General features: G+C 33.1%; 2 protein-coding genes and 1 long non-coding RNA gene across 5 annotated transcripts; 1 reads left to right on the top strand and 2 right to left on the bottom strand.

Annotated features, from left to right (window-relative positions):
- Positions 1-17,994: 17,994 nt before the first annotated feature.
- On the bottom strand, positions 17,995-66,236 carry LOC105342832 (myc box-dependent-interacting protein 1). Of its 2 annotated transcripts, XM_034478926.2 has the most exons (14): positions 66,147-66,236; positions 53,892-53,972; positions 52,731-52,785; positions 52,298-52,392; positions 50,532-50,627; positions 45,808-45,915; positions 44,940-45,025; positions 44,616-44,691; positions 39,263-39,360; positions 31,862-31,974; positions 28,877-29,010; positions 28,316-28,669; positions 25,754-25,855; positions 17,995-21,022 (listed from the first exon to the last, which is right to left on the bottom strand). In XM_034478926.2, exons 1-14 carry the CDS (start codon positions 66,213-66,215, stop codon positions 20,942-20,944), a joined length of 1,548 nt encoding a protein of 515 aa, XP_034334817.2. In that variant the 5' UTR covers positions 66,216-66,236; the 3' UTR covers positions 17,995-20,941. The 2 variants fall into 2 exon arrangements, with proteins under 2 accessions (XP_034334817.2, XP_034334825.2); XM_034478934.2 differs by lacking the exon at positions 25,754-25,855.
- Positions 66,237-89,674: 23,438 nt separating this feature from the next.
- Positions 89,675-104,548, top strand: LOC105342828 (uncharacterized). Its single transcript, XM_011449879.4, has 4 exons — positions 89,675-90,240; positions 102,344-102,397; positions 102,687-102,792; positions 103,144-104,548. Exons 1-4 carry the CDS (start codon positions 90,187-90,189, stop codon positions 103,818-103,820), a joined length of 891 nt encoding a protein of 296 aa, XP_011448181.3. The 5' UTR covers positions 89,675-90,186; the 3' UTR covers positions 103,821-104,548.
- LOC117691970 (uncharacterized) lies at positions 100,794-119,976 on the bottom strand. Of its 2 annotated transcripts, XR_010713923.1 has the most exons (5): positions 119,760-119,976; positions 119,481-119,592; positions 103,094-103,210; positions 102,550-102,774; positions 100,794-102,449 (listed from the first exon to the last, which is right to left on the bottom strand). It is a non-coding gene; the product is annotated as an uncharacterized lncRNA (long non-coding RNA). The 2 variants fall into 2 exon arrangements; XR_010713922.1 differs by lacking the exon at positions 119,760-119,976 and having other exon boundaries at positions 119,481-119,621.
- Between the last annotated feature and the right edge of the window lie 16,702 nt (positions 119,977-136,678).

Raw genomic sequence — 136,678 nt, 5'->3', positions numbered from 1 at the left:
GTCAAAAAATATCAGCTGTTGAACTTAGTCATTTTTTGGCAAATACATTGCATATAGAGTACCCCATTTCATTGGATAGGTAGTATTTATCAATTCAGGATTGACAAATGGATTATAATATGGATACTGTTCACACAAAAGAAAACCCGGTTTGCTGTTACATTGACAGCCTTTCTCTTGTTATTTTTCTGAATTAGTTAGAATAAACGACCTGCAAAGATTTGGTAATTCTTTGCGGAAAAATGTATGTACTATACATGTATTTATACTTTTTTGGAAAAATTTCCAAGTTTTCTCAGTCGAAACACCCCTGTTAGCTTATCAAGTTTAAATACAATGCTAAATCAAAGTACTGAAGAACTGTCGGGAGTTGATTTTGTCGATGTTTATGTATTTTAAAATCAATGATATGTTATTTTGCATGACAGGTACATGTATTTTCTAATTTGAATTACGCACATTTTTATAATACAAATTTTTGGACTTTTTCGACAAGGATGTCGAGAAAACCCCCTATGAATAATGTTAAATAATTTTAAAGATAAAATTAATTCAATCAAACTATGTATCAGTGATAGAAATATTTCTCGAAAATTGTATGGATCCAAGCAATATTGAACTCAAACATTAGTCTCGTTCAACCAAACGCTCGACTGACACCGTAAATCTCGACAAGGATTTACGGAGACAGCCGAGCGTCGAGTTGAACGAGACTATATTGAACTCTGGCGTAGGAATACATACGACTATTTTCAGTATTTATAAATTAGTTTCCTTGAAAAACAATGCTTTAGCATACATTACATCGAATTCATCAATTATTTTCAAGAACCAAGTCTTGTCAGCAGCAATGATTTGTGCTGAGGTCCAAACACTGTTTCACTTTCGGTTTGTTTGAGTAACTGCATAGGAGAGTTGATTAAAATCAACTCCCAAAAATGTGTTTGTATTGCAGCAAGCCCGGATGATAACGTTGAAAAATTGTGCGATGTATTCCGAGAGTATTCCGAATGGAGAAAAGATGTAAACATTCCCCATTATAAATCTCCGTAAGGAATCTGTTTTTATTCCAGTGAAAGATGATAATGTGTCAATGAAATTATCTTGGAAATTATCCCATTCAACTATTTCAATTGCACTTCTTTCACAGGTATGTGTATTTTAATTAAAAAATCGTCCAAATGTGCTGCATAAATATCTTGGGACAGACTATAGTTGCTTATGACAAACAGTACATGTTCACAAGTGACTGTAAAGCTGTATTATAATAGCTCTCCGTGATTTTTTATCAAACAATTTCACAAAGTGAGTCTGTATTGAACCGACATTCAGGACATGTAATTTATTTTTTATTAAAGTTATTAATACATTTTTTTCAGTCCGCAATAGCGTTTATGCACTACACTTGATGTCCATGCAGTACTACAGAGTGATTGATTCTGAGAGAGAGAGAGAGAGAGAGAGAGAGAGAGAGAGAGAGAGAGAGAGAGAGAGCTCTGATATACTGGAATCAGCAAGATACCTAGTATTGATGTCATCTCTTCATAAATCTAACTTAATTAAAATGACAGCCTACACTTACGCCTATTATTTACGACGATTTTTGTCAACTAACACCCATTCATTAGAGAATAACTACGAGTACTAAAACATCAGATATTAATTTATATCATAAAAGCGAGTATATAAAACCGGCTAATATACGAAACTTACTACTCAAGGATGACGACTATTTTAAAGAATAATGTAGGAATTGCCCTTTTATTCTTATTTTTTCCTAACCACACCAGGCAAGCAACCACAGAAAGACATTTACAGTTTTAAACTTCTCCACTATAGTATATAAAGTAAATGTGGAAAGAAACACTAAAGGAAAAACACTAGCAGAGTCACTACGATGCGAGTTTTTAACACGTACATTTGACATAGTCATCTGATCAGTCATTTCCCTTTGTGGCAATAGAGATGTGAGAATGATGTGAGAAGGATTTTTTTTTTTACTCTGTAGACAAACAGGGATGTTATCGGAGCAGATGTACATACGAATAAAATAAAAATAAAGGAAACATTCTATTTTGATATAATTCCCAATTGATTTTTTGAAAACCCTACAAAATGTCCTTGTTCTTTAAAACAATTAGTTTTCTCTAAGTAATTATCGTTATCATTTTTCTGAGCGATATTAATCTTTATATGAAACATCTCGCCTTAAAGGTGAGACCCACTAAAATAAAAGCAAAATAGTTATGTACTCAGTAAGTCATAATTTTTCGTTAGATAAGTGGATGCACAGTACGTAAGCGTGTTCAGAATTTACACAAATTAAAATCAGATTAGATATCAAATGCATTTACTCACAGGTAGTTTTAAACTCAAATACACACTCCTTGAACTTTTAAAAGCTTCTTTCAAACACAGTAAAATTATTTTTTCAGGGTCACTCAAGTGACCCATTGCTATTAGTTTTAAGAATCTATCCTGAAAGTACTAGAAATATATTGACCAAATTTTATGAGTAACATTTACAGTAGGAGAAAAACATAAGTCATGAAATTCATGACACCCCCAATGGGCCATAGACTCTTAAAAAAGACATTTAAAATCTGTTCTACAATTGGACATCCAACAAAACTAAGCATATTGTTATGGCAATAAAGGAAGCCTCTAGTATATTTGTGAAATTTACGCAGCCAGGGTCAAAAGCGCTAGCATTGAACTGGGCTCTTATATTCATATTATAGTAAATATACATTCTTTTTAAACTCCTCTACTTCTTGGCAACTAGCATGGAAATTAAATGCATGGTTATAATAATCAAGAGAGCCTCTACCAAAATTGTGAAATTTATTGCCTCAGTGTCAGAGGCTCTGGTGTTAAGGAGTTGTTCAAGTAATCGTATAGTATATGTGAAGTGCTTCTTTAAACAAACTTTTCTCTAGTACCAGACATTCGGCAGGACAAACCAAGCATACAGTTATAATGATCAAGATGTCCGCTGGTAAACATGTGAAAAGTTTAGCCACGGAACAAGTGGTGTGACAACTTATTTTAATCAAAGTACTGAAGCACTGACGGGAGTTGATTTTATCGATTATTATTTATCTTAAAATCAACGATATGTTATTTTGCTTGGCAATGCAAGTAGTTTATTTTCTGTATTTGAATTACGCTCATTTTTATTATATGAATTCTCGGACTTTTTCGACAAGAATTTTGAGAAAACCTCTTATGAATCATGTAGTGTAATATTAAAAAATAGAATTGATTTCATCAAACTATGTATCGGTACTCGGAATATTTCAAAAATTGTATGGATCCAACCAATCATGAACTCTAATCTCGTTCAACCAGATGCTCGACTGTCTCCGTTAATCTCCGACAAGTAAGAGATACCCGGTCACGTGATAGCTTGATGATGCTACCTCTAACTATAGACTGAGTCTCTGCTTGTCGGAGATGTACGGAGACATCCGATGGTTGAACGAGACTATATTGAACTCTGGCGTAGGAATACATACGACTGCAGAAAACTTCTAAATTGTTCGTACTATTTAAAATCTTACTATTTTCAAGGTATTTATAAATAAGTTTCCTTAAAAAAAATGTTTCAGCGTACATTACATCGAATTTATCGATTATTTTCAAGAACTAAGTCTTGTCAGCGGTGATGATTTGTGCTTAGGTCCAAACACTGTTTCAGTTTCGATTTGCCAGAGTAACTTCTCAAAAGATATGATCACGTAAATACCAAGATCATATCCCGGTGAACTTTAACATTGCTGTTTATTACTTGTATTTACGTTTGAAAAAGAAAAACCGAAAAAAGAATATGCATACACCTGAAACATCATAGTTTAAGCAAAGGCGGATCTAGCAATTTGGAAAATTGGGGGGGGGGGGGGGGTCCAATTGATGAAAATCAATACGTCGTGCTAAATTCATTATTAATCAATAAACAAGGACTTTTTGAATGTTTTCCGTGCGTAATACTAGTAAACATTTATCTCGTCACTATCTATCTCACATCTATTTCAACATAAGAGTGCACTGCTTTATTGAGCGTTTTGCTGTTTTGGTTTAGGTAGGGAAGATTTGCATAATTTCTAGCCTTAAAAAAACTCCAAGTCTCCAGCACTGAGAACGTACGTCTATGATTAATAGAAAAGAAACACTAAGAAACAAAAAAAAATCGATATAGTTCAGAATTTAAACATCAAAGACATTAAAAATTTTACCAAAAAATCCATTTTTATAATAGCTTGTCGTAATTAGTCTGAATTATTTTTTGTTTCTTAGTGTTTCTTTTCTATTAATCATAGACGCTTGTACCATTGCACTACACATGTTCCATCTATTCAGCAGATAATTATCCCATTCTTTTGTCATATCCTATCATTTAGACCTTTATTTAAGAAGGCAATCGATAGCGATTGTCGTCCCAGGGAACTAGATGTGACCTCTGTAATGGGTGCGCTACATCATCCGGTAGTAGTACAGATGCGATCATATTTAGGAAAGTTTTAAAAAGTTGTGCATTTTCATAATGGTTTACATATAAACCCTTTACACGGTATTTTTGTATTAGAATTTCCGATCCTTGGAAACAAAACCAAAATAAGGGGTTTTGTTGTGTTTCATGTGGGTATGAAGGTAGCTAACATGCCAGAAAAATAGAATAACCCGCATAAGCAAGTCATGTAATTTTTTTTGTATTTTTCGTATGAAACGAAGTGAAACTTATTAGAATTACTTAAGTTAATTAACTAAACAATAAAGCGACTGAATTAATTATTATAATTAAATAAGAAAGCCATTAATGAATATAAAGATTACAATTGCTGTATTACTTATATTAAGATATTTATAAGATCAAACAGGAATGAAATCATTAATTTTCATTTCATTTATTTAGTAATACATCTATAATATTTACAGAAAACCTTAAGTTTTCACATGCAGATTTGCACAGACTCTTTGGAAAAGATTTTAACAGTGTGACAACTAACAACATTCAGGAAACCTCAAAAATTCATGGATACAGTGGTTAGTATTACATCTATTGTAAGATAGAAGTGGATCAATTTTTAACATTGAAGCTCAATTAGACTTGAGCTAAAAGCTTAAGTGTTGATCACTGTTGTCTGTCTTAATTCTGTCCATGGACAGTCTCTGTTCCTCTGTAAACTTTTGACATTTTCTCCTTCTCCAGAACAACTGAGCCAATTTCAACCAAACTTGACACTAACCATTATTGCGTGAAAGGGAATTCCAGTTTGTTAATTTAAAAATGAAAAATCACATCTTCTTTTAGAGAGTTTAGAATTAAAGAAAATTTGTTATTTTTAAAAAAAATCTTAAAAACCCTTTGGTTACAATAGCTGAAACTTGTATTTTGAGGTAGTGTAGATTCAAATTTGTTCATATAATGGGCCCTAGGATTGGGGTTGGGCCACCCGATATCGGCTTTCTACTAAATTAGTACTCAACATTCTTGAACGTATCTTGTATTAATTTATATTGTTAATTGTAATGTTAATAAGTCTAGTTGGGACTCCGAAAACGGAGTTAACTTCCAAAACGGAGTCTTTGGCTGCATCATGCATTGGGGTAAAATGGCGTTTCTAATGTAAACAACGTAAGAGTTTTAATGCCTCTTAGTTTTAAATGAATTTCTATAACTGCCCCAAAACACGCCAAAAATTAACTTTCAAAAGCATTTCTGAACGTGTATGTGTCATATTTATATCAGATGTCCATAACTGTTTACTTGTATTATGTAAGATTAATTTTTAAGGTCAGACGACACGTTCCTCAATTTTATATAACATTTTCCAGGAATTTGTTAATGGTTTACTACTACTCTGACAAGCTTTCTAGCAAAAAATTAGGATACCTTTCCAGGCATTTCTGCAAAATACTATAGAATACTAGAATGCAATTTCCTATTTAATCTTCTTGAAAATACATTTGAATTGCTGATATAAAAATAAACAAATAATACAACGCAGCGAAATTCACTATGTTGGGACGGGCTTTGAACTCATAACCTCTAGAACCTACGCTCTTGGCAGAGAGCGGCCACGGCTCTCTCCACTCGCCCATCTAAGCATATACCCGTACACAAGTAAATTTTAATCATTTCAAAAATCATTATAAAAATAATGATTTTTACTGGAACTTTCTATTACGAGGAGATACAAAAAGATGCTCTAGTAACGTGTCGTCTGACCTTTAAATGAAAAATTCACCCAAAAATTCGATCGCGCACAACTATACCTGTTTTGAAATAAATTGAACGCTTGGATATGTTTATTTATCATTGTTTTTTAAATCTATAGTCTCATTTTATTCTATTTTATGCTAAATTATTCAATTATCTTTTTTTTTTAACAACTGTTTTTATTATCCCAGAACATGTAGAAGTATTCTTATAGCCGAGGTTGGGGAGCCTTGGAATCTTTAAGTTGACATTATATATACTGAAAAAATTTTGATACAGGGTATTTTTACAAATAGCATTATTCAATTATCTTGATTAATTATGTATTTAACATGGGTTCCTAACATCGGAAACGCCGCGAGCGATCATAATTGTTTTCATGATCATAATCTGTTAAAATTAAAGAGTACTAATTGTATCTAGAGTTACAAATTGTTTAATTTTGTTAGGCTTTGAAACAATCAATCCTATATTTTCAAAACAAATAAGACGTTTTTAATCATGGCTAGAGCAGCCAGTTTTTGTTAGTAATCGTAGCTCTTTTCGTTTACGTTTATGTTATGTTTTGGTGATTTTAAATTGTAACACAATACGAAAAAAAGTAAAATTGAATTTACCTTTAAATAACGATACAATTCCATGAAAAACACAAAAATATTATTTTTTAAGCATCGTCCAAACATCCAACTTCGAAAATAAATAACTTTCTTTTAAGTGCAAATAAACCCGTATTTCGTGCAAATGCGATCGATAGAAAATTATATCCTGGATCTTTTAAAATATGCTAGAAGACTGCCAACACATGCAGCACTTTGCAAAATGATTTCTTGTGGACCCCACGTTTTCATCGAAAAATCGCCATATTTAGTACAAGTGCGCATGCGTAGACTCCCAAAACGGAGTCAAAAATGCTTGCAGAAATTCACTTCCTTTGACTCCGTTTTGGGAGTCCGACTAGACTGTTAATGTTCTTAAAATTTATATGTTGAATTCAGAGGAAAGCACAATTTGTTATATTTGTTCAAGTAAACGCTGAACAAAAACTCCAAAACAAATGAAAAAATCAATAAATTGTATTTAAAAAAGGGTAAATGGTATAATGTATACAGAATCTCGGAGTTCTGATACAACAACTTGATATTGTGCGGAAGTTCCGGCACGGACAGTCCGATGTAATACTGTTCTCTAAATCGATACCAAAGTGCAGAAATTCAACACAATAAGACCGGCATCACACACTTCACAACTGTACGGGTTTCCGGCACAGTTAACCAAACACAATGAACTTTTTTACAAACATGCGGGGTTCCAGCATAATTAACCGAACCGTATTATTTCTGGTCTTAAACTTATCCCCCAGCAGTATTTGAACAGTCATTGCTTGTTTGACAACATTATGATGACACGTGATGTCAAAACGTAACGTAACGTAAAAAAAGAAAGAAATATCCACATATACATGTAGCTGTAAAGATATCAAGTCAAGATCTAGTAAATGAAAGGTGCCTACAGGTTTATGAAATTCAAGATAAAATTTCTTGTAATGATGCTTCATAACAATATCTTTGTTTCATAGGGTGTGCGGCTTAATGTTTTGGTAAATACAATGAAAAATCATGTTTTAAACAACTATTTTCTAAAAAATATGAAGGATTAAAAGTAACAAATCTCGGAGTTTTGTCCATTTTTGGCTAATGAAATATATCTAGAATGCCTACAGTCTCTCCAAAAACGGCATTAAACAAGTTTTTGACCTCTTTTAAATGATGTCAAATTGAATATATATACCGGGATTACTTTTCCCGTGATTAAATATAGAATGTCAAAATATTGTTTTATTTTCAACATAATTACTTTAAAGCCGTAAAATACTGGAAAAGATTCATAAAATCAATTATGACGTCATAATGGTTCTAGCACCAAAAAGACAGTCTTAACGTGTTTGTATTTCACCCCTGCGAATGTTATTGTCATTATTATAGCATTGAATCATGATTTTTTGAAGTATACACTCTCATAACTGCAGCGGTGTGTGCATACAAATTGAGTGACGCGCGTTAGCGTGTTATGAAAATTTGTATGCACACACCGCTGCAGTTATGAGAGTGTATACTTCAAAAAATCATGATTTAATGCTTATATTTACATTTTTTAACTGCTTGCCTTGTCTGCAAATGTGATTCATATCTTAAAATTCCTATCTTATCCTAAGGGTAAGTTAATATTAATGGAAGAGCCACATTACAGCCACAAGCGTGAACTTTGATTTTTGCTTGTGACGTTGCAATTTACAGCGTTCAACGTTTGTGACGTCATAATAAAACTCGTCAATTTGACCTTTGACTACTTGTTGCATTTAGAGGCATTTGAAGATCACAGAATTTAATGGAAAAACACAGTAGAATGTAAATATATTAAACTTTAGACCACGTGATTTTATTTGACCCTTTCAGTTTCGCAGTAAAACTCATGCCTCGTGTTTATAGTGTATTTCATAGAATCAACGAATCAAATATTAAATGTAGAGGTTTATTGATTTTGAACTTTATCTTCATTAATTGGTGGATAAAATGTGACAATACAAAAATAGTTGTTGTCTGCTGTTGCAACAATTAACATTCTTGTAGAGATCCCCTTGAGGATTAATTTTTGATCCGCGCCTGACCTAGTAATAGCATCAATAGTGAAACAGACTATACTATTTTATGCAGAATGTTCCTTGAAATGGCTCGATATACTAAGTTTTTATGCAAAACAGACACTCATTATTTTTTCTAAAAACATGGTATTGCACACCACAAGCATCAAACATGGCTATGATTTTATTAAGCAACCCAATGTTTATATTTTCAACCACTCTACACGTGGTTGAACACGAACGATAATTCTGTTCTGAATATTATCGTTTAATGTAAATAACCGCTAGATGGTGAAAAAAGACTTACATCTTAAAAGGTTTTCATGTTTTAATATAAATCCAAGTAGGATATGATATGAAAAACGACCAGTACTTACGTATTTTGAGAATATAATCCGTACACTTATACTTCCGCTCGAAATTTCACAAGAACTGAACAAATCTCGGTGAAGTCTCGTGAACTTTCATTCGAGCACCTCTGGATTTATTACATACTTAGCAACGATAAAAAACCCATTCCGAACACATTCGCAGGGGTGTATTTGAAAAAAAAAACACTTTCATGAGACAAAAATATTAACCTAACTTACTCTTGTCTATGAATTAGTTATCTTCTTAACAAAATATCCCGGCAAATTAAATAATTGCCGGACGATACTCACTTAATATCTTAACAGCTATATATGGATATTTATTTTTTTAAGAGTATTTTTTAAAATACAAACACGTTAATCTAACTTTTTATGTTCTCATAGAAGCTTTTTCATTTTAAATCTAAAATCTAGTTAAGTACAAAATACATTTAATGTGACACAAGCTCAGAGAAAAATAATATTTGTGTAAGTCAGTCAATAAAAAAATTTGATCATTGACCTTATATGAATTTTATGGCAGCAGAGTTAGGTCAATATACTTACTTAAATACTATAAATGTTTTGGCGTTACCATCATTCTTGTTTTTGTAAAATTGAAGCAAATTTGGTAGAAATTGAAAACTGATGGAGGAAAATCGAACAGGAATATTTATAAAAATTATGAATGATTTTTTTTTATTCTAAATAAACGTATTCCTTAATACGTAAACTGCAAAGGAAGAAAGATATAATAACTTTCCTTTGCATTCTTTCTGTTTTTGAAAATACATAAGAAATACGAATACAAAATCCCTTAAAATGACATTGAATTGTAAAAAATTCTAAAAGTAACGTCAGGCGGATTTATACGTTTTTGACGTTAGTTTACATGTAACTGTGACTTCGGCAACATTCTTCATACGATAACAAATAATTAGCCATTCAAAAATCGCTTTACAACCAGAATTGAATTATATTTAATGATGCTACTTCATTCAGAGTCTAAAGGACCGGTTTCTTTATGTTAATATTTTCATTTTCAACTAGATTTTGACCCGTGCGTGCACGGGTGGACATACCATATGATATCGAACATTTACGAAATAGATACATCGACACACCGTATTAAAAAAAATTGTTGACATTTGCCTAACCAAGCTTTAAGCCTACAATAATGCTATTAATTTCACTACACTCTGCTGAGTTGGAATAATGAAACTGTGTCTGGGGAAAGGCCTTCACCACAGTTAAAATGCCTCCCATATACTCGTAATGTAGCAGAAAATTGCAGAATCGCTCCAAAACGATTTTGGAGAAATAACAGTCAAATTGTTCATAACAAACCATTTTGAAGCTGTAAATACCTTTCTTCGAAAAGTTTAATTCTATAATTGCAGAATTCAATATTTCTTCAACAGCGTTTTTTTTTTACACACCATGTTGACATTCGAAACTCTCTTTAGTAAATGCACTGAGTTAGAGTTATCTCCCGTATTAATTGAAATTCTTTCGTCTTCATTGCTCCGAGTAGGGGATATGCAACGCCTTGTACGCCCCTGTTCTTTGACAAGGCATACGTGAAACCAGTCATATTCTTGATTAAAGCATTTATAACTTATGTGGTTTGTATCAATTATTTTCATTTAAATTACTTCTGATTGAAACTTTGGAAAGTTTTTTTTTAGTTTAGGGGCAAATAATATTGATCAGCGTAAGTCATTTGATGTTCGAGCTAACTTTTCTGAGCATAACGACGGCCAATATGGCCTGGTAGAAAATATTTTGGGCCTTAGTATTTTTTATGCCGTCAATATTGAATTATACGAAATATTTCAGATTTTTACATATTTTGAAGACTTTATATAAAGATATATACAGACAAAAAGCTGATATATTGATAATTTAATAAGAGAGAAAATCCGATTCTAGTGATTTTTTCACATAAATCTATTTTAAGAATGAGCGATTAAAAAACTAATTAAAATGTTTTAATAATGCATGTACATGCATTGGTTATTACATACAAAAGTGTTTGTGCAAACAACTTGCAGAAAAATTGCTTATCTATATTTTTTTCAAAATATTCTATTGTTATATTTTTTCCGATTATAGGCAAAATAAATGGTTTTTTAAAAATAAATAACAGATTTAAAGAAGAAGATTTATGTTTCAATTGGTATTAAAAGTATATTTATAGATATTATATTTAGTATTACCAGTATTTCTCTAAATAAGTTTATGCATCCTATTTTGTCATTTTAAAAAATGCCATCGTTTATTTGTTTTCATCAAAGTAATCTCGGGTAATTGATAATACATTTACATGTGAAAACAGACTATAGCCCCCTGATGACGTAGTATGATAGGAAATTATCTTTTAAAAAACATATCCAAGTTTCTTATCATTAGTTCACATTAGTTGATAGACTCCAACATTAATGTTTTTGTTTTAAAAATGCTAAATAGACTCTAAAAATGTTATGAAGTTTTATCAGATTTTACAATATCTACATGAGAAAAAGATAACTTTCTTTTCATAAATCAACGTAACACGGATATTATTATAATAATGAATAATAAGTATTTTATGATTTAAAAGTTAAAATGTGTTTGTTTTCAATCGTTTTTCTTCGTAAGGGTTCTTGTATAAAATGAAAATATTCATATAATGGTTTCGCATGCGAAAGTTACGCGTTAATTCGCGAAAGTTACGCGTCTATTCGCGAAACTAACGGGTTATAACGCGTAAGTTTCGCGTTTATTCGCAAAAGTTACGCGTTAATTCGCGAAACTAACGCGTTATATCGCGAAACTAACGCGTTATATCGCGAAACTAACGCGTTATATCGCGAAAGTTTCGCTTTAATTCGCAAAAAATATCTTTTTAACCTACGAAAATGAGATCAGTGAACTTCCGTAAATTATGAATTATTATATATATATACACACACACACACACACACACACACACACACACACCCACCCACACACACACACACACACACACACTAATTACCTAACTAACTAACTAACTAACTACTTCGTTTGATCGAAAGTGAAACACATATTTCAAATTGGCGTAAAGTACGTCAGGCTGATCAAAAATTGGCACTTTAACAGCTGAGCCAGCTGTCAGGATTAATGGAGATGACGTACTTTTTAAACTGATTTGATACTTTTACTGTTTCTTACAAGCTATAACTTTCACACTTGAAACGAATAAAATTTTATTGGATTTGCAACTTAAATGTAAGTTTAATACTAACACGTTGTTACTCTGGGTGTTTTCAAATGTTATTGCTATTTTCATTATGAACGGGAAACTAACTCGCTGTGAGAGATATTATCCTTGTTGGATTAATAAACAGCTCTACTCGTGGGAGCTTTCCAAGTATGGTTTGTCCTCTACGGTGGCTGGAAATCCAAAGAAAGGAGATATAAGTATAATAATTGTTATCAGATGTTTTATTTAGAATGGCGTCGATAGAAGTGACTAAAATATATTTATAAACACACAGTCACCAGTTACAAAAGAGTTTGAAATGTATTAATTTTACGTATAATGATACTTAAAAAAATCTGGTGACTGTACTGAGGGTAAAACAATAATTATTAAAAATCCCTCTGCATAATTAAAATGACATGATTATAATTTACTATAATAAGTCTAAATCATCTTAAATCCCTAAAACGACAATCCGTTCAATTGTAATTTTTTATCAAACAAATTATTAACTAAATCAACTAAACTAAAATGTTATATTATAGCCGACAGTCTCACAGTGCCTACTCAATAATTCAATGGAGCCAATTCGAACTACAAACATCTCGCTATCTAACCAATTACCTTTCATATTTATTCGTTAAGCTCGAAGAGGTTAATAAATCTTACTGTGAAATTAGGGATTTAACAATTTTTAAGGCGACAAATAAAGTATTTAACTTAAAATTTTAACCCAAACATCCTAACACTTTCCCAAAATAGTCATAACACCAAATTTAATTTTTAAATAAACATTTGTGGGAAGACAATACCTTTATCGCATGTATAGAAATATACGGCGATAATTTGATCAGAAAGCTGTTTATTGACGCCATAAAATACTCAATTGTCATGAGACAAACAATTTAAAATGCGTCTGTATTATACATTGTTTGATGTGATGGTGTTTAATTCTATATTACTACCCTGTTTACAAACTGCGAATTTGTAACACTAGATGCATGTCATCCGAACCATTTTCACAGAATTACTCCGTATAATAGATTAAAATATTTATTTTCATATTAGAAATTAGATTTTTATTATTTTTAACAAATTCTGTACACAGCCCCTCCTAGGTTTAAATTATTTCTTATTTGATCAAGTTTGAATCTGATTGCGTTTATATCGCTAGCAACGGTCATAACTAACAAGTTTTGCGACAATAAAACCCGCTTATTAACCCTAACTTTCCCATAAAATCCTTGTTATAACAGCAACGATAAAATTCCAAAAGCCTACAAATTAGTTTTAGGCCATTCATCACAAATAAAAACTTACAAATTTACGTCTACTAGAGTTTCTACAGAAACAATCAAACGAAAATATTAGAGAATACAAAAGAAAAAGGCGCGCTCGTAAAGAAGAAGATTATATTCAATATAGTGTAGGTTTGTTTTTAAACCACAACTGCAAAATACGTGTTTGTGTATGTATAACAGATATCTCGAAATATATTTGAAATATACTTACGCTGATGATACTGAGCTGAGATCTAATTTTGTGATAAATAATTGATTAGCTGTAAAAAATAAAATAAAATAAATAAATAAATAAACGAAAAATTAATTTTGGTCGCAACGCTCTTTTTTATTGGCTATACAAATTCATCTATATAGCCGACTTCACAATACACGCGCGTGCAATTTCATTACATGACATACCTTGTTGGTAACAGGAAGGATTAAATTTATATTTGATAAATTTGATTTATGTTTCTGATCTAATGTTTGTATCGGTATAATAAACCAGTTAAGGAAGGAGTCTTTTCTGGTTTTCGACTTGTCAAACGTAAATTTGATTAATTGTTCATTAAATCAAGATGAAAGGAAATTAAAATAGTATATTTTTCTTTCTTTTTTACTATCATACAACTTGGCATGGAAAAAGTAATCAATGTTGAGAATCTAAAAAGGAATATATTTTTGGCGTAATATTGGCGTAGAAAAATATAATATGTTTCGCAATTCAGAATTGCTGCAGATTAATGAGTCGGAAATTCTTGAAATTTTGACACAGTCAAACGGATCATATTACCAAATAATTCTATCAGTTTAATAAAATTTGACCTTCACATACACTGTATTTACTTTTACCTAAAATTGCTATTGAAACTTTATTAACGTAAAGAATAAAATCTTTAATGTGAACTACATGTAATATTTTTTTTACCTTATCAACGCTTATGAAAATAATCTCTTTTTATTACACTCGATCAGTGTTTATTATCTTTTTAAGATTTACTATACTTAGGTACTCTTCACACCATTGCTCTGAAAAAATAAAGCTCTTTTCATGATGACAAATAAAACATTATGATTACAATTGTTAAGAATATCAATTTATATGTATTACGTAGAAGAAAACAAAACTCAGAAATGTAAACAAGAAGTATTCATATTCATACGTTACCCCCCTCCTTAGTCTTTTTCAGAAAATATAGGTCAATCTTCAATTGACCAATGAATATTGCTTATATTATTACATGTACAACAATTACTCTTTCGTGATTATTGTTCGTTAATTAACACACAATTTCCTCTGAGAGAGAATGTTAATTACTTGTGCATCTATGCTGTATGTATATAGGTATGTGATGCTGTTATCGAAGAAATGCAACTTTAATTCAAATGCTTCCCGGTTTCCCGGACCTTTTTTTTTTGGGGGGGGGGGGGGGAGGGGGTGACAGGGTGACAACTAGATAAGAAAGTAATAAACAACTCGTCTCGTTTGTAAGATGTAATGAAAATTCTAGATTTTTATCTATAACTCCTTAACTGCGTGTGTCATAGAATTCATAATATACATGCATGTATTTAATATATACATCGGTATCATTGTCTGAAACTGACAATAGCAAAATGATTGACCCCCGATACAGCTACTATTTCCCCATTGATAATCCAAGATATAAACTTTGTATGATATGTGGTGATAACGAACAGTGTAATCAAAATCAAAAGCCCAAAGGAAAAGTACAAAACAGGAGCAGAGCAAACACGGACCTTAAAAAAATTAGAGGTAGGATCAGGTGCCATAGAAGGGTAAGCATTCTCTGCTGACCGGTCATATCCTCAAATAATATAATGTAGATTTTATATTGCTAAAATTGTGACCCCAGGCCAATACTGAAGGCCTAAGAGGGGTTCAAAGTTAAACATAGAAATATATAGGGAAAATGTTTAAAAATCTTCTTCTTAAGAACCACAATGGTCTTATTTGTGATATCACTATACAAGTATCCTCAAATAATATAGATTCTAAATTGTTAAAATTGTGAACCCCGGACCAATATTAGGACCCTAAGAGGGTTTCAAAGTCTAACAAAGAAATATATATGAAAAATGTCTTTAAATCTTCTTCTCAAGAACTACAATGCTCCAATTTGTGATATTACCGGTATTCTGGAAGTATCATAAAAAAAGTAAATTCTAAATGGTTAAAATTGTGACCCCCGGACTAATACTGGGGCCCCTAGATGTGTTTAAAGTTTGTCATAGAAATAAATTCATTTAGTCAAATGTTTAAAAAATATAATAAAATGATACAAGGAACTGTTGTTCAGGTGAGCGATGTGGCCCATGGGCCTCCTGTTGTGATTGAGGATATTGCTGATATTAAAGCTGACATAAATTCAAAGGTGTCGGAACCGGGGGGCAAGGGGAGGGGCTTAGCTCCCCCCCTCATCTCTTTTGCAAAGTTAGACCTTACCATTAGGCACATAGCATCGATCATGGAAGGTTCAGCCCCCCCTTCCCCCCCCCCCCCTCCCACTTTTTCTGGCTGTTCAAAGATTTATAAGAGATTGTGGCAGATTCTTGTAATTCCAATTTTTACTGCCTAGACCAAATTCAACAGAACTGTTTATACATGTACGTTTGTTCAATAACTTAACTATATTAGTAATATCAATTTCTATGTACTTTCCATTCTAAACTACTATACAGTTGTAAATTGTTATACTTGGTAAGAACCTCGTAAGTTGTAAGAACTTGTGTTCGAACCATTTGTATATGTTTATACAATAAAATATGTTCAAACCAAACCACTTTTTCTCGCAACAAAGATAATAGTTCCTAAATTTACCTTGAAAAGATTGAAATATGAAGAAGTTTGAATCATAGGTACACAGCACCCCCCCCCCCCCCCGGATTAGGAATTTCATGATTTTGGGGGGAAAATGTTGGTAGGTAAGAATTTTTTTTGGAACTGTACTTCTCACCCCCCCCCCCCCCAACGGATTAGGATTTTCATAATTTTGAAAACAAGGTTTTTGTTGTTGTTTTTTTTTTTTTAATTGCTTATCAAGATTTCTGAGGATTAGTCTAGCCCCCCCCCCCCCCCCCCACTTTCAATTTGCTTCCGACGCCACTGAAATTCATCAAAAGCATTTGGTCGCCATATTAATTTTGATCGCTCCTCTACTGTCACTGGGGTATATATTATAATACCGGTTGAGAAAGTTAAGGTCGGTTGCTTTCTGATCGAGGCATTCAGGCTGCACGGACTTCTAAATGCATGATCTACACAATGTAGTAAAATGTTTGTAATAAATAATAAAGTAAATAACAATCAATAAAATACAAAATATATTTATTCTTTGAAAGAATTTCCAAGGTATCCGTAATATTTGGCACAGATAGTGCTACATTACTTCGCATGCACATCGAACACGTGTGTCGTTCATACAGAATGCATAAGGTCTGCGTCAATTTTAAAACCCTGGCGGCAGAAGATTCAACACAGTAGCTAAATGATAGTCAATCCAAAAAAGTACCAACGTAATATCGTTTCCATCCGTTCCTACAAAAACGCTCCGTTTCTAATCCATGCGATCATTGACATAGCTCGATCTGCCACAGTGTGTAGTTTTTAGCATGTGCGATGTTATATACACAGGAAAACGGTCTACACTTATCGAGGATTTCCGAAGTATCTGTGGCTGGATTTCAGTCTCTCTTGTTTCGTCATTCATTGGATATACCTTGCCAGCGAAGTGGCTGTCATATTATTTTTGTTCCAAACGTGTTTCAACACATCTTTTCGTCCAATGTAACGTGTTCGGGTGAATGAAATACCTGAATGCGGTGAAGCATGAATAGTGCTCTCGGCCTTATATAGGGGGTGTGTAGCGATGAGTAGAAAAATTAGAAATCTTCTTAACGTGGCGGTTTAAAAAGCCTATGTTTAGCAACATCCATAAACACCGAACCGAGTCTGTATTCATTGTTGAAGAATCAAAAATGACTTTTCTTTTCCCTTTTATGCACATCATTTAAAAGTTTCAAAGGGATGAGTAACGTTTGGTTGAATGTGATGGAGACCTAACTGTTTATTTACATAAGGTAGAAGTGAATCAAAAGCCCTTGTACATGCCATAATGCAATGCGCATTTTCTTAAATCACTCGCTAACCGTTTTAAATCATCTCAACAGTACTCAAATAATGATTCCTTATTCTTTCAATAGAACAAAGTTACAGTGTAGCTTAAGTAAGAAAACAAAAATACTCAAAGCATTTATTAATCTCATTTTTTTATTTTACGAATACAGGGTTATACCCAAATACAAGCAAAACATACGTAGGAATATATTGCAAATACATATATTAAATATAACTCTATTTGAGAAAAACGGCGTGTATATATACATAGAGTATAAACATAATAAAACGTCATGATGATGATGATCATCAACAGCACGCTATGTTTCCATTATTGTATGCAATACATGTAACAATGAAGGAATCATTTGAAAATCTGGGTTTAAAAATACCCAATTCAATATACATGTATAAAAATCAGCTGTATAATATTAGAATGTTTCCGTCACTGGTTAATCTGGAAGACAACATTATGTATAGGAATGTGTAATCAATTATTATGGAATGAATTATTCAAATTGCATTCTTTTTTATTTCAAAAGGTCTTTCTTCATCATACATTATCAAAACCAACAGGCTCTGCATCCGTTAAAAACTATGTATTAGCCAGAACTGGTTGAAATCAATAAAGAGAATGAAAAAAAATCTGTATTTCTTTCAATACTGAAACAAACCATTCAATTTTACATATCAAAATGTAGGACTCTTTACAAATAACAAGAACTCAAAGCATAAAACAAAACATAATTCATAAACAAAAAAGTAACAGATTACATCATTATGCATGTGACTTCCTAAATACTTGGCCATTAAAAAATTGACAAAGACTTTGCCCAAGCACAAAAACAGTCTTTGCAATCATTTTAAACTTACATGGTGAATAAAATCAGTTTGATTTTGATCAAAAGGTGGTTTGGTTTCAGATCTGAACAGTTTATAACAACAATATTTGCACTTTCACATAATCATACACAATGAAATATCTCTGAATTAATAACAGAAAATTCCATTAGTATAATACAAAATATATACCGACATATGCACACATGTAAATTCTTAAAATATATGTTTACTGTGCGTACCCATAAAAAACCTGAGTATTTGATGAAGTATAAGCACTTATCAGTGTTATAAAAATTTGAGTTTGTATTCTATATATTATTTATATACACACACAACAATCTACACTACTTCTCCTCAATGCAAGAACATGAATGTTTCTTTTTATCTTAATGTTTCTTATCTTTTTAATCAGATTTAATTAAATGAAAATTTTTATTCTCACCTGGTTTGTGTTCATAGGACAAGCAATATAAAGGAGTTAGAAAAGGTGTGAATTTAATACTACTACTTTTTGCAATTTCATATCATTAATATCGGCAGTAAATTCAAATTTCTACAAAAATCTTCTCAAATCAAAAATAATCCTGAACAAGTAATTAATATGGTGTTTTTGTTTTTTTGTAAAGACCATTTCAATTCAAACCTCATAAATGTGAGTCAAAATCGATATTGCTTTCGCACTGATGAATCATTATCACAAGCCACAGGTTTTATGTCCATTAATATACTCTACTGTCAAATTAGAATGGACACAAAACCTGTGGCTTGTGACGATGTCATGAATAAATGTCTTGAATTGTTTACACCAATCATAAGTAGTTTTGTCAGAAGACAGACAATATTCAATACACCAAAGAATAAAAACAGCCCTTGCATTTTTCCTGGCACTGTCATGACAGAAAAATCTTAAAATTTGTAGTTCAATAAAATACCAATGTATGAGATATAACTGCATGTCCACAGGATTCAGGAACATGTAGAACCAATATTTAATCTTATGAAGTGACTTATCTTGTTTTCAATAATTTTAGACTGACAACTATATTTATAGAAACTGTCATATAAGTATTATGATAGCTTTACAAGTTTTGAAACTCATATCTTACATACATATGTAACTAATAAAATACCACAGCCTTATATTGAATATATTTATCAATTATCATAGGGGGTATTGCAAGATAAAATATTATTTCAAATATCATAAAGAAAAAAATCACATATATTTCAAATTTACAAAGAAATCTATTCTTAATGAGTTATATTTGATTTTTAGATGGAAGAAATCATTTAGAAACCCTTAAACTATCTCATTCAAAGTATCTGAACTATCATCTACAATCAACTTAGAAGATGGAAGATAAAAAAAAAAGTAACTTATCTGCAGTTTTTGCAGAAAAATTGAAGGCTGGAGTACATATACATGTTCTTTTAATCAATACATTCTGAATACATCAAAATATTTTCAAATTGACTGTTTACAGTTTTGAATTTCAAAAAATATATTGCAATCTTTAAAATGCTGATTTGCTATAACTGTTCAATAACCAAACTATGTGATGTTTAACTTCTATAGTATTTCTCAATCTGTTTATCATAAGTAAAATGTGCATATTATTAAACTATGAATATCCTTTTTAAACAAAATATTATTTTTCAATGGATATATATATACATCAATTTTGTACACCCTTAACAAGGCCCTTTGTAATCAAACATGTTTGCTTTAGATTTAGCCCTTCCCTTAAAGTCCTGAATATTGTGTTCTTTGATTTACTAAGAGATAGATCTAATCATTTTCAATATCAACCCTTTTTTAATTTGCCCTCTCATAGAGCATTTACTGTAAAGATTGATGAATACTATAGTGTAGTATGTAGTACTGATAGTACAGTACGATTCTGTGCTTTATTAACAAGTGAAATTTGCATTGACAGTAAATTTGATCATTAACCTGGATGCCATTATTCTAAACAAATATACTTTCAAAAATCTTTGAAATGATAATCTATTCCAAAGAATTGACACTTGTGACATTTCATAAACACTTACTGTACAGTACACTGAAAACTACAGAGCACCATCATGGTCCTTCAATGCTGATTTTTTTCCCTTCAGATCAATTGTCAACTAATTAACATGTGGACAATTAAGACATGATTGATTTGACCAGAAATATTGTGACTTGAGTTCAACTGGAATGCTATAAAGATCTGGCTGATTCTGACTGAGTGCTGGAATGGCTAGAGTTTCTTGGTGAAGTTGAGAGGAAACACTCCTTTTGTCCCATCTCCTTTTTTCTGTCCCATGGCCCAACCATCATCCTGAAAAACAGATGAACATTACATCTTAATCCCTGCATTTTTAATTTGATTACTTCTTTTCTAACCTTATAAGTCAAGCTTTCTATAAAATACACCTGGCAGTGTACTGTGTACTGTGCACTAAATCATTATTTTTTAATAGTTGGATCAAACTCAGGTTGGTATTAATGGATTTTGTAAATAGTTACCTTTTATTGTCAATGATCATTTTCTAAGAAAATTGAAGGTAACTTCTATAATTTACAATTTCTTATGTTTAAAACAATCTTCTAAATCCTTAAAGCCCTGTGTTTCCATATACCTTAAGTTTGAAATTAGTGCTTTGAACAGCATATATCCTTATCATAGGCTAAATTTACCTTGAAAATTGAGAAGTTGGAAGTAATAGGAATACAAGCCCCCCCCCCCCCCCCCCCCCCCCCCCCCCCGGATTAGTAATTTCATGATTTTGGGGGGAAAAAAATTTTGGGTAGGTAAATTTCATGATTTTGGGAATTAGGTTTTTTCCTCAATATTTCTGAGGATTAGTCTTGCCCCCCCCCTCCCAACTTTCAATTTGCTTCCGACGCCAGTGCTTATAACACATGCCCCAGTAGAATATTAAAATGATTGACATTTAATAAAATTTCACTGGAAGTTTTAATCAGCTTTAACCACATGAAAACAGTATTGCCTATAAAAGCTATGATTTTTATACTATACAGGGAAATATTTGCCTCCGTTTTATTGTAATGTCATCTCCTGTGACGTTTTTAAACGTGTCCTCAAAGTCATCGCCTGTCAATGCCTTCCTTTCAAGCTGATTGTACAGAAGAAGCAAATCAACAATGCCATGTGCTCGCCATGCTTGTTTTAATCATGTGACAGACTATTTTTCCAGCGTTGACAGAGGTGTAAGCGAACCTTGTGTAGCACGACCTCTGCAGGCTTTGGTGAGAGAATGCAAATAAGCCACAAGAATCGTGCAGAACCTTTCTTTATTAAGCGCATTCTTCCTTTTACATAAACTTTAAAAAGGGCTGCAGTAATCAAACAAGACACTTGACAGGTACAAAAGACACGTGCAGTGATGCGTGACTTATTATGTCTGCCCAGTGCTGTCGGTAAATTACAGAGTTATTTGAGGGCTCAGAGTGTTTATAAAAGCTACCCATGAGTATCTCGCACGTAAAAAGGTGTGAAACTCAATTGACAGAAGCAGTCTTTCCATTATAGAAGTGGGGTACACTTAAAGAAATTGTTAAATTAACCGGACAATAATTAAGGACGGGTATTACAGAAATTGGGTTTTTTTTGGAAAAGCATTTTATTAGATATCAATGTAATTGTTTTTGAACAAAATATATTTTGAAAATGAAACCAAGATAAAAAAAAATTAATTTTTTTGTTTTGAGTCAATATACATGTACCAAGTACAAATATCCATGATCTGTATTTTGTAACATTCAATCAGGTTTGAGTTTTATGTTTTACAAATTTTTGCTTTCCGCGAATTCAACCTACCATGATTTGCTGCAAAAGGAACAAATTGGGATCTTTTCCAACCGCGATTTTTACCTGCCATACAGTACAACATTGGAAGATGAATAGATGATCATTGTGATCAAATAATGACATTGTGGAAGTACAGTGTAAAAAGATTGCAACAATCAGTAAACGGAAGACAGGGATTTTTAAAAAACAATGTTCTTTAACCTTTGCAATATGACTTTTTTCTCTCTCGCACATTTCTGGAAAAGTATTTTGATATGGTGTTATTCCACCAGTTGACACATTCTCACCTCAAATTTTCAGGTTTCAGATACAGTAGGTGGTGTTTGGTCTGCTTTTATATTATTATAAAGTGTAGCTATTTTTAGCAAAGCATACCGTGCAAGAAGCAAACTGCACCGTTCATAAAGTGTACCAAGCCAACCGTGCAACTGGTGAAGTAGCACTTTTCAGGGTCGGTACTTATGTTGGATTTCATTAAACAACACATAAAACATTGTGCCCTTGTTTTACCCTTCTTTTAAAAACAGCTCTTGAGATCAAGATAAAAACTTGATGGTCTCAGAATTTCTTCACTATCTTCGAATCAGCTGTGATTTGTTGACAGAATATAGCGGACACAGAATATCCACAGACTCCCAAGAAATCAATGTGCTAATGGCTTCTATATTTATAACTGGAGGTGTGCAGCAGAAATAAGTTCCAGAAGTTTACAAATAAAAGTGCTATATGATATTTACTGTTACATTTAGGATTGGCTTACAAGTTTCACATTGATCAATAGTTTAGAAATTGTTTCTCACATAATGACATAATGAACCTTCAATACCACAACTAAAAGTACATTTAAATATAATAAATTGAGTGTGATTGTTCCTTTCACAAGCAGCTGAATCTAAATATCAAATAGTGCACAAGGTACATAATTGTACAAAATATTTGCCAAAATAGGGATTGAAATCTCAACTTTTTTAACCACTCGCAAATTTTAGTGAGTGGAATTTTTTTTACTTGCAAAATTAAATTTTCACTCGCATTTTTTCTTTTCATAGAAATAATGTGAATAATTTTCATGAAAACTGGTTCTCTAGTAAATACTGATAACATCTTTAATTCCACATGTCTTGCTGTAGACACGTATGGGGGGGGGGGGGGGGGGAGGGGTGTTGAATTTTTACATAGGAAATAAATTTAATCATTCCCTTCTCAAATATATAAAGTGATATATAGTATTACTAATATGCAAGCATATTGACATTTGTTGATTCTCAGTTGTTTAGACTGTGGCCATAGATAATTCTTGGGCCACACAAGGGGTTCAAAGTTTGATGTAGGTTTATGCTTATATGAACAGTTGTTTGAGATCTTTTTTGAGAATGGTGATGCTCAATATGTGACATAACTATGAAATCATCTAGTAACAAAAGGGGCTCAACATTAGAACAAATTGTAGAAAATTTTGAAAATCTTTTAATGCAGGATCTAGCTATCTTACTCATTCATATTTTGGATATGACTTCATGAAGCTGATTTTATTATGTCTAGTGTTGCTCAGGTAAGCAATGTGGCCCATGGGCCTCTTGTTCTAATGATGCTGATAGACTAATAAATAATATTTTTTAAACTTCATCAGCATATATGTGTCATCTTATTGACCTTTAGTCATTTATTAATTGCTATGAACCAAAGGTTGTTGATTTTTCCATACCACTCAAGGTAAAGGACAATGTCATTTTAAACAGACATTAACTCTCTACAAAGATATGCTTTAATTAATAACATAATGACAAGTGTGATGCATACCCAGATGAATCATAGCCATTACCAACAATGGAAACCAACCAGTGACCATAAATGATGTATAAATATTACAAGACTTATTCAAAAATAATTCAGTTTATTTTAGCATGAAGTACATCTTTTTTTCATTAAATTTTTTTTCTTCTTAATTTTCTTTTCTGAAATGTTTACAGGTCCTGGTTTTGAGTTTGGGGTACTTTACTTCCTTTCCATAGATAGGGTTACTTATATTGCCATGGAAAAGTTGCCTGAAGATTTTTTTCTTGTTACAGATATTCTGTATATTAAAAAAACAGTACAGCGCATCTTATTAAAAAACTGCCATGAGAAAAAATTCTGTTCGGGTTGGGTATTTTTTGTACTAGTCATAAATGTATAAACTTTTAGAAATTACAATATTCTCCTTGAAATCAATCTTATTATTTCATTAAAATGAATAATTATTTATACCCCATAAATATATACATTGCAAAGTGTTACAGAATTCCCTCTTCTACACTATTATGCAAGCCCATTTACCATGTTTTAATACTATAAAACAAAACACATGCAGGGCTCATGAATATTCTCCTAGACAGGTTTGTAGTTAGAAACATGTCTTTTCTTATTCTCCCAGGTAATAATTGTTCAAAGTTTAAAAATATAATAACCAGAATTATTATTTTGTAAGTACAATATGTATTTTGTGTTTTCAATTTCAGCACAGTTGCTACACACTAAAGTAATTTAGTAAGTGAGGCTATGAGGCCCCTTGAGGTTTTATTTGACATATGTTAAAATGATCTGAAATTGGTAAACCATTTATAATTGATCGAGAAAGTGATGATGGGTTCTGTTTAGAGAGTCCCTTTTACCTTGTATTCCATGAAGACCATAGTTGGGGCAAATATTTCAGCAGTTTCAAATAAAGTCAATCAAAATCCATGTGGTACAAATAAACAATGTAAGATTAATTCAGTTTGTACCACCCTTCAAGTTTTGGAAGCTCATACATAATTACATTAACTAGTAGGTATTTTAGAAGGAATTTTTATGTACTTCAACTGTCAAAAACAATGTTATTTTTATTTCCTAATGATACAATGGGTAAATCTGAAGTAAAACACACATTTTTCAGCTGCACTGTCTCTTTAAGTAAGATAAAATTCTCTCTAGAATAAACTTAAGTATCGCCTCTGTAAAACTGGATAAATCTTAATTGATATTTTGATTACTTCTTAACAGCAATGTGTTTGCATGGCATCAATTTATTTCAGGGAAAAAATTCAAAAGATGCATTGCTAACATGATTGGCTCCTAAATTTCTTCAAATCTAATTATTTTGGATTTTGAAAAAAAAAATTCAATGATCTGAAAATTTGCAAATAATTGATTTCAATTTGCACAGTATATGTTGCTGATTCATTAAGAATCATCGACTGGTAACAAAGAGAGTCTTGCCTGTTCATCAGGGTTGTCAAAAGGAACTACATAAATGATCTCTCCAGCCTCAAACGACAACTCATCCTCATCTTCATTGCTGTATGGGTGTGTGGCCTGCACCTACAAGGAATCAAAACATGCCTTCAGCTCGTGCACTATGCCTCAACCAATATATATACTAGTTCTTAAAAAAATGCAACTATATTACATGCAAAGCAAAACAACTGACATTGCAATAAATATACCATCTGCTAAATGTGTGACAAATTCAATCTACTTATTGGATACATTTCTTGCTCTATATGTTCTGTTGGGTTATATTTTGGATCATAGCCTTAAACATGTGATTGAACTATCTTAATGCTTAACAGTGACAATTAAGTATTTTTGTTGGTTTCAACTGAACAGAAACATGGAGAACTTGACTAATAAACAAGGCAGTTCTCTACCGATCCCAGCTAGGGCCCAAAGTGTTTAGGATTTTTTATACGACTTTGCTATAACCTTAACCTTAGACCTATAAACATGGTTCAAGGTCACTGCACACCCTTTACCCTAGAGTGGGGCCTAACTACCATGGTAATCACTACTGATAGACTTATCACCAAACTTTCTTTTCTGGTAGAGGGCTTTAAGGACATCATAATCATGCATTTCGTTTTCTCAAATTTATCTGTATTTATATATGAATTTATATTCAGAGAAGATTTCTGAAACTTTGGCCTATTTTTGCTTATTTGGCCCTGCCATTGAGGCCCAAGGTAGTGGTATGGGGGTGGTATGGTCATAAGTTTCACAATACATATTCTCTTATCCTAGAGATGCTCCACACCAAAAATGGTACTAGTAACAATTGGCACTGTAGTAGTTTTTAAGAAGAAGTTAAAAATGTAAAATTGTTATTGCATGATGGACGACACACAGACGCATTTTAATTGACAGACGAAGACCAATTGCAATAGGTCACCTGAGTCACTAGGTGACCTAAAAAGTTACAATGTACAGTTATCACATCACAATAAAGCACTAACAGACAAACAGACAGAAGGAGAATATGTTAACAATACAGTACGAGCTTCAAAGAGCCCTTAAACATGTACAGTACCCGCAATGTTATTTTTTACAAGATAAATGATAGATTTAATAATTATAACAAAGCCAGGATTCACGCATGGTAGGATAGGATTAACGCACTATAGAACAGTATACACACACGATATGATAGGATTGATAAACATTAGGAAAGGATAAATGATATTCATGATAAAAGTACAATCGCATTAAACCATCTTCATGATTAATCTGATAATTGCAAAATTTGATAGAGAACATGTACAAATCAAGATACACGCAGAATTTATCCTAGATTCATTTACAGAATATACAAATTTAAAATGACAAGTTAAAACTCAAAAACTATGATCTTAAATAATCAGTAATTTATCCTTATTCTTTATATTGTTTTCATTACCAAACACCACAGCTGATCGGTGGGAACATCCCAGCCCAACATTAATTTGAAATTTCCAGTTTAATCAAAATAAAACTTTTGTTCTAAATAATTATAAATCTGTCAAACATATTTTTAAAAATGCATTAAATAATTAATGATATCACATACAGGCTAATATTTAGTATGCTCACGATAAAATAAATTGAAAAACTGTTAAAATTAAATGATAAAGCTAATAGGATTAACACACGATAGGATAGGATTAAAGCACAACTGAACAGCATGCAGGCTCGATACAATAAGATTGATACACTATATCATAGGATAGGACTGAAAAAAAATAATGTTGCGGGTACTGTACATATACAGTACCGATCAGACCCAACCTAACACCAGAGTAAATCCCAACTAAACCCCAGGTTTACTTGGGGTTTATTCTGGGCCTGCTTTTTGAAAATTTGTGTCCACTTAGGGTTTAGTCAGTATTTGCTTTTGGGGTCAACTGTACACACTGAAGTATGAAGCAGACCTGTACTTTATCCTACCATCTTACTGCCTGCAATTCCTGCCCCTTGTATATTTCAAATACACATGTAGCATCTGATTTTAGGGGTATACTTCTGATTGGGGTTTACTCCTGTGTCCACTATGGGTTTACTCTGGGTTTACTCTGGATCTAATCTAGCAAATCTGGAGTAAACCCGAAGTAAACCCAGAGTAAACCCGAAGTAAACCCCAAAAGTAAACCCAGGGTTTAGTTGGGGTTTACTTTCTGTTAGGTTGGGTCTGATCAGTACTGTATCACTTTGAAACAATTTAACAAGTAACAATTTTATATTAAATTCAATGTCTTCTTACAGTACGAATACAAAGAGTTCCAGTATAAAATGTCTGGAAACAAGCTTGAGAAACAAAAGGAACCAGTTCCTAAGGTATAACAACAAACACACCCATTTCCTTAAGAAGTGGGAAGGGGGGGGGGGGGGGGGGTTGTGATGTGTTTGACTCAAAGTATTGTCAGTTTCTCTACTGTGTGAACACACATCTGATGGCCAATTCAACATTCTGAATTGAATGTGACACGTTCACATGATAACACTTATTGGTGATAACATCTCACTACATACCTGATAGAGAACACCTTCTGGTAACTCCACTGGTTTGTTGGATGTGGGGACTTCATACAGGTTGCTGTCCTCATGTTCCTCCTCTTTCTCCTCCTCCTTCTCCTTGTTCTCTGCTTCTTTCTCCTCATCAGCTTTTACTTCCACTTTCTCCTCTTTTTCCCCTGGCATTTTACATGGAGGCGTGTCATATGCTGGTGAACCTAAGGGTGAGGAGGGTTCCTGCTTCTCTGGGGTGACAGGAACCTGGTCAGACTCCTCTGAGGGTGGTATGGGAGGGGGGTAGGTGGGAGCCAAGTCTTCAGAGTTCTGAGAGGCAGTCTCATCCAGTTCTCCATTCACCTTGCCATCACTACCCTGTGGAAGTTTCAATTATAATTCAAACTATTGGTACTACATGTAGTGGTCTTTTCCAAGTTTTTTTTTACCTGCTGATTTTTTTAAATATAAATTGAGTAATGTGAATGTAAATGTGCTAGTATGTCATATATAAGCATGCATATTTCTAACCATTGGAAAATCCTTGTCAATGAACTGAAAGAAAAACTCATTGAGCCTACAAACCTGACTCTGACTCAATATTTGCTGTGATGATTTCTCCTCCTTATTTATTGATTCCTTTTCATCTGCTTTTTCAACCTTTATTTCATTCAGTGGATCAGTCTTTTCTAGCTCACTGTTTTCATATACTGCATGGTCTGAAAAAAGATAAACAATCAGCTGCTTAAAAAACCAACATTTAAACTTTTACAAGTGACGATAATGAAGACTGCTATTTTTTTTTATTAACTCAGTAAAAGCTTTACACAGTTTTCCCTAATTCTTTGCCTAAGACTTTCATACATAGATGAACTACCGATAAAGGAAAAAAATCAAATATTCTTACTGGGACATGAAACAACAAAAAATTCATCATTATGTTGATATTGTTTTCCTGCACTCTAGAAAAGTAGTATATTTTTTGTGTAGTTATAAAGCCTCTTTCACAATTGGCGCACGAACCTGTTGCGATCGGGATTTATGAGCATGAGCTATTGCATATGTCGAACAAGCTCTCGCATTTGTTGCATGTGTTTTTTGGTTGCATTAAGTCTCCTCAGAATTGTTGACATGCACACTATTCAGATGCGACGGAATGCGATCCAAATTATTGCAATGCAACGCACAAACGCATGCATGAATGTTTTACAACGTTTTGTCTACCGCAAGAATGATGCATGAATTTTAAAGATGGTAAGATAAATCGCAGCTGTTTTTGTGTGTGTTGTGCGACCATGAGACTGTTGCTAAACGTCATACTTGCCAACCTCCAACATGTGAAAATCTGGTCATGACCAGATTTGGAAAGTAAAAAATCTGGTCATAGCGCATAACGACATTCACGACATATTTACCATGGCATGCATTTCATAGGTATATACAATAGAAATATGTGTTAAAACTTATGTGTAATACTTTATTGCAAAGAAGCATTTTAACTAACAGTTGCTGATTTTGAATTTTGTAAAGTGATCTGACACAGAAAATGGAAGGTTGTGTTCAGCTAAAAAAAAAATGCAAAAAGAGTTTCTGTTACATTAACCTTGCTTTTGAACTCTGTAAATTATGGCATGAAAGTTGTAAGTGACTTGGAAGACTTTTGTGTATTAAAAAGCATTCTATAACATGACTTAGGGTTTTTGAATGTTTAGTCAGATCATTTTGGGCACAAAATCCAATATTCAAATGTGCTTTACATAGAACACAAAAGCCTCGTTTTGTACTCGATTACTTTGTTTTACCTATGCGAATTTATTTTCCCAGATATGTTGATAGGTACAAAAATAACGTTTTCTTTTTGTTGGTTTTGACTCCGCTGGCCCCGATGAAGACCTTTTCTTATTGGAAGCCATCACACTTAATGATTTAAACCTTCGCTTAGTCAAAACAACTCACGATAATAATAACACTTAATGTGTCTGCCATCGGCATTGTTTACGCGTTACGTAAATCCAAGCTCAGCTTGGGTTCATTGCTGGAAGTCAAACGCGTAACGTAATTTAGGAACCAAATCCGGAAATCGGGAGATTTTCGGGTTGTTCGACAAAAATCGGGTGAAAAGCATGACCCGCCGGGTCATAAAAAATAATCGGGTGAAGGGTTGAAAAATCGGGTGTGACCCGACGAAATCGGGTCAGTTGGCAAGTATGCTAAACGAATCTCATGTAATCTTGCAACATTTTACTATCATTGCAAGATTTATCGGTTTCCGTTTCCATGCTTTGTCACTAGTATATACTGGATGCAGGGTTATTTGTTCATCATGTTATTTTCTCTTCTACTTACAGTTTTGCCTCCTCTTGACTTTGCCCCATTAATATTGTGGTAAAGAGAGATATTATGAAACATTAGAATTCACAGAGTATTAATCTGCTAACTGAAAAAAAGACTGAAAAGAGCATAAATAAAATGAGGGCAAAGAGTTCCGTTATACAGTATACACTGTATAAGCATATGCATATCTGTTGCAGGCCACAATTGACCTTGATTTTGGCTTTTGCTTTTGTTATTTTCTTGGGCGGCATCTTCTCTATTTCTCCTGAAGAGCGCCGAAATGTGCGGTATATATACACCCTCTGACTCATACGAGCATTTGTACAATGAAACGCATGATCGTACAAGTGCCGCTCATCCTATTGAATTGGTGCACGTTCAATCGTCGATTTTTTAGTCTTAAGTTCGATATTATCCATTATCATACAACACACACTTTCATTGTGCAAGAGTCGCATAAAGACACAAGACATATTGCAAGATTCAATGCCTTTACATGGCACAATGCTCGCTATGAATCGTGCCAGTTTCGTTACTTTTTCATATGCGATTTTTTTGGCAACAGTTTATGAACCATGTCTAATTTTATTTGGTCGCCTAAATATTTTTCTTCTCCTGCTTCTTCTCATGCGCCAATTTTGAAAGGGGCTTTACCCTCAGCTTTTGTGTCTTTGATTTCCAACATTCCAGTTTTCTATAGTCTGTCCCAAGATATCTTGGATTCACATTTTGCTTAATTGCAAATTTTAAATATTCTTCTAAAATTATAAATACCTCAGGGTTCAAACGATGTTCATTCAAAAGTATAAAAAATTTCCAAGATTTCTCAGTCGAAACGCCCCTGTTAGCGTATCAGGTTTCAATACAATGCTAAAAAATGTGATGTCTACGGAGATTTTGTATTGAACAAGCCCGGATGATAACTTTGAAAAATTGCGCGATGTATTCCGAGTGTATTCCGAATGGAGTAAAGATGTAAACATTCCCCATTATAAATCTCCGTAAGGAATCTGTTTTCGTTCCTGTGAATTTTTCTGAGTGACAGTTGATAATGTGTCAATGAAATTATCTTGGAAATTATCCCTTTCAACTATTACAAGTGCACTTCTTTCACATGGTATGTGTATTTTTTTTAAAAATCGTCCAAATGTGCTGCATAAATATCTTGGGACAGACTATAGAAGAGCAGTAGAATGAATTATCTTTACTGTGTCATTGTTTGTCCGATTGTCTTACCTGAAGTCGAGGTTTCCCCTTCCTCTACGTGTTCCTCTTTCACTGAGGTTGACGATGCTATGGGACTAGAGTCGTGTCCATTTTCCCCATGTACCTCAGGATGACCATTTACCCTACAAAATGGTCATTTAATTTTTTTATATTTAATCTTGTAAACTGTAAAGTTAGTTTGTACATGCAATGGCTTATCACCTTTAAAAAAATATTCTTAAAATACTTAAAAAGATGGTTAAAGTTTATTGATATGATTTTTTTTTTGTTTGGACATGTAGTATTTTAATTAGTCAAAAAAATTGTTTCACATCAGGTTTCTGTCTGGTTGAAACAGGAGCTTCCCAGATTTTATTCCTTTTTTTATAGTCCAAAAAAGTTGTTTTTTATAAGTATTTTTTTTTTTTTTACATCAATTTCCTCAATACTGGACTCTTTAAGGAAAGCAAATTGATATCATTAAACAAAAATTTCATTCAAAATCTGTCTCCTATGTATTTTAATGTTTTGAAAGTTATCTGTATTAATTAAATCTCATACCAATTTTTTAGTTAGATTTATGATTTGCACTTTTCCATTTTAGACCACAAGGCATTCACCAAGACATACAGTAATTTTTTAACAAATTAATCCACATTTCTTTCAAAACTTCTATAGTAAATTAAACCAGTGGGTTATCGTATTGAGTTACTGAAGGTGTGGCTAGAGTACAATACACTGCAAAACACAAGATAAAAATAACAAATGAACTTACACTTGCAAGTAATTTGAGAATCTAACAGGTTTGAAGAAAACAATCAGTTTGTTCATTTTCAGCAGAATCTTTCATTCCTATCTGGTGTGCAATTATTGTTTTTTATCACTATAACCATACCAATCACTAGTCCATTATTGCAACATGAAAACCGTATGTATTCAGACCTATACACAGGTCTGAATTCTATGGTACAATAAGGTAAAAAAAAAAAAAATAAGTAATCATTTGTATTAGTGACGTTTCTAGTGAAATATTTATTCTGGAAAAAAAATGATATTTTTTAAATTGAGCCTCAAGTTAATATAGACTAAGGAATGGGAAGTCAAGGTTATTTGAAAAGGGTCAAATGTTGGAAAATAATAAAATAGGTTCATTGCTTACAAAAATACACATCTTAGTGTGAATTTCTTTGAACATTTCATCAATATTTTTTTTTAAATTTTAACTAAATGCAAAACAAGATATTAATGTGAGCCGATGCTCAATAGCAATACAGTCCCCGAAACGTTCCACTTTCCCATTTTTCCGTGTGCTCAGCATGTACACACCATTTGATATTTTCACTTAGCACTCCACTCTGTTCACTCTCACCGTTCATAAAGAGTTCACTGTGCATTCACAAAGCGTAAACCTTGCATTCACTGTTCGTTCAGCGTTCAGTCCATTTTCATTTGTAACTCCAAAATGAAAGGATTGGCTTTTGCGAGTCACAACAAAATGAGAAAAGAATGTGTGCGTAAAGTAAGGAAACTTATATTACACATCAGAAACATCATTTAAATCAGAATTTAATCCATAAAATTTAAGGTACACATTCTTGAGCAAGTCTGTTTCTTGTTGTTTTTTTGTGACTACAAGAATTAATTACAAGAATTAATATCGTTGTTTTTTTTTATGCCACACCTATAAAGAAGTCATTTAATATACGTTTGAAATAATGTGAATAAATAATAAATTAAAAGCAGCAACGTTTCCTTTAAAATTAAAATTTTTTTAATTTAAAAAATTTAAAAGTATGCATTTACTGTGAAAATTTTAGGTTACAAAATACAGTGATACATTACTACACAATTAATATTTATTGCTTCATTGAAAGACTTCAGACATTTAAAAACAGAAGAATTCAATCAATGAATGATTCGACACATATTTTAATAGCCAAACTCAAAAAAAGATACAGGCATTGTATTAAATTTTGTGTAATTTTCACGATTCATATAATTCCTTCGCTGTCTGATCACAAATGTATCCATGCTCGACAATAAACTGAACAGATCAGATTAAGAAATGTAAACTAACTATAAAATGCATGTAAATTTAAACATTGATAATAAATCCAAATGATTGATTAATAAATGCGATGTTTTTTAATGATTTAAAAGGTAATTATAACTTCCCCTATTGTGATTACTTTAATGTATTAGTTATCGAAACAATTCTAAAAATTGTATGGATCCAAGCACTATTGAAATCGAACTCTAGTCTCGTTTAACTAGACGCTTGGCTGTCTCCGTTAATATCCGACAAGCAAGAGAGCCCCCTCTCTGCTTGTCGCAGATTTACGGAGACAGTCGAGCATCTGGTTGAACGAGACTATATTAACTCTGGCGTAGAAATACATGAGACTACAAAAATATCTAAATTGTTCGTAGAATATAAAATTCGACTATTTTCAAAGTGATTATTGATAAGTTTCCTTGAAAAACAATGCTTCAGCATACATTACATCAAATTTTTTTCTATTATTTTCAAGAACTTAGTCTTGTCAGCGGTGATGATTTTTGCTTAGGTCCAACACTGTTTCACTTTCGGTTTGCCAGAGTAACTGCATAGGAGAGTTGATTAAAATCAACTCCCAAAAAATCATGTAAATGTTTGTTTAAACAATAAATAAAAGTTCTTTATCTGCTTAAATCGTTATAATACATATATCTAATGAAAACGAAAATATAATCACTGATTTGTTTGTTTAAATTGTGTACACTCGCAAACAATTTAATATTTCCCATGCACAGGTATTTAAGTTACCTTGTTCTAAAGATTTTCGGTCTTATTTAATAATTAGACATTTTTGTTATTGAATTATTCAAATATTTGTTGATAAAATTATTATTGTCATAAATTTCGATAATTAAACTCTTATTCCTAAATATGAATTGTATGGTATAATATATGATAAAATAGATAGAATTAGCAGGATAAGAAGTAAGATACAGGATAGATGGTAAGACAGCATTGTTTTTTCAAATTTCACTATACAGTGGTAACAAATGTATTGTTTACAAGCCAATAAAATGTGCGTGTTTAATCTTGACATCATGTTTTGAACGTTTCCGTGCGCCGTGGTGACAAAACATGTTGTTTTTAAAAAGAGGTTACAAAAATGCCGTTTCATCAAATGGATTAAAACTTCACATATCAGCAGAATAAGTGTTGGTGCACAGATTAATGTGTTAGGTTTTACTTTCATGAAAAGTATATGATAGACAGCCACATTGTCTTCGTATTTTTTGATTGACCCTCGTAGAAGAACATTGACAGTTGTTAACATTGATTCTCTCTGTCGTCGTTATATACATTTAGTAAATATTTCCATAGTTCATTCCATCCTTTGTTCGGTCGAGTTCGTTTTGCATAATTTTATAATCAGCCTATATCAAGCATCTATTGTGTCTTGACACATAATTTTATTCATATTAGCAAGAGCGACACTTTGAATGAAAGCGGTCAAGCCTACCCATTCCCCCGTTTTCAACTAAACGATTATTTCCAACGTTCTTATTTCAAATCAGAATACGATACGTATTCCTATCTGGTATATTGTATAAAAATTTGTTTGAAATAAAATTTATTTAGACGCTTTAAAATTTAGAATATAAAAAAAATAAATCAATTATGTACTGTAAATTATGAAAATATTGGATGTGAAAATCGAAATCCTATGGAAGAAGGTAACAAATTCATCTGTATCCCGCATAATTAAATTGTACGTAAGGGAATTAGATTACATAAACAGTCAACTCGAAAATTTCGTGAAGTTTATGCATTGTCTTCATTTCTTTTACACTTAAGTTTCTTTAACTTATGATAGAAGTTAATATTTGTTACGGAGACAAAAAAATTAATTTGTGTGTAAATCCTATATATTTGTGTATGAATCTGTAAAATTGTTTACTTGCAAAATATAAAACAGTGCATGACTAAAGTACGCTCCACTTTAAAACACAAACATAAAGCAATACTAATTAAAGCAATACGTTTCCTCAATTCTAATCTTAAAAATTAATTTTGATTTTGCGTGTTTAATGGTGTAGAATCGTTCGGTTGCGTGTTTTATCGTTTTTGTTCGTGTATCGTGAAAATTCAGTAAGTTAGTGATCGTTCGTGTATCGATCCTGATCGTTCGTGTTTCAGAATCGTGCGTGTCGTTTGTCAACAATAACGTTGCTACCACTGTAGCAGCACTATATATGTAGTTTATTTGCTATTTTTTCCTGATTTGCAACGAAATATAATCAAAGGATAACTCCCAAGGCACTCTGAATAAATTGTTTATCTTGCATTTACAAAGCTTTAACTTTGAAAATTTGTTAGAAAATTTAGGCTAAAAATAAACAAAGTTGTCATTGAAGGGGAACGTGACATCTGATTGGTACAAAAAATAATCCCATAATATGGCATGCCTAAACAGATAGTTTTTTTAAATTTCAAGCATCTGCAATGAATAGTTGCTAAGAAAAATATGAAAGAAGTTTTGTTACGGACAGACAGACAGACGAACAGACAGCACTGTATATGTAGTTTATTTGCTATTTTTTCCTGATTAACAACAAAATATAATCAAAGGATAACTCCCAAGGCACTCCGAATAAATCGTTTATCTTGCATTTACAAAGCTTTAATATATCATTCATCGTGCATTCACCATTCACTTTGCGCTCTGTAAAACTTGCACTCTGTGTTCACTCTTCATTCACCATTTATTAGCGTTCAACAAATTCCGTTCAGCATGTGCTCATCATTCGCTCACCGTACGCTCAGTGTGCTCATCGTTCTGCGTCAAACGTTTTAGGGACTGTACTAACCCCCCCCCCCCCCCCCCCCCCCCCCCCCCCCCCCGATGTGAAAATGCAAAATAAGCATAGTCAACATTTAACAGGAAGTTGGAAGATTGGTACAAAAATGTATCCAAACGTATGACATGCCTAAACAAATAGTGTGTTAAATTTAAGGCATCTGCAATAAATAGTTGCTGAGAAATCTTTAATGAAAATTTGTTTGAAAATTTAGGCTAAAAATAAACAAAGTCGTCATTGAAGGGGAACGTGACATCCGATTGGTACAAAAAATAATCCCATAATATGGCATGCCTAAACAGATAGTTTTTTTTAAATTTCAAGCATCTGCAATGAATAGTTGCTAAGAAAAAAATGAAAGAAGTTTTTGTTACAGACAGACAGACAGACGAACAAACAGACACATAAGGGTAAAACAGTATACCCCCTTCTTCTTATTACTAGTGAGTGGTACTTGGTACATACAAGAGGCCAATAGGCCTAACGGTCACGTGAGTACCATAGCCCATACATAAACTTGTTGAGGAGTCTCATATATACATATATGCATTAAATTATAATATTGTAATGACGATCACCTAGCTCCCTGCCTGAAATCTTTTAAAAAGGACTATGAAACCTATCATTTTGACAAAAAACTTAAAGATCATAATAGAGTGCATAACCTGATAATGAAAAGGTGCAAGACTCTGATAGGAAATATTTTCCCATATTTGTTAACTTTAAAATTAGGTTTATGTGTATGTTTTCATAGATAAACTAAAACAACATGGCTAATACAAATGTTTTATTCAAAACAACCTCTCATCCCTCATCCCTAGGGGCCAGACAGAAACTCTCAACTTGTAAATAGGCAATTCAGCGACAAAATAAAACCCTTCACATATTCCAGCATTTCCATGCAACCATTGTAACTGCATCACCATCTTGGCATTAATTATACCAAAATCAGTTTTTAATGTACCACTTATCTGTGATTTTGGCTAGCCAATTATTACTTTACTATCAACAAGTCAATTTGTTTATTAATTAGAAAGTTAAAAAACGGGCTGTTTTGTTTTAAATAATAATGAGCAACAAAGGAAGATAACTCCATTATGAACAAGCAAGGACTGATAACTCTTTTTAACTGTTATCCCCCCTCTTCCCTTTTGAACTCTTTCAAACGCTTTTCAATGTTTTCACAATATCTTAACATTGATAGACAGCTTCATTCTATCTCTTTTCTAAATATGTAAATTTACTCATTCCTTTCATTGAAATTCCTGAGCAGAATAAAGTAATAAGACATGATCATTTTGTGCCCCCCCCCCCCAATTAAGTCATAACCCATACTCTAGGGGACATGAAATTTACAAATTTGGTAGAGGGCTTCCTGGTCTACAAAATTTTGAATTCAGTTTTCCTTACAAATCTGTCGGAGTGGAGAAATTGATTTTTAACATTGTATGCATGAACACTGTGACCATTTTGAGTCAAAACCCATATCCGAAGGGACTTGAAATTCACAATTTTTGTCGAGGGCTTCCTGGTCTACACAATTTTGAGTTCAGTCTTCCTTATATGTGTGGAAACACAAAAAAAGATTTTTAAACATTATTTGCATTAACACCATATGGCCCTAGGGCCTGGCCGGCCCTAGGGCCTGAACCAGACCCAGGGGCCATGAATTTCACAATTCGGGTAGAGGAGTTCATGGACATCATAACCATGCATTCAGTTTTTTCCACACAAGTGGGAGTAAAAAAGATTTTCTAGTAAGATTCAAGACATTTTCACTATATGGCTATATTGGTCCCACCCTAGGGCGTGGACCCCTGTCCCAGGGTCATGAATTTCACAATTTAGATAGAAGACTTCATGGACATTATAATTATGCATTTAGTTTTGAACAAATATATATTTGAGTAGAGTAGAGGATTTATTATGATCAATACATTTCAATATATGGCCCCACCCTAGGGCCTGAACTCCTGACCGAAGGACCAGTATTTGGAGCCAAAGCATTCACTATTTTCCTCACGTAAGGGAGAAGAGAAGATTTTAAAAAATTTAATTGGCTTTTTTTGCATATGTGGTACCACCTGTGGCGCCCCGGGGGTAGTAGAGCCATGAATTTCATAATGTAGATTTCTCTTACCATAAGGATGCTTTATACCAAAGATGATAAAAAATGGCCTTGTACTTATCAAGAAGAATTTAAAAATGTAAAATTGCTAACACACGATGCTGGACGAATACCAATGGCAATTAAGGTCACCTAAGTGACTCAGGTGACCTAAAATTGTAAAATTGTTAATGTACAACGCACGACAGTGGATGAAGACCAATTGCAATAGGTCACCTGACTTGGGTGACCTGAAAAGTAAAGTCAAGGTCATAGAAAAAGTTAAAACTATGACACGGTTGAATTTCTCTTACCCAAAGATATCCATGTTTATCAAGTTTGATGAAAAAAATCCCGAACAATATTAATGTGTGCGAGGCACTGAGCTAAATGATAAGTTTCACAGATGTACAGAAACAGATGGGCCTAGGGGACAGGCAACAAACACCAAAATGTTATAAAAGACTTACTCTCCAGGTACATGTGAACTAAGAGGTCGGGGCTGGAATTTCATCTGCTCACTGCTTTTGGCAAGTCTTTCTGCAATGCTGTTTATCTCGCTGCTCAGCTGAAGGCAAAAATAAAGCAAAATATAAAGTCATAAACAGGTTAGATAAATCAAATCATTCCTAATGGTTCAGACCCTGAAATGTGCCTCTACACCTTCAAAACAAACAGTACCATTCCATGCACATGAACCGTACCATTCACAAAATCTAAGCCCTACTGTGCAAAAAAATCATTTATACCCATTTCATAGACCTTCACTTCACTAATCCTTTGTTTATAGTTAGGCTGTCAAAGGTGAATTCTATGTTTAATGTTACTTGAGCGCATAGGTTTAGGAGAAATTGTGTTTTAAAACAAATAAACAAACCCCTTTTTTGATTTCAGGTGAAATAACACATCATCACAAAATGGCTGACCTCTGATCGAAACTACGTTTTCGTATTATTAAAAAGATTTTATTGCATGACGCCAATATGTAACTTACTCCATAGCCGAGTGGATAAAGTGTCATGCCTGTGGTCCATACATTCTGAGTTCGAATCCCACAGGGGCTTTTGTTGTTACTTACATTGAATTTATTTTAGATATTCATTTTTTATCCCAAAACTACAAGTTTTTTGCCTATTTGATATATGTACAGTTTATTTATCACTATATCTTTCATAATAAAATGATTTACTGTTAATTTGAGTGACTTTTTCCAGGTGCGTTATTCCACCTTAAGTTTTTTTGGTTTGATTTTACTAAAATGCTGTAATCTGTAGAAATTTGAACTGTTCAGAGCTATTTATCAGATACTCAGTGGGATTGTGAGGAAAGGTCACATGGATATTCATGAATACTGTAGTGTGTACATGTAGTTGACACAATATCGAATCTTAAATGTTAAAAAATTGTTTGATAATCATATGTTCATTTCATACAGTATTGTAAGATACAATGTTTATCAAAACACTAATACAAAATATGATATTCCATCCTTTGATACTATACAATATTGTGTCATATTACATTTTATCTGATACAATATAATACTGTAACATATAATGATACAATATGATATTGTAACACATATGACATCATATCAGTCTCTGTTGCACATCTAAAATGTCCAAAAATGGATATCCATGAATCCAGCCCTGATACAAATTTGTTTGCAAAAAAGATTCAAAGCAGTATTATCTTGGTGAATTTGCAGGATCAGATAATTTTGTGTTTTGTGTCATCAGGTTAAACATTAATTTTCATAATTTGTTTTGATTATAGGGTTGTACAGTGACAGAAAATAATGATTTTGTGATATTTAGCTTGTCAAAATGAACCGTAATTAACCATGAGAAGAAGTTTTGCCACTCGATCCAGTTTTGAAATTATAGTTAGTGATAAGTGTACCAAGTTGTTTTCCTACTCATCCACGAAATTACATCACCAAGAATAAGCAAAACCCCCACAACCCACAAAAACTGGCCCCCATGAAATTAAATGATTCCACAGAATATGCTCATATGTATACATTGTAATATTCTCCGATAGTTTTAATTATTAACTTAACAACTTGTTATTTATTATCAAAGCTTGCATCCACACAACATCAGGAGTCCTGTCATTGTGGCAAAGCTAGGGAACATATATTTTTTATTTCTTTAACATCGAACCTATCTTAATTACTAATGCCCTGTAAATTGTCAACACAAGCTGGAAACACGTATAAATAAAATAAAATAATTTTTTAGCAAAATTATTGAGGCAGCTACCCCCGCCTCTGCTGCCCCTGTTCTAAAGCCCTTGCTGTTAAAGGAAATATGAGAGGCAAGTAAGGTGGTGAATCAGTAGTAAAATATCTATTTATAATAATTTTTTGATATGATAATTTTCACAGAATATTTTCCTATATAAGTTTAATAAATCCAAAACTATGTGCAACTTTTTAAGCGCAATAAATATACATTTTTTTGTATGGATGGTATGGTTTGTCAACACGAAATTTACTGTTGAGCTACAGTTCTGCAGCTAGTTTTTCAGTAATTTAATTTTTTTTTTTTACAATGTCACTAATGTGTTGTAATCTTTATCTATTCTTCATGCTGCCACCTCAGTGTTTCGTACTTTTGAATTTCTCTCAGTTTTTGCAATACGTGTTGTGATGGCGTCAATATACAGGACAATGAGGTAAATCAACAATATGTCAGAATTCACAATAAATGCATGGCTTACCTAGCAATCCCTCGAGTTCATATACACTGGTATAGTCAAACCTGCTGTTATGGCCACCTTTAATCAGTGGCCACTCGCCAGTTTCAATCCAGCCCATTTAGTTTTTCACTATATTTTAACTCATTTAAGCAGCCACCTGTCTAACAGGCCAGCGGCTAGCATTTAAGGTCTTCAACATGCCTGTTTTCAACGGCCTGTTTTGTCACATGACTTCTGACTCTGACATGTGCCCCGTATCAATAGAAGCCACACTTAGACAGCTGATAACGAGTCAATGACAAATAATTGAGTGCTACAATTCACTGAGATAATTGATTATAACACCTGTTTTGTGTTGTTTATGTATCTATTTATGTACTCCATTCATTACAAAGTTATTAAATGGTCAGTCTTGCACTCAACAACTTAACATGTACTGCAATTTGCCAAATATAATATGCTACGTTATTCTAGACTATTTCTGTGTGAGAAAGAGATGCGTATAATACACCCCAATGGATTTTTGACACTTTTTTTTAACAGGTAAAACATTGCCTATTGTACTTCAGAATATATAGCCTTTATACAAAAACGCTACTTCTGTTTATTTACCTTATTTAAACAATTGAAAATTATTGTTTGAGCAAATTTAGCAAAAAATATCCATTGATAGATAAAGTGAATTAAAACAGCCATTTAAAATTAATATAAACTGGATTTTTTTACAATCCAAGCTGCGCAAATACCATCTCCGTGTACGCCGCCATTACAGATGATATTTATAAATCTGTACAATAGAGCCAAAATAAATATACTCAATGTTTTTTTCTTCATTAATTTGAATCCTGGAATAAGAGGCCACCTTTCTTAATCGGTCTGGGTTTGTCATTGTCCCACAAGTGGCCTCTTAATACAGGTGCGACTGTATTTTGTTTGTCCTTTTTAATTCTGAAATTGATATTTTGATGTTGAACAACTGTATTTTTGGCTATTAGTTGTTATTATTGATAAGATTTAGCTGGGTCATTAATTACGCAATATTTAAATCAACTGATTTCACAACTTTTGAAATACAGTATAAACTAGTGGTTATTTTTTTTTTTCACAAAAAACACATGTCTCTACTTCTCCTCAAGGTTTGTAATAAGGGGCAAATTTAATAAGTGAAAATGAATGATTTTAGCTACATGTTATATATCATCCACAAATGCTACCAGTCATTACTGTAAGGATTTTTTTCATATGATGATTGACCTTGAAGTTATGGTCTGAAAAAAAAATTTAATTTCTTTTCCTAATTTGACCTTAAAATAGGAAAAGGGTAAAGGAAAATTAACAACAGTATGTCTCAAGGTATTATTATTGTTTTCTTTTACAATTTGAAGTCCTTCTGTCAAAGTATATTTTAATAAAGACCAAGAATGTTTTTTTTTCTAATTTGACCTTGAAAAAAAACATTAGAATGAGGTCAAAATGTTCCAGTTAGGTTATATACTATAAAACATGTAAAACTGTTATACAAGTTTAAAGGAATCTCGTGTTATAGTCCGTACAATATTTTTTAGAATATGAATGACCTTGAGACACAAGATTTGTCAAGGTAAAAAATTATGGTGGCGTGCACTCTTTCTCAGTACCATCTATCTATATTACAAGATTGATATCTTTGTGTCAAAAGGTATTTAAGTTACAGCTCAAACAAAATTTCATCATTTGTTTCTAATTTGACCTGGAGTAAAGACAAAGTCAAAGTCAAATATTGAACAACAGTACACATCAGTATATCATTATTGTTCTTCGTTAAAGTTTGAAGTCCTTCGGTAAAAGTATATTCAGAAGATGAACAATGAATTTTTTTTCTAAATTGACCTTGAAATAAAAATATTAGGTCATGTACAAAATTTTGGTAGGGTTCATCTAGGTTACATGTATATATAATCTACCGGTATCTTTGATACAAGTTAAAAGTCTGTATGTTCAAGGTATCTTGTGTTATGGTCCAGACAATAATTTTCAGTAAACGCTTGACCTTGAAGGACAAAATAGGTCGAGGTCAAAAATGTTGGTTGCATGTACTCCTTCTCAATACCTTTATCTATGTTCACCTTATATATCATATTCATCATGGCCAAAATTGCAATAACTTCATAAAATGCATGGATACCATCAATACATTTCTTTTTATTCTATTTCATTTATAAAGTTTGAAGGATAAATTACATTTCTATGATGAAAAAAATACTTTGGGGCTGAGGATCAGAGAACCTTAATCTCTATTATATGCATCAAATATTTTTCAAAAGATGGAATGCTTCCCTAAAATTTTACATTCAAGATCGTTTTAGTATCATTTTTGAAACATGATGTCATTGTTTAAAGAAAGATACTTGCTCCATTAATTTTATACCAATTTATTTGAATTTTTAATAAGAAAGTGGAAATTTGTTTTAGTTGGAAGTTACACACTGTAGAATTTTTAATTTGGCGTGAATATTAAATGCATGTCATCGACATTAATATCATAATAAATCATATATATTTCCAGTAAAGTCAATGGGATGTTTTATTTTTTTTGATAGAAAAATATTCATAAAAATAAAACACATCTTGTTCACATTTTTCAAATCCATGGATAAAATCTTTGAAATGTGTCTTTTGGAAAAGAAATGTAATTAAGGCATTTATCTTCTTTGCCTGAACATACCAGCAGTAATTATGTTTCAAAAGTAATACTTTAACAATCCATGGAATAAAATTTTGGTGTACATGTAGCATTCCACCTTAAGACTTTAAATTTTTGCAAATCTACATCAATGCTCAAATTTAAAGACTCCAAAAGTTAATTTTATCCTGGCCCTCTTTAACCAAAAAGAATGGATAATTGAAAAATCCAAGGTATACCTCATACAAAAAGTAAAAATAGTTTTTTAAGGAGAAAATTGGCATTGATTTCTTGAGTCTTAAAACCCAAAGAACTCAATCATTTTAAAATTAAAGAATTATAAAAGTATTGAATGATGCAAACATCTACAATGGACATGAATGCAGTCTCTACATACCTTTATAATTATAGTAAACCATAATCACTTTCTCTCCCATTTTCTAGCGCTTAAAGCTCACCTTAAAAACCTCTCCATGGAATATTTCTTCTGAATTAAATAAACTTTGGAATGTTGAGGCATAAAAATTAACTCGGCTGAAAAAGTAATGGAGAACAATTAAGTTACTATATTTTTTTTTTCAATGTAAAATTCAATTAAATGAAACTATCAATTTTTATACAATCATGTATAAAAGACAACTTTCAAAACTTTTAATATTGACAATATTTGCAATATTTTCTCAATAAAGATGTCCATAAAAATGGTACATATGTACATGTACATAAATTTTTCTCTTTCATATCATCTTTTTTTGCCAAATAACATAAACGTTGGTGATTACCTGTCATAAAACATGGGTAAATCTACGTGCAGCTCGTCATTGATTTGCTGATATATTTTCTTGGCTTCTTCCAACTCATCGTGGGCCTAACCAGGAAAGTAAGACTTAATGTTTAACTTATCTGGGTGGAAAAACCATCAAAACAAAATTTTATTTTAATTAAAAATCTTTTCTTAATGTTTACTGTACTGAAATTAAAGTTATCGTGTAAGTTTGAAGATGAAAAACATCATTAAACCCTCTTTTTCTGCACTCTATATACTACTCTATATGTATAATATATCTTTCACTCTTTATGGTATACATTTATCTAAGTTTATTATCTAAGTCTTTTTTTAATTCATTTTATTTAATTCATGATTTTTTGTGAGAAGAAAATTTCAAAAACTTCAAGCACTAAGTATACAGTCAGTAAAATGTACTACTTTTAAATTTTTGCATTTGCTCACCATGCGTTCTTTGTGCATTCACCATTGGCTCACCGTTTAGTTTTGCTCCGTTCACACTGTTGACATGTCAACATGGTCACATGTCAATAAACTGAATTGAATTGTATATATTTTTATGATAAATCCAAAGTTACTCCGAATAAACCGTTCACCATGGATTCATTGTTCACATTGTGCTTATGTTTGAGTTCACCTGACAAAACCCACTCACTGAGTTCTGTTCAGCTTTCAGACACGTACTGCTCACCTTTCAACACGTTTGCTCACCTTTTTTTGTTCAGCCTTCACTCTACTTTCATGTGAGAAGTATAACATTTCTGGGACTGTACATATATGGTCGTCATTATAATTTTTATACAGCCGGATCAAAATCATTTCTCTAGTAAATGTGATTTTTGAACATCATAAGACATTTTTACCTTCTTGATTTTTGCCTCATCTTTTTTCTTTGCATTTTCCAAAACATCAAGGTTGTGTTTTGCATTGTCAAAATCTGTCAATTTTCTGCCTCGCTTTGAGATTCTTTGCTACAAATAAATGTTTATCTAAATTAAAAAAAACAATTAAAAAAAAAAACTATTAAAACAAGATATCTGTGAGCCAATGCTCACTAGTGATACCCCCGCTCTGATGTGAATATGCAAAATAAGCAAAGTCGACATTTAACAGAAATCTGGCATCCGATTGGTACAGAAATATATCCCAGGATATGGCATGCCTAAACAAATAGTGTGTTAAAATTCCAAGCATCTGCAATAAATAGCTGCTGAGAATTCTTTGAGGAAAATCTGTTTGAAAATTTTGGCTAAAATTAACAAGGTACTCATTTAACAGGAAGTTGAAGTCCAATTGGTACAAAAAAATATCCCACGATATGGCATGCCTTAACAAACACTGTGTAAAAATTTCATGCATCTGCAATAAATAGCTGCTGAGAAATCTTTGACGAAAATTTGTTAAAAAATTTTGGCTAAAAATAAACAAAGTCATATTATTTATAATATATATTTATAATAAAGAATATTTATAATTCTTTGACAAAAATTTGTTTGAAAATTTTGGCTAAAAAATGAGCAAAGTCGTCATTTAACAGGAAGTTGACATCCGAGTGGTACAAAAAAATATCCCACGATATGGCATGCCTTAACAAACACCGTGTAAAAATTTCAAGCATCTGCGATAAATAGTTGCTGAGAAATCTTTGACAAAATTTTTTTTGAAAATTTTGGTTAAAAAATAAGCAAAGTCGTCATTTAACAGGAAGTTGACGTCCGATTGGTACAAAAATATATCCCACGATATGCCATGCCTTAACAAACACTGTGTAGAAATTTCAAGCATCTGCGATAAATAGTTGCTGAGATAAATGCGGCAGAAATTTTTGTTACGGACGGACAGACACACAAGGGTAAAACAGTATACCCCCTCTTCTTCGGAGCGGGGGTATAAAAATATCCATGAGTTTAGTCAACACATACATGGACTAAATCATAATGGAGTAACAATATATATATGTTAGCTTTTCATCTGCAAGTCTTCATAATCTTTCAAATCCTGCAGTTTAATTCACTGATATTCCCTAAACACCAACTTTCATGAAGTAGGTTCTCAAAATCAATGTACATTAAAGTATTAAATATGTATGCAACAACATATTTAATTGATAAAACCAGTGCACATTCAATGAATTAAGAAATGTATCCTAGAAACTGTAAATTATACAAAATCTAAAAGTTGGTGCTATAATTAATGGACATGCATCAATGTAACTACAGCAAACCAATATATATATCTATTTCATATAAACAAACGTTTTGCCCAATGCAAGGTCTGATATTATTCTAAACATGCAGGGGTCGATATACACAGGGAAGATATGGCAATTTGTTGACATGCAGTCATGTAGATTAAGAACACATGACTTTTCTCAGTTTTAGATATATTTGCATAAAAATTTCTCCCTTATCTATATTTGCATCTAAAACATGCATTAATATATGCCAAAAAATTCAGGGTCCATTACCGGGCTATTTTTGGAGTAAGAATACTTTGGGATTTTCTCATTATTGCATGGAAAATGCCACTGAATGCTTATAAATAAATCGAGCCATTGTATCTATTTTTTCCATTGTAATAAACCTAGCTATATATCAAATTAAAAAAGTATCAAATGAAATAAAAAAAATAATCACGCATTTAAGTAGTAGAAACTTTATATTGTTGAGATCAAATTATTTTAAAAAAAATAATGGAAGATAAGTCGTGTCTGACCAAATTTGATACACCAAATTATCAATTCATACAATGTGCTTACCAGCAGTATTTACCCTTTTTGAGATTTTTTATCATATCTATAAAGGTCTGTAGTACATTTATATATAAAAACATCAAATTTACACCCATTGCAAGATAACCCATCTTCTTAAATTGTACATGTATATAAAATCATCAAATTCACTCCCATGAATTGCAAGATAACCATGGTACCTTTAATAAGACTTTTGTATAAGTATGTACTATTGTAAGGGTACCTACAGAGCTGGTCCATTTTTTGGGAGTTGATTTTAATCAACTCTCCTATGCACTTACTCGGGCAAAGCGAAAGTGAAACAGTGTTTGGACCTAAGCACAAATCAATACTGCTGACAACACTTAGTTCTTGAAAACAATCAATAAATTTGATGCTATGTATTTCGAAGCATTGATTTTTAAGAAGACTTATTTATTAATACCATGAAAATAGTAAGATTTTAAATTGTACAAACAGTTTAGATATTTTTAAAGTCGTATGTATTCCTACACTAGAGTTCAATGTACTCTCGTTCAACCAGATGCTCAGCCGTCTCCGTTAATATCCGACGAAACAGGGTCTCTCTTGCTTGTCGGAGATAAATGGAGGCAGCCGAGCATTTAATTGAATAAGACGAAAGTTTAATCTTGCCTGGATCCATATAATTTCTCAGAAATATTTCGATTACTGATACTACTTGCCATGCAAAATCACATATCGTTGATTTTGAATATTAAATGATAATCGATAAAATCAGCTCCCGTCAGTACTTCAGTACTTTGATTATATTATGGAGATTTCTGTGTAAAAACATCATCCTAAAATTTTTACTGTGATCGCATAAGTAGTTTTCAAGATATTTGGGGAAAACCGGATTTCACACCTGAACGATTTTTTAATGAAGCCGATTTGGCGCAAGATGAATTGTGACATAACGGGGTCAACACTGCAATATGAGAAACAAGAATATCATATGAAAACTGTTCATTTTCTTGCATTGTATTATCGATATATAAACATTTTTTCTGATGTTTTATTTCCTAATTAATCAACCCTGGATGACTAAATATACTGTTGTTTGAGTTTAAACCCGTATTTTATTAAACAAAAAATAATGCTGAATTCAGAATTTATATCTGTGGTCAAATGTGTAACACATTTTGCAAATAAGTGCAAGGCCTTTGTAGCAAAATGACAATCTATCAAAGCATTATAATAATTGTTATAAGAAACATATTTTGTTAATACTGTCATTCTTTTGAAGGATTTTTTCATGACATTATTAATAATATTGATAATACATATTTTGTAAAAGGTAACCCTAATTCACATCCATGTACACACAGAAATGCTGTACTACGTACCTCTGTAATTTGCACAAGGGGAGAGGGTAATCACTGGTACTCCAGTGACTCATTTTGAAAATGGTCTTTATGGGCCCAAAGGAACCCTTTTAATCATAACTATGTGTCCCAACCAGAAAATTATGACTCCATATTTTATTCCACAAAAAACATGAACATCAAACAAGCAATATTTATATATTTTTAAAATCAAATTCAAAATGACAATACTAAGAGACAGGCTAAGTGCTGTCACTGGGACTCTTCCAAGTTTTTTCTGTTTCTTTATTGCCACTATCAATTATTCATGTTTTGGATTAGCATTCCTTTCCTTCTTGTTAATATTTCAGATTAACTACAACTTGTCTACTTTTTCATAAACTCTGGTTAATCTATCCTGGTTTGGGGGGAATTTATTAGTTTTATTCAGTGGCACAATGGTCGACATCAATTTCCCCACCGTAATGTCATGCATCATTGGATCTGATTGGTTAATAACTAAGTGTTGATCAATAAGATTTTGGATTTTGTAGTGTGGTTTTTTATTATTTGGAACATTTCAGACATCTACTTAGTTGGTTAAAAGAGGAACAATTGATGTTCTGGAACTTCTTAGAGAGAAAATGTGCATGTGTATTTCTAAACTTAATGCATCCTCTGTGATGCACATATCCTATAATGAAAATATGCGTCCTTAGCAAAATTTGTGCGTATATTACAGAGGACGCACTTCAAAATGAATCACTGGTACTCTAACATTAATATCAAAGATACACTAGACAAGAACACCAATGACAATAAAATACATATCATACATATATCAATATACAATACAGATCAGACCCACCCTAACACCAGAGTAAACCCCAACTAAACCCAGGGTTTACTTTTGGGATTTACTCGGGGTTTACTCTGGGTTTGCTTTTTGAAAATTTGGGTCCACACGAGGTTTACTTAGAAATTGCTTTTGAGGTCAACTGTACGCACTGAAGTAGACCCCTCCTTTATCTTACCATCCTACTGCCTGTAATTCCTGCACCTTGTATATTCCGAATACCGGTACACAGTTAGCGTCTGCTTTCAGGGGTATACTTCTGACCAGGTTTACTCTCTGTGTCCACTCTTAGTTTACTTTGGGTTTACTCTGGGTCCACTGTATTAAAAACCCGAAGTAAACCCAGAAAGTAAACCCAGGGTTAAGTTGGGGTTTACTTTCTGTTAGGTTGGGTCTGATCAGTACTCTACCTTGTGCCTGATACAAAGATTGGCAAGGTATATTTGTTATTTGTAACATGTATGTAAATAAATGTGCACTACTAAGCTAGCTTTCTTAAGCTGGGCCTAATCAGTTACAAGCTTTTTTATGCAAATAGCATCAATAATTCAATATCTTGCTCACAAGAACTGCTAGCTTCATATTGCACATGCTAATAACCTTTACAGAATATCACCTAGAACTGATTACTGTTCAAAAGGTCTCTGTGATCAGACTTTTCTACATGATACTAACTCTGAGATTTGGAAAATGACTCATGTAAGTGTTGAGTGGCTCGTTCACACTGTCATTCAAGCTCTGTAGGTAGTTGTGCCACATCAGTTCTAAGGACTGAAAAAAACCAGATTCCAAATAATTCTTTTTTATTCAAAATGCAACCATATTAATTCTATATATTCATTAATCTTAAACATTTTGATTCAAGCTATATTGACTGGTCTGCTGATTATTCTTGGAAAGAAAAATACCTTTTGACTTTTAGCACACTTAAATAATTAATTTATACAAAGTGTACTGGAGATTGTTTAAAATTGTCAAAGATAACACACATTAAAAAGGAGGCCCATGGGCAACATTGCTCACCTGAGCAACAATAGACATAATAAAATCAGCTTTATGAAATCACCTACAAAATATCTTAACAATGTTGTATGATAGATCCTGTAAATAAAAAATTCATATTTTTATTTTCTCTATATATTCCTATGTAAAAAATTCGACCCCCCGTGGTGGCCCCAGGGATCATGGTTTGAACAAACTTCAATCTACACAACTTGAGGATGCTTCAACACAAATTACAGCTTTTCTAGCCTATTGGTTTTTGAGAAGAAGATTTTTTAAAGATACCAACAAATTTTTAAAATTTCTTGATAATCTCCCTTTAAAAGAGAGTGTGGCCCTTAACAAAATTGAGCCCCCTTTACCTAAGGATGCTTTCTACCAAGATTGGTTGAAATTGGCCCAGTGGTTCTGGAGAAGAAGTTGAAGATGTATAAAGTTTACAGATGGACAGACAAAAAGACATACAAAAAGACAGATGGACACCAGACAACAAGTAATCAGAAAAGCTCATTTGAGCTTTCAGCTCAGGTGAGCTAAAAAAGTTTCCCTCAAGACAGCATTCTAATATACAACATCGACTCAAAGATAACTAAAATCACAGTTAATGCATCTTAACCTTTATTCTCGAACAAATAAAATACCTGCTTCTCAAGACTTCCACAGTGGAAATATTTACTTCATTGGGTAACAAAACTCATAGGCTTTAAGACTGACAATAATGACATTCCTTCAGATGTTTTAGCATCATGTGGTTTTAATTCAGTACTAACACATTAAAAAAATCTCTGTGAAATAAACTTTTGGGTACGGTAAGCCTAGTCTCGTTAATGTGTCATGTTCACTATAAGAAACCTGACTTCTAATTCAAACAATATGTAAATAAATATTTTTTCTGAGCTGATCTGTAAAGACACACACACGAATCAAGGATGACAGATTATGAAAACCTGTATCAATTCAAAATACAAAGTTTGTAGAAAACAATAAGTCATCACGGCCCCTCTGTCCTGAGTAGTAATTCACATGTAACATACACCAGACCTGACCATACTGTAGATATTAAATCAAAGTCATGAAGATGATAAAAATATTAACTGAAGCAAAGCTTGGCTTAAGTAATCAAAATCAAACACCCCCCACCCCTTTTAAAAAAAATGTGCCCCTTTTTTTCTTACTACTGGTAATATTTTCATGTTACCTGATGCAATCATAGTTCTATCATTAAATAAATGCAATAGCTCAAAAAGCTGTTGATGCTCATAATTTGATGATCAGGCAAACACAATGATTGAATAAGTTCCCTACAATGTGCTTTGGGTCTGAGATCAGACCATCTATGGTATCAAGTTCCTTTAGATCATGTGCAGATCAAGTCAGTTTGGTGCATTTAAAATGATGATCCATACTTAACCAATGGATATCAGAAAGAATGACCTTACATTTAGCTGAGATTTCACATTTTCATAATCGTCCCAATCTTCTTCATAGGTTTCCTGTAGAACTTGGTACAGATTTTTGGAAGCAGCTTGCATAGCTACAAGACATAGCATTATTTGTTATTGAAAGCAAGGAGAAGAAAATCATGTCTACTAATTCATTAACCAGCAGTTAATCATAATTATGCAACAACAAAAAAAGTGGAGCAAAAAATGATTTGCATCATACCATGTTTATCAAACACATAATTCTACCTATATTAAGTTAAAAGCTCCTAATTTTAAGAACATTTATCATTTAAGACACATGCATCCTTTTAAATCACAAAAGGTTTCAAGTTCTCTAATGTTAGAGCAAGCATTTTAAGTATGTTTGTAATGCAATGATAAACATCTTGAATAGAATGCAATGGGTGTTGGTGGAAAGACTGCAGACCTTTGGCACAGTGGATGTATCCTCTAAGCTCTTTGTGAAGTTTCCCTGCCACTTCCTATAAAAACATAACAATGCAGATTAATCTTACACTCATGATGTGTAACTTAAAGATAAAATGTGGAATTTTTCGGTATGGTATTATAATCAACTTCATGCGTATATTTATGTAACCATCAAATATTCAGTTTAGAGGGGATTTTATGGCACTTTGTGCATAAACAAAAGAAGTTTATCAAGATAAAAATTTTGTTGATTCTGGCCTTTTATTATTGCAGCTAAAGTATGTCTGTATCCTTAAAACATTTGGAATAGTAACTTGGCTTATTGTCAATGCTACTGGACCAGCTACTAGCTTGTATCAATTATCACTGATGACAAATGCATTTTGTTCATTACTAAAGAAATGCTCACATTAAATATATGCATGTAATTCTGACAACTGGTACATCAGCTCCTCTGTATGTACATGTACCTTGTATCAGCTTTAAATAATATGAATTCTCTTACAAGTATTGCAGTGTATTGAGGTCTTTGTAAGTTAAGATGTCACTTGTTCAAGAGACTTGTTAAATGAACAAGGGTATGAAACAATGTACTGGTACAATTTTGCATTGTATTGGTGCATTGGTCAGTTGCTACTTCAATTACTGTAAGTTGTTTTAATTCCACAGTGTTAAAATTTCACGATTTCTAATTAAGTACCAATCACGATGATTTTAATTTCACACTGCTAGAAAATCAATTGATCAGAACATAAGCATTAAAACGTTTTTTGAAACTAATGGTAGTATTCACGGTGGGTTTAATTTTGTGGGAAAATGATGAATCGTGAAATTAAAACCATCGTGATTGTTTGCCAATCTACAGTATACAATTTTAATTTGAATTTTAGTTCATTTAATGCAGGGGTAATGGTACATGATCTGATTACAATATGCATCTACTTATTAATACAATATTATTGTGAGTAACTTGCTAAATTATAGTTACATACAATTTTGCTAACAAGTAGAGCTGCTAGCATCATCAGAAACCCCCATTCAATCGTCTCATTTCTCTGACCGTCTGAGAAGCAAGACTGATGCTGGGTTTTGAGAATGGTCATGCAGTGTATACATGTACATTTGTGTATTTGCGATTTGTTTAAGCCATTGATTTTACCTGCTGCCTCTCCAATTTGTGGGCATGTTCATCAATCCGCTCATCAAATGTTTTCTCTGCTTTACCTAGATTCTGTAGAACCTAGAAAAAGACAAACAAAGCCATACAGTGTTAATTAAAAGCTTTTCTCTCCTGAAACAAAAATCATTAAATTTAAAACGTTTTCTTAACATGTAAATCTCATAACCCTCTAACAATGAATAAACAGCTAGCATATGTCTCCTTTCTCAAAGAATAATCATAAGCCACGTGTCGAAATTCCAAAAATACAATGATAAAATAATTTATATTAAACAGTTGTGTTAATAATACGTGTTATCCCTTTAAAGTTAAAAATAGCAAATGGTTAATTTCGATATTTAATTCTGGTTGTTGATTGGCTGACAGAATATTCCCGCGGTCAGGTAGTTTTCTTGTGTAGCTGGTTTTGTCAATTTACAAGCTCAGGACAACTTGGACATTATATGTCTTACTTATATATACAACTCAACATGACTTTATACTGTAAGTACAGTTAAACTCTAAACAAATAGCGTAATAGTTTTGCTTGTCTACAGTTTTTACATAAACCCTTATATTCAGTGAGAATGAAAAGTGTAAAAGCAGATAATGAAATTATCATTTTTAAAAATATCATTGTAAATTCTTGAAATATTAATTTACATCAACTGCAAATATTTTTTTCTCTCAAATATATGGAGTTGGCAGTCATATAAAAAACAAGAAATAAAGTCAAAGAAATTAAATCATAGACAAGAGTCATAGGGTCTTGTGTAGCAGGAACATATATATATGTCCCTGGTGTAGTAAAGTCAAATAAAACAGTTAAAAAAAGTAAGTGCTCGGAAAAAAATAGTGTACTCAAGAAGCAAAAGCTCATGACTAGGATTAAGACTATTGATTTCTTGTGGGACTATTCAAAACAGACAATTAAAATACACATTATTGAGGGGAAAATCCAAAAATTTTAATATTGTTATTAAATGTCATTCAATGAAAAACCAATATTATAATTAGATCGCCATTTAGTTTTTGTTTATTCCTATAAAATTGGCCCGCTCCCTTCATGAGAAAAATAACCCATCTCTGATTTTCACTAAAGTTTTTATAGCCGTTGTTTCTATCTTTTTGTAACAAGACTGCATGGCCGATGACTTTTTTTCAGTTTCTGCAACAAATCCAAATGTTAGATAGGAGAAAACATTCAAATCACGAATAGAGTTCGGGGACGCTTTTATATTTTCCACCATGCTTGCATTCTGACCTTGTATACTGACCTTAGCCTCGTTTTCAGTACTACCAGTATCTCATTAAGAATGGAGTATTTGTCACTGCAATACAACTTGACCGTTAATATTTTGGACACATATCTCATTTTCATTGGTTGATCAAGATGAAAGACACCAAGGGAAGGTACATTGCCAACTTACATGTACATATAAAGAAGGAATACTTGTATCAGCTCAATCTACTCAACACATGATCACTCTAGCTTTGGAGTGGACCATACGGAAAACTTGACATCACTTTCCATAAACAAAGTGCACATGTTGAACTCTGACGTTTTGACCTCAAAATCAAGAGGCCGGGGTCATTACAGTTCTCCCTACCATCATACAACCAATACAGTAAATATATAATCATACTAAACATTTGCACTTCTAAGGTGTGCACTAAGATTTGGAAAAAAATGCATGCATCAAGTCAGTCCTGTCCTTTTTCAATTAGAGCAATGAAATTGAATTCCATATCATGTTCAACAACTGCATTGGGAAGTAAATTGCATGGTGAATACTGACATCTTCAGCTATTTTGAGTGAAAGATAAATACCAGTGGTTTCCATATTTATCTCCTCTTAATTGAAAATAATGTATGATAATCATCTCATCTTGTTAACAATAATTAATACTGTTAATTACTAAAACAGGTAAATATCACAACAAAAGAGCACTTTTTATTTATATATATGTACTAGATGATATCGCGCGCAAGCGCAGGAAATAACACTTTACACATTTGTGAGATACAATGCTTAATATGTAGAACCTTATACTTTTGTTCATTAAATTTTGGTATATACTGTGCCCAGTTTTTTCTTAGTTTCTTTTTTAAAAATATTCTTTAAATTTGAAATAAAAAAACAACATTGCTGGATATTTACAGGAGCGGGCAGGAATGAAAAATAAAAACTAAAAAGGACGATATATACGTAAGTGTTGTACAGCTGACTGGAAAAATTAGCAAACTTTCAAACCAGTGAGTCAGTATTTAGTGCGTCGTATTCCTAATTTTGTTCTTTAGCTCAAAGGACTATATATGGTATGGGCCTAAAATGGCCCCCTAAAAGGAATATCATTATTTTACTGTAATTCTTTGTTTTCTTTGTACATATATATATGTGATGTTTTTACTTAATGTTCATTTTTATTCAAGTGCCCACTATTTAGAAATACGGCATTGTAAAGTCAACCTTTTCCCGCCATTTTTGCATTTTAGCATAAAAAAGCTTGTTTTCAAGCAGTTTTTCTTTCAAGAAACAAAGAGCGCATGTTTGAACCAACAAAATATTTTAATCAGAGATGTATCTAGCCAAGTCTAATACGTGACAAAAAATTTGTCCTGGTTCAAGCATGCGCTCTATATTTCCCATTCGTAAAAAGATGAGAAAAATGTCTATTTTCGACTGATATTAATTGAATTATAGAAATAGCGTCACTTCTGACGTCATATACTGCAAGTGACTGCAAATAAATCAAACAACTATGTGAAAAATACATTTTATATCAACTCTTCTAAATTGTAACATTACATTTTATTGTTCCCGAAACACTTTTAAAAAATGATGAATTATGGGGGCCAAATTTAACGCTTATCATATATAGTTCTTTCACCATAATTTTTTCATTGTTCCAATGAAATATGAATTCTAGATAAAAGACTATTGAAGAAAAAAGTTGCCCTCTCCATTCAACTTCCCCCATCTTATGCATACATTATTTAAAGCTGCTTGGTCCGATTTTGTATCAAATTTTATGCACCCTTTTAAACGATGGTTATGCTTAGTATATGTATAAAAATAGGCATTGCAGTAGTTTTCCAGTCAATCAAGCCATATTTCAATGAAGAAAAATACGTACAAAATTTGCTAACAAAACAAACGACATAAAAGGGTACCGCGTTATTTCGCCTCATGTTAAATTTCACCCTTGACGACGAGCCGGGTATGGTTGTGTTACGACTTTGACATCGCTTTAAATAAAGGTCGAAATGATCAGACAAATTACAAATAAACATGTGTACGTTTTGTTCGCCAATATTTCTGAAGTCTGCTTTCTTTACAATCAATGCATAGCATGCGGGTTGGATAACCAAAATCATTCGGGGGACGAAACGAAGCGGTTTCCTTTTCTAAACATTCCCGTGATGCATTTTGGTTTGTTTTTTCGTTTGCCCAAAGAGAAATTATTTTTATTTACTTTGAATATTTCTAACTTTGAAAGGAGACTGATTCTGCTGGTGTAAATAGGAGAAAGTCCATAACTTTCTAAGATAAATGGCTTGTATGGAAAAAAATATGATACTGTATTAACAAAAAAATCGGACCAAGCAGCTTTAATAATATTTACATCTACCAATTGAAGTATGATTCCTTCTACTTCTTACAGAAACTCAATATAGTTAAGAATCAGCCAGACTGACACACCCTGTTTATCAATTGGTCAAAATCTACAGCAACTGAAACTGGCATTACTGAAATCGTCACACACTGTTAATCGATTGGCCATAACCTACAGTGACCTAAAAAAAATCAATTTATTAATTAGTTAAAAGAAAGATGTAAATATAAACAATAAAATACTTTCTTTGATAATTCGAATAAAATGCTATCTTTGGTGATTCATTCGGGATATGAAGGTATAGCGATCATTGCAGAAAATATTTACAAAACTCGCTAATGCGGGTTATGTTATTTTTCTGCAATGTCGCCACTTTCATATCCCGAATAAATCACCAAAGATAGCATTTTATTGTTTAAATATAAACATAGATCACAAAATATGTTCATTGTTTATAAATTAATTAATGTTTAAGATTAACTACCAATCTGCAGTTTTAAAAATGTACACAGGGCGAAAAACCATCTTTAAGCAAGTCCTTAAAGGTGGCTTAAAGGTGACTTAAAGGAGCTTAAAGGCTATACAACCTTTAAGCCGCCTTTAAGTCACCTTTAAGCAAGTGCTTATAGGTCCTTAATGTCCAAACTTCTTTAAGCCACCTTTAAGCCACCTTTAAGCCATCTTTAAGCATCTTTAAGTGGCATTTACGCTCTCTTTACACTGCCTTTACACTGTCTTTAAGTGGCCTTTAAGTCAATATTGATCAAGCTGAACAATAAAAACATATATTAAATGCAAAAGCTCTTTTATAGAGATGGGAGGGGGTCATCCGAGTGATAATATAATTTCCAAGGAGGGGGGGGGGGGGGGGTGTTCCAGGCGGTTTTAATCGTCGCTCCATTAAACACAGATCGCTATCATCAGCACCGCTCTGATGGACACAGATTGCCGTTATAAAATTCTTTATAATTTTTTGGGGGTTTCAAAATTATTGTAGGGATGAGCGCAGTCTCTGTATCTTAATATGTGCATAAAACTAATTAAAGTATGTTTGTTTCCTAATATAAATTAATCGGTGAAAAAAATATCTCTCTCTCTCTTTCTCTCTCTCTCTCTCTTTCTCTCTCTCTCTCTTTCTCTCTCTCTCTCTCTCTCTCTCTCTCTCTCTCTCTCTCTCTCTCTCTCTCTCTCTCTCTCTCTCTCTGTTCCTCCGGTTATTAAACAAAATAAAGATAATGAACCAAAAATGCATGATTTAATTTGATAATCGGTTTAAGGTTTGTATTTTTTTTTTCAATTTTCATTATTTCTAACTCTAGATCTGCTAGATACATGTTAAAGATGAAAAGACCCTCAACTGCCTTTGTTATATCAGGCAGGATATTACTGCTTTGTTTGTCTAGACATAGTTTTGTTCGTTTGTGTATATCTAATTAGAGTCTATTGTTTGTCCAACTTAAGAAAACCCCTGGAACTAACACAGAATATACAAGATATACACAACAGTTGTGTCGTGTGCCCAGGTGCATGTTTGTGTATATCTAATTAACGTCTATTGTTTGTCCAACTTAAGAAAACCCCTGGAACTAACACAGAATATACAAGATATACACAACAGGTGTGTCGTGTGCCCAGGTGCACGTCAGGGTTTCTAAAGGCGTTGAATCTTAGTATGTACGAGTATACGATAAGTCTAGTGAATAAAAGTTAATTTACATTTGTAATTCATTTTCAAAGTATTATTTCCTAGCTCTGGGTTTCAAAGATGTTACGTCTACAAATTAACGATACATGTATGTAAGAGTAAAATCTTGAGGCTAATTAATTAATGTACCGGTGATCATAAATAGGGGTTGATTATTTAAATATATGTATAAGGGTAAATATGTCAAATATACCCGGCCTGGCACATCATACAATTGTATATACAAGTCATTTGCGATTGCCACATGCAGTAAATACGTCACCGGTAATTGGTAATTTTGTTTGTTATAGAATTGATAGTTTAAAAATCATGTACATACAATTACATGTAAATATTTAAACATATTGGAACGGCGCCGCGATCATGAAAACCGGGAAATTGCGGGAAATTGAACAAATACCCTAATAGTATCAATGCATTTCATAAAAGAAATGATTTCATTTTCTTTTTATAGCTATAAATTAGATGAACGTATATCTACTCGGTTTAAATTTATTAACTAAGAAAGCCTACTATAGTGAACCTAACGGTTTCCATTTAGGTATAATATATTTTTGTTCACTGAAGACCAAGTTCCGTATTTCATTCTAAATACACGCATGCATGTAATTTATAAATTAGATATAATTTATTGTTACAAACTGAATGGTTTGTCAAAATCTTTTCAAGTAAACACATTCAATACAGTGATTCAATATCCACTGATATATAGGATATAAACACGCTAATAGATATGTAAGTTGCCGTGGCGCAGAGGAAGTGTGGTGATGCTAGAAAACTAAGGGTCCCGGGTTCAATTCTCGCTGTGGCCGGTTTTATTTTGTGGTTTTTTTTCATTTTTCTTTCTAGAACAAAAACCGGTTTAATACCTTTTCTTTCATAAAGTTAATACATTTTGTTGGAAATTAAGCACAATATTGAAATAAATTTTTTTTAATGGCTTAAAGGTGGCTTAAAGGTAGCTTAAAGGTGGCTTAAAGGTGGCTTAAAGAAGTTTGGACATTAAGGACCTATAAGTTGTCCTTAAAGGTGGCTTAAAGGTGGCTTAAAGATAGTCTTTAAGCTGCCTTTAAGCCATCTTTACGCTTTCTTTAAGCCATCTTTAAGCAACACATATAGCTTAAAGGTAGCTTAAAGGTGGCTTAAAGATCGTCTTTAAGCTACCTTTAAGCATCTTTAAGCTATCTTTAAGGAGAACTTAAAGATGGTCATTCATCCTGTGGTATGGATAAAAAAAACAATGCATATTTGTTTGCATATTTTAAACCAAAGTTGTCAAATATAAAGTATCTACCCATAGCTAACTCGCACTTCACTTTAGTACGAATTAATTAGTTTATTAACCATCTTCCTCTGCACCCCCGTTCCGAAAAATTCTTTCCATCAAAACTAGACTCTTATCAAATTAACCAATATTTTGAGGGTTTTTTTAAGTTAACCATAGATTGCTGATTTAAGGTATCAGCCTGTGATGCATAACAAACTTGTCCTAGCTGTCTTTATTTATTGCAAGTAGGTATATATTTTGATGCAAACGCTCACTGACTTGAATCTGCCAAAGCATGTCCACGTCCTTACTCTCATTTTTTCTATTTCTGGCTTGTTTATCGAAAATGAAAATAAGTTTTTAATTTACTTCTCAAAAATATTTTATCATGTATATTCAATTACTGCTTATGGACATTATATCACACGTGTTGGAATACCAAAGGTATTAGCATGCAGTTACTCTGGAGCAGGCGTTTCATAGTTAATTGGCAAAATGTCTCAATTTATATAGATGTAGATATGTACTAACAAGGCAGTCTATTGTCTTCAGAAGTCAGGAAGTAATTATAATATTCAAGATTGAAGCTCATAATATTTTCTCTTGGCCTGGTCTAAAAGGAATGTGTAAAAATTAAGAAACCATATGACAGAGAGGGTCATAGCTTCATTGAACTTTAGCAAAAAAGGACCACAACCTCATCTAATATTACATGTACCAGTACACTCGATAGAAATGCCACAGGGCGTGTGAACCAGTGTAGATTCACTCTGTGTGTCTGGTTTATGTGTTTACAATGAAAGCAAAGTCTCCAAGCTTTAACACACAACCTTGTACCACTGGAGGACTGTCAATGAGACCAGGCGTTCCACTAAATGCTGTCTATTATAGCAGTGGTTCACATTCTGACCATATATGTACATAAATCACGTACAACACATTAACCAGCCTTTCGTACAGTGTCATAGAGACTCCAACTGCATGAAGACATGAAAAAAAAACGATAATACATGAATATAAGGAAATAAAACCAGCATTACATAACGGGAACAAAGCAGACGGAAGTGGGTCATATGGCAAATTAATCAGTCGATTTTCAGCACTACTGGCTTATTACCATTTTAATCCCACATCAGAATAGCTTATTGCAAAGTTATATGTCCCAAAACAACAGTTACTGTTTATAAGCTTCATGATGGCTTTAAACTTAATAATTTATGGCTATATTCTTTCAAACTTTATAAGTTCATATTCCTTTTACAAAAATGAATATTTCAACTTGACATTTTTCCAAGCAAAATCATTCTGAAAAGTAAACCGTGTTTGATATCACATGTATTATACTACATACATGTATACTAAGTAGTTCATACAAATACATGTATACACATACATCTATGTAGCAATGGATCTAGATGTATAATCATACTTTAACACCAATATTAAGTCTTAAGTCTGGGAGTGTGTATGTATGTGTAGGTGTCCAATCAAAGGGGAGTCAATCTCATTTCTCTTAACATCACAGAAACCAGAGATAGCACTAAGGCCTTCATGGCTTGGAAAAGGATTTTACTTTTAACATGAAGACATTACAATTTGCATTACATTGAAGACATTACAACCCTTTCGCATTACATGTTTTCAGTGAATCCTCTGATTTTGTTATCAACTCATTATAGAAGGGAGAGAGAGAGTGCTTTTCAATCAACAGGAACCACCATATCTTCCCACAAGTGGGTTAAATAAGGACACTCTAAGAAAAAAATTTCCTGAAACAACTTGACAAAATACTTCGCCTATAATGAGGATGGATGATCAACAGAAACTCTCAACATACTCAATTGGACAGGAAATAAAATGGAAATGATTTCATACCATACAGGGAATAACTTTAATGTAAATTGTTTGTCAATGAGAAGACTATCATGATGGAATATGTTTGATAAATGAATGAACAAGTTCACAGACTTTATTTATTGCATAGTGATATTTTGGACTTAAAAGTCTGTATCTATGGAGATGCATGAAAGAGACAGCTAGTACTTGAGAACTGTGACAGTCATATCTGCACACGGGTTGTTAAATGTGGCAGAATATAAAGATTCAGCTGCCATGGCATACATGTACAGCCTATGCACATGAAAAACTGACCATAATACAGTGACAGTGTTCTCTCATTGTACATATGTAAAAATCAGGTGATCAAAGTCAGTACCCATACTAGTATCCTTTTTTTTTAGGAGAGAGAGAGAGATCAACACAATACTCCGTTTCTTTTTAAAAAGGCACAATGACAATTTGATGCCTAAAATATAGAAATACATAGCATTTATCAGAAATCCTTTATTCAGTCCATAAAGTCCATGCTTTATTACTTTACCTTAAATTGTCTTTAAAATGAAATTGCATACCATATTTGTATGCAATGTAACAGGGGTAGTGGTATAAGCATGACTTTTTATAAAATATTCACATGAAAAATGTTTACTGTGCAGAAAATATATCTTCAGTGTTGAATTAATTCAGCCTAAGCATGTGTACATTTACAATGTGTGCGACAGAATCTACGTCAAAGGTCCGGTATCATCTTCAGGCTTATATAAAATGGGTAGATACAGCACTATATAGTTTTTCCTTCTGCATGGTTGTTCAGATAGGTAATTTCTTTTCAACATATGCATACCAAGAATTTCTTGCATATCATTAAGTTTTTAAATACTGTCATTTGATACATTGTGTACTTTTTGCATGACTGAGCACCTCCCATCACAATTCCAACATTAACATGGCAGTGACAGTATCTAGCTATCCTCCACAAGGTCCACTTGTTTTTCCATCTTAAATGTATATTAACAAGCAAATATTTTAGAATTTGTAGTATATTATAAGTTCTATAAATAACAAATCACAATACCCACTGATACTACATGTATACTCAGGTAGTACCACAAGGAGAGACTGTTTTGTAATAACAGAGACATTTTAAAAATACATGCTCTAAAAAATTGTGACACATACCAGTAGTAAAGTTACTGACCTCAAAAGTTTTTATGAATAAAAGGTATGTAGGTCACAGAATACAATGAGATCGAGCCTCAACCAACCATTACAACGCTGCCCCGGATCCCATTACAGCCTTAATCTTCAATATCAGTCAATTCTCAAATTGTCAGGATGGATATATTTATACTAGGCTGCTCTAGTTGACACATTAAATTTCAATAGATAAGTAACATATTTACGTGTGTAGAGAAAACCAAGAAACAAATTCATTTCTTTCTCTATTAGGTATATAGAGAGAGTCATAAAAATACATAAAATACATTCATGTATACATGTATGTTTCTGCACATGTAATATCACAAAGTTTTTATTTGGCAAACTAAATGACACTTTAGTATGATTCAAGGGAAAAAATATACCGAATGCACGGTTATCATCTTGACAGTCATTATTTACATATTAATTATAACAGGGTTTTTTTTCAATTCTCACCTCCTTTCAACGATTCCAACATATGTTTTTATTTGATAAACTACATACGGTAATGCATATTTGCAAAATATAATTTAATTATAGGTACTGTATTTTATTTTGGGAGTACAAAATCATTTAATTGATTAACATCGATGTAAAAAATTTTACTCTGCAAATACCTCAATCTACTCAATATACCAATTTAGAACAGGCAAAACCATCACTTAATTATATAATAAATATGTGAAGCAATGATTAAAGATTTCCAAATTCTTTTGCCATACTTTTCTCTGAGAAGGATTTAATTTGCTTGAAATGGCAAGAAGTAACAGGTTTATGACTGCTTGTACCATAGGTCATATATACTAACCATGTAGTACCGGTACATGTTGTATGAAAATAAACCTATATATCATACCATATAACTGCACAATTTGTTTATCATTAAGAGGATAAATGATTGATGTAATTGTAACTACAGATCACACAACCATTAGCTACGAAAGTGCACTTAATATAGAAGAACCTGTAAAATGAATTAGCTCTAATTAACGTGTAATGCATAAATGAGGTGCAGATTGGACTAATGAAATGGAGAACTATCATTAAATATGTACATGCATGTATACATATGTACATGATGTATGGAATGATATATACAGTCATGTAGTTTGGGTCAGTTAATCCTAGCTAGGAATCAATGAACTAGGAAAAAAGATTACATAACATGAAAACTCAAATCCACAGGAAGTTCACATAATATGCAAGATTTGTTGAAATAAATGTACCTTAAGGGTGCAATTCAGCATTACAAGCAGGCAGCTAGTACCTGTATTACCATCTAAATTGTACCAGTCATAGAAAGGAATTTCTATTCTTAAAAGATTTTTTTTCTTAATTAAATAAAATATAAATAAAAAAAAGAAAAGAAAGGAAAGGTAAAAATTTTATTAAACTGACATGGGCCCTTTTTTTTTTTTTAAGAAAATGTATTGACTTCCCCATGTTCCCTATCATGTTGTAAACTGTAAAATCAATTTAACAGAAATTAATGCAAACCATTTGTTGATAATTTAGAACTGAAAATTTCAAATCTTTCATGCTTAAATATGGAACCCTTGTCACTCTAATTCTACAATAAGTCCATCAAAAATCAATTATATATATATTTTTTTAATCTTTTAGAATCCATTTATCCTTAATTCAGCGAGTTGTCACAAGTAATAGTTCAAGCATCAACAAGGTATCTGTTTTATAATGCTAATACATATAACACTTGGTTATTACTACCCTTTGGGCAATAAGGGCTGTGAGTGCAAATTTGCACAGTTCATAACATGCAAACACACTTTTGATGCTTGTTTTTGTGGGCCTGAGGGGCGGGCCTGAACAATTTACAGTCAGGACAGTGCTGGACCTGACATCTGACAAACTAATACACAAATTATAATGCTGACCCTCCCAAAAAACTCTGTTATGTTAATGTCATCATGCATATCAAAGTATTACAATAAGCCTATTGAATAAGGATATTTTTTGCGGGGAAAAATCCCATATAAAATCAAACTTTACACTGTGACATGTTAATGTGTAGCTTGTCTGGTTATGTTAAAGTGTACCAACAGTGACAGTTAAGCACCAAGTTACATATATTCAACCTGAATTTTATTATTCCTTATGTTGTGAACAATATTAGATTTGGCATAGATTTCCTTTATATCAGCTGTTCATGTGTGCACAGTGGATATTAAGGACACATTGTAGTGCCACTAGTGGATCTACAAAGCATGAAAAACTTCCATTCCTAAAAAATATGCTACACATAAACAGGAATATTACATCTGCACATGTATCACAGCTGTATTGAAACATCGAGAACCAGATAACTTCCTGATGAAAAAAAATAACCATCCTCAATTTCGATTGTTTTCATATACAAACATAATATCGTCAATGCATTGTATATCTGTCTCTTTCCTATGATGCCAAATAAATGACAACACATTTGCATCTATCCACGTGAAATCAGCGACAATAAAAGCACTATAGCTGCCCACTTTCCGAAGCTGTCACGCGCACCTGTTTCACTGTTGTGGATTTACTGGCGCATGCAACACGACATAATTAAGTTCGTTAGAAATCAAACAAGTATTGCAAACATTCTATCATAGAGCATCTTATATCTTACCTTTGTTTTTGTTCTTGTCCATTTTTTCAACGACTTGGTTAGCAGACTACCCTTCGCCTGATCCGCCATGTTTTGAAGTTTGGGTTCTCTCTACGCATATAAGACAACTTTTCTCATTGGCTAAATACGATGCGTGGATCAAAACACAAACAGGGGCGTGTTGTGAAGTTATTTTCAACCATTCAGAATAAAAAAGAAACGTAATACATGTACTTTAATAGATGGTATAGATCAGGAACCTTTTTTCTTAGCTCACCTGATTGAAAGGTCAATTGAGCTTTTCCAATCACTTTTTGTTCGGCGTCCGTTTTTCCATCTGTCCGTTTGTCTGATTTTTTCTTAACATTTTCGACTTCTTCGCCAGAACAACTCGGTCGGTATTAACCAAAATTGATCCAAAGCATCCTTAGGGAAAGAGGATTCAAGTTTATAAAAATAAAAGACCACGTTCTCTTTGGAGGGGGGGGGGGGTAATTATAAATATTCAGGTACATGTAGTGTAGCTTGACATGATCCCCGGGTAGATAGGATGGAGCAACAATGAGGGTTCGAATTTTTACATAGGAATCCGAATGCATAGAGAAAAATCTATACAAATGTTCTCAAAAAACCAATATGCCAGAAAAGCAATATAACTTGCGTGGAAACATCCTAAGCAGCTGTGGCGTCAGAAGCAAATTAAAAGTGGGGGGGGGGGGGGGGGCTAGACTAATCATCAGAAATCTTGACCAAAAAAAGGGATAAATTCTTAAAATCATGGAATTCCTAATCCGTTCGGGGGGGGGGGGTGGCATTGTATACCTTTAACTTCAATATCACTCTTAATATTTCCGTATTTTTATTTCTGTTTCTCACATTCTACCGAAAATGTGGGGGCGGGGCGATGTAACGAAGAATTTTGACCCGGGTTGAAAATTGACCCGAGGGTCATTTTTCAACGTTGAATATTGAGACCACTGTGTTGAATAAAGACCCTGATCCATTGAAAATTGATCCACATCGTGGAATTTTGATCATGAAACCGGTTCAAAATCCAACAGCAAAGAAGCTCAGATTAACAAATCAATATTTTTAGATTGGGTTTTATTTAATTAAAAGTAATCAGTTTTTACATGATTATTCTTTAGATTTAAACGTTTACATATTTCAACTGGCGGACTGTAATTATCTGAACTTTGTATTTACAATCACCCAGCAAATAACAGTATACAATATGATAATACACCAACATGTACTCTTGCATGAACGATGCTGTGGCAACCATGTATATTTTGAAAGCCGATATTATAATGTTTTATTTGTGCCGTTATGATGTAATTAATTTATTAAATGTGATGAACATGATTGAAACAAATCGCTAATTTTTCTAGGCATAAACAAATCGCCTTCATGGAATCTGTAGCAAGTTAGCTAGCAACCTCATTTTTGTACAGGATTACAATAACGTGATTTTGCTTAAATAGTTTCCAAATTGCTTTGATCTCAAAAATTTAACGTAAATTTACTAACAGTAACTGTTTTCGTCAATAAAATGGTAAATTGCATTTTTTTTTTCAAAATAAAACTATGTAGTAGAAGATCTGTACAATAGGATCGGAGTAGATGGCAGAACTTCCTATCACAGGCACCTACATTATTAATATAATTTAAACAGTTTTCATTGAAATTCAATTGGATTGAATATAAACAGACATAACTTATGAAAACCCTTTTCAACACAGTCAAGAAGTGGTGTTAATGAAAATCCTTTATCCTGCAAGGTTTTCCAGAGAAAACTGCGGCGGCTAGAGTAATTTTCTTGTTCAAAGGATGGTTTCTTTTTCCTTCTGTCATCAGATCTGCATGTCTTGGCAGTCTAACTGGAATAGAAACAATCATTGATAGTAAAAGTGGAAACCAAGTTTGGGATCGCCAGACAGGAAAAACAACAATTGCTTTTTCTACCCTATCTTCCCTAATCTAATTAAAAATTCTTCCTAATAAATGAAAAGGAGGAAAAATATAGGGCATTAATCCTGTCCAATGAAAAGTAAATGCATCAATTTTCCATGCGTTGGGACTAAAACACCAAGACACATATTTCTGAATTTTATAGTTTTCATCCGATGCAAAAAGATCAACATCTGGACAAAAAAACTGTTTGGTAATTCTATGAAAAATTTCTGATTTTAAACTCCATTCACAGGATGTAGAAGTTTCCCTGGAATAATAATCTGCCACCTCATTTAATTTCCCAGGAAGATACTGACATGTTATCCATATATTCGTTTACAGAATATTATTGGTGTTGTTTGTGCATATAAGACAAGGGATACTTGAATATTAAATTATTATCTAGTATACATTTACCATATATGATTGTGAGATATTGTTGGTAGACATTTTCATTTATGCCTTCATTAACAAACCTATCACCTTCCTTTTCACTAGCAGAGATACAAACATAAGAATGAAGTTTTCATGATCCAGCCCATTTAGAAAGAACAGCATATAAAAAGAGTACTACATGTATATAATAAGTAAATATATAAAAATTAAATATGTTTAAACAGTGTAACTTCAGAGGATGTAAAACGCTTAGAAGCTCTGATATAATTATAAAAATAGAAAACATTTTTACAATTCTATACATGTATATGTATAAAAAATCAGATCTACCATAAAGTATATAGTTAATATGAAAAGGTACACTAATGTCACAAAAATGTTTAAAAAGTTCATCTCTTTGTTGAGCTCTCATGAATTAAAAATTCCTTGAATAATTGAGATTTTAGATTACTTTCTTTGATTCGTAAATGTCATAAAATTGTCTTTCCTATATATTGCCAAAATAAAAGTGTTTGTAAGCTTTTAGTATATTTTGTTTTTTAAGTTTTGAAGATGCATATGGATAAAGTTGATGAATTTTTCATTTCTGTATTATTCTATAATTTACTTGGAAACAGAACGAAGCTATTGTAATAAGAAGTAGTCCGACATCATGATAGACAGAAAAAATTAATGTCTTTCGAGCTAAGATAGCTTATATTCATTTTCAGTTGGAAATATGGTTAAGTTAAATATAACATGAATTGTGGCGCTTCATTATTTTGTAGAATATAATAAGTTTTATATGTTTTCCATTCGATATTGTAAGGTTTCTAAACTATATATAAACTGGTTTTTATTAGAAGAATAAACTCTCAAACCTGTTACTTTCCTGGTTGCTTCAATTTGTACATGTTACAGCAATCTAGGTCTGATAAAAGCCAAATCTGTGTTTCTCCATCAATTGTATGCTTGAGTAATTTCAATATATTCAACTCTTTGGATGTCTTTTCATGTAGAACCATTTTAACAAGAGCTTGGACTTTGGGTAGCTGAGTCAAACGGCAATGTGACGTAGGCCTGTCTATTTCATTGTAAGCCACTCGGGCATGGCTCTTTGAAATCAACAAGATTTGTCTGGATTTTGAGCGAAGACTACGCAATCAGTGTATATTTCGCTTGAAACCAGCGTCATTTTAACTTGTTTTGACACAAGAAATAGATCGTTACATCCTACTAAAAGTCCAAGGTCTTGTGAAAATGGTTCTAGTATAATACCATTAATATGATTAGATCAACCATCCCCCGACCGTAGATGCAGGCCTACTTTTTTAAAATTGTTTACACTTTTACTGTAGAGGGTATCTGTTTTTAATTATGAAAAAATGTATATCGTCAGTTGCCCGTGTTTCTAATTTACAGGTAAATAAGACTCAAATAAGTTCTCAAAATAATGGAGATGAATTCGTTTTTTTAAAAAGAACTATGACTATGCATAAGCAGAAAATTGGATGGTGCTGAGAAAAAGTTCTGGCAAGTTAATGAAAAATTATTGTTAAGTCGTAAAAAAAAATAAAAACTGTTGACGACTTCTCGGATTAAAATATGACAACTATTCATTTATTATTTTGTCAGGGAAATATTCTGACTTCTTAAAATTAAGAGCAGGTACCTGACGTTATAGCGGGTATATTTTTGTCTATAAAAAATAAATATACTCACTGCCTAATAAAACAGTATATATGTTATATATTTTTAATTATTAGAACCATGTACAACGTCAAGTGCCTCGCCCGTTCCACTCAGAACCAAACGGTCATCTTCTTAGATTTATTTACATGGTATCATAATAATAAATGTATATAAACTTTTCAGTCTCAAAATTAAACGAATAATTGTAATTGGACATATCAACCTGAAATACAACAGCAAGGTCCGCAAATGTATCGGACAGTATGAAAATTTAAAAACTGAAACTTTCAAATATGTGCACAATTGTTCCAGTTCAGAACTTCAGATCAAAACTCTGAAGTTGGGATCATTTCTCAACAGGATCAGTTTTCAACGTGTCGAGGTCATCAGAGTTTAGAGGAAAAAAACTTTCATACCACTGAAAAATGACCCCAGGTATAAATATTACGATTATTATTATTTTCATGTAAATGTGTGTTAAAATCGTTATGCATGGTGGTAAAATCTTTATGTGTTGTGGTGAAAGCGTCTTATGCAATGATAAATCCTCTAAATGGTTTGAACATTTTTTTCATTGTTAAGATGCTGCATGTATATACAATAGGATTGGACAGCAATTCATTAAACTCAAAACGCCCTCTTCTGTGAAATTTTAAAACATAATTTACATTATTACGAAAAAAATGGCAATATCAAAGGTCTAAGAAAATACAATCATTGATGTTATACCAAAGTTGATCAACATCGACGATAAGAAAAAGCGTATTAATTATGATAAGTTTTTACAGAAAGTTTTTAGACATGTTTAAACCGTCTAGATCTCTTTAGGGTGGTATGGAACACTTCCATATTGTGACGTATTTCCGATTGAAATAAACAATGCAAGAAAAAATCTGTCAATGGGACACGGCAAACTGGGTTTTCTTTTGTGTGAACAGTATCTATAATCCATTTGTCAACCCTGAATTGATTAACATACATAAATATGGAAAGTTGACTATAGAAAAATTGAAATCATCGCGTTTATCATAAAGTTTTGTAGTTAGGTTACCATCAATGCCCATTTCCAGTAAAATATCCAAATATGAAACAGATGACGCAGATTCTGTGGTATATCTTTTATTTCTAAGGCGAGGTAAGCTACTGACAGACAAGTTGATAAAACAGGACTATTAACAGTCTCGTTTGAAGTCATCTTTTCGTAAGGTTTTTTTGGTCGATACAACGACCTTGTCAGCAAAAACAATCTTCCACAGGGTGACGGGGTCGCATGCTGACCGACGTTTTTCATACTAATATTAGACCATAATTAATCGCCTAATTGTCTACGGATTTTTCCGTTTTTTCCCCGATTACGACAAAGAGCACACGGCGGGTGTGACCGGTCAGCAGAGGATGCTCACTCCTCCTAGGCACCTGATCCTACCTCTATCTTTTTGGAGGTCTGTGTTGCTCTGCTTTGAATTTGTATTTCGTTTTATGGATTTTTGAGATGGTTGACGGTTTGTTATTGTCATTTTTTCATTGTCCTCTATATAACGAAGTATCCTTTTTCGAAAATACTGGATTTAATCAATTACTATAATTGTCAGATACAGATGCACGAATTGTACTTATTCCAAATTATCCTCAACAGGTTGCCAAACGCCAAATACTTATATCATTCTTTTACACGTAGACAATCTTTATTGTTCAGAAAATAAATATAGACTGTATTATATAAACTGTTAAATCAAAACAAGGGGTGAAAACTCAAGGGTTCTAACGGAAGCTTTATACGTATACATGTGTATTTTCAATCATATCTTTGTTTACCGCTTGATGCTGTGTTATTTTCTTTTCTTTTTTTCATGTATATTAATGTATTTAAAGTGGCATATAGGCCCGACGGGGCGGGTGTTAAATTTATGCTTACTGTTGTTGATATTACACTTGGAAATGTATACTCATGTCACTATAAATAAATGAATAAATTACTTTTATCAAAATTTAATATTTCTTGAAGTTCAAAACGGTATAAAGATATTGCAAAATTCATCTTCTTAATTCATAAACAATCTGTCGTCAAAAATAAAAAAAAATACAAATTTTGAACAAGTTTACTTTATTATACAATACAATATGATTGTCTTTTCCTTATATGAAATTTTGCAGTCCACATGGAAGAGTGACATAAAGCTACTTCAAACCAAATCGTTTTTATTTGCAATTATCAATGATTTGAAAGAGAGAGAGAGAGGGGGGGGGGGTAAGTATTACGTTATCAATGAAACTACACAACTAAAATTTGTTATAATTAGTTATTTGTTATCATTTATTTGAAATGCAAATCAAAGGCTGAATAGTTTCTACATGTAGATAACGGACAGTTTTAGTCAATATATGCGGGTTGTCCTTCTTTGTTTGGATAAAAAACTATCGAACAAAATATCGATTTTAAACACATCTACACTGAGTTTTACAGAAACATTCATCTTACTTGAAAATTTAGATTCGAAATTTACAGTAAAATTTTCTCTACGAGAGAGAGAGAGAGAGAGAGAGAGAGAGAGAGAGAGAGAGAGAGAGAGAGAGAGAGCACATACATATGCATGCATGTTTTTTGTTTTGTTTTTGGGGTTTGTTTTTGTGCTGTTTTTGGTATGGGTTTTTTATGGGGGGGGGGGGGGGGGGTGACAAATATTCTGTTTTTTGATAATCAAAAGTTTATCAAGTACACATTTTGGCTATAAAGAAATACTAAGAGTGAAGATTTTGTTATTTTGTGAAAGAGCTAGAGTAATTACGTGCGTGTGACTGTATCAGTTTTCTGGGAAGAGAGGACCAAAAACGAAAGGTTTATCGTGGTGGTTGTGATGATTAAAGACCAATGCTTTATAACATGTAGAAAATCTCTAACGGAGAGGTACTCAAGTACATCTATATCTTAAATGACTATGATGGTTAATTTGAGATTTTTAAAATGCTTTATTAGACTTTTGGTGTGATTATATACAGTCCTTACAAAGGGAAGACATGTAAATATCAATCTTCCTGTTTCTCTGTACACCATAACATAAAATCATTTTTTTTTTCAGAAAAAAAAACGTTGAAACAAATTTACAGCAAGAACAGGTTGTAAGCTTGCAGTCTTATGTTTATTAAAAAATAATCGTATGTCTTAGGTTTGAATCTCTCTCTCTCTCTCTCTCTCTCTCTCTCTCTCTCTCTCTCTCTCTCTCTCTCCTCATGTAAGTTTATGTATTATCAAATTAATACATGAAATTGCCACTAAACGCAATGACCTAATCCATTTTCCATTAGTTTAAGTAAATGGATATTTTATGCATTAGATTTCGTACAAATGGGTCGATAACACGGTTGTATGTATACTTACATATACATTTAAGATACATATCTAATTTCGGAAAAGTAGTTATTTAATGTAAATTTTCTAACAGGATAAAATGATTTTTGACAATAGTCAGTTCACGTTATATGGACTTCGGCAGAAAATATGCCTTAAGTTTCTCAGATTTCTTAATTTTACGCTATAAACTGTGTTACTTAAACTTGATAATGTGCATTTTATCGCAGATTAAAATTTACGTGGAAATGTCGTTTTTAACACGTAGGATGAATTAAAATTTATTTTATTTACTCATCCGATGAAAAAGAAAGAAAGCAAGAAAGAAACTGCATAATTTGCCGGTATTGTCTTACTACACCCCCATCCTCCAGGAAAACGACGACAAGCCGACAATCACACATGAATGACACGCCTAAAAAACGAATTAAAATGAAAGAAACATTATCCTAAATTAATTGATTCCGTTACCCTTCCTCATTCAAATTTTGGTAAGCCTCGATAACAAATGACAGATAAACCATTTCCTTGCTTATATTATACATTATCATAAACTTTTATTGCAAAAGTTTACACGAGAATGATTTAATTTTTAATTCAAACTTCATTTTTCTCGGCAAGAAATCGTCGTGAGAATACCTCTTGCATGAAGGCCTGTCTATCTAAATCGTCAATTACCGCTGATAAGGAGGCAGTCTGCAAAGCAATGTTTTGCCCTTGTATAAATTTGCACAGTGATGCTTCGTTTAAGTCAATTGGCACACTGCAATTTGTTAAAACATATATAAAGTGCAGATGCACTTTCTGTTCCAAAACTTAATTGTGCTTCCACTTGAAGAAAAATACAAGTTTGTATTGGATGTAAAGGGAACAATTCACACATTTGTGATTTTTTTTCTCTATTTCAATGCTGTCCCTGTTAAATAAATATTTGGTTCCCAGCCCTGTGACCCACAGGGCGAGTCAGACATTCAAGTGACAGCAAGAGGAGGCTAATTAACGCTACCTCCCGCCTGATCCAGCGCTGGAGTGGCATTGAAGGCGCTGAAACCAGATACCGTCATATTGCCCCCCTACCTCCGGAGACTCCTGGTCACATGACAAACACATCATGCTAGACAATATTTTTGTCATTTTTTGCACAAAGCAAAAAAAATTTAATACCGTATAAAAAAATTACATGTAATTGTTCATTTCAATTATGTAAAAATTGAAATATCATTAAACTGTTGCAAAAAAATAAATCAATTTAGTACGATATTGATTTCCTCACTGGCCGGGAGAGATTGCTGTTTTACAAATTAAAATTGAAATGTAAAATACTTCGGTAAATATTCAAGTGAAATAGGCAAAATCATTGCAAATATTAAAAAATTTATGAATGAAATCGGCATTATGTTATTCAATTTTGGGTTTTAAGTGAAGCCCTGTTTACATTGTAAACAGTGGCACAAAGAGGAAGGAACTACTAATCATACAGCTTGGGGATATGTGTCAACGGTGAATGAGCCTTTTACTCATAACGATTTGAGTGCTATGTCACAATCCAGAGAAAAAAAACATGCAAAAAGAATGAGTGGAAGAGGAACCCGAGGGGAGAGATTAGATTGTAGATGTATAGAATTGGGGTTATTAATTTAAGATTTTAATGAAACATCTCCCAAGATCATAACAATATCAAGCAGAGAACTACAGCGAGAGCGGAATTCTATTGTAGACACCCTGGGCTTATGTAATTTAACGAGAAATAAAACTTGTAAACACGAATTTATTTCAGCAGGAGGTAGAAGCGAGTCCTCAAAGTTTGTTAGGCAATTACTCAGAAATTGCAATAATAAATGATTGACATTCAGAGATTGTTTGAAGATTAAAAGATACATCACCATGTTAATTGAGATTAATATTTAGAATTTTAAAAAAATCTTATGATTTTGAATTTCTTCGAAGATAAATTGACCAAAACTACATGTAGTTTGTTTGCCCTGATTTGCAAACGCATGATGACCCTATTGATAAAATTAAACACCGTAATACTAACGCTCAGTAAACACAAATACTCAACTTCTGAGGAGGGAGACCACACGACCAAACGCATCTTCCTACCACGTGACCAAAGGCATTCCGCGGTCACCCAGTATGGCGGAATGTGTGTATAAAAACGATTTAATTTGCGATCAAATGTTTACAAGGTAAATTTTATTTATCATGCAATCGAATCAGCATTGGCCCAGCAACATTAGCCATGACAAAGCACGTGGAGGGGAAACTGTTGTTCTTTGTACTTCCCTCTCAATTTAAAGGCTTATGTCTGAAATTCCAAAATGTCCCCCAACTATGTTTGAGGTCTTAAGCCTTTTTACATGACTACGAAGACATCCGTTGCATTTAGAGAGCATCGCTGATATACAGAGTGCACAATCTTATTCATAAAGAAAATGGTTGAGATGATAACAAAGCGTTTGATTGTTTGAGACAAAACCAGCGTAAATACACAGTTTTGGAAAAGATACGTTTTACCATTATTATCACTATTTACATGCATAATTATCATGGTTGACTGTTCCTGGTGTAACCATTAACACAGAGATAAGATCGAATTTTTGTTGTTGAATTTTTGTTAGCCAAAAAGGGGGGTTTGTTATCGGACAAAATCAACATGTGAACAAACTGGAGGTACAGAAATCTGTAGCAAAGATATCATGCAACATGCACTTTCTGTTGATTACCGAGTTTTTGACAAGAAACAAATGTAACAAACTGAAACATACAGTTTTAAATAGAGTATGAGCAATGTTTATTATGTCTGGTTCTCAGAAATTGTCTAAAAAAAATCAAAACCTAGTTTATTGGAAATCAATAGACAAGCAAACAGAAAGAAAAAACCCACATTGTTTAGCGCACCCCACCCCGCCCAAAACCAACCTTCAACATGGGTTAAATTTTAATATTATATATTTACATTTTCAACTGTCTTTGTCTGTGATAACGTTAAGATTCAATTTTGAAGCCTATAAACCAATAATTTCATGAAATGCTGAGCGACACAAAATGGGCGTGTCTTACAGCATAACTGAAACACCGTATTGGCTGCGCTGCGTAGTAATACATAGCACGTGCTTCATGTAAAAAAAAATAGTGATTTTTAAGTGTTGTTTTAAACTGTAGATATTGGAAATAATATAAGTAATAAGAAATCATTTCTTTGAATATTATGAGGTAATAATTTCGGTCGGAGCGTGGTCAAATCTTATTATCATTATTAAAAAAAATTGGATTTGACCACGCCTTCACCAAATTTATCACCTTATAATACTAAAAGAATGATTCCTTATTCTTTGAATTACAATGTATATACAATACATGTGCATATTGACCTATAACCACACAAACAGTTTGTGATGCAATATGAAAGGATCGATCAGAAACTCTTCGTCCAGCAAAACTTTCTGACATTCTTATGATTTCTTTTTCACTCCAAAATCAAGGGTTTATTTTCTTCAAACCCTCCCACTGATTTAAGATTACAGTATCATTTCTCCTCTAATCTTCTTTAAAGGATACCTTGGACATTATACCTGCTTTCATCTATTGAAGAAAGATTTGGGTCACACAAAGGGACATCTTGTAAGAAGGCGTGATACCATATGAAAACCTCCCAGTGAGCGGTCTGCGTAAGGTGAAACATGAAAAAGGAAAAGGAGGCAGGAATTTTGATTCCATGCAAGAGAAGAAGACTGACCCAGCGACAGATGATAGGTGATAGTCCTGTTGGCTCTCCCGACCTTTTGTTATGCGGCCTCTCTGAATGAAAAGGACTCATGACAGAAGGATAAATAACAAAGGGATGGCCTGGACTATTCTTTCTTTGAAGACGCAATGGCTTTACGGGGAAAATCAGTTATACTAATGTTTTCTGTCTGCTGCAAAGGTATTGCCTTCAACCGAGGCAATTCATAACGTTGGTGCTATTTATTTCTATCTTCTTTTTTCTTCTTTTTTACACGGTAGATGCGTAACCCATTTGTAAAAGTATGTTGCAGATGTTTAATTTCGATTTTTTACGATGTTTTTGGTGTAATGATTACATATTTTCAATTTGAAAGTAATGAAATACTAGGCGTGAAAAGTTAACAATTAAGTTGTCCCTTCGGTGGAAACATTTTAATTTATTATTTATGTTGGGTCTTTCTGGAAATTCTTTAGGTAATGAAAATTACTTCACATAAATAGAGTTTTTATTCTTCGAAATATTTTCTTATCGCTCCATCAGATTTCAAATACATTATTGGGGAGACCGTTTTAGAAAAAAAAAGTTGGGCTCGCTAAGCCGGGTCATTTAGGAAATCGTTGCTCTACCAAGATCAACGAAAACCTACCAGTACATCAAACTTCAAACTAGTTTTTATCGCGATCAATATCATCTAATTCTGGGCCTTATTTATGTTCTTTAAGATAAAAGTTCGTTTAATATCGCAGATTCTATCAGCAAGGCAATAAAAATGTATAGGGTTTCTCTCGAAATAAGACATATTCTAATATTACACCGCAGGAATCCCTCGAAATGAAAATCACTTTCTTCGGAAATCTGAGCGACAATTAATTATATTCTTGTTTAATTGATAAATGTGCTGCAGTGTTTTCTATTCACATCTATATGTGACAAATGTGTCTAGACTACAGACATGTATCGCCTACTGGAAGTCATTGTGGTATACTAGGCCTCCTGTGGTAGATTTGGGCGGTATGGCATTCAATTTCCAGTAAATTTATACTTCTCTCTCAAATATTATAACATGTACTGCAACATCATTTACCCCCTTCCGTTTCATGTTAACTGAAAATGTATGCATAATATCTTTGAATGTATGATACCAACATCTTCGAGTAATTGACATGCTAATTTTGGACGTCATTATGACTTTTGTACATGTATGCTTTCGATCGGAACCCCTCTGCAGCCACTGAATCGTAACGACAAGTTTACGATAATGAAGAGAGGGCCTTGATGATGGAATCATAGTGCCATGTTTATGGTGGAAAGTGACTATTAAATCGTTTTTATCGGCACATCTATTTCATGTCTCATGCGATCAGCTTTCAATTAATAGCAGGTTTGGAATCTGGATAAAAGAGACCGGCAAATAAAACTTTGTTGAGACCTAACCCAGCGCTATGTCATTCAAAGTCGTCTGCCTGCTCGAATACATATAGTGGTAATTTAAGCCCCAGCGTTCTTCCTTCTCTATAAAATGACCAAAAGACACCATTTATATATTTCATGCCACATAAATTTCTTAAATCGCATATGTCGCCGACATTTTTTTTTTACTTTAAATTCTTTAAGATCATAAAAAAAGATTATATTTCGTCAAACTTGTAGATTCACACGTCAAAAGTGTTTATGGGGTAATTTTTCGATAGATGGTGGCGTTCACTAGCCGTTTGTGTGTATATTTATTAATAAGATTTCGACATTAACTTTTTTGTGTACACGCATACCATAATCAGAGAAGAAATGATATGATTGTTGCCCCTTAGAAAGCCTTTTGACTACAGGCTAAACATAAAGCGACCGTTTCAATTCATAGTGCATAGGCGTCGGAAGCAAATTGAAAGTGGGGGGGCTAGACTAATCCTCAGAAATATTGAGAAAAAAGTAATTCCCAAAATCATGGAAATCCTAATCCGTGGGGGTGGGGGGGGGGTGGGGGGGGGGTGGGGGGGAGTATACCTATACTTTCAAAAAAAAAATTACTTTTTCCCAAAAATCATGAAATTCCTAAACCGTGGGGGGGGGGGGGGGGGGGGTGGGTAGTATGCTTCTGAATGTAACTTTTCAATCTTTCAAGGTACATTTAGGAACAATAATCTTTCCTGCGAGAAAAAGTGGGGGGGGGCTGAACCCTCTATCATGTTATGTTTCTAATGCTTAGGTATAACTTTGCAAAAAAAGTGGGGGGGCTAAGCCCCCCCTGGCCCCCCCGGTTCCGACGCCTATGTAGTGAAAGGTTTCATAGGATCGGAAACAAAATTAATTTCTTTTTTCTCCTACTGTTCAAAGTCCCATGCGACGTACCATCCAAATATTTGAATATTCTACACGTCATACAAAAGTAAACACTGTATCATCTGACATTTTACCTCCGAAAGAATCATTTTCACGCCAAACACCTATTTTTTGATATCACTTGCAGGGAGCCTGTTTTATAAGATTGTATAATGTTCGTGTAATGGCGCTCCTTGATCCTATCTCTGTCATTTTATTGTGCTCTCTTCAAAGTTTAAGATAACCCAGTCAAATTCGTTGACAACAGAGAACAGTGACAAGAAAAGATGTTGATAAATTTACAATTTTTTAAAAAACTTTTTTTTCAAGAGTCAAACTGCTCCTGATCTTGAGCGGAATTTAAGAATCTGACCACTATAGAAGCAACTATACTTGTATACAATTTAATCGCATTATCTCCCATGGATTCATAAACAGGTACTCTTGTAACAGAGACGTATTAAGTTTCAATTATTGTGCTACTAATCCTTACTTAAACAGTTTATAAATAAGTGTAAATGTAGGTTAGATTGAATATGACTTTTTTATTCTCTCTCTCTCTCTCTCTCTCTCTCTCTCTCTCTCTCTCTCTCTCTTTTATCAATTTTAAAAATCGACGAACGCCTTTGGAATATTAATTTGAGGGGAAAAAATCACCAGTTTTTCACCACTCGATAGCGCCCTATAATACTGATACTTTCGCGTGAAGATCTCGCTTAGGGGCATTTTCGGTCTTTAGCACTACCCTGGTAATGCTGAGGGAGAGGTAAGGGGTAAATTATGGGAGATTGGATGGACAGATAGACTCTTTTAAAAGAGGAATAACGAGCTCTGGAAGTAAAATTAACGGGCGCTGATTCTGTTTAGATCCTCGGATATTTTTGATCTACGCGGTATAATTCAATTTAAATGGGATATTTGTCTTTATATAAACATATCTAATTCTTGTTTTCGTGTAATTTAGAAGAATTATGTTAGATTTAGATATCTTGGGAAAGTTTTTGTACGCGAAATTCATGTACCGCAAAAATCTCTCTATCGTTACGAAGAATTTGCAAATCATCTATGATACAATACAAAGTCTATTGACAATTCGAAAGGAAAGAAATCAAAATACTTTAACGAATGTGGTTAATCACATTGAACGCTGAATTTAAAAAAAAGGACATGTTCGAGCACCATTTGAAGTGAATGTTAGGTTTAGATGCTACAAAGAAACTATAACATATACGTTGTAAATGTTGTCGCTAATCAAATGAACCACAATTTTTCTTCAGCGTGCATGCATGGCACTTAGCGTACTCGATATTTTCTTCCCATGCCTAAAATCTTTATTACATAAAATAAGTTTGATTTTATAATCCTTAATTTGGTCCAAGAAGTACTTAGGTGTCAGCTTGTAAATTTAACTTTTAATGACTAGCTGAGTTGATATCGAGAGTATGTTTGTTTACATATATAATTATACATAAATCACACGTTTGCTATACAGCACAATATACCATTAATAATTTCTTCATAAAACGTCCTAAAATCATGGAAACATATCAGTCAAAATTATCCCCATAAAATTTAACATTTTCTAGGTTAAGTAAGGGATCTCTGTAAATTATCGAAATTTATCTGGACCTGTTTACTAGTATATATAAAGAAACAATATTCATAGCAATATCATGGAAAAATATAAGTCAAAATTATATTTGTCCTTAATTAACATTTTATAGGTTAAGCAATTAAGGGATCACTGTAAACCATCGAAATCTATTTGGACCTGTATACTAGTATATGTAGAAACAATATTCGTGGCAACATTTTTTTCATGTTCTGCAAAACAACAATCTACTTGAAGTAAAACATATCTTTGACTTTAAAACTGTATCTTAGTTCAAGACTGTACACAGCCCTCGTTCGTATTTTGCATTGTTTGAGAACGGTTCGTCAGTATATACTTGTAAAAGGATAAGCGTAAGGGTGGTCTCATTCTGTTCAATTCAACCACACAGTAGCAGCGTACTTAAAATTCTAGCATATTTTACGCAGCTTACACCTTAACGGAATTTACAATGCAAACAAAAATCCAGGTGTGTTGGCCATTAAAAGGGCAAATAAACTGTTATTACAACTTCATTTACTTACGCGGGGTCAAACCAAAGTCTTTTATCAATAAACTGGTGTTTCTTTAAGAATTTGAAAAAAAAAAAGACTTATGCATATATGAATACCTTCGATAGCTTGTGCCGAACAACATTGATAGACAATAAAACAGACATAATTCGATACTTATGGCGTAAAACAGCTTTGCAATTTATTTTCTTACAGACAACAAAACTGTCAATTAGGAGATTAAGTATTAAATCAAGCCCAACAGCTAAACGTCAAGAGAGTCACTTGTTATATAGGGTTTTAAGTGAATGTAAGAAAATCATCTTGTTTTTACACGATAAAGAATTTAAAAAGTTTATTGTGTTTAAATTTCACCCGAAACAATGCAAATTGTCATAATTTCTACCTCCGGCTGTGAAATAATCTAAAAGTACTCTAATGCCCTTTAATTGTCCAAGCCTATCCACGGCACTTCGCTGTCTTCGACGCCATGATCTACGTGTAAAAAAAGTGTAAAAAAAAAAATACCAAAAATTATTTGGGTTTCTTTTATAATTCCATTTTTACTTTTATATTTTTCCTGTTTGACAATGTATGCGTACCTTTGATGATTCGTTATTTTGTATATGTTCCCTACGTAACGAATTATTTGGTTTGAGTGAAAAAACTTAACGTGCAATAGTGTCAAATGCAATGATTTAAAGTTTAAAATGATATTGATCCCTTTTCCGGTTTGCTAGCGGTTCAATCCATTTTTAAAAGCGTATTCATGTTATGTCCGATATTAAAATATATAAAATGTCCAACATATTTTTTGTTACAATGTTTATAAGTGGCATATTATATTGCTCAGATTATATAATCATTCGTTTAACAGATAGATGAATATGTCTGGTTTCTTGAGAGTAACCATTTTGAACATTATGTTGCAGTAAAGCCTTTTAACTTAAAATGCAGTTGATAGTTTTATGAAGAAGTATCTATCTGCGGCACATATATTAGTTATATATATATAGGCTTTTTGTCAACCCGCATATGGTTCTGTTTCTTAAATTTGATTGTGCATGTGTATCGCCGTGCGGATATTTTAAACAAAGAAATGAATAGTTTTAAACCTATATATGTATAGTTAAATGCTTTTTCCGCCTATCTAAATCAATGAAATGGTCCTGAAACAACTTTCCTGTGGTCGCATCTTCCGAGGCGCTTGTTACTGTTTACGCATTATCTTATATATATACATGTACAATAACAATGGTGTATCACGTACAATGGACAGATGGCGAATGGTAATGTAAGGTGATGACGAAAGTCAAATGTCATCTGCACCTTTCCACCTGGATGAAATAAAATCACCTAATGTAGAAAAGCTTAAATGTAATTTCTAGATTTCTTCAATAACCTTAAATGACATCTATAATATTTCTTAGGAAATTACGATTTTCATGTTTAGTGCAGATTAATCTTCAAAATTGACCGGTGCAGTGTATTCTATATGAAACATGACAGGTGTATCAACAAGAAAATAGAAAGTTTACCCGGGTTTCTCAAAATATAACATCTAACCCAAGTCGATTCATTCTCTTACACGTATTTGTAAGCTATTTGATTACTTATGTCGAAGAATTTGTGTGTGGGTGAAGATGGAAATGTTTGCGGATCGGCTGAGAGTAAACTCTAACACATAGAAATCAGGAATCCGTGACACCTGTGCAAAGTTGATCAACAATTCTATAGCATGAATATAAGCAGGTCTACAAATAGGGCTACCTGTTAACAAACACATCTAAACAATATCATCACTTTAGTCATGCTAGTGAGTTTTATTGAATTGTTCACATACTATCGAGATAACATCTATAGAACGTTCGCTATAAAACTTTTTTCCGCTTTCAGAAAAAAAAACGACTTTATTCCATCAATAAAAGATAAATAAATTTGTAGCCATAAAAAAACCCCACAATCCTAATTTACTCCCAAAAAAAAATACCGGTACTAAAAAAGAAAAAAAACCCATTCATTCTTAGCAATTATAGCTGGAGTCCACGGCTTAAGGAGGCTGGCGGGTCTAAATATAATATAAAACTATCAGATTTATTTGAAAATTTTATATGTGATTTCTGAAGCTATCAACTACTATTTGGTAAAGAAAAATTTCATGTATTTTAATATGAAATTTTATAATTTTCCATTATTTTTATATGGAGCTCTTCTTTTAAAGGACATCAATATTGTCTAAAATGGTAGCCACCCCCCAGCCCCCTTAAGACGTTTACATTTTACATTTATTGTGTGCGTAAACCTTATGGAAAATACTCAATTGTTCAGTAAAAGCATCGATTTTTATTTTCATTTAGCTTGTATGTAACTGCATGTCTGGCATAAATTCTACTTGACACTTTTAAGCGTCGCCTCGATGGGAACCAGGTGGAAGAAGGGAGTAGGCCCGCAAATCCTACACAAAGCTGAGAAACACGCCATACAACTACATAAGTCGTAAGTTATAAAAGCATAAAAAAACAAATTGTTTTCCTTTCTTTCAGACGATTATCACTTTTAAAAACCCCAAACAATATAAAGATAAGATTTCATTTCAAAAACGAGCTCTAGTTACGTCTTGGCTTCTTACGACATGATGGATGTTCGGGAATCCTCGCTTTTGTTGTATGTTTAAGAAGGCGCTCCGAAGAATCCCAGCAACTTACCTCCTCAAACTTACATACAATATAATGATCTTTATCTGAGGAGTAAGGGGTGTTAGTCAGAACCAATTACATGTGATTTATTGGGCTGACTTGTTTTAGTCGGGTATTATAAAGATCTACTCACATACCCGGTCACCCGACCCACTCGGTTTCATTTAAAATTAATTTTTCTTCTTGTACACAATGTTACAAAAGATTACGCTTTTCGATGTTGGCACCTTATCAGAGAATGAGCCAGCACATTTCGGAAACTGAAATTCATTTCATAACCCGGTCACAGGGGACATCATAACAAAAGGAGCATCATGTTATGAACGACTGATTGCGTATGTTTGTGTCATTTTCATTGTATATACATGTATAGTAAGCCTATGTATGTCTGTCTATCTATCTATCTATCTATCTATCTGTCTGCTGCATGAGTGCAAGTTGTGAAACGAGACAAATAGATAAGAAATACAAATTAACTCCTTTATAAAAAATTAAAATAACCTGAAACACTTTAGATAAAATGAATCATTATACCGTGTATATAAGTAAATCCTTGCAAATATATTATATACATGCATTAAAGGTTATCAATATCCAAGTTTTGTATGCTTAAACTTACAACTTGCTACATGTACATAAGACTTAAGTTTGTAGTTGCCTTATTTTACTCTCTCTCTCTCTCTCTCTCTCTCTCTCTCTCTCTCTCTTATTCTCACCCCCTCTCTCTCATAGATTGATCGATTATTAATTCTTTTTCAATGTTAAAAGTAGATTAAAAGCCATATATTTCTTCACGTGACAGTTTCGATTTTTATTAAGATTATTAAAAAAGAATGGCCACCTACTATGACTTAAATGTGATTTTTCGAGTGCCAGGAGGAGGTTTCACTCAGAATTTTACATTTTAAAAGTCAGAATACAGGATTTTATAACAATAACTAAGAAAAATTGAGATAAAAAGGTTTTGAAAGATTTCAATTTTTCACCTGTCAAACAAAGTCATTCAAAATTCTGACTCGCAGATCTCTATCCATTTAGCAATAAGCCAGATAATTTGTATTCAAAATAACCATTTCTGATAGAATTTCAAGAAGAATTAAAAGAATGTTTATTTTGTTTTTCTTTTTTCAACTTTTGTTGAGCATTATAAAACTCAAATCTCGTTTGAAGTCAGACTTGTTCGATTGTTTTCTCTTTATTTTAATTATTACCGTCAATTACCATAAAAATGTGACCGTGAGTCATTCGTACACTAGAAAGACTAGACCATCAATTTACCATGGATCTGTAACTTGCTAATTGTAGGATGATACATATCTAAGGTGCAGATAATCTGAAAAATACTTCTTCTGTGAAATGACATCATTCATGGAAACAAATTAATAATGTATGATGCCGTTACATTTGTTTCCACATTCATAAGAATAAAAAAAAATGACAAAAACTACTGGAAAAACACATTAAAGAAACCTGTTGTTAAACGTTTCGAAATGGTTTTAATAATCTATGGCCACATGCATCATATCCCAAGAAGTCCATAAAATAAAATCCTTCAGTGTTTTTGATAGCTGTTTCGGTGTTTTAGTGATCTGGGAGGTTTCAGTTTAACATACATCAATTATGAAGACATCAGAGGCCATCCGAGTGGTTTTTCGCCTTTTCGGACACCTGTTTCGCTGTATGCTATCCAAAAAACCTGTACTTATTGATGTAAGTTTCCTGCCAATAATCACGATTACAAATTATATAATGTTTATCGCACCATCATCATCAGAATATGAGGGAGCGTCGATCTGAAAAATGCAGAAAAAATATTTGGCAGACACAAAGCTTAAAATTTAAACCAAAGTAACCTTCTTCTAGTGCAGATTTTCGGAAAACTGAATTCCGGTGCAAAAGGTTCTGGTGACATAAACTGTATTGATTCTTCAAGGTCAATATATGGTTGTCAAGGCAACTGTTACTACTGTGTTCATACACTGAAAATAAAACTTGCTCATTCGGGAAGTAAACAAATGAGAAAGTCTCCATAGGTTCATAAAATGGATTATCTTGATCGATGTCTATATTATATAGTAAATAACCATGTAGTCGTACAAAGCTTTGTAATCCTTGCATCATCTAATCTAATAAAACTGGATGTGCTTCAGCTATACTTTATGAAAGATATTATCATTAACTTAATTGAAGACTGATTGACACAGTGGATTATGATTTACATTGTTATTAAGAGTAACTATGATGATTTCTTTGTCTAACAAAGCGTTTTGATTCATTAGAAGTTAATTTTGTATATCAGATCATTATATTCGTAGAATTACATCAAAGATTTCCTCTTTTTTATTTTGAACATTTCTTGTATTAAAATGTATGACAGGCTATGTTAAGAATTGGAATCTTTCCCATTTGACACAGATATTTTTGCATTTTGGAAAAAGATATCTATGATGTAATTGTAAAACAAAACGCATGCTTTTCAAAATTTGCACAGTTTAGATTTGATTAAACATCACATTAAATGTCTATAAGAATTACTGTTTTTTATTTTGATAAGACTTCGGGGGAATGGTTAATGTAACAGTGACACAATATAACAAATAACATAATTCATATTTCTCGAATCCTGTCATAGTTTACACCACAGCAATAAGAAAAATAAAAAGGGGTTGAATCGCAACCAAAAAAAAAAAATGATAATAAAAATTCAATCGTAATTACTGAGATTCGGGCTGTTGGCCATGTGAAAAAAATTGTCTTTATCGCTTATCGTCTGCCAGCGACTAAAGATGTCGATAGAATTTAATTTAAGATGTTCACAAATATTTTAAATACTTCTTTATGTTGTAAATCAAGTTAAAGTAATAAAGGCATTGTGCAGTTTTATCCTTTTAGCAATTGGTTGGGCTAGGTGTTGAGGCATTCCGATGTTTTTCGATTGGATTCCTATCACCAAAAAATCGCACTCAGGTATGCTATCGCAGAACCGGGACAGGAAAACCCGTAAAAGACTTATGCTCGAGAATAGACACACACACACACTGATCTAATCTGATACCTGCGAGCCAATAATTCCCAGCTAACTCGGAGATAACAGACACAAGACATACCCGATTCTTACAGTCGTGTTAAAATGTAATTAGCACAATAGTGCAAAAACACAACCACAGGATAACCAGATAATCCCAGGGTAATTCTGTCATTCGTGTTTTGTAGGGTGTACAATAATATGCAAGTATATCTCTCGCACTCTTCAGCGAAAAAAATGTATGAGACATCTTCGAATTGCTAATGCAGTGCAAGTAAAAAAAACAAACAAACAAGAACCCCACCCCCCCCCCCCCCCCCCGAAAAAAAAACTTGTAGATATGAGGAGAGAACAGGAAGGGGTGAAATAATTTGTTTGGACCGGATTCTCGCCCGCCTTCTATTGCTCCCTGGCGACATTGGGACAGACGTGTATAGTGATGTTCACGCTAGTCCCCTTTCTCCTCCGGTGATGTATCGGCTGTTTTTGTTCATAAATCTGGACCCCTAATGTCCGCATGTTGTTATTTACGGTCCTAATAATGATCTTGTTCAGATGTCTGACCGCGGTAAATCATGGCCGCCTGGCTAAAGTTCACCATTTTGTCGTGATGGACGTTTCTGGGGGAGGGGTTGTTAACGCATTATCACCTGTTGTTTATATAATGGACGTACTACCCCAGGCAAACATGCATCCAAATTCATATTATTTACTTCATATTCTAGAATTAATGTATTTACAAAAAAAAGTAGCACATCGAGCAATGCACTCCATTTTCTTTTTTGTGAAGTTCTTAGAACTTGAGAAGATTTGAAATTGTGTATATTCCCGTTACGAACACCGCTTGTTTTAATTTTTTTTTCTTCAGTATATAACGTCATACCACACCAAGTGATGAGTGTCTTTAATTACCCTGTCCAGACTTTTTTAAAACTCGCTGCAGATCAAAAATGAATTTGCGTTTAAAACAAGACAAAGATGTCAATTAGTTTATTGTAGAATGATGGATGTTGTGAAGCTCGTCCGCTGCAGTAAGGGGGCATGTTATACAGCTGACGTCTGCTTTATATCAAAGCGGATTATGAACTCGTGATATGTGCTTGTCATCGCATGCTGTTGCAGACGATGTAACAACTTCCGGAAGGGTGTTTTTTGACAGCATATGTCAATGTTCAACATTAAATCAGTTGACCAAAAAAGATCACATTAGGTTAAATATATACACGTGTCTCTAAAAATATTAAAATTGCACTTTATTAAGAACAATCTAAACTAGGTGTAATGGAAATAAAGGAAAAATCCCCTCGCTCAATTATCAATAAACCTATTTTACCGTATTTGATGACGTTTGCATTAAAAGTAAAATCTTTTTTTCATTTTGTCCTTTGTGTTAACCACTTCGTAGCTTGAACCTTTTAGATTCGCCAATGACGTTGACGGATTAGTTAACATTAATGGAATCAAATTTGAAATGTTTGGACCCGAAGTATCGACGTTTTCTCTTTCTCTCTTTTCCTCCACGAGCAAGTCCCGGTCAAAGCTTCTATAATCAACGCTAATTCGTGTCGTCTATTGCTAACCACGATCTTTTGTCCCCATCTAAAGTGCCAATATACATGAACCATCATTGTGACGTCACAGCGATTAGACCTTCAAACATCTGGACACTTTTGTTGCAATATTATCAAGGTGCCAGACATGAAAAAGCACAAGTGCTTTTGCAAACATTGTCAATTTAAGAAAAATTTGTAAAGGAAAAAAATATTCATGGACACCAACTTTCGTCAAATGACGTTTATTTATACGTTTAAGTGTTTTGAAAAAAAACACCCACTGTGACCAGGCGCAAAAATATTTAAAAAAAAAACATTTATAAACAATCAAAGAGAATGACAACATTCGAGTACTCCATAGTTCCAAAAAAATTTTCTTTGAGAATTTTTTACAAACAAGTATGCAACTTTGTTTCAAGCGGGAATGATGTATTAGGACAGTAAAAAATAAAGACATATATGTTCCAACTTGAATAACACTTTTAAATTGAAAATATACACAAGACCAGTGTGAACTTGGAGCGTAAGTGTGACATTTAGCGACAAAGTTTACTTTTCGAAGTCCCTCGATCACATTCTTCGATTATCAATTACATAAACAAATTGTTGACACCCGCTCTTATGTATTTGTTTGTAGTCGACTGTTGTTTAAACAACAATTTATATACATGTCGAAAACTCCGTTTAAGTATACGTACGAAGACAAAGTTTCTACAATCCGTGCTACTTTCTGATTGGTTGCTCGCTAACCCTTGAACTCGCAACGTCGATCGATCATCCATACATTTCTCGCGGAGGACTTCGGCGACCAAGTTATGAATCGGAACTTGTTACCTTAGACCTGAAAAATTATTTTTCATATACTTATATGTTTTGTGATCAAAAATTGCTGTCGCGCGCAATATTTGAACCGAGCTAGCTACTTTTAAACTCCATTCTTTCGTTTAAAGCCAGAGTGTGCCGTTCGTCATGTTGATATACCTGTGCGTAAAAAATTAAAGCTCAGTTGAAGGAACATTTTTAAAATAATATAACAGAGAGCAGAGCGTTGTTTCCTTACAATACGGTGCGGATTTACCCTTGCAAATAAATGTGCTTAACGATGTAGAGTGGTCCCATAACGGATTTTTTCCTTCAGTAATTTCGAAACTTTTTCCTTCAGTTTCATTTTCCTATGGATATCTTCGCTGGACAACTAAAAAACCGCTGCTAAATGTTTTTAGAATGTGATTAGGTAGATTTGTGTTTTGTGTGGAGACTTTGGCATCAGACATGTGGGATTCTATACTGTATACCTGCCTTTGTGTACTTCTCTTGGGAGGACAGGTAAATATATTTACTTATATGCTTATATCCATTAACAGAATTTTTACCTAATCCATAAAGCACAAACGTTATGAAGATCAGCGTATACTTTAAATGCATGGATGGAAAACTATTTGATCCGATTTCTTTCGCTCGTTTTATAGTTATTGGGAGATGATAACTTCTTCTATTCATTAACTTAATGTAGTAAAAACAGTCACGACGATATCGATATCAAGCAAGTAAAGTAAACTTAAAGTAACAGACAGAATTTCACTACTCTACATGCTTTTAAGTATATAAAGTGTAGGCGATGACATGCATTTCTATGGGTTGGTACAATTATGCAGGAACACCTGTAACTCTATAGCTTTTTTTTACGATAAACATCACTTTAATTCATCAGAAATAAAAGACCTGAACCATTTCGGTGATCATTTAGATATGGAAATGAAGGAATATTTTCACCGAGGCATTGCATAGTGATGTTAAAAAATTCCCTTAATGTGCGAAATAAAATAACTGATGCCGAACCCGACGGATCGACCGTAGCAAATCACAGGAACTCTCCTATAAACAAACAAAATATATTCTTTATTTTGTCAATATTTGCCAAATTATTTAAGCTTTCCCGATATTTTCAATGAGCATAAATTTTATTTTGATCGCTGAATAAGATTGATGGATGTAAATGGCTTGTACAGGGCACCTGTCGAACTGTCTGGGCCCTGGTCATTAAGATAAAGTAATGAGGATTAACTACAGATGTTCAACAAAGCCCCCATTTTTGATGTAAATATTCAGAAAACAATAATTTTTTAGTTTTAACGTAGAGCGATAAAACGTGAGCACATATCTCGCCCTTACTGATATACATGGGAGTCTTAGGGGTCGCCTAGGATGATGAATTTGCGTGCTTCATCTATATACTCCTCTCTAAATCAAATTGGTCTCAAGAAAGATGAGGGAAGTGCAGCGTTTAAGCAAGGTCGGGGAGCAAAGGGGTCAACGCTGATTAAAACCTCCACTTCTTGTGATATTATTATGTTATTAATGAACCTTGTCTGATAGCAAGAACATTTTAAAGCAATGTGAAAAAGAAGGCATATTCCAACTTAGTTAGGGGAAAAAGAAAAGAAAATAAGCACGCTTCATTTAGAATTGTTAATCAATTTAAAGTGAATAATTGTAGCATATGTTAACCATACTTTACGACGTTAAATAGATTTTTTTTTTTACAAAAAGAACAGAATAATCAAGTCGAAGAGCTTTATTGCAGTGAAAACACAAAGAGTCTAAAAACATTGTTACACAAATTCCAAATCTCGCCACACCGTCTCCACAGGGAGTCGAACGCAGATATTAATACGGCTCATTTGCTAATTAGTGACTACGCTCCGGATTAAGTCTGGAAGTTAATCTTTTAGAATAACGAGTTTGACTGTTGTTAATTCCAATGAGCTTGGGATTACTTACACATAACAAATATGTGGGGTCTGAAAGTCCCAATTCATAAATGCCTTATCGCCTTAATCTGCAAGATTATCATAAAACTCCCATTTATTTGTTTATTGACACTTCGAAACCTTGAAATTAAGAGCTCATCATAAAATACGAGAATGGATGTGTCGAATGAATGATCCGAAGATTTCGGGGCAAGGAGATAAACGATAGAAAATGTTTTCACACGAACAGCAGTGGATTTACTCATATATCAATATTGTAGAATCAGGGCTAGATTTATAGCAATGGGAATGAGATGGATGCAATCCTCGCTCATAAACAAGCACTTCTATCTCCCAATGTCAATACAAGAAAGAGCGGACAGGCGTCATGGTTTTTCACTTTTATCGGATAGAAGACCCTTTTCCGGCCTGAGTCAACAATACAGACCACCTTAACCTTTGACTCTCGGTATATTTTAGACATTTTATGAATCTACTACCGGCTCCGGGCTCGACCCTTGTCTACCGACAATGACTCTACAAAATTCAAATTTCGGATCACCAGACGTGTAAAGTGGCCAGAGTAATTCTATGAATACCAAAAACGTAGGGGGCGTTCGGTGTAAGGGGTAACATTACCACCAGCTTTCCCTGGTGCGCTTCGTCAAACAAAATGTGAATGGACAATAGGGACAAAAACGCATGACAATATATATCCGTTCGCGAACCTAACGGCCTTGTTTGTCATCAATGGGGCTGGACAGTTATCAATAAATTGTATGAAAATATGTTAGAAAAACATTTGGTTTGGATTTAGCAATGTTTTTATTTTGCGAAAAATAAATAGAAGACGAATTAACGCCAGTGTCATTCTTTGAAAAGTCCTCCCCGCTTAACCCCAGTAGATAATATTTACACGCGGCGCATTTTAAGTACATTTATTGCTGAATGGAGCTTTTCAATGTCAGAAACCCGCTTTCCAACTTCTCTATGAACCTATACTTCTAATTATCCCCTTTATATCCCTCAAAGAAAATCAACTATTCAAATCTGCCTTATCACTGCTATCTTTGTTGATGTGTTTACTCCCGCCATTAATAACATGAATTTAAAATGAACTTGATTCAGTGTCATGATGTCATATAATAAACTCTAGTGGAAGGAGAAGCTCTTTTGCCGTATTACTACCTAGTATTTAGAACTCAGGGACAACTATTTTTAAACTTTTAATATGTGCTTGAAACTTCTCGACAAATTGTGATGTTTTATCAGAGTTTTATATGCAGAAAGTTTTATCAATAATCAAGACTACACACGCATGCTTAAGTACCAAAGACCCTTTTCAGTGAACAAATTTTTTGAGATTCCCAAATAAAATAAACAAGAAATGAGAGAACCATGGACGTTGACAACAACAAAATCGTCGTTCTATGTGTTTTTAAAAGGTTAAAAAAAACCACGCCATGACAAAAACTAGAACGATTCGACATTGTACAACCCTATAAACAGAAATTTCGACTGACCCTATGGTCCTCACAGAAAAACAAGCACTGGATGACAGGGATTGGGTCAATGACATAGAACTTTTATAACATTGGTTTTCCACCTCTTTGACCTCAAGTATGCTCTTCGACCAACCAAATTTTTTGTTCTGTCTATCAAGAATACACATTCATAGGTACATAGGCAAGCGATTTCATATACTGGTATCTGCTTTGTCAAGCAAGCAGAAAGCTTACTTGTAACCTATGCTGCAATGAACTGTATATGAAAAATAATATTTACTTATCAGTAAGACAATAATGATATCAATTTCTCATATCTTGCAGACGTTAAACAGGTTTACAGTTCATTGAAAATATATTCACATTGCTTCTGCTATCTGGTTATCTACCACTCACTTAATAAATCATCCAGAAATCAATTTGATATTCACAATAATATTTAAAATAGAAATGGCGATTGCTCAATTTTTTTTTTTATTAGTTTTACATGTCCTGATTTTGGTTTTCCTCATGTCTGGTGTTGTTCCAAAGTATGAGTGTGTGTTTTTAAAACCACTTGAAAAAGTTTACAAAGTTAGGAAAAGATGCGGACTGTTGGTTGAAACGCTGATAAGTTACTATCAATTGGTGACAGTCAGTCTGTGTCCAGATCAAGTATTCCCATTGGCAGACACAAGCGTTAATCCGTCTTCATCCGTTTGGTTTACATCCTCCCAAAACCCAAAGCCTTTCAACACGTTTTGTGTTTCCTTCAAAAATGACGCATTACAGAAGACACCGCGAGGAAGAAAGTGGCAGGTTTAACCAATGATTTACTGGCCCACATCATGGCAGGCTCAGAGCTGGTCCAACTAGCGTTAAACCATGTCTCTTAAATACTATAATCACCCGGTAATTGTTTTAACAATGGCTTCTGAGATAGATTTCAATGGGTTTTAAACTTAAATATGGTGCAAAAAAGTTGCATCTGGTATGGTATTTGGTTGGAATGTAAATATTCCGGGTTTTTTATTTTCTCAGGAAGATCTATAGCTGCACTTCAACTTACAAATTTTCTCTTTTTTCGACCTTTATTCTTATAACAATATCATTATGTGCTGACGTATTCAAATAATATTGCCTTTACACCCGTCCTAAAGAAGGCAATGATAAGATCGATGTAATACACCCATCCTTGGATGTGTCACGTGTACAAAAGAGCGGGTCGGGTTAACATATCCTCTTGATGATATTTGACGGAATTAAGCACCATATAATTGACGGATATAGTTTTTCGTTTATTTTATGATACAATAAAATATGCAAACCTGTTCTGAAAACAAACAGGGATCGCATTTTTATTTTTATTTTTATTGTTTCGCTTTTATTTAACGTCTCCACCCGATTTCCGACAGATGTTTGGAAGTCGTAAATTATATATTTTTTAGTGAAAGGTTAATGTTAATTATTTCCCGACATTTTGAGTGCGCAAAAATGTTACTTTGCTCCTCTGGAAGACATATATTATTGTCCCTTGAACATGGAATGAGTTAAGCCAGAACAAATTATATTTTCTGTCTATAACATACTAACACTGCAATAATGGAGGATGGTCGCCTTCGATACAAATTGTCAACACATGTCCTGAATTTGTTAGGGATACTTTCCTAAAAACTGTACACATGCATGTACCTATTATCCTCAAGTTTAAGAGACGACATAGAGAAGAGAGAACTTGGTTGATTAGTGCACAACCTATGTGCGGGAGGGGAAGTGGTACCATAAATAAATATTTATTGTCACACAAATGACTGGGCCCTGCCGTTCTCCGGTTTATGGCCATAACTGTTGTTTTTTCTGTGTCGGACATTAATTATTCCTGGGATTATGGATTGGATACGAAGTAAGCCCACAACAGGCCGACGACTGAAATGTCAGGGGCCACAACTAATGATATCGACTCACAGTGAAATTAGTTTTATAGATAATACAGTTATAATGTCAGACATGATATATTTTCTATATTCATGTATATCACGATTTCTTTATCCTTTATCTACAGCCCTTTTTGACAGGAAGTCATGTAAACAGGTACAATTAATATATACTATGTTACCGTGAAAAATCAATTTGGAGAATAATCAACAATATACACAGTTTTCACTGTTGAATTCCTTCAATCGTAACGTTAATTTCTCTTATTATGTCGAGGACATGGTAATTAGAATTCCGAAAAGTTTTATTTTCCTTTAAACTCTTCAACAGTACATTTAGCCTGAAATCTTAATCCCGTCATATCGGATTTCGGATCATGTTCCTAATCCGCCGTGTTCAGATATCTTAACCACGATTATGAGAAATCTTTTTCGGGAGCTTAAGAGCACCTGTGTCATTTCTTCGTGCAAACTTACATTAAATCAATTAGAATTTTGTAGGTATTTTTTATTTTATTCAAACGGCTGTAGGTAAAAAATGACTGTTAAGTTCAATGAATGAGCGATGTAGAGATTAGGATGGGTAGCCTGGTTTATAATGCAGCTAGATTTCATCAATCACTGTCGGGGATGATCCATTAATTACACAAAATATGCACTATACATCATTTTCTTTGACTTGAATGAATATGGTTTGCAAAAGACACCAGATATGATAGTTCCAAGGATTTTTTTTTTAATAAAAAAACAGATGTATACATTAAATCCGAAATCTGAAACAAACATTTAATCTGATTGAGAAATTGTGTCTGATTGGGGTTTTTTTAAATTAAAAATTCGTTTTGAGTGCTTTTCAACATATTTTCGCGAAGAAAGTTTTTCTGAAATGTGTTTGTATGGAAGAATATTACACCCGACTTCTGAGGAATTAAGTTTTGATGTCTATAATGTGAAAGTTGTCAGAAAATAATCCCCTGGTTAGACCAAACATTTCCAAACATCTTAATGCGGAGAGCAAAGTGTTCGTCCGATGCTCTCGTGTTCGAGTCTATATCTTAAACACCACCCGAGGGATTTTTGCAAACGGTCACTTCTAAATCATGCATCTTTAATGCAAATTTTTATTTTCGTAAGAAATGTCGTCTTAAAGAAATATGATAGGCGGTATCTCCAAAGCGATGTCAATGGCCGTATTATGCATACACCTTTGCCAAATTTACACCATTTGTTTATACTGGTGACCATTATAAATGACTTGAACGCTAACACATCTCTATGATAAATCAGATTTTTTCCCATCTTTTTCACTTACTTACATTTTTCTTAAAGAGTATAATGAAATTGATTGAAACGGGATCATAAAACGCTATATGCCTTAAAAGGATTTTATCGAAGATATGACCTTTTATAGCCTGGGAAGAAATTGGCTGGCCAAATTGAAAGATTTTCAAAGATCGACCACTTTTACAATACTCACAAAAAGCCACAATAAAGACTCACATAAAAGAACCGCGTACCATCAGATAGGGCCTCAATGGGGTGATGTATAATGTGGGCAAATTCTTCTGTAAAACTAATTCGTACATTTTCTAAACAGATACGGAAAGTGAATGTAAATACAATCCACTTAGAAATAACAACTGACAGCAAATGGGAATTCTTTCTTAATCCCGGTTTGTATTACACTGAGCAAAGCACAGAGACAGTTGACGTTTTCATTAAGCAGACATTCGGCAGTAAGGGGAAAGTTCGTGTGTCAGACTAAAGGTTCACACCCGCAGAAAATAAACATCTCCAACTCCCTGCTTGGCGCATCGTAGTTTATCATCTCTTTATCAACAGAAACACGACTAATTTTTACCACAATGGGCCTCTTCAGAAACCATTTATATCCCCCCGACTGTCTGTCACTTCTCTACCCCCTAATCTGTGGGGAATTCTCACTTTCGGAATTCTAAAGCAGCAGACTCACGGGAAAATATGTATAGGAAGGTCGATTTCAAAATTGAGACCGATGAGACTTTTGGCAAATAGCAATTTCATTAATCTATTGTTTGAGTATCACAATATTTCGTGCAATTAAAGTAACATTAGAGAAAAAAAAATTAATTTGCGAATCACAATGTTTAAAACCATTTCATGTAAACAAAATACTCTTATACATCGTTAGCAATTTTGCATAAACTGTTCAGAAATTCCCGTTCTTTACAGTAAACTGTTTAGTTAATTGGTTTGGTTTGTTTTTTTCGTTGCATATAACGGACAGACCCATCGTAGGGTGCAATGTCATAAATTGTTGGAGCTAGGTCAGAATTCATGATCCATGACCACCTTCCTGACCACAATGATTTGACGAGAATTACAGGAAATCATAACAATCGACATACCATGACTTACTTTCTAATCTGTTTATGAATTCTGAAAATAACTTTTTCTTTTCTCAAAACACTAATCTGTTTATTTATCCTAAAAAAATTATACTTTCTGATGACTATTCTGTCTATGAGTTCTGAAAATAACCTTTATCTTTTATAAATATTGGCGTTGACAAGGTGTGACATGGCTGATACATGGCCTTAAAAGAAGTCTGATACTCATAATTGGGTCTACGATACAAATTAATTTACCATAAAACCAGCCTTTTTTGTATCTTAATCAACCAAACTGGACCAAAATAAATTTTCATCGAGATAAAGTAACATTTTATGAAGGAAAAAAATCAACACGAAGGTTAATCCAAGTTTTGGATCATTTTTCTCCTAATCGAGATAAATACTTAGCATGTGGCATTTCAGATTAAGATAGTCTGATACTACAGCAATACAAAGGAGGACAGTCTTTATTCCATGTGCAGAGCATTTAATTCACGCCACTGGCCTCTCGTCTGCTTGTTAACACGCCCCTGCTTTTTGTTCTGTTGAGATCCTCCATTGATAAATGTCGGTGTTCACACTTTGTTCAGCGGCATTAATCCAGAAGACTTTTGTTCCTGCCAAATATGAACGCCATTCATGAAAAATATACATCTAGAACCCTGCACCTGTAGGAAATTAAGGTACTCTTCAGTACACACAGACAACATAATAGGTAGAACATATGGACGATGTCTATCTAAATATGAACATGAATATAAACCATATTTTAATCTGTTCGATGAATAGATGTATTTGGACCACGAGAAAGACCTTTGACATTGCTAGATATTGCATGGAAGCGGTATTGTTTTAATGTATAGAGTCTAGTATTTGCCGTATTTGTAGAAGATGAATGAATTCATTCAAATCTGATGTAATGATTGTTTGATTGCTTAGTAAGCGTTCTATGTGCTGAATAGTAAGACGAAATTCATTCAAGAAACTTGTTTAAAGGATGTCAGTCCCGTTTTCCAGGTTTTGTCTGTAAACAATAAAAGGTGTGCTCAGAATATACGCTAGACAAAGAAGACTAGAAAAAGATACGCTTTTTTCGAGTCCTTCTGTAATTATCTTTGACTGATTATTTTAGAGAATTTGAATGAATACACGTGCGTCACCTTAAAATTGAGACACTGATAAATGGCGAGTGTTAACCTCTGCCAAACAAACAGTTATGATTTTTACTTGCCCGTATTAACAAGGTGAAATTCACTTAGTACACGCAAAATACATGTAGGTGAAAAGTAAGATAGAAATGCTCTTTATATGTGTGGAAAAAGTACTCTCAACGTTTGAGAATAATCGCTACATCATATTGTAGTATGATATTTCCTTGCTGTCAAGAATGGAATCGAAATTACAAGCCACCCGATTTTTTTTTTTTGGCCATAAAGAAATATATTTATAAAGTTAGAGAAAATTACTTCCTCATATAGCAATGTGAATAACAACTAATGTATTCTTTCTGACAAGAATGAGACTGACAATTCTAGCTGCGTCCTATACTCCTGATATACAGTGAATTACAAACCGATTGTCTCTTTTGATTAGACGCGTGAAATGAAAGACAATACGTGTAGAGAGGGGAACTCGGTTCTAGCACTTGTTAAAGTGTTGGGTCTTGTGTTCAGACCTCTAGAGTTACATCTCTTTGTCGGCAATAGGTACCCTACACCGGCGATAAAATCACCCTTGTCATACGATCGGGGGGACGAATTGTCTAAGACTCACACATTCATAGGACCATTTACAGGTGCAAGAGGGCATGGGAGCTGGTCCAAGTAAGCGGGGACCCAGGTGCTATTCACGACAAATTGAATATTTCATACGCATATGAAATGCAATTTTACATATAGTTTATCCAATTTTGTAGATTTCACCAAGCTTCCGTTGCAACATGTAAATAAAACCCTTTCATTAAAAACCATTCTAATAATTCATTTAAAGGGTGTAAAATTGGATTTTTTTAGTGAACGTCAATTCAATGACAGATTTTATAAATAATTTAAACCCTATCTATTATGAGTTTAAAACGTCTTTAAGCAGCATATAAAATTACATACACGGGAGGTCCTGCGCTTTACGATATTTTGCCTGTCATCGTTAATTTAAGGTGCGAAAGACGAGATGGCGAAGAATATGTCGCAAAAACAAACTTTTGCCTATTGTCCATTTGCATCTTTGTAAGGATTAATAATTTTGGAGAAGAATGAAATGGGGTTAAACGATTTTTTTTCAGAAAAGATTTCTTTCATCGGTTCATTTTCTTCGTGTACTTCATAACCCGACCAATTAATATGACAGGCAATAGAAGATTTGTCAATTTACTCAAATCTAAACAAAAATATAAACCCATTTTGTCCCCTCAAGTAATACTTAAGCGACACACACAATAGACTGATGGTGGCTTTTTCAATTTACATTTCATGTGAAGGAAACATTTGAGAGTTGCAAAAACCATTTAGACGTCCCTGGGAATTTTCTTCCAACATGTAAGCATCATGCTCATGCAAAGTTTAGAAGTATTTAAGCATTTATAAACTTCATTTATTTTGTAAGGCCAGAGGGTGATAATCTAGATAAGGAGGTTAGATTCCTGACAAGGTAACCTTTTGAGTGGAATATATAGCTTTGATAGCATCTATACACGGACGCCTTAAACGCGTTGTTTCAACACCTTTTATATAAAGATGGTTCTTTGGTCCCACCCGGTTTTCAAGCGCCAGATATAACGATAGCGGTAAACAAGAAACAAAGACCAATTTATTAACCTAGACAAAATCCTTGATTGTGAGGAATGTTCTGTTCACTAGATTAAGATCGCTCCTTTTCGAACGCCCTTCAACGATTGGATTGGTAGTCCACACTAACCACAAGTCTCCTGAGGAGGTTTTTTTTTGTCAGAGAAAACAAAGCGTGCTAAAGTACTTGTAACCAAATCAGCCTCCATCTTCCTCCAGAAAACATTAAATAACTCGATTGTTAAATATACTGATAATTTTTTTTAATGATTAACAAGATGTTCGGAAAGAATGAAAGGAAAATGAAATAGTTGAGGACAACAAGGCAAATCAGTGCGAAATTTTGTTTTCGTGGGAAAGAACGGTTATTGGAAAAACCGCCATTAACAATATGATGTCAAAAACATTAGGTATTTCACTTGCTTATATTCCCGAGCGGGAGGGTAAAATAATAAGGTAAAATCTTATAACGACACTAGATGAAAAGGATTAGGAATCAGAAGAGGGGGTCGATTAGGATTTGGATAAACGTAACAGACACTCGAAGAACTGAAAGAATGTGATTTACTTAAGGAATTTTCCTCTCGACCTTTCTAGACAATTGGCATCTCTAAAGCAGGACCAATTAGAGGTCCCCGACTATTTCTTGCCATCGCCAAGTCACAATGGCTTCACTCGATTTATTTAACGGAACTTGCGTAACCAACATAAAACATTCCATGCAGGAGATGGAAATTCTGCTCTTATTTGTCAGATATTTGTTTGATTGTCAGATCTGATATACACTGGAGCGTTTAAACAATTTAAAAACATTTTAACCTTATGCCACCCCGCCGAGATTGTGGGAAACCACGCTTGTGCTTTTTTGACTAACTTACTCCACTCTCTGGTTTCCCAATCGATTTTAATTGGTAGGTGTCACTCTAATGGATACTTAGTGCTCAATCAATACCAAACGTTTCCTAAACCGCAATAATCAACATGAATGCTTCCATGCATATTCATGTATAAAAGGTATCTGAGAGAACATGTCTAGCTTTTTGAATACTTGTTAGCATAGAGTCAGCATAGCATGCTGAAAGAAATGAAAAAGTACACATGTATTATTATCACAATAAATTAAACGTTTGTTCTGATGAAACCGCATTTACATTTGGAAAATGAGAACAAGAAAAACATAAATTACATTGTTAAATAATGAAACCGTCTAATGAGCTAATTACTTATTGGTACTTGCTACCGCACAAATCATGATACATGTATTATATTAAAAATATTTTTTCTTTAAAAAATGATACCAGGACATGTTACATCTTATGATGCAATTTCAACAAAATTTGTCTGAACTCTGTAGAAATTGAACGCATGTCCCCACCTTTAGCCGCAATTAGCCAAGCTTTTAGCAAAACCATTGATAACGGTAAAATGGATGGCTTTGGAGGAATGCTTTTGAAAAATCTTAATGAAGTGTTTGAACAAGTCCCATGTGTAAAGACCTCCGAGTGCACTGAAATCACATCAATTAAGTTAGATGGCCCATGTTTAATTTATTTCTCAAATATCATTTTGTAAGTAAGGGTAAACCCACGTAATAAAATTCAACCTATCATACGTGCCTGAAAAACGTGTATTAAAAAGAAGGACAATTTATTACCCAAATATGTTCAATGACCTCTCCCTGATAATTTAAAATTACATTTATTTAAGCCTTAAATGGGACATGAATCAGCCACACGTAACATAGCTCTTTATACCAGAAAATAAACTGCCGCAATGTAAAGAAATGGCAGGGGATTTTTTTATTTACTGCACACTTAATAAAACACGTACACAAAATAATAGGGCCCATACAACTATTTCTAAACATTTATCAGTTTGTTGTTCAGTACCGGGCTAACGTGAGTTTGACGTGACAATTTTCACAATGTTACGCTGTAGATCTTATGAATCATAGGTCAAACTCCATTTCTAATCTGGACTAATTTGTCCATTAGGGTCCCTATTCACAGAATGTAACATAATTAAACGGCATGTCACCAGCGCTCTTAGGCTTCATGTACTTCTCTTTCTGGATGATATCGATATTAACTGTTTTCTCTTCTATAGGTGACGGAATCAAGCAGCCTGGACATTGGTCCAAGAGCCAAGAGAAAGTGTGAAGTACGTACATTTACAGTTGCTTACATCTCACAGGTCATGGCATTCAGTATTCCTAATAAAATAAAAAAGTTTAAAAATCATGCTAGCTTTCACATTCTTCAGGCACTGACTAAAAACGAAAAAAATATAAAGTATATTAAGGAAAAACTTACCACTTATCTGTATCCGAATCATGATACGTTAAGTTTTGATTACTGATACATTGATTCAATGTACACACAATTCTAAAAAAAAATCCCATAGAAGTTTTCCTTTAATTTTATTGATAACATTTTTGTTAATATTTCAGGAAGCTAACAAATCTTGCTCGAAAGAGGAGGTTTGTGCCATCCAGCATTTGCAATGGCCAATGAATATGTCATTTCCGGTGTGTGTGCCTGCAAAGTATGTTAGAGGTAAATTGGGATTTTTAAAATTCATTTCAAACAGAAACACAATGCAAAATGATGACAGTTTTTAAACCAACTGTCCTTTACAAAATTTAGGATTATTGAGAATCAAAATTTGTGCATGATAACTATCATGTACAAATTTTGATTCTCAATAATCTAAATTAGTACATGACACAACGACTAATTATAATCTATAAAAATGAATGTAATAGTTTAATAATCATTTAAAGCAAATGAAAAACAGAGAAATGTAATAGTTTAATAATCATTAAAAGCAAATGAAAAACAGAGAATTTTTTTTTACCTAGTAAACGCTGAAAATATGATTGATTACGTAATTTTGATGTTTTGTAGTAAAAATGAGAATCTGCGATCTTCCCCCTCAACCAGGGGACTGTGGAGCCCGATATCAGAGATGGTTCTACAATAAAAACATCAAAGAATGCATGATATTCTCCTTTCAAGGTTGCCGAGGCAACCAGAATAACTTTAGAAGCAAGGAAGAATGTGAAGAAAACTGCATTGCATATTTTGACAAAAACATGAAGAAAAGTGTGTCGAACTTTCAGCCTGTTCGAAGTCCACGAATTGTGACTGAGCAATTTGTGAAAGATCAGGCAGTGATCAGCACGAGCCCCCTAGTGCGATCTAGAGCGACAGATCCACACCAGAAGGAGCTCCGAAGAAAGCGAAGACTCGAGAGGAAAAAGTTGAGACAGCTTAAGAGAGACAGAAAGAACGGGAAGAAAAAGCGAAGGCGCAGTGGGAAAGGAAAGAAGAGGAAGAACAGAAACAGGAAGAATAAGAAAAATAAGAAGAAGAGGAGGAAGAACAAGAAAAACAAAAGGAGAAAGAAGAAGTTAAAACCAACGAATGATAGACCCGAAATCGATTTGTCTAATACGGAAACAAAATCAAAATCTAACGGAGCGCCAGACTTTGAACTTATCTCTATCATAGATAAGACAAAGGATACCATGAAGTCAAACATTGAAAAAATTAAAGCTGAAGCTGACACCCAGAAGGATTAATTATTCCTGTCGAACTAATGATATGAAAACGTGTTTATCTTTATGTGACCAAAACCAAAATTAAAAAAAAAATAGGTCATGTAATCACAATCATCTTTGCGATGATTGGAAGAAATTGAATCACGTGACTGCTGAGCACGACATGACAAAATTTTGACCTACATGTACTTTATGCATTTTGTGGTGAGACAAAGTGGTAAATACATGTATTTTTACCGTTATTACGTGGTATTTTTTGTTTCATCCTGTGTCTTCTTCCAGTTACCGGCACCACCCTATGCCAGTATATATTTTACATTGTAAAATTAAATGTTTTATATCAATGTATTTAATATTTGCATGGACACGATTAGATGTCCAATGTTTTCGTTATGATAATTTTATTCTGATACAAAGAAACTGTAAATACCATTAGTGTTATTGTATAACATTTTTGTAAATATCTCATTTAATCACGATTTAGCGCTGCGTAAATTATCATACAGTAACTATATATGATATATAAAAGTTACTTTACTTATGGAGTATAGTTTTCTGTTTACATTAAACATGTCAAAAGTTTGTAATTAAAAGTGTATTTTACTTTTAAATGACGTGTCTTGAGCCTTTCACGATCTGTAGATCAACATCTTTAAAAATTTTGGCAAGTCTCTTCGAAAGCAGAACTTTGATCATGTTTAGAAATGTTTTTTTTTAATCAAAGAAACTAATAAATGGTTTGATCAGTATGTTTAGTTGGTTTTTTTTACTTCCTTGCGTCGACAAAGGAATTATAGAAAGTTGAAATCAAATTTTACTGTATGGAGGACTGATAAAAGTAGTCAACAAATTGTCCACCAGATCCATCTTAAAATTTCGAGTAACATTTCTTAAGGCCCTTGATTATACAAAAAGAAATAAAAGCTGCCAATATTTTCACACTAAAGTTTCCATTATCTTTACACAGAGATAATTTCTGAAGATTGATAAAGTGTAAAATTTTAAGCTATAAAATCAGATGACTAGATAACGGAATGATAAAAAAAATACCATTTCAGGTTTGTTGAAAAATAAAATATAGGTAGATGATAATTATATCTTAATTGTAATGACTGTATCGTTTATAATACTCAAATCTTTTTAGATGAAACGATGACACCCACGTGATGTGACTAGATGACCATGATAGTGATAGGGTAATACTGCTCAGAATGTTCATGCTCATACTGTAAAGAATGTATTTTAAGGCCCGGAACTAATAGGTTATTTGTCATGAACTGTTTCTGTATTGTATGAGACGACTGCATTTGTATATCAGATAAAACGTAGACGATTGCATGAGCAGACAAAAGACGACTATAAGGATAATGTTCATGTTGTATGTCTTGAGAAGTAAATGGAAATTTATGGTTGCACAATGGACTACTGCATATGTAAGAGATTGGAACAAAACTGTTTCAGATTCAGATGACGACAACGCTGCCTTACAACTGGTCTTTACAGTGCATACCAAGATTCAATGACGAATGAACGATAAAACCAATAAATAAATATAATGCATTTTGGTAGGACAAGAGGACGACTATTTTGAATTTAGTCAGTCGACTGGCTGATCACATTTGTAATTTGACTGCGTGTATAAATTACTGCATGATGGACTCTCACTTACATGGCGAGGTAATGGCTGGTTCAGACGATGATGTAGTAAATGTATGGTTGAAGACCACACTTCTTTTAGATGACTGTATAAATAAAGACAAATAATTGCTAATATGTAGTAACTTAATCGATGAATTCAATGTTGTTATTGACCTTTTTGATTAAAAGTCTGAATGTTTTTGTTTCTGCTAGCTGTTCCAACGATTGATCATATATTTGTGGTTTCTCAGTATTTATTACATACCAATTTCATTTATATTTGAAAATGACGCGAATCGAAGTAAGATTAAAACAACAGATGCCCAACACAATTTTCTCGAACGGTCGAATTTAATAAATCCTCTATCAACGGCACCACAGTACCTTCGACTACGAAACATCGACATTTAGGAGCATACCTGGTCCACTTTCTCATGATATGAAAATAAAAAGTAGAATTGGTCATATATTTAATGCAAAAAGAAAGATAACTATGTTTGGTTTTGATGAAACAAGCTTTTATTTCGTAGAAAAGGGCATCCCAAAGATCGTTCCCAAAGATCGTTCTTTGCATTGTTGATAATGCCTAAAATATTCAAGAAAAACTGAATATACATGTCATTTATTTATTTAAGAAATCACAATAAATCTCACAATGGGTTGATGCCCGTATGTCACATAGAAGAAGGATCATGGGTAGTTGGCATTTTTAATTTTCTTTTTCTCAGTTATATTCTCATTAACAGTCCCATCCTTGCCAAGCATCTTCATCGTGATTGAGCTCTAGGGAAATTAGTCACGATCTGTCTGTAAGAGTGCTAAACATGCTGATCAATTTTCCTGTTATTTTCACGAGATCAAGATGTATCGCAGTGTCAATAACCTACATGCATAGGTAGTGTGACAATGAATAAAGGTCAAAGATGACCTGACTCAGATTCATGCATATTTGGTGTCAGGAGAAAAAGGAATGAAATAGAGAAGACTAATTGAGTGTCACAATAAACAGGAAAGAGACATCTCTGTATCCGTATCTTGTTAACGCCACAAGAATGACCCGAGTAATTAAAGAAGCTATTAAACATGTTATCTACATATTCTATTGAAAATCTACAACAAATACTGTAGCTGTCATATCTTCCAATAAGGGTCATTAGTAGCTGGAAGTTTTGTCTTTCTGTTTTTAATAAGTTTTCATTTATTAAGAGCCAGGTGCCTAATGATTATTAATAAAAGGATCTTTTACAATTGTGTCAATGTCTGATGATATATTGTCTGATGACAACACTAACAAGCTTTTTATATATATATTTATATATATATATATATATATATATATATATATATATATATATATATATATATATATATATATATATATCCAAAAAATATCGCAGTGTCCGGTTTTATATAAAATGAAAAATGAAAGACAACTCTGTGTTGTCTTTCATTTTTCAAATTTTCTATATATATATATATATATATATATATATATATATATATATATATATATATATATATATATATATATATATATATATATATATATATATATATATCTTCCAATAAGGGTCATTAGTAGCTGGAAGTTTTGTCTTTCTGTTTTTAATAAGTTTTCATTTATTAAGAGCCAGGTGCCTAATGATTATTAATAAAAGGATCTTTTACAATTGTGTCAATGTCTGATGATATATTGTCTGATGACAACACTAACAAGCTTTTATATATATATATATATATATATATATATATATATATATATATATATATATATATATATATATATATATATACATACATACATGTATATATATACATATATATCCAAAAAATATCGCAGTGTCCGGTTTTATATAAAGAAAAATTTGAAAAATGAAAAATGAAAGACAACTCTGTGTTGTCTTTCATTTTTCAAATTTTATATATATATATATATATATATATATATATATATATATATATATATATATATATATATATATATATATATATATGGCTTGGGGCGAACTACATTATTTCATGCATTTGGGCATCATATTACTTAAATTTCTTGAAGTTCAGTTCAGTTTATTTTACTCAACACCATATAATGGTACAAGAGGTACATAAGAAGACCAAACTATTTACATATATGAAATATAGTTGTTAAGTTCAAGAAAGTACGTGGGGTGAACGAACAGTATGATGAATTTTTGAAATAAAGAAACACAATTTTCTTAATGTGATGTAATCGACTGAAGACTTGATTTCATAGAACTTTTTAGTGTTAGGAGAAGAACAGTAATATGTATCTAAAAACTGACTTCGTAATTTACTTAATGCCTTGCATTCTAATATAACATGAAATTCATCACTAATTTTGTTACAATTACACAAATTACAATAACGTTTACTTCTTTCAACAATACTCCACCTTCCTATTACATTACATGAGTAAAGTAAAGTTACCATTACTTTGTGAAAAGTTTTTAAAAAGTAATTTAAAAGCTGAAAAGAATTTATGCAAACGTTTCATATATTGAACATGATTTAACATATTTACAGGTTCATGTTCACTATCACAATCAAATTTAATAACTTATACAAGATTGCTGTTGCACTTTATGATCATCACAGTTTCAAAGGTTTCATCTTTTAACTGAATCATGTTGGGTTTGAAAATCTAGGATATTAGTGTTCAGGCAATAATAGAAAAGAAAATACATGAAATTTTTATTTTCTATCAGTCCAAACTATTAAACTTACATACAACACACACACACACACAGAGAGAGAGAGAGAGAGAGAGAGAGAGAGAGAGAGAGAGAGAGAGAGAGAGAGTAAAATTTTCAAATGGGTTATAATACTAGAAGTAAGTTTTAAGCTTCCAGTGATCATGGTTAACGTTGGACAGTGCATTCTCTTAAGTGCATTATTTTTTTTATTTTAAGGGTGTATGTCTGTTCTCTATTCTAATGGAACACAGCCAAGAGAACGGTGGTGGTTGGGGTGTTTAGCACCTCTTAAAACAATAGATTGTTTTGATACTAAGATTATCCTTGGGGCATTGTGTGTTGTTCAACTTGTTGACACATTATTCACTGTAAAGAATTGATTAGATGCACAACTAATTGGAGTAAATTTTTCAAATGATATAAAATTCTTAATAACAACACTCTTAAAATGTTATGAAATTGTGTTGTTATAGCTAGTAATATTGACAATTTAAGAATTGATTTTTAATTATTTTTTAATCATACAACTAAATATTTTAATCTCAAGAGTTATTTTTCTTCTTTAAAACAATTTATAATCAAATACAATTTCAGTTATTCAATTCATCCCAATTTTATGAACATATACATGAGTAAAAAAGCATAGTAATGCCATGTAGTGCCAGCATTACACTAGATTTTGGAAAATATTGCATTACATTACCATTATTGTAATGCTTAATTTGTGGCATTACACATTACTAGCATTACTTTGAAAACATGCAATGCATTGCAATTTGCAATGCATTACCACTACATTTAGCATTACTCCAAGGCGCTTATATATATATATATATATATATATATATATATATATATATATATATATATATATATATATATATATATATATATATATATATATATATAGATATGGAGATGTATGGAGACAACAGAGTAAACCAGTACAGGAAATATAACTCCTGTTTTTTGGGCCCTTGTTATATCCCATGTAAACCCCTATTGTCCCTATATATATATATCAGGCTTGGGGCGAATTACATTGTAAAGTAATGCATTACATTACCATTACTTCATGAATTTGGGCATTAAATTACCATTACCATTACTTGATTTTCTTGAAGTAATGCATTACATTACCATTACATGAGTAAAGTAATGCATTACCATTACATATGTACTTTGCTTTAAAAAGTGAAGCTAAATAAAGAGTTTTTGCAAATGTTTCAAATATAAAACACTCTTTATCTACAGCTTCATGCTCAGTATCAGGTTCAAATTTTACGACTTATACAATAGTCATTTTTTATTTGCTCAATATATAATCATCTTGTGGCATTATGAACAACATACCACATAATAAGTAAGTTGATATTTATAGACATTTGACATGGTACAATGTCAGGTATGAAATAGCGACACAGAAGTACATGCATGTAACAGAAAAAAATTTATCGAATAACGTTGCTGTTTTTAAAAGCTAAATAGAGGTATTTCCCCAGATTATACAAATCTTAATAATTTTGGACACTTAATACGTTTATGCGTCTTATCCCGGCCAGCGTCAGCAAAGGAGGACGTAACGCGGATTATTTGCGCATGTTTTTAATTATTATTTTTATGATCATCAAAGTTTCAAAGGGTTCAGCTTTTAACTGCATCCTGTTGGGTTTGAAAATCTTCCCAGCTATATTAAATAAACGTTCTACATGAGCAGTGCACGTGGAAGCTGTGACTGAAAGACGTTTTGGCAATCTTTATCTTAGGATATAATATATTATATTAAGTGCAATAATAGAAAATTACATGAATCTTGATTTTTCTATCAGTGTAAACTAATGTACTTAATATACAACACACACAAAGAAAGAGAGAGAGAGAGAGAGAGAGAGAGAGAGAGAGAGAGAGAGAGAGAGAGAGAGAGAAAGTGAACATTTAAGTGAACATGCATAAATAGGCATAATAATGCAAAGTAATGTCATGTTATGCCAGCATTACACTAGATTTTAGAAAGTACTGAATTACATTACCATTACTTTGTAATGCTAACTTTGTGGCATTACACATTACTAGCATTACTTTGAAAACATGTAATGCATTGCAATGCATTACCATTACATTTAGCATTACCTCAAGCCTGATATATATATATATATATATATATATATATATATATATATATATATATATATATATATATATATATATATATATATATATATATATATATATATACATGTATTAACACACACACTCTCTTCCTCGGCCGGCCGGGACTTGAACTCACGACCTATGGTTAAGATGGCCGAGTGGTAAGAGTGGTTGTCGCTGACTTTTAGGAGAGTGGGTTCTGCAGGTCGTGAGTTCAAACCCCTGCCGGGGCAGAGGTGGAGTTCCAATGTAGTGAATTTACCTGTGCTGTATAATATATATTTATACATACATATCAGGCTTGGGGTAATGCTAAATGTAATGGTAATGCATTGCAATGCATTACATGTTTTCAAAGTAATGCTAGTAATGTGTAATGCCACAAAATTAGCATTACAAGTAATGGTAATGTAATTATTTACTTTCCAAAATTTAGTGTAATGCTGGCATTACATGGCATTACTTTGCATTAATACTATGCTTATTTATGCATGTTCACTAAAAAATGTGATGAATAAATGAATAGTTGAAATTGAATTTGATTAATTTTATTATAAAGAAGAAAGAAATAATTCTTGAAATAAAAATGTTTTAGTTGTATTAATTTTTTTTTTATATAAAATTTCATTTTTAAATTGTTCATATTACTAGATATAACAACACAGTTTGATAACAACACAGTTTGATAACATTTTTATAAGTGTTGTTTTTGGGAGTTGATTTTTAATCAACTCTCCTATGCAGTCACGCGGACAAACCGAAAGTGAAACAGTGTTTGGACCTCAGCACAAATCATTGCTCCTGACAAGACTTAGTTCTTGAAATTAATTGATGAATTCGATGTAATGTATGCTAAAGCATTGTTTTTCAAGGAAACTTATTTACAAATACCTTAAAAATAGTCAGATTTTAAATGATACGAACAATTTAAATATATTTTGTAGTTTTTACCGAAATTTCCTAATATGGGCAATAGGGGTTTACATGGGATATAACAAGGGCCCTAAAACAGGAGTTATATTTCCTGTACTGGCTTACTCTGTTGTCTCCATAAAGGGACTTAACGCGTAGTGAGTTGAGTCTAATTAATTTATAAACAGAGGTTTTTTCCAGTAATATTTCTTAATATATCTTAATCGGGTTTCTTTATACTGAGGACACTTTAATAAGACAAAAGATTGCTGTTGCTTTTTATGATCATCAAAGTTTCAAAGGGTTCAGCTTTTAACTGCATCCTGTTGGGTTTGAAAATCTTCCCAGCTATATTAAATAAACGTTCTACATGAGCAGTGCACGTGGAAGCTGTGACTGAAAGACGTTTTGGCAATCTTTATCTTAGGATATAATATATTATATTAAGTGCAATAATAGAAAATTACATGAATCTTGATTTTTCTATCAGTGTAAACTAATGTACTTAATATACAACACACACAAAGAAAGAGAGAGAGAGAGAGAGAGAGAGAGAGAGAGAGAGAGAGAGAGAGAGAGAGAGAGAGAGAGAGAAATTATTTCAAATTGGTTATAATATTGGAAGTGATTTTGATTTTCATCATGGATGGACGGTGCATTCATTTTGATTTTAAAGGTGCATGTCTGTCCTCTATTCTATTGGGACATAGTCAAGGGGATTGGGGTGTTTAGCACTTCTTATAACAATAGATTGTTTTGATACTCAGATTACCCTGGGGGCATAGTGTGTTGTTGATACATTCTTTATTGACAAGAAACCTTATTAGAGTAAATTGTTTAAATGATTTCATACTCTTAATAACAACCCTCTTAAAATGTTATGGAATTGTGTTGTTATATCTAGTAATATTACAATTTAATAAAATTAACTTTTTAAAAATGTTTTTATAATACAACTAAAACATGTTTATCTAAAGAATTATTTCTTTCTTCTATAAAATAATTTTAATCAAATACAATTTCAGCAATTCATTTATTTATCACATTTTTTTAAGTGAACATGCATAAATAGGCATAATAATGCAAAGTAATGTCATGTTATGCCAGCATTACACTAGATTTTAGAAAGTACTGAATTACATTACCATTACTTTGTAATGCTAACTTTGTGGCATTACACATTACTAGCATTACTTTGAAAACATGTAATGCATTGCAATGCATTACCATTACATTTAGCATTACCTCAAGCCTGATATATATATATATATATATATATATATATATATATATATATATATATATATATATATATATATATATATATATATATATATATATATATATATATACATGTATTAACACACACACTCTCTTCCTCGGCCGGCCGGGACTTGAACTCACGACCTATGGTTAAGATGGCCGAGTGGTAAGAGTGGTTGTCGCTGACTTTTAGGAGAGTGGGTTCTGCAGGTCGTGAGTTCAAACCCCTGCCGGGGCAGAGGTGGAGTTCCAATGTAGTGAATTTACCTGTGCTGTATAATATATATTTATACATACATATCAGGCTTGGGGTAATGCTAAATGTAATGGTAATGCATTGCAATGCATTACATGTTTTCAAAGTAATGCTAGTAATGTGTAATGCCACAAAATTAGCATTACAAGTAATGGTAATGTAATTATTTACTTTCCAAAATTTAGTGTAATGCTGGCATTACATGGCATTACTTTGCATTAATACTATGCTTATTTATGCATGTTCACTAAAAAATGTGATGAATAAATGAATAGTTGAAATTGAATTTGATTAATTTTATTATAAAGAAGAAAGAAATAATTCTTGAAATAAAAATGTTTTAGTTGTATTAATTTTTTTTTTATATAAAATTTCATTTTTAAATTGTTCATATTACTAGATATAACAACACAGTTTGATAACAACACAGTTTGATAACATTTTTATAAGTGTTGTTTTTGGGAGTTGATTTTTAATCAACTCTCCTATGCAGTCACGCGGACAAACCGAAAGTGAAACAGTGTTTGGACCTCAGCACAAATCATTGCTCCTGACAAGACTTAGTTCTTGAAATTAATTGATGAATTCGATGTAATGTATGCTAAAGCATTGTTTTTCAAGGAAACTTATTTACAAATACCTTAAAAATAGTCAGATTTTAAATGATACGAACAATTTAAATATATTTTGTAGTCGTATGTATTCCTACGCCAGAGTTCAATATAGTCTCGTTCAACTCGACGCTCGGCTGTCTCCGTAAACCCTTGTCGGAGATTTACGGTGTCAGCCGAGCGTTTGGTTGAACGAGACTAGAGTTCAGTATTGCTTGGATCCATACAATTTTCGAGAAATATTTCTACCACTGATACATAGTTTGATTGAATTAATTTTATCTTTAAAAATTATTTAACATGATTCATATGGAGGTTTCTCGACATTCTAGTCGAAAAAGTTCATTTCAAAAATTCATATCATAAAAATATGCGTAATTCAAATTAGAAACTACGTATACATGTACTTGTCATGCAAAATAACATATCATTGATTTTAAAATAAATAAACATCGACAAAATCAACTCCCGTCAGTTCTTCAGTACTTTGATTAAGAGTTTTAAATCATTTTAACAATTTACTCCAATTAGTTTGCACTTCAATAAAGATGTGTCAACAACACACTATGCCCCCAGGATAACCTAAGTATCAAAACAATCTATTGTTATAAGAAGTGCTAAACATCCCAATCCCCTTCCCTATGCCATGTCCCAATAGAATAATGGACAGACACGCACCTTTAAGGACAAAATGAATGCACTGTCCATCCATGATGAAAATCAAAATCACTTCCAATATTATAACCCATTTGAAAATAATTTTACTCTCTCTCTCTCTCTCTCTTTCTCTCTCTGTGTTGTACATGTATATTAAGTACATTAGTTTGGACTGATAGAAAATACAAGATTCGTGTATTTTTTCTATTTTTGCACTTAATATATCAAACAATCTTTCAGTCCCAGCTTCCACTGCGCCTGTAGAACGTTCATTTAGTATAGCTGGGACGATTTTCAAACTAATAGGATGCAGTTAAAAGATGAAACCTTTGACACTTTGATCATAAAGTGCAACAGCAATCTTTTGTCTTAAAGTGTCCTCAGCATAAAGAAATCCGATTAAAATATATTAAGAAGTCTATAAATTAATACAATTAAGTTTCCAAAATTATCAAGATTTGTGTTATCTGGGGAAATATATCTATTTAGCTTTTAATAACCGCAACATTATTCCATAAATTGTTTTCTATTATGCACGAATTCTGTGTCTCTATATCATATCTGACATTGTATCATGTCAAATGTCTATATATATCTTTTTACTTAAGTAATATGTTGTTCATAATGCCACAAGATTATTATATATTGAGCTAATAAAGAATGACTCTTGCATATATAGTCATTGAATTTGAACCTGATACTGAACATGAACCTGCATGTAGATATGTTAAAGAGTGTTTTATATTAGAAACATTTGCAAAAACTCTTTATTAGCTTTACTTTTTTAAAACAAAGTAATTGGTAATGGTAATGCATTACTTTACTCATGTAATGGTAATGTAATGCATTACTTCAAGTAAATCAAGTAATGGTAATGGTAATTTAATTCCCAAATTCATGAAGTAATGGTAATGGAATGCATTACTTTACAATGTAATTCGCCCCAAGCCTGATACATATATAAACGCTAATAAACGCAGAAGAAACGCCAAGAGAGCGCAATGAACGCAGCAACAGCTCTTTGGGGTCGCTGTGTAAACGCAACCAAATCTAAAACAATTTGTTCAAACGCTGTGGATGCGCCGTGAGAGCGCGATAGAGACACAGTGAGATCCCAAAGGACTCCGAGAGGTCTCCGAGCAAGCGAAGTTGATTTATCACTACGTCTACACTGCCAATAGCTGTGTTCCTTGAGCGCGCCAACGGAGCTCTCGTGGCGCTGTTGGAGACCTTACGGCACTGTCACGGCGACCTCACTCCGCTTCTATGGCGTTTTTATCAAAACGCAGAGCCACGGCGCGTACTTTGTGCATGTTCAAAGTGCGCGCCGTCGCATGGCGCTCTAAAATGTTCTAGGCGATACCATCGCGACGAACGAAGATGCCGTTGGGTTGTTACGGCGCTGTAGGAGACTCTACTGCGATTGAAAATACATTTCCTATAACTACAGGTTTCAATCCAATGTTTTCTCAGACGTCCGTGTCAATTTGTTCCCGCCCATTTCAAATGTTTTGACTGTAACAAGTGAAACTGACGTACGCTGTATATTTCCAATCTTGCCAGTAAATGTTCCGCGGTCTTAATATGCTTAATTAATGGCTTAATGTTTGACGACATGGTCTTTGGACCCCCTGTCAAAAGTTAAGGTGTGCATTAGAATTCAAGGGAAGGGGGACAAGTATACTTGTTTTAAAGAATGATTCTTATTGATAATGTAGTAAGATATTGTCATATAATACAAATACATGTATGACAATCATTAGTATTCCTAGTGAAGGTTTGTACCTTATTTGTGTTTCTTCAAAGACAAAACAATTATCGACCTATTAAAATGACTCTGGCGTTCCCTTTCTAATGTCTAATACCTTTTTAAATTATGGTAAAAATAATTATAATTAAAAAAATGCAATCTAGACTAAACATTTTTTGAAAGGAGTTATAGAACTTACATCGCTGAACTATGCTCGTTGAAAGATCGTGTTATTAAACAATTGATGTATTGTATATTATCAGAGAATGAATATACTTCTACAGTGTCCAGCATACCTTTTTAAGACACGGGATCAATAAAATTGAATAGACAGTTTTACAGCATATTTCATGTGTCTAATATGGAATATACAATGTATTTACAGTATAGCAGTGTACTGTAAATTGCAATTGATGGAAAACAAATTAGTATACGTCAACGGTGTAAATATGATTATATTGTTTAATTTTGTGATTTGTGTATAGTTTCAGTTTGCTTAGGTAAAATTCAAATATTACCAAGAGAGCCATTGACCTGACCCATCGCTCACGTGAGCAACAACAGACATAATAATTATAGAGTCATATACAAAATATCTGGACAATGTAGTATAAAAGATCCTGTATCAACAGATTTTCAGATTTTTCCCCCTGGATATTCTTATGTTTATCATTGAGCCCCTTTGTAACAGGATGATTTTATAGCCATATCTCATATTGAGAATAGTAGTTCATCTATGGGATATAAACTTACATCAACCTTTGTGGAACCCAAGAATTCTCCAGGGGCCAAAGTTTGAACAATTTAAAAAACGACAGTACGTCAAAATGTTTGCATATAAGTAAAATTTAAAAAACGACAGTACGTCAAAATATTTGCATATAAGTAAAATCATACTGTGGATCCGCGATGAATTAATATCAACGTAAAATCGCGAGAGGCACATCTCGCGAATTTAACAATGTCGCTTTTATTTTTCGGACAAACATCAAGTACATGAAACTATGATAAAACTGCAGAAATCGCTATATTATGTTCTTGCGAATGTGAATCGTTGAATTAAGTGCTCGCGTAAAATAAGGAATCTATAGTATAAAAAAAATTGAGTATTTGGGAATAATATTTGTAAAATTGGACCCCCCCCCAAAGGTGGCCCCATCCTACCACTGACAAATTTGAATCTAACTATCTGAGGTTGCTGTTACTAATGTTACAGCTTTTGTACGCATATTACTTTTTGAAAGAAGATTTTTGCAGATATTTCTCTCCGAATTCCTAGGTACAATTTCGACCAACCATCGTGGCCTAATTCCATCCCTTGGTTTCGTTTCATAAAGAGGCCTAAATTTTGGGCTTAACTTTAGTCTAGTCAGAGGACTTATACCAAAACATCGGGCGTATTTTCCATTTCATAAAGCGGCGTAACTAGAGGCGTAAACTTCAGATTATAGCTTTAGCATAAGTCATTGACAACGCAGCACTGCACATGCATAAAATTGTTTCTATTACTCTGTTATGTACAGGTGTATGTAGCATGTGAAAATATAATCAAATTTAGAGGATCTAGCAATTGTAATAATTTTTACTTTCAAATATCTAAGATTTGATAAATTCTTGTTTCAGTATCTACAAAAGGTTAAAATTTTTAAATAATATTCCTTTTCCTTCAACAAAATACTGACCAAAAATCACATAATATCCAAATTAAAGTATACCAATAGATAAACATTAAATGGAAACCAATTGCAAAAAAAGGTGAAGTGTATATGATTTTCTGGAATACCAGCGCAAAGGGTATTATTAAGTGTCAAAACACATGGAAATCTTAAATGGATTATCCGGTATTATTTTGGTTGAAGTACATGACTTGTGTAATGTGCTTAATAGAATTATCAATATATCATTTTAAATAACTAGGAAGTCCAAAATATATGTGTTAATCTATTACTTTTATCATATTGAAATTTTTGAATTTACTGGGTTGGTGTAAATTTACAAGTTGTCATATTGATGTTTACATCCAATTGTCTGACCTTTGTTATACTGAAATTCGAAGCCGATCTAATGCACAATCTCAAAATTAATTTGTGTTTCTCTTTTTAAAGTGAAGATATGTTATTGATACATGGTTTTTAAATACAAGAATGATGACACATTAGAGTTTAGAAAAGTTTGCAATTCAAACTGATTTGATAAGTAAAAATTATTATTTCTGGATACAGAAACTGTAAGTTATCATACTCAGCAATACATGTTATGTACATGTATAAAATACATTTTATTGCGCTAAAATACAAAACATCACGAAATGACTGAAAACAAAAATGCATTTTGTTTTATAACCCCTAAAATTCATCTCAATTAAAATGCACAATGACAAAGAGAGAAAATTAGATGTAAACATACCCCACCCCGGGGGTTCATGATTAAAGAAATTAAATAAATCTACTCTTTCTGGGGATGTTTCAGCATTTCTCGTTTTCATAGAAAATGAAAGTAGTTTTTTGATTAATTTCACTAACACTCCTTGACTGACTCAGTGTGTACGCTACTGGTGTGGTGTTTATTATGAATTCAGACATTGTTTATGGTGTTGTTTACTACAATTATTCAGGCGGCGATTAAAACAAGCATGTTTTATTTGAACTTTATCTAACTTTTAACATGTAACTGCAACGCACAATAAAGAAATGAATGAACTGTCATTCATTTTTCATATCATCCTTTAACATTTTAGAAAGAAAATGTTCTTTATGTTAACTTTACCTTAAAATTGTATCTTCCTTTTTTATAAAAGAAAATGTTATCCTAGTCATAATTTATCAATTTTGAGAGTTGATTTTAATTCAATAACATTCAATCTTTACGTAATCATTCAATATCATTTTATTTCAACTATATATTTTGATCGAGAGAGTCCCTGACTAGGATCCGCCAATGCGTGTCCACCGCCTTACTCTCATTTTTGCTATTTCGGGCTTGTTTATCGAAAATGAAAGAAGGTTTTTTTGATAAATTTCACAATAATAACTTATCAGTTAAAATTCAATTATACCTTACGGGCATCATCTAACATATGTTGAAATACCTAAGGTGTAAGCAAGTATTCTGGTGCAAGCATTCTATAGTTTATATGCAAAATGCCTTTATCTATCTATCTATCTATCTATCTATCTATCTATACATTTCAATAGAATCAATCATTCAAATTAAAAATTTCATATGTTGTATAATGTGATACTATATCGCATTCATAATAACAACAGGTCCAAATCCCTTTACGGTTACTTGAGTACCATAGCCCTAACTGTCAGGGTGTCTCCTTTTTGCATTATAAGCTTCATTTCAACTCAGTTTATCATTGAAGATCTTAACTTCAGGTGACAGCAAATCGGTTATCACGAAAGTGAAACGCTTTTACGAGTATTATCAAAGTATAAACTACCAAGATTGGAGGATACCTTTCCTTTATACGAATCATCCCACGAGGTCCAGCTAGAAAAAAAACTACCAGTTGGCACAGTTTTTAATTTCAATTTTACACTAAAATGGTTTATTGGAGGTACTTGAATTTACCAACAAGGGAAAGGGGTAGGGACAACAACATGTCATGTTGCATAACAAAGCAAAGGTTAAAGGATAAAGTTCCATCAGTTCTACAGAAAAACATGTGATTAAAAGCAGAAAAAAGTTAGCCACATATGGGAAGTTTAATGTTCTTACACTTACGGTTGTTAGATCAGTTAGACGACTTTCCTCTAACACTCCTTGACTGACTCAGTGTGTACGCTACTGGTGTCGTGTTTATTATGAATTCAGACATTGTTTATGGTGTTGTTTACTACAAGTGTTCAGGCGGCGATTAAAACAAAGCATGTTTTAATTGAACTTTATCTAATTTACAACATGTAACTACAACGCACAATAAACAAATTAATTAACTGTTATTCATTTTTCATATCATCCTTTAACATTTTAGAAAGAAAATGTTCTTTATGTTAACTTTACCTTAAAATTGTATCACCCTTTTTTATAAACAAAAATGTTATCCTGGTCATAATTTATCAAATTTTTGGGAGTTGATTTTAATTCAACTCTTCTATGCAGTTACTCTGGCAAACCGAAACTGAAACAGTTTTTGGACCTTAGCACAAATCATCACCGCCAACAAGACTTAGTTCTTGAAAATAATCGATAAATTCGATGTCATGTATGCTGAAGCATTGTTTTCTCAAGGAAAGTTATTTAAAAATACCTTTAAAAAGTCAAACTTTACATAGTACGAACAATATTTACATATGTTTTGCAGTCGTATTTCTACGCCAGAGTTCAATATAGTCTCGTTCAACCATCGGCTGTCTCCGTAAATCTCCGACAAGCAGAGAGTCAGTCTACATTTAGAGGTCACATCATCAAGCTCTTACGTGACCTGGTGTTCACAAGCAGAGAGTATCTCTTGCTTGTCGGAGATCAACGGAGACAGCTAAGCATCTGGGTGAACGAGACTAGGGTTCATTATTGCTTGGATCCATAAAATTTTGGGAATACTTCGATTACTGATACATAGTTTGATGGAATCAATTTTATCTTAAATATTACACAACATGATTCATACAGGGTTTTCTCGAAATTCTTGTCGGAAAAGTGCGATAATTCATATTATAAAAATATGCTTAATTCAAAAACAGATTATATATTAAACTACTTGCCAAGGAAAATAATATCGCATATTGGAGCTTGTCTCAGATATGCGCATTTATCTTTTTTAGTACGATCGGGTTGGGTTTTAACGGGTGTTTTTATATTAGTTACTTCCCTTCTAGAACAATCCCCTTTCTAAAACAATCGTGGATTAGGTAAGACGAAGTTCGACCGCATCTCAACACAAATGGAAGAGTCGACACATATTCTACGCTCATGACGTCATATTGGACAGTTGATCCTAATTCAAATCCATAATGATGGATATGCACATGTGAAAATTTTTGTCCATTTACTTGTCATTCAAGGTTGCTTATATCATGTATCTGGCTTAAGTAAGGTTAAAATATTTAGTAGAACGTTAATGCACTTGCGTTTACCCAGTGCATGATTACGTCATATTTGCTTATTGATAATTGATAACGTCATATTTGCTTGTTGATGACGTCATAATTACGTCATAGTTGCCTATTGATTACATCATGTTTGCTTAATGCTTGTTGCTTTGCTTTTTGCTTGCTTGCTTTTGTTGGGGGCGGCCCTGTGGTAGCCCCCATAATTTCACCGCGGCCAGAAGCGCTAAATTAACTATTATCAGATAACTTGGTTTTCATGTTATTCATTAGGTATCTGGGATAACATATCGTTGATTTTATAATGAATAATAATCGATAAAATTAACTCCCGTCAGTACTTCAATACTTTGATTATTTACTATAACAGGAAGTCAAACTGTTTTTTCAAAATCTTCAGTCATATTATTTTACAAATATATCATGGAATTATATACATCGTAATGTTTTGCATATACAGTTATACATACACGCTGTTTATAAAATATGTGACCTAAGGGTCACCAGTCCTTCATTATATTTGTGCTTGACAATTTTTAAACCTTTTCGTTTGTCTTATCTTCAAGGCGGCCTTGTCCTTAAGATTTCAATAGCCTGACAGGAAAGAGAATACAATTAAAAATTTCAAATTGCATCAAATGACATCGGTAATTGAAGCACACATGATTTCTCGTCGCAAATTGATTTTTGTAGTTTATTTTGTACATGGTAATTTAAATAAGGAGGAATATTGGTTTCTATACACCTGATTGAACTAAAGAACACACATGACTGCTCATTTTCTAAACAACTTTTGATGAGATTGCTTACAGCGATTAAGTACGTTAATATAAATGAAACAAAGAGTAAAAGTGTGTTTATTTATGAATATTTATGATGTCGAATGGAACAGTTTTTATTCACTTGTTTTAAATTGGTCTCCGATGTTTGAGGTCTCTGGCTCATTTTGAATTTGACTCTATGACTTTACGAGAAAATTGAAAGACGCAGTGCCATTTTGTATTTATTGTAACATTTGATAGAGAATGCGCCCAAACACTAAAAATCTTCTTATTTGGATTCAGAATGATTATCATTAAAATGTCGAATGTGTAATAGGTTGCTTTTAAACTCAAATATAAGATATGAAATTCTACAGCAATTTTCCTTAATGCTAGCGCTGATGAAACAAATGTTCAAAGCTCGGGAGTTGCCGTTTATTTGCACTTAAGAAGAATAATGGTCAATTATGTAAATCAGCGGATTAACGAGAAGAATAATTTTTCTATTATTTTTTAACGTAATTTAATAAATAACACACAATAGTTTCTGTAAGGAAATAGAATTTGGCCGGGGGCGTCTAGACCATTGGTTTAATGTTTGCATTATACATATGGGTGTTCGGTGCAGCCATCAAATTCAATAGTTCTTCTTTTATCCCTGATGTGTGAAAATAGAATTGGTGTTAAAAGATAGGAAACTAAACGACGTCGATATTATCTTTAAACCTTTAAAAAGATTTGATTTATAAACTATTGTTCTCATTTGCAGAAGGCTGTTTCTTCCAAAGAGCGCCAAACACAGCCAACTTTGAAAACGCTGAATGAGAATAATGATTAAAAACATCTAAAAATATGCCCTGTGAATTAATCGGAAAGAAAAAAAGAGCATCAGAGTATACGAATAATCCTAGAAATGTATATTCTCTTGTATATATTCTCATGCGACAATATTTATAGTATCAATTTGAAATTCGTTTTGATTAGGAATATATTCATAAATGTATTAATCTAACAATTTCAAATAACGTTCGAAAAAACACCTTTCATTTTATCATACATAGGTTCACTTGTTTAAAATTGATATGTGTGTAATAACATGAATAATTTGAGCTATAAACCCTTTACACAAGTGATTTTAAAAAACAAATACATTCTACAAGTACTCACATGGTTAAAAGATAGGATTGACTATCTTATTATGATTTGCTTTTGAAATAAACAGGGAATGAATTGATAATGTAACTAAAAATGATGTAGTCTCGTTTCTATTCAAGAGGTTGGTTGTTAAAGGGGTATATTTTACACATCTATCGTAAAACGTACCCATTCATCTCATTTGTTATTTCAACATACTAGTAAGTGGAAAAAATTACAATGATATTGGTATATGTTTTTGTCTCCATATAATTATATCTTTGTTACCTAGTCCAGGCTTGGGGCGAATTACATTGTAAAGTAATGCATTACATTACCATTACTTCATGAATTTGGGCATTAAATTTCCATTACCATTACTTAAGTTTCTTGAAGTAATGCATTACATTACCATTACATGAGTAAAGTAATGCATTATAGCATTACCATTACTTTGTGAAAAGTCAACAATAAGTTTAAAAAAAAAAGTAAATTAAAAGCTGATCATAATGTTTTTGCAAAAGTTTCATATATAAAACACGCTTAAACAGTTTTAAAGGTTCATGTTCACTATCAGGTTCAAATTTAATGACTTGAACAAGATTGCTATTGCACTTTATGATCAGTGAAGTTTCAAAGGTTTCATCTTTTAACTGCATCCTGTCGGGTTTTAAATCTAAGATATAAGTGTCCAGGCAATAACAGAAAAAAAATACATGAATCTTGTATTTTCTATCAGCCCAAACTATTGTTCTTAATATACAACACAGCAGAGAGAGAGAGAGAGAGAGAGAGAGAGAGAGAGAGAGAGAGAGAGAGAGAGAGTAAAATTATTTTCAAATGGGTTATAATACTGGAAGTTTTTTTTAAGCTTTCAGAGAATGGTTGGACAGTGCATCCTTTTTAATGCATTCTTTCTTGCTTTTAAGGGTGTATGTCTGTTCTCTATTCTAATGAAACACAGTTGAATTTCAATTTCTTTATTGCAAAAGACATACATGTACGTCTTATAGCACTTATAAGGTGAACATTACAAAAATATAGGCAAAAATGGACGGTCAGTCCTTACAAATCTTGCAGTTTGCGTGCACTCATATGTTTACAGAATAATTTTTATTTGGAGAATGACATACAGGTTACTGAAAAATATACAAAAATAACACATATGTATTATATATTTTGATAGTATAAGTAATTGAAATCAGCAAATGACACAATATAGTTCAAACCATTCTGAGTTTGAGGGCTTTGAGAAGGTTAAGAGAAGGGCTGGGATCGGTGTTTAGCACCTCTTAAAACAATACAATGTTTTGATAATATTTAGATTGTCTTGGGGGCATTGTGTGTTGTTGACAGATTCTTCACAGTAAAGAATTCATTGAATGCACAACTAATTGGAGTTAATTTATCAAATGATAAAAAATTCTTAATAACAACACTCGAGACTTAAAATGTTATGAAATTGTGTTGTTACAGCTAGTTATATTGACAATTTAAGAATGGATTCTTAATTTTTTTTAATCATACAACCAAAATATCTTTATCTTAAGAGTGACTTTTTCTTCTATAAAACAATTTTTAATCAATTAAATACAATTTCAATTTTTCATTTCATCACAATTTTAAAAATGAACCTGCATAGAAAAGCATAGTAATGCAAAGTAATGCCATGTAATGCCAGCATTACACTAGAATTTGGAAAGTAATGCATTACATTAGCATTACTAGTAATGCTAAATTTGTGGCATTACACATTACTGGCATTACTTTGAAAACATGTAATGCATTGCAGTGCATAACCATTACATTTAGCATTACCCCAAGCCTGTTACATACGTATTTCTGATGGAATATACATGTATGATGCCCTGTTGAAGACAACTAGGTGTCATTAATAGTATAGTTCTGTATTAATTAAATCCCAGTTCCTCGCAAGAAAAGGTTACAATATTGTTTCATTGTACACACCGTTTTTATCTGACCAGATTTCGCTGCATTTGCTCTTGTCGATAATGCCAAAAGGCAACTGAAAAAGGAGTTTATGTACAAACTAAAAGATCAAAATATTTAGGTTTAGAAACTCGTTTGAGCTTTAAATAGCAAGGAATAATCAATTCTCTCTCTCTCTCTCTCTCTCTCTCTCTCTCTCTCTCTCACATGCTTTTTATCTTAGCAATGTGCCAGAGAGCGACTAAATTTTGCAAGAGGCTTCCTACAAAAATACGTCAGTCTAGTAGAGAAAATCAACAGTGCATTGAATTTTAAGACAAGCGTTATAAAATTGATCCTCCATTTCTTTAATGTACAGCCAAATACCAATCTTTGTAAAGTAGTTCATAAAAATTCATGTGCATTGTATGTGAAGGTAATAAATAGAACTATTTTAACTAGAGCTTGTACTTTGGGTAGTTGTATCAAACAGCGATGTGACGTAGGTCTGTCTATTTCATTGCTGGCCACTCGGCCATGGCTTTTTGAAATCAACAAGACTTGTCTAGCTTTTGAATTAAGACTACGCAATCGGTGCATATTTCGCTTGAAACCGCGTCATTTTAACTTGCTTTGACGCATGAAATAGATAGCTACGCCCTACTAAAAGTCCAAGGTCTTGTTAAAATGGTTCTAAGAAAAACTAACACAAAACACTCCTCGCAAAATTTAGTCGCAAACAAAAACCCCGCTTCATTTGACAAAACATATCTCTGTGTTTAACTATTTGGCATAGCGGAAGCTCTTACTTTGACGCTGTTCAGGGTCTTTTTTTACTATTGAAATTGTGCTAGTGATAGTAATTACATTGACGATTTGTCTGTCAACAGCAAGGCCCCAGGATCATGAAGCTACTAGTATCTTAGACTTAAGTCAGAATTTGTACGCATTTTAGAAGTTTTATAACATACAAACAAAATTCGAAACATGTTTTAGGAGTGTTTCCCAATCTTGTTGCTACCTACACACTTCAAATAAAAACTGGTTAATATATGTATTCCTGGACATGATCCTGGAGTCTGGACTCTGCTTTCATGTACAGTTTCATTCAATATTTGCCTTAAATTAAAAAGTTGCTTAAATCTCATAAAAATACACATATGCCATCTTGAACATGTGTATATATAAAGTTCCAAGTTATACACTTTTATCTTGTTTCAAGAAATAATTATGACTTCAACATTTTGGCATATTTCTAAGATTTGGTAAAAAATTATGAAAAATTGCACATTTTCTCATAGTTTTTTGAAGAAGAAAATGTGTCTACAGCCGTCGCCCACAACGAAATTAATAATTATTTTTTTTGTGATATCACATGATGGTTATTATGTGAGTGTCATTGTTTGCGACAGCTGCGAACATATTTTTCTATTAAAAAAAAATAAGGATGACGTTTACTCTGAATGAAAATAAAAATCCTCTGGTGATAATGAAAAACCATCTATTGTATGTTATAGACCTTTGATTTGTAGTCTTGTTTTTCATTTTCAAAAAAAGTAGGTCAATGACCTACTTTTTGAGTTAATGGCCATTGAATTGAGATTTTCTTAATCGAAATATATTACAAATAACAAAACATTTTAAAATATGAAATACAGTTTGTGAATGGAAGTGACACTTAATAAATATAAAGCATTAAGATTTCAGCAAATATTTTAATAAATATTTCAGTCCGAATTTTCTCTGTCAGTTTTCAAATCCCTAACCATTTTTGATCCAATTTTACAAAAACATTGAATGATGATAATACAAAAACATTTATAGCATTGAACTTCGTATATTGACAATATTCTGTTGGCATAAAATTCATATGAAGTCAATGATCAACATTTTGAGATATGGTGTCTTTTATTGTTTTTAAGCATTTTTCAATATTTTTGCAAATTGTGCCATACGATTATTTTAATAAATAAGTGAGGTAAAACCAACAGATAATATCTCAAATTATATAGACTAAAATATAAAATCTTAACTTTTAATATTAGAGTTCGGCTAAAAATGTTTTAGCGGAAAACAAAATCTGCAAAATTTAGTCCGAATTTCCTAATTTTGGCTAAAAGTCTATTTTTGTTTAAGTCTAATTCCATAATAAAGTAAAAATATCGAATGTTATATCAATAATGATTCATTTCAAAAATACTTCTTGTGTTTAGAGCAAATTTTCCTCATTACATAGAACTTTATAACTATCAGAATTTAAGAAGTCAAACCCTGAGTAAACAACACGTCTTTTGCTCATTTTTATAAAAAAAAAATTACGGGAAAATGCACTGTTTGTGACGTCACGATTAACCTTGTGCAAGTTTAATCAGGTACATGTCACTATTTATAGATTCTTAATTTATGGGTATTCTTGTGTAAATAAACGGTACATTTCAATTTCCTGTGATATTTTTTTAATTCACTCTAAAACAGGGCAAAATATGACTGAAAGTGGATCTTGTTCTTTGTCTAGTAATTGTTTCTTTTCAAGAACAATACTTCATATCTTTGTAAAAATCAAAATATTTCATTGAAATGTTTACTAACTAATCATTTACTAATGTACTGTGTATATATATATTTCAGGTATCAGTCATCCTTATTATTAAAGATATAAACCTCGGAAGATGTTGACTCTCATTTATGACTGATACTCAACTAACAGCTTAACCACATTTAATTTACAATGCCAGTTCTACAGTGCCCTGTAGACGGCTGTAATTGGAAATCTCAGGACCTGGATGAAGCATTTGCCGCTGCTCTAACCACTGCTCTACAGATTCATGACAGAACCGTCCACCCACCTCTGGCTCAACCGTCAACGCACAAGACCCACCTTCTATAGCCACAGGATGTGATCCAGATCAATGGTCTGCATTCATCAGGCAGTGGAAGATGTACAAGACAGGGATGGCGATCACAGACAATGTCTTCCCTACAGCCCTGTTCTACTGCTGTGACCCTTATCTGCGTACACATATTATGCGTGACCTTCAAGGTGATGTTGCCAGTATGCTAGAGACAGATCTTTTAAAGGCAATCAAAAGGCTGGCCGTCAAAGAAGAAAGCACACTGGTCCAACGCATAAAATTGAACAGAATGACCCAATCACCTGGTTCAAATATCAGAACTTTTTTGGCCAGTCTCAGAGGCCAAGCGTCATTGTGCCAGTATAAAGCAACGTGTAAAGAATTAGGTTGCAATCATATATTTGACTATAGTGATGAGATAATCAAGGACAATTTAGTAAGAGGTATTGCAGACCCAAAAATTATGTCTGACCTGCTAGGTGTCTCCAAGACAGATAGAACACTAGAAGAGACTGTATCATTTATTGCTCAGAAAGAGCAGGGTAAAGTCACAAGGAGTGCAGTAGGAGATTCAGCTAGTGTCATGAGTCCACATGTAATACTCAAAAAAGACCGCAAGCAGCTGGAGCCAAATGTTGGGCTTGTGGTGGTCCTGCTCACGGACAGAGGAATGATCGCAAGGCCAGGTCTAGATACTGTGAAGCTTGGACATTCACATGTGCTAAATGTACAGTCAAAGGTCATTACACCAAATCATGCAGCAAGTGCACTACCTGTGGAGTATGGGGCCACCGTGATGCATCTTCTAGAATCTGCGCTCAAGGCAAGGGCCACAGGAACCCGCCCAATCAAGGGAAATCAACCAAAGATCCAGAACAAGAACAAGTTGGTTATATCTATGAGCAGCTGTGCACTACATCTGAACAGACAAACCAAGTATCACGTCTTGAACATCACATATTTGATGGACACTGGGTGGCTAGATCTTCAAAACCACACCCAATGCTCCTGGTGAACATGACACCCCTACCTAAGGACCATGCATCGTTTGGACATCCCATTCAAGACACCTCTCAGCTTAAGACAATCACTATGTCCATTGTGGCTGATACAGGATGCCAGAGTTCAATCATACCTTTACAATCTGCAAACAATCTTGGAATAACAGAAAAGGATCTCCTTCCAGTCAAACTTGTAATGCGTGGAGCTATAAAGGAAGATCTTGGTGTAATTGGAGCAGTCGCAGTAAGCGTCACAACAAAAGACGCTACTAGCAGTGCCATGTCAACACGTTTATTGTGTTATGTCTCTGATACCATGGAAAAAGCTTTCATTTGCAGAGAAGCACTCATATCTCTGGGCATTATTCACACTAACTTTCCTAATGTATCAACAGTCACATCTCCAAACATTGCTGCATCTATGGAAAACTCTGAAGATGTAACCTGCTCTTGTCCTAGACGTCAACCTTCACCACCACCTGTTCCCACATCTTTACCACCCGGTCTGAAGGCCACAGAGGAACATGTAGAGTCACTAAAAGAGTGGCTTCTTGATTACTATGCTGCTACAACATTTAGTGTATGTGAACATCAACCTCTACCTCTTATGAATTATGAGCCTCTCCAACTCCATGTTGATCCTAATGCCACACCGGTAGCCGTCCACAAACCAGCACTTGTTCCTATCCATTGGCAGGATAAAGTTTATGCTGATCTTGAGAGGGATGTTCGCATTGGTGTACTGGAACAAGTAAGTCAAAACACACCTTCAACTTGGTGCTCAAGAATGGTGGTAACCAGCAAGGCTGATGGCACTCCAAGGCGGACAGTAGACATACAACCACAAAATCGACATTCTGTTCGGCAAACACATCATGTCCCAAGTCCTTTTCATCTGGCTGACCGTGTCCCTCAAGGTATGAAAAAAACAGTGACAGACGCTTGGAATGGGTACCACTCATTGCCTATTCGTGAAGAAGATCGCCATTTTACAACATTCATCACACCATGGGGACGCTACAGGTACAAAGTTGCTCCACAGGGATTCATGGCCAGCGGTGACGCTTACAATCAACGATTTGATGCTATTATATCAAATTTCAACGACAAGGTTAAATGTGTGGATGACACATGTATGTGGGCGAACTCCATTGAAGCAGCATTTTTTCAGGCATGTGAATGGCTCGACCTGTGTGCTCGTAATGGCATTTCATTAAACCCAAAGAAGTTTCCATTTGCTCAAGACACTGTCAATTTTTCCCTAGTTAACATGACTGCTCATTATCATGATACACTTACCAGTCTATGTCTACATACAGAGGATAATGATACAGCTAATGACACCTCCACAGTTGCTGCTGCCACTTGTGCCATGAATGCTGTTATCACAGTTGTTACTTGGAGCATGGTTCGTGAGGCCACTGCATCAGACCCTACATTTGTAAATCTCATCAGGCAGATGGAAGCAGGGTTCCCAGAAGACTACAAGGAGCTACCAATAGACTTGCGTCCTTACCACCGCTTTGCATCTAGTTTATGCACCGTGGGTGGTGTAGTTCTTATGGGCCAACGAATTGTTATACCTCCAGCTCTTCGCAAACCAGTACTCGATGCTTTACACGCAGCCCACCAAGGAGTCAGCACTATGCGTGCAAGGGCTATAGACTCTGTATATTGGCCTGAGATCACAGTAGATATTGCCAGGGTGAGAGACCAGTGTGTTCACTGCCATCAGATGGCCAAGTCAAACCCTATGCAGCCACCATCTGACATAACACCTCCAGATTATCCATTCCAGATGATTTGCAGTGACTACTTCACATATAACAGTAATGACTATGTAGTTATTGTTGACAGGTATTCAAACTGGCCAATGGTATACAAGTCTGAATCAGGTGCAGGACTTGTCAAGAGACTTCGTGAGACTTTCGTGACATTTGGCATCCCAGAGGAGTTGACGTCTGATGGAGGTCCACAGTTCACAGCAGGGAAGACTCAAGAGTTCTTAAAAGCCTGGGGAGTTCGTCATAGACTTTCATCAGTTGCAAACCCACACGCTAACTGCAGGGCTGAGATTGCGGTAAAGACAGTAAAACGCATGCTGGTGGACAACATTTCTGCTGTTGGATCTCTGGATGTTGACAAATTCCAGAGAGCTTTACTGATGTACAGAAATTCGATTGACCCAGAGACAAAAGCATCACCAGCATTGATTCTGTTTGGACGACCCATTCGTGATGCCATTCCCATACTGATGGGTAGATATTCTCCACATGAAACATGGACTGAGTTAATGTCTCATCGAGAGATGGCTCTTGCCAAACGTCATTCAAGGGAACATGAACGGTTGAATGAACACACTCATCACCTGCCAACACTACAGGTTGGAGATCATGTATACATTCAAAACTTGGTAGGCAACCATCCCAGGAGATGGGAACGTACAGGAACAGTTGTTGAAGTACGCTAATACCACCAGTATGTTATACGTGTAGATGGCACAGGCCGAGTAACTATCCGCAACCGCCAACACCTACGAAAGTCCCCTCCTTTCCAAACCAACCAAACACAAGGTACTTTGATGGCACCAACTGCAGTTCAACATCAAGAAGTGATCTTGAGCTCTCCAACTACATCCAAGACGACACAGCCACAAGTGCCCAAGATTCCAGTGTCTTTATCACCAACAAGAATCTTAAGTCAACCAGCTGCATTGAATGAGACACCTATTATAGTCCCCACTCAAAAACAGGCGACTCAGACTCAGACAATTCAACAGCCTACACAAAATAGATTTGGACCGGTCATTCCACCACACCCCTGAACCAGATGTACCTTCTAAGTCTAGGATACCACGTGCTCTATCCCGTCTTCAACCACACAATAAAGCTTGAGAAAAGGAACTATTGACACCACGAAGACCGCACCGCCGCAACACAACAGAACATAACATTGATGAATCAGGAACTGATTAATGAATTATGCATAGACATTGATAAGTGAATCTAGAGACTTTGCGTTTAAAATTATGAAAGGACATCATACGTTTAATCTTGTTCGCGTCCGGAAGACTTTAACAGAACATTCCTGAAGATTTATTTTCTAATAGACTTGACTTTATTTGTTTAAGTTTTTTTTTCGTATACAAAAAAACTTGTCCCCGGGGGAGGAGATAACTAATCATTTACTAATGTACTGTGTATATATATATTTCAGGTATCAGTCATCCTTATTATTAAAGATATAAACCTAGGAAGATGTTGACTCTCATTTATTTACTAATCTTTATCGCCTGGAATCTTAATCTTCAGTCTGCATCTATCTTATTTGTTAGATAAAATATATTGTATCACATTAAAAAAATTAACATAGAGTCGCTAGTTATTTATTAGTCAATGAAATTGTTCAAATCTGGTAGTGCTTTCGAGTTGACTGTTTCAAACAGTTTCATAATTTTAATGTCGTTTTACTAAAAACGTACCGAAAATCCCTATGATATTACTTCTTTACGAATATTTATATTTACTATATGGAATTAATGTACACTGGTCTGGTTTAGTTGAGTTGAGAACATGAGCATTAAACAGAAACTACACGTGCATGTTAATAGCTTTTTGTAAAGAAGTGTAATTTCCATTGACATCAAATTCAGATATAATGTTTTATCTTTTATTTTCAAATTTTGCACTCCAAAAGCATGATTGTACATATTTGAAAACAAACAGGATAAGGAAAGAACATTCTCTCTTTTTCCAATTATTTGACCTTATTTAAAGGCCACATATTCTGCAATACATAAAGTACTCAATACCTTTTAAATGTTAAAAATATTTGTCATGTTCTGTTGTTTAAAATGTGAGTCCTTATACATTCCGTCACCATATAATTTCAGTGGAGAAATCTTGACAGCCGCTGACAATAGTGCTTTTTTTCAATGGAAAACTAAGGAATCAGTTGAACAGCACTAATAAGATAATGTGGACATGACATCCAGTCAACTTTGTAGATTAAGGACTGCCCTAAGCTTCATCTTTGTCAACTATTCAGCCATTAATAAAAAAAAAAAACCTCCTACAATGAATACCCTCGACTTAATGAACGAACTGTAAATTAGATAATGCCTCTAAAAACTAACTAATATTCATTTACATATTTGTTTTTGATGACAACTAAGAAATCTATAAATCGACTTTCCGATTCTTTTAAAGAGGTCAATACATCAGTCTGTACACATTTAGATTGTGCATTATCTCGATTAAATTCTAAACCCATTGTCATAATTCTGCAGATTGAGTTGCCTTACTTCAAAGTAGACGGGAAAATGACTATCAAGGAGTTCTAAAGAAACATACCAGAAAACAGGTATTTTTTGTACAAGCCAAGAGGAAAAAATAAGATCAGAGCTCATTTATCGTAAGACGTCATTATCCTGCCTTGATTACTACACTGTTATCGTCAGGCATGCTTAATTTTATAAAATTAAATAAAACAAAACTAAATGTAACAACTTCGCGGTAGCTGAATTTTAAGATCACCCCGAACAATAGAACTTGAGATTTCGTTTTTCTAGATTCAAACTAGATGATGAATGCAAGCACGGGAATTAACACTTTACACAAAGCTAAAATTAACCAATTCTTTTTTAATATATATAACAACCCCACAAATTTCTGTAAACAGTCAGTGACAAACCTTATGAGTATAAGGTTCCTTGCCCAAGACCAAATATAGTTACAAGGTAAAATCTGGCGAATGTTGAATACATCACTCTTAGGTTTTAACACTATTCAAGAACAATCGGAATGGTTTAAATGCTGCATAATGAATGCAACCATAGTTGTTTTATCCATCTGAATCAAAAATCATATTACTTGATGATTGATCTTTGCTCGAATTTAGGGTAATTCTGACCCATGACACAATCATAACTAAAATCGAACTAAAATGTTCGATTTTTTTATTAACTTTTTTGTATTAGTCAAAATTGTCCCATTCAACGTATGCCTGCGATACATAATGAACTCGTCCTGCACTTTTCGCCATGACGTTAATCAATCAAATTGCGTTCTTGGTTACCCCGTTCTGGAAAATTCTATTCCATTTTCTTGTCAGAGTTTGCTCTTTGCTAGCTTCTGTCTATCAAAACTAAGAAAATAAAGAAACGAATTGCCTTATTTCATTTATTCTGCATTTGTCAAATCTTAAATTCTATGTTTAATCTAAGTACATATTGCAATTGTATCACTAAACACCAACGCCATTTTTACACAAACGACATACATGTAACCACAATTTTATAAGTTTCCAAAGATCTCAAAATTCCTATATTTCAGTTTTTATCTAAAGGTATCGGGATTGCAGATTTACCTATATCTGCAATTTATGCGTGGTTTGCTTTGCGTCCATGTCTTCCAGAATCGTTGCAAAAGGTTCCAATGCATTACACGTACTAAGATATCTTTAGATTGAAAATTCCTATTGTGGATCACATAAGTCAAAAATATGAAAGAAAATAACGAAAATAGAAACTTTTGTCATTACTCTTACCAAAATAGCAGATGCTTTACACAAATGAATAGTAAAGTTTGATTAATATACATGTAGCTTTTTTTCAATTAAATGTTAGAATTGTAAAGGAGCACACAGATTGGTATTTTGATTAGTATACCAATTGATTTTAATTAAGAAAAACCGTACATCAAAAAAAAATTTAAAAGGTAAAAATGTTTCACACAAAGATGAAGTTAATTTGTAATGATCATAAATCAATGCTGGGAAGGTAATTTAACGTCGGCATATAGAATAACAGAAGTATTTTTAACACATATATCATAAATCAATGCAGGTAAGGTAATTATCAGTCGGCATAACAAATATTTTTATTTTTAACACATATGGTTTGGAATTAGCAAATCAAGCGATATGAATTATACTTAAGAACAATAATATTTGTTTGAAGAATATTCGAGAAACATTTAACATAATGAAAAACATCACCTAAAGCCAGACATGTCTAGAGACTTGAACTTCATTGCATTTTGTAAGCTAATATATGTAGGCAAAAAACCCATTACAGTTTTCAGTAGGTCAATTCAGTAATCTGGTTATACAGAGAAAGGAAAACTGTGCTCTGTATGTAAAATCAAAAGGAAAAAATCGGGACTGCGTTCAATATCCTAGCAGCTAGCCTAGTCGCTACTGTATGCAGGTAAATATTTGCCCCCGTTTTATTTTCGCCCCTTTCACCCTCGTTGTCAGTGGGCAATTTTAAGACTGGGCGAATTCCAATGTTCCAAATTATCTCTATAGTACACAAGCGTGTCTGGGCGAATTTAAGATGGGGTGAAACCGTTTGCAAGTGTAGAAGGGCGAGAATAACAGGGGGCGAAAATAACAATGTACACAGTATGTCGTAGGTATGAACGGACAGCTAATTTAGCCGTTAGGTCTTTAATTTGGAGTTGGCAATATCAAAAATGGATTGTATCTTAATGCAAGTTCATAAGCATTCAGGTAACATGTAGCTTTCGAGAATACATGCGTGTTGTAAAAGAACATATATAACATAGGTTCGGAACATAGGCGTATATTTAAACCCAATTTTAAATTTTACTTGTTAAAACCGCAAAGACCCTAAATATCTTTTTTTTTAGATGCCTTTTCCATTATACTTTTAGAAACCTTTCGTTCATAAAACTTTCTTCAAACGGGGAGAAGGTCTTAGATTATTGCTTTTATATCTATATTTTAATCAAGCTACTGTACACAGGAGTATTTTCGACATGTGTAATCTTCGCCCTTCTACACTTTTTATAAGTACATATAACATATACCTCGTATATGTTTAAGCTTTCAAATAAGACTTTAACAAGAATAACAAGTCATTGAGTTTACATCATTCTTGCTAAACATGTTTATACTAGAATAACTGGTAAATAACCTTAATTCTTAAATTCAACTCACTTTCAGTGACTGTCCTCAAAGATAATTCTTAATTGGCAAAGGACCAGTAAAAATTGGTACCAGTTTAAAATCTCAAATATACATGTACATGTAGCTCCTGATTTAAGAATAATTAAAAAAATAATTGTAAAGCCTTAGCAAAACACTTGTACTGTATACAGGCACGTAGCAACGGTATCAAAAGTTGGGAGGGGGGGTGGTAAATTTAAAAAAAAAAGATCAGCAAAAAAAGAAGAAGCTTATTTAATGCTAAAAAATGGAATTTGCCAATGTTAGACCTTACAACATGAAAAAGTGTTGGGGACAGCATCTAAAGGAAAACTTAATGTAGTAACAGAAAAGTCACCCCTCCCGCCTCGCGTTCTCCTGGCTTGTGTATAGCTTGTCGATATAATGAACAAGTTTTAAATGAAAGCACCTACATGTTTGAGTATTGAATCATATTTGTTTTAGTTCAATATTTTCAATATGTTTGACCAGGGACATAAGTAACAGTTATTAAGGAATAAGGAATCATTCTTTGAGTATTATGAGGTGATAACTTCGGTCCGCGAAGCGGTTTATAAAAAAGCGTAAACTGTTTCGACATCGTTTAACCTTATAACGTTAATTAAGCTTTGTCAAAGTGAACATATATAAATACTTACAAATTGGATGCAGATATGCAAGGTATCGGTCTCATTACTCCCATGTCAAATGAAAAATGGATCGTTATGATATTACGAAAAGTAGCCCGGATGTCGTTTAAACATGATGCTTAGCCAGATTCATGACATTGGGCCAACTCAGGCCAACAGTTAGCCCAACAATGGCCCCATAATACATCACCATCACCAACTATCAATATTTGGTCTTGGACCACCGTTGGCCCAATAAGGGTAACCCAACGGCTTCAATACAACCATATTGTGAGATTGGGCCAACGATGTGCTGCTATCTGGCATTAAACTATGTACACTTTGTGCTATATGTATATCATGTGTACTTTCGATTAAATGTACTATGAATTGGAAAATTGTCCTCCACATATAATCATAGCCTCAAAGAAAAACAAAATACGATATGCGCATGCTTAGTACTCAGCGGAGATGTCCAAGTTCCTCCACATTTAAATCCTAACCTACGCCTTTCTCAGAAACGCAACTAAGACCCGACTAAATAATGGCGTAACTTCATAAGTCGGACTTAGGACCGGTACATACGATAATGCTTGCCTTACAAATCTTAAAACTT

This window comes from Magallana gigas, chromosome 5, assembly GCF_963853765.1.
Source record: "Magallana gigas chromosome 5, xbMagGiga1.1, whole genome shotgun sequence".
Lineage (NCBI taxonomy): Eukaryota > Metazoa > Mollusca > Bivalvia > Ostreida > Ostreidae > Magallana > Magallana gigas.
Note: the sequence above shows the minus strand (reverse complement) of the source record. Positions and strands in the feature narration are given on the sequence as shown.

Excerpts from the sequence above, each read along its gene's own strand:
- LOC105342832 (XM_034478926.2), bottom strand. The coding sequence starts at position 66,215 with ATGGCGGATCAGGCGAAGGGTAGTCTGCTAACCAAGTCGTTGAAAAAA. Across the intron at positions 50,628-52,297 it reads ATGTGAAATCTCAGCTAAAT|TCCTTAGAACTGATGTGGCA; the intron begins GTAAGGTCATTC and ends GGTTTTTTTCAG. Across the intron at positions 29,011-31,861 it reads AGGGGAAACCTCGACTTCAG|ACCATGCAGTATATGAAAAC; the intron begins GTAAGACAATCG and ends ATCTTTTTTCAG.
- LOC105342828 (XM_011449879.4), top strand. The coding sequence starts at position 90,187 with ATGTGGGATTCTATACTGTATACCTGCCTTTGTGTACTTCTCTTGGGA. Across the intron at positions 90,241-102,343 it reads TACTTCTCTTGGGAGGACAG|GTGACGGAATCAAGCAGCCT; the intron begins GTAAATATATTT and ends TCTCTTCTATAG. Across the intron at positions 102,793-103,143 it reads GCCTGCAAAGTATGTTAGAG|TAAAAATGAGAATCTGCGAT; the intron begins GTAAATTGGGAT and ends GATGTTTTGTAG.